Genomic DNA, 144,179 nt, shown 5'->3' on the forward strand with positions numbered 1-144,179 from the left:
TAAAGTTTGCATGCGCACTTGACTCATGTCTGAGTCACAACCAATGCTGTAGAGCAGGTGTGATTCAGTCTATAAACTCTGCTGGCAGGAAATATCCCATTTTTTTATTATTTTAAATCCATATAAAATCTGCTTTCAGCTCCTATACTGTCAGACAGGTGAGAAGCTCAGCCTTAGTCATTAAGGCTGCAGAAGAATCCAGGAAGTGTATGTAGTGCCGACAAAGTGGAGGAAGGCTTCATCTCTAGTTCATCGTGGTCAGCTCATCCTCAAGCTTGAAGCCCATGTACCCTGTGCTTTAAGCCCTCGGTACATGTGTACCGAGCCACATGGAGACTCGGAAGCCTGTGCTTGAGACCCAGCCTCAGTGGAGCCAGAAAACAACCAGACCCCTGTACAGAACTACCATTTCTTTGGGGCCCTGCCCTGGCACCATGCTCAGAATCCTGCACAGAGAACTCCATTCTTTTCCTTCTCTGTTGAAATCTTTCCACCTCCCTCTGTTGACTTCACAGGCACTGCTTCCTCTTTCCTCTACCCCTGCTGCGCTTATCCTAATGACATCAAGGAGGTGAGGCTTTCCCAAAAAAGGGGAAAATTCTCTGTTATTTCAAGTGGCTTCTGCTTTTCATTCAGCCACAATTATCCTGTGAGTCGAAGGAGCACAGCCCTGAGCTCTGCTTAAAATTGGCAGTGGGAAGAGAGGGGAGGAGGGAGACACATTTAAACTCATTGCTATCTCAGTGAATAATCCTGCAACCTTTCTATATAGTACATGGACTTTTTATTAAAGAAAATGTTTCTAAAAAAAAAAAAAAAGAAAGAGAAAAGGAAAGGCTGTGATCTCTGTGGCATTGGATTTTTCTTAGGTTTATTTATTTTTGAGAGATAGAGAGAGTGTGTGAGCAAGTGGGGAAGGGGCAGAGAGAGGGAGAGAGAGAATACCAAACAGTCTCTGCACTGTCAACGCAGAGCCCGATGCAGGGCTCCAACCCATGAGTCATGAGATCCTGACCTGAGCCCAAGTCAAGAGATGTTTGAGCCATCCAGGTGCCCTTATGTGTCATTGGATCTTGATCTTGTGTGACTTTCTGTTGGGAAAATGTGGATGCCTACCACCTAATTCATGTCCTTTTTGGTGGATAAGATGACTGAGTTCCAGAGACAACACAGTAAAGTAGGCTTTGCAATTAGCAGCATTAAGAACCAAATCTGTTCCTATTCAGCTATATAGTCTCTCTGAGATTCAATTTCTTCATCTGTAAAAGGAAGATCATTACACCTACCTTACAGGGTTGTCAGGAGGTTTAAAGAGTTTACTTGCATGCATGGCATCTTACACAACGACTGGTACCTGGAAGGCGTTCAACAATGCTAGTCTCTTCCTCCTTGCTCAAAGCCACCTGGGCAGTATGTGCAGATCCAGAATGAAATCCCAGGTTCCCCTCCTTCCCGTGCAGTTCCTCTCAGATCGCACCATTAGTGTGGTCCTCTGAGAAAGGCAGTGGAAGATGGACGACCAAGCCCTATTAACAGTAGGCAAATGTGTTACCAGCGGACAGGTGGTCTGCATGCTCAGTGTGAAGAGGACATGGCATTTATCAATCAATCCTTTTCGTTTAAAAGATTCATAATATTTGCAAAAACACTTGGTAGCACCAATCGCCTTTGTCTCTGAGCTGCAGAGGATGGGCCAAGGCCTGACAGTAACAAAGGGTCGGGCTCCCAGCTGCCATTTTTCTCAAGCTGGCTTTCTGTTCCCAAAGATAAGCCAAGTGGTCAGCAGGCAGTTGACGAGCGGCATTTGTCATGCTCCAGGGTGAATGGAAATGAGGCCAAGGTTGTGAGTTCTCTCCCCTTATGGGTAGGTACGTTCCAGAGAGGGACAACAATGTGCCAAGACTGATGAGTCCAGCCCGGACCCTGACCAAGCAACTCTCTGATATGTATGACCTGTCACCAGGACAAACACATCAGGGAATGTGATGGCTCAGCTCAAGCCAATCACCACCAAGGAGACAATTCCATTAGTGAATCTTCCTGACAGAGCACTGCTTGTATCCTGCTAAATGAAGAACAATGTACTCATTCTTACTACATGTCATAGACTTAAGCAAATCAGATACGTGATTATTAATTCATTTATTCACTTAACCAACATTATTAAATCTGGGGTTGTCTAAACTAACATAAACACATTCTCTGTCAGTAGATTTCTTTGCATTAGCTATTAAAATGAAAGTGAACATTTATTAATACAATGCATCAAGCACTTTATATGAGTTATCTCTTTAATTATCAAGAAAATACTTGTGAGAGATTTTCTAGTATCCTGCTTTACAGGTGAAGTTCAGAATGCTAGGGTCACAACACAGTGGTAGAGCTGGGATTTGAATCCTGATTTGCCCGTATTTAATCACTTTATAATACCACATTCTAGGGTCCAACTTAGTGCATGCCAGTATGTCTAAAAGAGGAAGAAGGAATACTAATTACAGTTAGTAGAGGAAATACCAGGGAAGTGGAAGTAAAATTTTTGATAACTGATTCTGTTTGAGTATTTGCCAGAGGTAAAATGGGCATCTCATAGTGATTTCTATTCAGAAACATTCAGAGGAGAAATTCACCGTATTTTCACATGCTATGGGTAATAGTCCTAAGCAAGTACTTATGATAATGTAGTCATTTCCTACCTGAAAATGTGGTAATCAATCTTGCTACAGTAGGTAGTGTTCTATAAATGCTTTAAAATGCACATATATTGACTCTTAAGCTGGAAAACTCATGTTCTAAAATGCTGGTCACAGCACATAAAAACTCAGCTACCCACACTAATATTGGGAGAGCACCTGCCATCACTTTTCCTCACATCTGTATATTGTGCCCAGACACCTGACAAATTCTTTGATGATTCTTTGGTTCTGTGTGCCAGAAGGAAAAGATAATTGCTATAAAACTGTGACCCTTTGAGAGGGAGAAGCACATCCTTGTACTTATGTCAGAATCTGGATATGTAATACACTCTTCTTTCAAATCTCAACCCCTCCATGCAAGATGGGGAATTTTCACCTTGCTGCACAATCCTGTGATGGACTTTGTACAGGACCGGTTTCCAGCCACTTCATAAGTGCACCTCGGGCAGTGTTTGTACTTACATGCGCTTGTGTAAAGTGTTGTTACTCAACTATACAGTCTTGAATGTAAGTTATAATCAGACATTTACTAGCCATTAGATGCTTACCAGCACCAGCCAAGAGTGGAAGACCAGCCTGAAGAAAACCAGGAGTTGGGGAGTGGTGACTGTCAGTGCCACCACCATTCACCATCTGCCGCTTGCATTGAGTCCACGTGGACTTATAAATCCACAATCACACTTCCTCCTTTCCAAACTCCTCTTTGAGAAAATAGGACTTCTAAGAATTATTTCTCATTGTTAGCTTCTGAAACAGGTGGTTGGGTATAGAAGAAGGAACGTCAGTAGTCCAGACATTAGTTCTGATTCAACATAAGGTATTGGTCTTTCCAATTCAAATATTCTCTATAAATTTCTAACTCTATTTCTCTCAGTTTATATGATGAAGTTTATCCTCCTCAGGTAGCCCCTTAAAAGTCAGAGGATTCTTAATATTGTAAAAGTTTTCCCATGGAACTCACCCCATGATATGCAGAGGAGACATTTTGTATGTGTCATCTTACCTCCACAAAACTTATTGACAGACCATGACTTATGCCTCAATGTGTACCCCATCTATAATGCAGAGGTGGTTACATACTATGCGTTCAGTAACACTATGTTTGTTTTCTATTACTGCTCTCTCAGTGGTTTAAACAATATAAATTTATTATCTTAGAATTCTGGAGGTCAGAAGTACAAAGTGAGTCTCCCTGGGATGACATCAAGATGTCATCAGCACAGTTTCTTCTGGATACTCTAGAGGAAATTCAGTTTCCTTGCCTTTTCCAACATGTCTTGACTTTGGAGCCCCTTTCCTCCATTTTAAAGCCAGTAACATAGCATCCTCAAATTTCCCCCTGACTCGGAGTCTCTTGCCTTTCTCTTTCACTTAAAAGAACTCTGGTGATCATATTAAGCCCACCTGGATAATCCAGGATAATCTCCCCATGTCAAGGTCAGCTGATTAGCAACCTTAATTCCATCTACAATTTAATTCCTCATTGCTATGTAACACAATATATTCACCATTTCTGGGGTTTGGGGCATGGACATCTTTGAAGAGACATTATTCTGCCTACCACAAATGCTAATCAATTAAGTAAACACAAAAAGGATTGAAGTAAAATCAGGATGGATTCTCAAAATCTCATCTTTTAATTCCCTAAAAGTTTTTTGGAAACTCTTAAGGAAGAAATTATTACATCTGATTCAATTTGATATTCTGATCATATTTATATTTATATCATTTTGAGACTTTATTTTTTTGTTTGTTTTTTATTTTTTTGTTTTGTTCGTTTTTGTTTGTTTGTTTGTTTGTTTTGTTTGTTTTTAGCAAATACCTTTGTGTAAGGTTTTCTGCTATTGAATTCAGCTGTCTGGCATCCTTCATGATAAAGTTCAAGGTTATACTGCTTCAAGTTGTGTGTCTTGTTGAACCTTTTTTTTTTTTTTTCTCTTGATGTTTAATTTCCCTGATGGAGTCAGACCGCCAGACAAGGTGTGTCATCTTTGAGTGACATCTGTCTGGAAGCAAAATATGATGTCGGAAGCTTTAAAATGTTTCCAATACACTTGGGCCATATAAGATTTTAGGTGCCTCTAATGATTGAGCCTTATTGACATTAGGGTCCATAAACTCTCAGCATTAATGTTTATTGTTTGACAAATGATATCACTTGACATTTTCTGGAAAGAAAGAAAGAAAGAAAGAAGAAAAAGAAAGGAGGGAGGGAAGGAAGGAAGGAAGGAAGGAAGGAAGGAGCATGATAATAACCAATATGGTCTGTTACTTTATCTTGCTTTTAACACAACACATGACATCAGAATTCTTTAGCTAATTGACAACTGAGACTATTCTATGGACAATGCAAAATGGTCAAACATGAATGACTTTTAAATAAAGACACAGTAGGAAGGCCCAGTTTTACTTACTGTTTTCATTTCAGGTTTTAGTGGTTGGTTGGTTTGTTGTTTTCTCTCATTTAAGAACCTACAGAGATTTGTTGAATGAGAAATGGAGCATAATCAGGCTTAACTTGCCTCAAAATTAAATGAAGCCCACTCCAACTTAAACATCCCAATAACATTTAAATTATATACAAGTGAATGAGGATATTCCAGTGCAGTACGTTCCATTGCATAGGCGATAGAGTGATATTTGTAGTGAATATACACTCTGTGTATATTTGTGACATTTGTCCACAAGCAAAGACCTGGAGGATGTCTTGGAATTGATGCAGGATGACATCAGTGCATCATGGCAGCCCTTGTGAGTGGGAAGTTTGTTGTTAAGGTAACAGGCTGTTAGGCACATTGAAACATGCTCTTTGAAAGCTTTCCAGAAAATAAATGGCCACAGGATGACATTTCACTATGTCTTCTCTACTTTCTCTAACCCTGCTAACTGGATGAAATAAATACTAAAAGGTGTAATTACGTGCTTTCTACACCCTGACACATTTGTAAATTCAGTTCAATAAGTTTCAGATATTCATAAACTGTTCCTGTTATTCTATCAGTAGACTAAACTTGGCAGGGAAATAAAGAGTTCCCACAAAGCAAAAGCACAGACATGTCTCTTGACCTTAACATGAAACATTGACCTGGTCTTTGGACAGGGATGCTTAACCTCAGGCTTATGAATAATTGGGTAGTCTGAAAGGATGCCAGGCCAATACTGAATTCTCTACAAGCACAGGAAAAAATTGTAGATGTGATGGCATTAGTATTTTTCTATAATTTTTTAATGTTTATTTTTGAGAGAGAGAGAGAGAGAGAGAGAGAGAACAAGCAGGGGAGGAGCAGAGAGAGAGGGAGACCCAGAATCTGAAGCAGATTCCAGGCTCTCAGTTGTCAGCCCAGGACCCGATTCGGGGCTCAAACTCACAAGCTGTGAGGTCTTGACCTGAGCCAAAGTTGGAAGCTTAACCAACTGAGCCACCCAGGCACCCTGGTGTTAGTCTTTTTTTTGGGATGAGGAGCTATAGTTTTTTTGTTTTGTTTTGTTTTTTACCAGATTCTCAAATGACCTGTGTCTAATAAATAACAACAAAGAAAATAAAATGGCTATGGACCAGAGATTTAGAGTCTTATTTTTCCCCACCAAGATGTTGCTTACAAACCGCAGAAAAAAATGTTTTGGGTTCATAATGAGCTGTTTTTTGGCTACCATGAATAAGCTGAGCAGTAGCTTTGGAAAATTAGTGTGAAAACATAAAAATGTAATTGCTAAACAACCTGTGCATTAAGCATCAGTTTCAATTAATTTTAGCTAAGAATTGGGCTATTAATTTTAATATCTTACAATCACATTTATAATTAAAGTTAATAGCTTTAAAACTCACTTCAGAGGCTCTGCAAACCATAGTGTGTTCTTGTTTATTCAAGGATTTCTCTTTTTTTTTTTTTTTAAATATGAAACACCATATTGTCTTGATGGACTTCCAGAATATTGGAAATGTACACATTTTTTTTCCTTTAACGATAGCATAAAAAGTGAGATTCTATTGTTAAAAGAAACAAAGGAAAATTATTTAACCCAATATTCCATTGTATAGTAAGTTTCATATAGAACTCAATATTCTAATTGGTTTTTGACTGCTTTGGACCTACAGTAAGAAGCTAAATAGCTTTCTTGAAAAGTAGCAGTAACAAATATCATTAAAATTTTATAAAATTGTCAGAGGCTTTATCTATAATGTATAAAAGAAAATGTTGACTGTGTTTTGGTAAGCACATAGCTGGCAAATCTAGAAAATCCAGACCATATTGGGTGGCCTTGATTCAAAATTACTAGGAACAAAACATGACTCTTCTAGAATGGAGTCAAATCAGTAATTTTAAGAAACTTCTAGAAAACGACTTAACTTTGTGGAGATGATGATAGAATTTAATTACTTCTGTGATTATTTTCATTGATTTTTTAATGTACTTTTGGGTTTTTGGCATAATTTTATATTGGATCTGGTATAGAATGCAATTTCAGGGATGCATTATCTTAGAATCGTTTTCAAATAGCCTTTTAACTTACAAAAGATTTCATTTCACTGAAAGCTCAGACCTTCTCCCTGAGGTCCCTCAGGTCAGCCCCAAATCTCCACAACTCAGGATCTTAAGTGAACTACCCATATTGTAAGTCATCGCCAAGAGAACGGAGAGGATGTTTTCCAGTCACACGGGACTTTTGTCTGAAACTACTGGTCAGCATAAAAATAACACACGGATGTATGGGTGAAGAAATGATTAAATAATAAAAGGCATGCCTGTAATTCTGTAGCAAAGCTAAATGTATCGTACAGCCCCAGTTCTCCAGGATTGTCCAGATTCTTACACTGCTCCCATCTTCTCTCCTTGGGGTTAGACTATGAGTGCTTAGTCCCAAGGGCAAAGGATAGGGTGCACGGTGTGAGCTGGGTGGGCTAGAGGCTACAAATACTGACAAGTGGCTGTGAACAAGAAATGACAGAACAGAGGTGCCACTGGAGGAGAAATCACTGACACAGAGACAAGGGCACCTTTTTTTACCCCAATAAGTCCCCTGAAAGAGGTTCCTGCTAGACCCCCCCCCCCCCCCCTGCCCCTGCCAAGGCAGCAGGCAACCCTCAGCATGGAAAATATTTCTGGGTTTTGTTTCTTACTAACAATTTATTTTTCTCATTACAGAGTAACAAATGTTCACTGTAAAAAACTTGGTAATACACAGGAAACAAGATTCCCCCCCCCCCCCCCAACCACTCCAACCAGTAAGGACAATGGCTAACATTTGGTTATTTTCTTCCCAGCACCTTTCCTACACATATATCTCTATCCACCTGTCTCTTTGCACACCACCCAAACCCTGGAACCTAATTATTTTTTTGTTATTTTTTACGTTTATTTACCTATTTATTTTTGAGAGAGAAAGAGAGAGAGAGAAAAAGCAAGTGTGAGCAGGGGAGGGGCAGAGAGAAAGGGAGAGAGAGAATCCCAAGCCTGTGCTGTCAGCACAGAGCCCAATGCGGGGCTTGAACCCATGAACCATGAGATCATGCCCTGAGTCGAGATCAAGAGTCAGATGCTTAACCAGTTGAGCCACCCAGGCACCCCTGGAATCTAATTTGTAATCTAACTTTATTCTCTTAATGTTTTATGCTTAAACATTTTTTCCAGAGACACTGGCTTCTAACTTCCCCTGGGCCTGATGGGCAATCTGTTCCTCCTGATGTCATCCCTTCCCCATTATACATATTCTTCGAAGAATGAACGAAGGAAGGAGGGAAGGAAGGAAGGAAGGAAGGGAAGAAAGAAAGATTTCGTTTGGCCTGGGACATTTTCCTCTGCTATTTCAGGACACTGCCCCTCACTGTGCCTAACTCACCCCTTCTATCTCCCCTATCAAAATTTCAACACAACTTGTTTATACTTGAAGCACAGAATTGTATAAAAATGGAGGAAGAAAGGATGTTTCATTGATCTAAATCTGGGATGTGAATAGTTTTCCATACAATTAATCAATTTGCCCTAAACATCTTAAGGTGGGGCAATGATCGAGTGGCCCAATAGTTATTAAGTACTTAATAAAAAAAATGCTGAATTGAATTGGATTTTGTTGTGTGTGGGGGGGGGGGGATTTGAAAGAAGCCTGAAGAGAACAGGGAGGCAATTAGCTGCCTGCATGGAGGTGGAGGCAGCGTGCCAGAGGGCTCCCCTCAAGGGAGAGAAGTGTTAGGAGAAGGGGCCTAGGCATGAAAAAGGAAGTATCAAAACCTTGTAATCTCTTTTTGTGTTCAATCAAGCAGATGCTTCCATCCAGCGAGGCATTTCCTGTCAGAGAGCTGTGGAAACAACTCCTCAGCTTCTCCTGTCCAGAAAGGTGTTCCTCATGCTGAGCTGAATGGTTTGGATAAAACAGGAAGAGTTGGGTGAGTCCAGATAGAACTGTATTGTGTTGGCAAATAAGAATTCCTTAGGCTAGGGCAGCCTTAGGCAAAACTATGGATGAGATTGGTCTGGGGGAGGTGGGGATAGAGAGAGCATCCACATCTCCTGAAGCCCCCTCAGAGACAGGGGCATTCAGAATGCTTGCGAGTCCTTCGTGCCTGGCACGCGGCAGGCCCGTGGCACATGTTTACTGAAGGGGGAAACATAGAAACGGACCTTCGAAGCCCCTCCTCACAGTGAGGAAGTGAAAATATGTCAGCTGTCCCCAAGTGGTACAAAAGAAGTCAGGCTGCCTGGTTTCATATATGAACATAGGGAGCTCAAGAAGGAAAACCAGGAAAACAGGTTCTCCTGTTTGGAACTAGAAAACTCTCAACGTCTATCAAGGGTCAAGGATTTTGTCCTACTCCCCAGTTGAATGTTAGGACATCCAGATAAAGCAGTTTCTATTCGTGCCACGAGAGGGGTTATAGATAAGTCTAGAGAGGTCAGAAACAAACCAGGCTGTTAAGACAAGCTGAATAGTTTGCATTTATCTTGTTGTGATGGGCAGCCCCTGAAGTTTTTAGGCAAGAAAATCCCTTCATTAAAAATTAATATGGTGGTTTTATGAAAGAAAGAGGGGGTCAATTCAAGTCAAGGAGCTATTTTTTTTAAGGAGCTATGTTAATGAATAAAGATATTAAGGCTTGATGAGTAAAAAGCCCATTAAAATGATTTCGGCTGACGGTTTTACTTATCATATCTTAAAACTCAAGGGTGACTCACAATTTAAATGGTTTTGAATTGAAACCTCTTCACTTTATGACTTTTCTTACTATAAATAAAACTTCACCTCTGCCACTAGGAACCACCAGTTCTCATATTTAGGATTGCAAATTACCTCCAATCAAAAGGGCTCTCAACACCAGTGCTAATGCCAACTCAAGAAAAGGACAATCTAGCTACAGTTAGAGTGACAGTCGTTGCAGACTGAAATTTTGGGGGCATCTGGCTGGCTCCGTCAGTTAAGTACCCAACTTTGGCTCAGGTCATGATCTCGAGGTCCTTGAGTTCGGGCCCCGCATGGGGCTCTGTGCTGACAGCTCAGAGCCTGAAGCCTGTTTCTAATTCTGTCTCCCTCTCTCTCTGCCCCTCCCTGCTCACACTCTGTCTCTCTGTCTCTCAAAAATAAATAAATGTTAAAAAAAATTTTTTTGAAGACTATGAAATTTTCTCTTTTTCAGAACTTATCATTCTGGTGTGTCTGAGGTCTTCATGCTTACTGAGCTAGAAATTAAACATTTTGAGGAGTTGATCTTTATTTTGAATGAAATTCACGGTTTCTGTAAGCAGTAGAGAAAGCATATGCTACTCTAGGGAGACTCACCTGGAACAGACGTGTCTTTGTTCTGAAAGTCGTAGAGCCTTTTTTTTTTTTTTTTAAATTAAGGAGCCTCAGCAAAAAGGATTATTATGATAAAGCTTAACTATTTTTAGTTTATAATTGTTTAAAAACTATAATGTTAGAGGAAGTCAAAACATCTTTCATTTTTCCCGTGTTTCTTTTCTGTTTGCTTTTTTTGAGGTATAACTGAATAATATAACATTGTATTAGTTTCAGGTGGACAACATAATGATTCAAATTGGTATCTCAGAATGATCACCACCGTAAATCTAAACACTCACCACCACACATAGTTACAAGCTTTTCTTCTTGTGGTGAGAATTTTTAGGTTCTACTTTTAGTAACTTTCAAATATGTGATACGGTATTATTAACTACAGTCCCATGACTTATTTTCTCCATAACTGGGAGTTTGTACCTTTTGACCCCCTGTACCCATTTGTCCCAAACCCCATCCCCTGCTTCCACAACCACCAGTCTGTTCTCTGTATCCATGAGGTTGTTTTTTTGTTTTTCCTAGCTTCCACATGTAAGTGTGATCATGTGTGTTCCCATCTCCTAGCATTTCTGTGGGCAAAAAGCCAAGAGGAAAGTGTTGGAGTACATACTTCTTGACTCTCTCCCGACTCCCTTTGGGATCTCTGTGTTAAAGAGATCTCTAGATCTCTGGTCTACATCCCTTTATCTTTGAAATGTTTGACTCCTTCTCAGTTAAAAAGGCCAGTGCTGTGCTCTAGCTCAGCTACCTGACACAGAGGGCCCAGTGATGAAGAGAGAGGGAGCAGAATGACTCAGCCTATAGCAGTGTTTCCAATTCACCTTTCATTAGACAGCTCTTCATTTGGGAATTTGCTTAATGTATTTGCATAGCCATTGTAAAGCTGATACTGGGCTCCCTGCTTGGCTACCAGTTTTTTCTGTGTAGGTGCAATTGCTCAAACTGAGCAGAGCAGAGAACAAGGACCCTCTAGAACCTAAGCACCTGCACGTATGTTTTTGTTTTATTTATTTGGGTTATTAATTTTGGCATTTTAAAAGTTTGAAATGGGTGTCCAGAAATATATATATATATATATATATATATATATATATATATTTATTTATTTTTAGTAGGCTCCACACCCAACATGGGACTTGAACTCATGACCCTGAGATCAAGAGTCACATGCTCCACTGATTGAGCCAGTCAAGAGCCCCTCAAGTCACAATTTCTATCATTGTGCTTGTTATAGGAGATAAGGGTACAACTTTAAATGGTGTGATTTGCAGCTGAAGCTTGAGTCCTACAGAGCCCTGGACACTCAGTCCCAGACTCCTCTCCTCTCTCATCTGTCACCATTCACCCTCTCCCTCATCTGCCTGGCCATCCTGGCCTCTGGTTGGTCCCCAAACACACCCAAAATATTCCATCTCAGAGTTTTCCTGCATTTGCTGCCCCCTCAACCTGGTCTGCCTCTGCTGCACATATTGTCAAGGCTCTGCCTTATCCCCTTTATATATTCCCCTCAAGTATCTGCTCCCAGAGAGGACTTCACTGACACCTCTACATAAAGCCACGGTCCTCCGCTGGATCACTCCCAGCCTCCTCCCCTGTTTTATGTTCTTAACAGCACTTACCATTTCCTGTTGCTATTCTTTGTCTACAGTGACTTTCTGCCCCCTGTGGGATCCAAATCATTAATGGTGCAGACGGTTGGCCCAGAACAAAGCCTGGCTCCTAGTAGTAGGAAGTCAGGAGAAATATATTGAATAAAAGAACAAACAGTTGCTATCACAAATTTATGGTTTCTGACCTTCCCATAGATGGTATCAGAGGCCTTCTTGGTTTTCTTCTTTTTTTTCCCTAAGGGTACAATTCATCAGAATGTGCTCGACTGTCAATCCTTTGCCCTTTCTGGATCTAGTAGGTTCCTTTGACTGTGAAACTGTAGGGAAGAAATAAGAGGACAACCAGATACCTACTGGTTTTCGGTAATTAATTCATATTTCATATGTTCTCAAACCTGAGTGGCTCCTCTCAATGTTGCTTAGCTTCTGAGAGAGAGAGAAAGAGAGAGAGTGCTAGAGGAGAGGGGCAGAGAGAGAATCCCGAGCAGGCTCCACACTGACTGGGCAGAACCTGACATGGAGCCCGATCTCATGAACTGTGAGATCATGACCTGAGCTGAAATCAAAAGTCTGTGGCTTACCCACCTGAGCCACCCAGGAGCCCCTCAATGTTCTTAATTTTGCAAGGGATTCAGAAACAATTTCATCAAAATATTCCTTTTGCTGAGGAAAGTGGGTTTTTACCTTTATATCTACTGTGCCACGAACTGGGGCATGAGTCAAATCATTAGGTGGGAAGTCAGAATTTCTTTGCTATATTGTATTTTGTCTTTAAGGTCCCTGCGATTTTTCACATTTTCCTACAGGCCATCTTTCTTTACATTTCAATAAAGCATCTTTCCTCAATCATCCAGTAACATCGCAGATCCAGTAGGCTGGCCTTCATTAATCTCTTGATTTGCAAAAGTCCCTGGCAAAGCACCTGTATCCTCACTGTAACCATTTACAAGAGACTATTTTTACATAGGAGGGTACTGAGCAACAAGACAGGAGACCTGTCCTTGTCCTAGACCTAATAATATTTGTTGGGTCAGTTTCTGGGCAAGTTAAACTCTTTGAGCTCCAACATTCCAAGTGTATCTTTTCTTTCAAGGCTAAAAAAGTAATTTCAAATCTTCTATTGGGTAACTGGTCAATCTGTGAAGGAAAATTTACTAGTACACTCTACACTTTATAAAACCTTGTAAAAGAGGTTCATGGGTATATTTGGGTAAACATTGTGAAAGCTTTGTTCTCAGATCTTTTGGTTGGTCCATGGCAACCTTTGTTTAAATAATTAATGAAGAAGCCCACAGGAAAACAAAAGAGCTGATTTGACATGCATTTGAGAAATGAGGATTTATTTTGTCAATAGGAAAGGAATGCTGAATTAAGCAGAAGTCCATTTAATAAGGTTAATTTCTCTAATAGCAATAATGTATCACTTTCTATTTTTAAAATCATTTAAGAGTTGTTCAGTGGGGGCCTTGCTTAAGATTCTCTCTCTCTGTCTCTCTTCATCTGCCCTTCTCCCCTACTAGTGCTCACACATGCTCTCTCTCTCTCAAAAAATTGCACATCTCCAGTAAAGATTTGAAAAATTCTGTATTTTAGCTGACAAATTATAAGGTCAAATCTGGTATTTAAATCTAAATTTGCTGTGTGTATATGCCAAGTTTGAAGAAAAGTCTGAAAATATGAACGTGAACTTCCTAAGTCTGTAATTTATCAGTAAGATCCATCTGTTTCTAGGTCCATGGTTACAGAGAAAAGTCTTCAAGATTGTTATTGTTAGTTTTTAAATGTTACTATAAAAATTAATACAATGTCATTATTAAAAAAAATAAAGGAATGAAATTGTATAAAATAAAAATGTGTATCCCTTCTTGTCTTACACACACGCGCGCGGACACACACACACACACACACACACTCACTTTCACAAAGATGGGATCACACTATACAAGATGGTCTACACCTTCTTTTTTCACTTAACAGTATCTCTTTGAAATCTACCCATATCACTGGATATGGATCTTTTCTGTTTAGCCCTGCATGGTATTCCGTTGCGTGAACATATCATAATTTGACTGCTCCTACTGATGAGCCCAGAGGTGCTTTCCAGTTTTTATTGAAAAGCAGCTAACAGTTCTTGAGAGCTCAGATTCTGGCATCAGCTTGCATGGCTCATAAGCCCAGTGGCTCTGCTTACTAACTTGTGTAAATCACTTCACTTCCCTCAGAATGCTTAGAATTATGCCTACTTCATAGTGAGTACTATATGAAGGTTCGCTATGGTATTGTTGCTATGGATAATAATGCAAACCATTGCTTTTATATATACCTGATTTTTTTTTAATGTTTATATTTTTTGAGAGAGAGAGAGACAGAATGAGAGAGGGAGACACAGAATCTGAAGTAGGCTCCAGTCTCTGAACTGTCAGCATAGAGCCTGACGTGGGGCTCGAATTCACAAGCCGGGAGATCATGACCTGAGTTGAAGTCAGACACAACTGATGAGCCACCCAAGTGCGCCAATATATACCTGAATTTTAACTCTTTAATGGATCAGATATTTTTGAGGACACAGAATTATACCATGGTGGAAACCGCCGATGAACCCTTAGTCTTCATTTCTTATTTAGCAGGAGAAGAATGAATAGAAAAGTATGCATTGCTCTGCTCATTGAATACCAGTGCTAGACAGTGTAAATAAAAATATGTGTTTTCTGAATTTTTCCAATTCATCATCACTTCCAATGTCCTAAATCAGCCCATCATCTTCCCTGACCTGGGCTATTACAAAAATCTTCTAACGTTTTTGCCTGTCTGCTTCTGAGTTTCTCACCCCTTACATGTAACCTCTGACACTTCTGCCAAAGGAATATTCTAACGTTCCCTAATTTTTCCAGGATAAAATCTGAACTCCTTAACCTGGAATGCAAGGCCCTCTGTGAGGTGGTCCCTATCTCTCTCTCCAAATTCCTTTCTATAGCTCTGGCTTATTTCCACACTCCTGCCATATTGGCTTTACCTACACTCCTCTGAATGTACCACACTGTTTTCTCCTCTGGAAATTGCACACACAGAAATTCTGTTTCTTTGAATTCTGTTTCCCCTGTCCACACTTTGAAGCTTCTTCCTCTTTTAAGACCAAGATCTGGCCTCCCCATGTCTTTGAAATCTCCTTTGAGCTATAGCTCTCCAAAGGATTTCTGACAACCCTACTTTATATCATTTTGTACCCCTATTAGGGCACTTTTCATATGGCAATTGTATTCTTATGAAAGTTCAAAAACACACCAGACCACAATAAATATGAGGGAAAGGGCTCTGACTCATTCATTTTTATATGGCTTTAAATGAATATAATGTCCAATACATTATGTGAATGCTTTCTGAATTAATGAATGAACAATCTAAAACTGAATTTCTATTCACATTTTATTATAAGCCTGTTTCCTTAGGTGTGGACATGTGGTAAAGCTGGGGAAATGCATTTACTTCCAGGGATATGCTAAAATCTTTCAAACAATCACTTTAAAGCTGACTTTAAGGCAGCCCAACATGAATCATGTTTTATGTGAGTGAATATTGAATAGACTCTGAAGTAGGAATAAAATGACCCAAGTTCTAGTCATGCCCTTACCACTCTCTAGTTATATGATCCTGAGACAGGCACTTAACTTGTGTTCATAAAGTAAAAAATGAGGGAGCCAAAAGGAATGATATGTCAAGTATTTCAAAGCCTTTTTTTCCAATAAGTTAAAGAAATGAAGATCATGCCTAAGATTTGGCCTGCTCAAGTTCATTATAGCTCATTCCCTTATAGAAGAAACACCTTATAGGTGTTTTCAGATCAGCAGTGGCACAATGAGCACTGATTCCAAGTGTCAAAACTCATTAAATGACTGTTGTAACAGAACAGATTATCAGATTTGACATTTCTTTTGAAAAATGAATGTGTCAACATTTTCTCATGTTTTAAAATAAGTGTGTGAAAGGGTATTCCCAGGGATCCTAAATAGCACAATTTAAACTGCATTCCAGGGGCGCCTGGGTGGTTCAGTCAGTTGAGCGACCGACTTTAGCTCAGGTCATGATCTCACGGTTTGTGAGTTCGAGCCCCATGTCAGACTCTGTGCTGACAGCCCAGAGTCTGGAGCCTGCTTTGGATTCTGTGTCTCCCTCTCTCTCTGCCCCTCCCCCACTCATGCTCTGTCTCTCTCTGTCTCAGAAATAAACATTTAAAAAAGATCTTAAACTGCATTCCATTTTTTTAAACCAACATTGTGGCTTAATTAGAGACTATACATAAGTGTAAATGGTTACTGTTTACAATGTCAGCTGTACACGTGTATGGATTTTTGTTGGTAGTAGAATTAAGGCATCCAGATATTTATAAACATTTTTACAATTCAAAATAACCAGTCATCTTGCTTTACTTAATAAGAACAGTCTCACACAATTGTCAAGAAAGAACATATCCTTCTTTCCTCTAGGTCATAATTATGGGTGGAGACACAGAATACCAAAAGATTTGTTAGGTATTAAAATCGCACTTTGTTAACTAATTTAATGTGGTTGTACTGTGATTTGATTGAGCAGAAATTAAAGATTAAATTGTTTTACAATAAATTTTCACCATGTCCAAGAGTGTGATACTGAGAAGGCCCCCCTGTTTGGTAAAGGATGTAACACTCACAAGGTGATTGAGAGACTTGTTGAACATTTGCTACCTGCCAGGCTAAGTGCTTTACAAATACTATTTTATTATCATTGAATTCTTAAAATGGCATTATAAGGACATACTATAATGATTGACACTTCATGAATGAGGACAATGAAGCTCAGAGTGGTCAGTACAAGTTGAGATTTTAACCTAGTTGCTTGATTCCAAAGCTATGATGTCTGTGTAATACCACACTCCCGTCACCAAATAAAACACAGCTTAAAAGGCAGCATTTGGGCTGTGCCTTAGGAAGGGACTGAAATGAGGGGTGATATAAGCAAAGCACCAGGATAGTTACAAGATAATGTGAACTGTGTCCTAGTGCAGCACTTGTCAAATTTTCATAAGCCGATGGATCATTTAAGGATGTTAATTGCAGAGTATGGTTCAGTAGGTTTGGACTGGAGCCCAAGATCCTGCTATTCTAACAACCTCCAGTGATGCCAATGTTTCCCATCCTCAGACCACACTTTGAGTAGCCAGGCACTGAGGCCCAAATGGTTCAGTACCATGGACAGTGGAACAGGTAGGTTACCATTACCATCTTTTCCACTATTTCAGCAAAATCTACCATCTTCTGTGAGAAGATTCTTGTAACAAAACACACAGTCAGAAACTTTTTTGAGAAAGTACCTCCTGGATTGCCAGCAGTCATAAAGTGATCCTTCCCCACATTTGGTACAAATCTGTACAAAGGAAAGAATTGGGACTTTAGAAGAAAGACATTTTGAATCTATATGCTGTTAGTGTTCCTCAGGGAAAAATAATCTAATCAGATTATCATCGGATAAGGGGCTTAATACAGAATTTATAAAATATTTAAGTAATAGTATCTGCTGTAAAGTTATGAAACCTCTATTTGAGAGGAGTTAGTACTCTCACTTGCATGTTTAATGAAATTAGCAGCATTTTTCTCCTGCTAAATATGCTGAACTATCAGCCAATTGCCCATAATGAGAAAGAAAAATTAAAAAAATGTGCTAGAGTGGTATTCAAAATCATGGTGAAATAAAAATGACCTTAAAGATTTATTTGTAAATGTATTTCTGCTACCTTTTTCTTTCCCTTGTATTCCTTCTGCCTAATTCCAAATTTTAAAGATAAAATCAGATAGCTCATTTTCTTTAATTGACTTTGTCCTTTTTTTACCCCTTACTTTGAAACAACAACTATGGCTTCCAGCAGAGATACCTTGGGGGCCTTGAGACTATCAATCTATTTCACAGCTGGAGTGAAATAATTCAGATGAGAATCTAGCAAACAATTGCATTTGTTTTCCATTGAAGATTAAAAAAGATAGGTTTTTTTTGATTGAGGACCTCTTCTCAAGTCTGGAGATGCTATGGGCTGCATTTACGGAAAAAGAAAATGGGTATATCACACAAACTTTCCAACACTCCATTTCTTAGCCTTGTTACATGATCTACTTAAAATACTTGCTCTTTTTATTCCAGTGTATATTTTCAAAATGAATTTACTAAAAATTTGTTGCCATCCATTGGGCTTCCATTTATAGTATACCAGCAATGAAAATGTAGATCTTCATATTTCAAAAATTTTCTCAAGTTAATTCTTGATTCCAAAGGAAGAGTCTTCTTTTTTACTATGTTAAATAACATTAAAACAAGTTTGGTGTGTGTGTGTGTGTGTGTGTGTGTGTGTGTGTGTGTGTGTAAACATGTATTGAGAATCTATGTCACAGCTTTGAAGAGTCTTATATGTGTTGTTTCATTCAATTTGCACAAAAACTTTGTTCCTACTTAAGGAATGGGAGAAATAAGGTTCAAAGTTCCTCTGTTAGTAGTGTTTGTAGGTAGTTGAACTTGAATTACAGAGATGAGTGCTCTCTTCCCACTGCGCACTCTTTCTTATAAGATGGGCTTATTCTAGTGGAAATTTACAAATCTCATAAGGACAGGGCAAAAATATTATGTGTGAAGTGCAATGCAGCCTGATGGTGAGAAGTCCCATCCATTACTTCAAAGGCAGATATGGAGCTAAATTCAAAATCCATTATCAGCATGTTATACTTACTGGACTTTTTTTTTTTTTTCCCCAGATGGAGAGACACTGGCCATTAGCAAAGATTAAATAATTTACCTGAGCTTGCCCTGAGCACTCAATGCCAGGAAAGGATTTATAACTATTATCCTGAGAGTTGCTTAGTCTACTGAATTGTAGACAACTCTTTATAAAACATTTAATCTCAGTCTTATCTGAGACAGATAATAATTATTTTTAAAAGAAATGTAAATAATTCTTTTTTGGTGGTCTCATGTAGTCCATCTCTGCTGCTGCTTCTTTTTTGGCTGAATCACTGAAATCTAACTTCAGGAATGAGAGATCATCAATACCTGTGGCCATAAGAATGGGATTATTTTTTCTTTCATAGCCCTTATCACTTCCTCTTTGAGGAAGGAAGGCTCAGGTACCCAATGTGTAAAATGGTTAGATGACCATTTTAAATGTCTCACCACTCGTATTACACACAATGTCATGTTTGATGGTTCTATGGACACTATGAACCTGATATTCATTCTCCAGAAAGCTAGTGAACATGACCAAGAGATGTCTACTCTCAAGAGCTCTGTAGTAAAATGTGGTTTCATAAATATATAGACTACAACTAGAAGAAAGTCCCGGTGAAATCACACTCCTTTGGCGGGTGCCTTGAAAAATGTGTAAGAAAACCAAGAGAATTAAGCAAGGGGCTGTGGGCTAAAGACTACTGGTTGCAGGTGGTGTAAAAATGAAACTACAAGTGGTTTATTGGTGTGGCTTATTTCTTCACCTCTCTGCCTACTCTTTCAGTTTTTGTTTTTGTTTTTGTTTTTTTTTTTAACATGTTGGTTGTGAAATTTTTACTAAAAGTGCCAAATCTCCAAACTCTTTAAGACAGGAAGATTGAACCACAAATCTCCAGTTTCTATAGTCTCTCTCCTCATTGCTATGTCTGAATTCCGAAATGTGGAGTTGTTACATGGAATCCCTCTCCACACTCCCCCTTTCCTCCCATGTCAAATACACAAATATACTTCCTGAGAACCCCATACTTGCTTTCTAGTCCGTCCCCTAAAACATATTCAGGATGCACACAGGCGTACCTCACTCCCAGTGCTGCAGCTGATGTGCTCAGCACATGCCAGTGTCATGGCTGGAATATCTAGTAACCCAGAGTTTTACACGAACCTCTATTTACTGAATTGACCTGCATATAATAAAATCACCACTCTGCCACCGCCAGATTGGAGGTAATTACCATATCGTTTTACTCTATGAATAGGGCAATCTCCACTCACTGGACGTTTGGGAGCAAGGAGGAGTAACCTGTACCCCTCACTGACTTTGATGTTTGCAGTTCAACGTCAGCACCTTTCATCAAAGCTTTCAGCCATCTGGTTCGCCCTTATCAAGTCTTCCTGCCCATGACCCTCACCCCCTAGCCATCTCTCAGAGCCCCTTCGGAGGCCGACCTGCGACTGACCTGTTAGACGCCCTAGGGCGGTGTAGACAGAGGGGGCTTCCGCAGTGTCAGGTGGGAGCAGTTTGGCTCCGCTCGCGCAGCGCCTGAGCAGCCCGCCAGGGGGACCCCGACCCGCCCAGGCGGCGTCTGATAGGAAAGAGTCTGAGGGGCGTGGGGCCGTAGCGCCTGCTCCAGGAAAACCGGGAATCCGCAAGGGCTCCCCTATTGCTCCAGAGGACTGGCGGGGCGCCGACCTCAGCTCTGGGACCCGGGGCTCCACCACAGCAAGAGGCGCGCCCCACGGGTGGGTGTGTCCGTTTCCACCTTCTGGCCTTCCAGCCCAGAGAAGAGCTCCTGAAAGCGGGTATTTTGTTCCCACAGATAGATTTTGTCTGTGGTAATCCCGGCTCCAGAAGTGCAACTTTGCGGCCGGGTCACCCGTTGGGGGACTGGGGACCTGGGAGGGGGAAGAGCGGATCTTGTCTGCATCATCAAGGAGGAGGCGGGCTGCGAAAGCGGGGGCAGCAGAGCGGGGGGAGTTCCCACGGGTGGTGGGCGGCGGCGAGCTTGGCTCGGACCCGGGTCCGTATCGTGCTGTGACGCGCCTGGAAGCCAGCCCCGCCCGCCGCCCCAGCCCCCAGCTCCCAGCCCCCAGCCCCCAGCCCCCAGCCCCCACCCCCCAGCCCGCCTCTTCCGCGCTTGGAGCGTGAGGTTTGGTGGGGATCTGTCTGAAGCCTACCAGAAAACTTTTCCCCTCCCAGCCCCCGGGTCCCTTTTGTCTTTCTTGGAGGCGGCGACGACGCCTGAACCGCGAGTCGCGCGCCGCACCCGGTGACCTCCGAGGGCTGGAGCGCTCAGGCTCCTGCGCTCGATGGCGGCGGCCGGCGGCCCCGCGACCCGCGGCCGGCACAAGCAGCGGCACGTCCCCCGCCCCGAGGCCGCCGCCGCCCCCCCGGCTCGGGGGTAGGGGAGCCCCCCACCCTCCCGGGAGCCCCCCACCCTCCCCCGCCCGCCCCCTCGCCTGACTCAGCCGCGCTCGGTGGCCGCGCCGCGTCCGCTGCCCGAGCCCTGCCGGGATGGGGAGGGAGCCCGAGGCTGACCGCGGCTGCCGAGATTCCCGCTGACGCCCCCGAGCCCGCCGCCGCCTCCTTCGCTGGTTCCGGAGGCGCCCGACGTCCCAACTGCTCCTGCACTGCAAGTCCCGAGAGGCGACTGGACCCCTGAGGCCCCGCGCTCAGGACAGGTGAGGGGGAAGGGAAGGGTGCTGCCGGGCGGCGGGGAGGTGGGTGGGCAGCCACAGCAGCCTTAGCGGGGCGCTTCTTCGCCCCCACGCCCCCTGCTTCAGCCACCAGAGTTAGGGTAAACACAGTCTCCCGAAGTTTGGGAAAGGAACCAAGTCCGCCATCAGTTTCGGACTCCCCGGCGCCCAGAGCGCAAGAGAAGCTTTGCGGGGCAGCAGCCTCCGGTAGCCCAGAGCCTTGGAGCGCCTGGCTAGGTTTCTCCGAGCTACACCCTCCTTTGTCTCCGTTCCAGAGAGTCAGCATTCTCTGTGAAGACGTCCACAGCGGCAATTTATAGTAGTCCTTGGCAGGAGCAAAGTGTAGTCAAGGTTTCCTAAAGCAGTATGTGGTAGTATCTACCTGGGCGAAATGGGGAGGCGAAGCAATTATTTGCCAAATTCAGCATTACTTTTCTCCCCATGCAGTCATTTGGTCTGCCCTCGGGAAAAAGAGCTTGGGGTTTGCAAGATTTGCTTCAGTAATCATTCTTTTGCTGTAATTAATTGCCCAAGCCAGCCTTTCACGTTGTGTAGGTGCAAGCTCTCTGTGTCTATGTACTGTCCTTAGATTTTGATTCAGAAGTGTATGTGTGTGATAATTGTAAAAAAAAAAAAAAAAAAAAAAAAAAGGATTCATTATTCAGTACCAGGCACTGGTAATGCCAGGAAGTCACATGCTTCACATGTATGTAATTTACTAATTGGAGTCATCCCAGTCCACCTTAGCCTGGTGTATTTCAGAACTAAATGTTGCACTAAAGTGTCTCTTCACCTTGTTCTTTCTTCTGAAGACCTTCAGAAGTACTCGTGGACAACTGTATATAGAGAATACATGTAAGGAATCGACAACTATTCTTATTTGTCAGTAAGAATATTCAACTCTTCTGGATTTGCAGTGAAACCAACTTCTGAGGTACACTTTCTGAGGGGCTTTATACGTAAATATTCCCAGCTCCTGTGAAAGCTACTCACTATGATGGTTTGTCATGACTTGCATTATAGAAATACTTACTATCAAATGACCTTCAGTTTGTTACTTGGCTACTGACTCTAGAATATATTACCATTGTGTGAAAAGTAGGCTCAGTTTTGAAACTTTTTAAACCTTTGTTTTTCTGCTGTTTATATAGAAGCAACTGCTTGTAGTTTCCTGCTTTTCAAACAGCGTAAGTGAAGAAGAGGAGTCCTTCTAAACAAAATAATATTTAAGTGGAAACTATAGGGAAGTGTTTTAGCAATTTAATATTATGAGTTTTTTTTTTTTTTTTTTACTCTTACAAATGTATAGTGAAGTGTTAAGAATGATTTTCTCTAACCAAGTCCTAGTAGAGAGCTCATAATTACAGGATGATTTAGCTGTAATTTGTAACCCTGGTTATAATTAGCTTTGTATCCTAGGCTGGGAAAGCCTTCCGTGAAGGAGCGAGTTGTTGCCTGGGAAGTCTCTGTGTGTGATTTCCAGGCGGTTGGCACAGAAAGTCTTTACCTGTTGCTCCTGAGTCTGGTCCAGGTAAAGGTATGAGGCATCCCAAGGGCACCCATAATCAGAAGGGATTTTTCAGGAAAGATCACTGTTTGGAAGGATGACTACACTTGTTATTTTAACTTGGAGGAATTTTTAGTGAAGCTTTTGAGTGCTCCAAGGGCTAGATTGCTATAGTCAGACTTGGGTGGTTTCAGCAATAGCTTATTGGCAGAAGAAGAGAACTACTCATACATGGGGGGGAGTGAGGCTGAACTGATTGTTTAAATCCATTCATTCCCGTAAAGATTCTCAGCATAAAGGAAACAAAAATACATATTTAGTTTAGGAAAATAGATAAGAACAAAGATAAAAGCAGATGTCACCTTTTACATTTCTTGAGCAAAATTAGTAGAAGATAAATTAATAAGTCCTCCTAATAATGCACTTTAGTTACTAAACACAATGTAGAGTCTAAAAGGGAAGTCAGCTTTAAAATAAATTTTGTTGACTGTTAACTCTCCCTTAACAGGAGACAGCACGGAAAGTCTTCCTCAAGCAAAACACATTTGGGAAAAAAAACAAACATGTAGACACCAAAAAACAATTGTGCAGTGAGATGGACCCCTCATTTTATTAAGGAGTATATGATGTGTAGTTTTGTCAAGTATATCCATTCCATTTCAGGACTTAAGACAGGTTTTGTCTGCTAAGGTCTGTTATGTGCGCAAACACTCAGAGAACATGGAGGGACAGCTGTTGTGTCCTACTAGCCGATGGACTCCTCTGGGAGCCAAAGACGGGTGAGGAGAGGGCTGGAGAGCGTGTCACAGATCCCTGAGCACCTGGGATGGTCCTTGAGTACCGGGGGTCTGGTGCATACTGGGAGCAGTGCGGTGGGTTGCAAAGAACCCTGGATGGGGAGTTGGAAAACCCAAGTTGTCGTCCTGACCAGGCTGCTGAATACGTGGCCATGGATATGTTCCTTGGCCTTTCTGGGTTTCTGTGTGTGCCCTCGTCCCCACATTCCCTTATCCACAGATCAAGGGCTTTGGACCATGATCTTCTGTCCTCTTTTTAAAATGCTGTATGATGGGTTCCGGTGGAATTGAGAGGGAGAAATCAGAATGTAGTGTGCGAAGGGTGCAGTGAGTAGAGTTTGGGTCAGGGGAGGACAAGCTGGAGACCACGCTGGGCACAGGGAAGGGGTAATAATGATGCTAATACAAGGTAAAGGGGCACCTGGCATCTGGCCCATCATTGATTATCTTTGTTATTTATAATATGTAATAAAATAATAAATACCAACTTTTGCTTAGTTGGCTTAGTTGCTTAGATGGCTTTTCATGAGTTTTTGCAAATAATGGCAATTGATTTTTCACAACATCCCCAGGAGGTAATTAGAGCGTAAAGGTGCCGAGGCCAGGACTAATACTGCAAAGCATGCTTGCACCAGTGCACCTCATTGCTTTTCTGCAGAATTGTAGAGATGGGAGAAGTTAGAACGTGCTTTGGAAACCCTGTGTTAATGGGACAGAGTGATAAGGTTGGTGTCAGATTTTAGTGGAGGTGCAAACTTCTGAATAAAAATTTAGGTTGCCTTCTGGAAGATAAGTCTGCGATTATGGGATCTCGAGACCTCCTGAAATGTCTTGAATCTTATTGTTGATGTTTAGTCTGATTATTTCTATATGCTTCCTCCCCACCTAACCTTCCCCAGCAGGAATTCTGGGGATTTGATAACAGGGTCATCGATAAGACTCTTCCAAGAGCTTTGAGTGCAGATGGGAAAAGGAAATTCTCATAGAAAGGTGGGGATTTGGGGACCATTGCATTGCTAATAGGATATGTTCTAGTAGCAAGTTGTGCTCTGGAAACTTTGTCACTGGGGGTAAAATTACATAGGAGTCATAAGAATGTGAGCAAGGTGTGAAGATGTGAAGATGTGTGTCTATACGTTCCCTCCTGCTGCACACTCATCTCTGCCCTAAGCATTAAGTGCATCGCCAAGGGTGAGCAAGTTCCCCCCAGCCCCGCCCCATTCTGTGTTCCTGGTGAAGGGAGTTCGTCAGGATTCATCTGATTATTTGTGTGAGGAGCCTATATTTCACTAGCTTAAGCAAAAAAGGATTTATTGGCTCATGTGACTGGAAAGTCCAAAGATGGACCTTGCTTCACTCATGGTGAGAACCCAAAGACTCACGCGGCTTTGTCAGGGTCCTTTCTCTCTCCCCCCATTTCTCAGCTCCACTTGTCTCCGGATCAGCTCCATTCCAAGGCCCCTTTCTATGTACTAGAAAGCTGACTGTCAGTAGTTCCCAGCCTATATTCTTGGGCGTTTGAGACATAGAAAAGAGAGGTCTTATTTCTTAGACGTCCCATTCATAGAAATTTCCTGGAAGAGCTCTGATTGGCCCTGCTTTGCTGGTCACTGAATCAGTCCACATCCACCAGAGAGTGCAATATGTTAGGTCATGTGCCCCATGCTGTGTATGTGGTGCTGGTGGTGGGGTGGAGGCTGATAAGGGCACCATGATGGACAGTTCCCCCATGATCACATACAGTTGTGCCTCTCTAAAGCTGCTGCTGCTGCTAATCAAAAACAACATTATTGAGGAGAATTGCCCTCTCCTTTTGTGGGACAGACCCCCTAAACAGTGATGTGAAGATTACACATGGAGGCAACTCAGAGGTCCAAGACCATGCAAATTCCAGAAATGGGGCCTTCCTCCCAGCCAAGACAAAATCCAGTGATGAACTAACACTCTCCATGTCTAGACTTTGCTGAAAGGTTGTGGTTGCCAGATGAGGAGCCTACCATTTATCCATTTCTATATACTTTTAGTTAATATCCTTTTGCTTTATTTCCAGCCTGGTGATTTCATTATCAGAGGTCCCAGTCATCTAGAGATCATGGGATTGGAGACCCCCTACTTTGGTCACTATGAATCTAGGAAAAGTTTGAACAGGACAGTGAAGTGATGAACACAGAACTGTTGTTCATGGAAATTCACTGAGGTTGTGGGAGATGGGCCAAGGGGAGGCAGCAGGCATAGAATAGAGTTATCACTTAGGAGGCATAAAATTATATATTGGCATGTGTTAGTGACATTATGAGAGTATGGTAAGGGTGTATGTCAGGATAAAGGAGCATCTGTGTGGACAGAGCATTTGTGGGATGAAATGGATCAAGAGGGACCAGACCAGGATGATCAGCTGGGCCAGCAGGTGAAAAGGCTGTGTATTGTGGGTAGGTTCATGGCAACTGGACGATGTAGAAAAGAGGCCAGTGGTCACTGTGAGTCCGGCGGTCAAAATCTTTACATGTGTAGCACTGACATTTATTGAGGACCTACCTGTATGCCAGATCCTGTGTTATATGCCTTAAAATCATTATACGATTTAAATCTCATAAAATCCCTCCATGGTGAGAAAACTGAAAGTTAGGGACGTAATAACTTGCTCAAGGTTATGTGGTCATTAAGTGGTAGCACTGGATTTTCAAACCCTGGCTGTCCAAAACAAATATCCGTGCTTTAATAAACCGTGTGATGCTACCTCTCAAGCCCATGGTCAGAATCCTGTAGATGAGGTTAAATTGAAGGTCGAGTCTTCTAAGAGGCAACCACAGTGACAGAAGTTCCAGAGGGGATGGAATAGAGGTTATCCAGGCGAAGGTGGAGAACATCCATGCTTAGCAGCAAAATGGACAGGAATCCCAAAGCAAGAGTAGGACATACATGGGTTCTTGGTTTGGGAATTGGGATGTAGCAAGGGAAGTGGATGGGAGTGGTATCAGGAAGTTGAACAGGTGGGCAGATCAATACAACAACCGGGGTTTGAATGTTGATCTGAGAACAGGAGCTCTGCCATCTGTTCTGCTTTAAATACCCTTCCTGATGTAAGGCCGTAAGAACATATATTGGGTGGGTCCTCAGAGGGAAACAGGATTCTATTAGTTGTCAGGGACCATTAGGAAAAAAAAAAAGAGCTAACATTTGTAGAGTATTTGACATGTGTCTTAGATACATAATCTTCATTATAGTCCTTGGCAGGTAAATATTATGGCTTTTTATTTTTTTTCTTTTGAGCCAGGAGCTAGAGCCTTAGAAAGGTTAAATGATCTGCCTGAGCTCCTGGAGCCACACTGGGGATGAGGTTGCTGTCATGGAAACCCAGTTCTGTCTGAATCTAGACCTGATTCTGGATCTTCAGGGAGTCATCCCCGCCCTGGCAGACAAGGTCAATGTCAAGTCTGGGTGATAGAAATGGGGAAGTCAGCAAGGCATGTGGTTGTGAAAGGAGATCAGGAGTGAACTTTGAGTCATCAGAATGTGAGCGGGGTACAGGTCATCTGAAGGGAGTTGTCCAGCAGGATTATATCCGGCTTTAGCAGAGAATTTAATAATCCAGTAGGTTTGTCCCCTTGGTGCAGGATCTCTATCCTTATGCAGGACAGATACGTCAGCAAGTCAGATGTTTGGAAGGCTTAATTTTAGTCACTGATTTCTGTTGAAGGGAAGGAACCTTTGCCAGCTGCCATGGCCTGAATTTACCTTTATATGTACAGGTACTTTGCCCTGAAATATGATACACACACACACACACACACACACACACACACACACACACACGCAGAGATGGGGGGGGCAGGAGAGAAAGCACTAGCACATACTGAATATAGTAAGTATGTGGAGCACCCACCAGCTATAAAGGTCTCTACTAGAAGATACTCTAAATGGAACTGCTTACTAATAGAATATGAGTGACATCATGTCATTTCCCAACAAATCCAAGATCAAACTTTTAACTGCTTAGACACGTGACTGTAGATCTTAAGTGCAGTGGACTTTGTGTGTGTATCTATCTATCTATCTATCTATCTGTCTATCTATCTATGATAACTGGAAAGGGAATGTGAAGGTATATAAAAATATATGTTTTAGGCCCATATGTGAGAACTGCAGAGGTAAAACAACCATGCATAAAACTTTTAAAGCAACACAATAGAATAATATGATTTTAGAGTTAGAAGGATTTTTTCAGAGAGCAATCAAGACCACAGTGTTAGCTAGTATTTTGACATACAAACTTAATAGTAGCAGTTAAACACGAATGTTATGGAGACTAAAGGGAATGGAACCATCTAAAACCTAGAAGGCCAATCCAGGGAGGCATCTGGGAAGAAGTGAGTTCTGATGACTATGTATGAACAGAGAGATGAGAGGAGAGTGTTGCAGGTAAGATTAAGAATTTATCAGCGCTCTCCAGCCAGAGGCCACCAGGAATTACCTGTGGTTGAACAGGTTGGGTTTGCAGCTCGTTTCAGCAAGGGAGAAGGTATACCATAGGGAGATACGGGGTGTCTCAGTAAGAGGGTGTTAGAAATTAATTATAAGATTTTAAGGTTTGAGCTTGTGTTATGTGATTTGGGAGAAGGTTTAAAGAAGCAGGGCTTTGCTCTGGATTGAAGCAGGGATAATCCTATGACTTTGTATCTTAATAAATCTTATCTAGAAGGAGACAAGACGAGAGAGGCTAATACTATTATTGGCAAGGAAGTAGCAGTTACTCATTAGCCAGATTAGAGGGATATTGGTCATTTTGGACAATATCCATATTTTTGTTTGTGTTCAGATATGATTACAGAATGGCCTTGTTCCTGTCCTGCACCGTCATGGTCACAGACTGGCCTGTCTGGTGTTGACGTTCTGTGAAATTGTTTCCATCGACAGGAGCACATCGGGGCCTGGTTGTGAGCGCCAGGCCAGCTCCTGGGTGTCGGGGGTGGCTCCGCTCTTTCATAAACTGGAAATTGTATCCCAATGTGTTTCTGATTCCATACACCAACCAAGATTTCCCTTACAAGAGGGTCCTGTTAGGGAATGTTTCTCTTGGGGGTTATTGAGTGGATTTTCTTCCTATATTGTAATGGTTTGTTTAACAACATTGATTAAATGCCACTGTTTACTAGGAGCTCAGCTAGATTCTGTGGGTGTCAGGATGACAAGGGTCTCAAGAATTTCATAATCTAGTGGAGCCAGAAGTAAATGAGTGATTACAGGACATTGAAATAAAGCTGGCGGAGATACCAGAGTCAGTAAAGAATATTAGAGGCTCCTGCGATGAAGGGAATGCTGAGAAGGAGCAGGCTGTTTTGCAAATAGTAAGCTAGTTACAGAGGTGCCGATAGGTTGGCAGCTGCTAAGGAATATTTTCCTTTTTGAGAATCAGCATCTTTGGGCTGAAGTGCAGGGTGAATCCAAGGAATCTCAGTGTTGTCTCTCTGAGATTTAGGCACAGTAGAGGCACAAATTTGGGCTCACTTGGCAAGCCACATATCGGATCCGCTGTGTGAACACACCTGTGCCAGTATTTGTAATACGGTCGAGTTACTTAGCATTTCTTAAGAGATGTTATTATTTCTAATCATAAAAGCAACAGATGCTCCCAACGAAAACTTTGGAAAATGCATTAAGTATAAAAAATCAGGGAGAAAATTTGCCTATGACCCCAAAGCACCCATCATATTTTGGCATTTTCTTCTTCATTTTTAACGAATTGTTTCCATAGTTAATAACATGTTACAACCTGCTCTCTTTGCTTAACCTTATGTCCAAGACATTTGCCGACTTCTAGGCAAGCTTAATTCATGTCTGCATAATATTTGATTGTGTGGACACACCACAATTTATTAACTGCTCTTAAAATTGGACCTTTAGGTGATTTCCAAATATCTGGCATTATAAATGGCATTTTGATGAAATCTTTGTTCACATTTCAGATTACTTCTCTAAGTGAGATCTGTGGAAGAGATTAATTCCTGGGTCAAAAGGTACGAATGTCTTAAGACTCCTGATACTAAATGCAAAACTGATTTTCAGAATAGGTGAGCTTGTGACTGACAGTGGATGGAAATACCACCTGTTCATGCCTGTACTAGGGTTCTATGTATTTATTTTTTAAATAAGAAAAGCTACCATTTCGAAATGAGTAACAGTGTTTTTTTAACTGCAGACTTTGTTTCTTTGTTTTCAAAACCACTCTTGGATCATGTAACCTGTTAAACTATCGCGATCAACCATTCAAGTTTTAAAACTTTATTTACCCGTGTTCCTGATTATACAGATTGAGGCACAAGACAGAGAGAAGATTAGCCGGTGAATAATTTTTTAAAATCAGTAATATGCACACCCTACGAGGGTGCTTTTCAGACCACACTGTTGAGAACCTGCAATGCCAGAGCCCCACTTTGCAGAGTGAACCTGGTTGTCCTCTGCCTCCATAGTTCTGTGGCCAGGTCCTGATAGCCGGGGGGTGTTGTAACTATTATGTTCCCGGTCCCTACACTGTTCAGAGGGAGTGTAAGCCAAGTGAGGGCAAGCTTGTGCCTATTTTGTTTATGGCCGTGTTCCCAGCAGGTGACCCTGGACCGGGTTGAGCCAGTACGCAGTATGTGAAGTCCCAGCTAGAATATGAAAACGCTTGAGATTTCCCCCCTGGAGAACATCTGCTCTGTTAAACACCGATTCCTCTCAAATAAGCCAAAGATCTTGAATTCGGAACCTTCTGACTTTGCTCCCTTTTCAAAAACAAAACAAAACAAAAACAAAAACCCAGCCCAATCATTGTATCTAGTTCTCGCAGTTGTGAACATTGACTCGTTCCATAAGAAGGAGGAACTTGCATCCTCGTTAGACCTCGGTACGGGGTTTTGTTCAAAAACATTGCCTGAGACTGCAAGAGAACTGTTAAGCTTACTAGAGTAGTCAATTTGAGGTGGGTGTTGAGTATCATTTTCAACCTTTCCACAACTGCTATTTTTCTATGAAAATAATACACAATTAAAATAAAAATAATTTTGGTTTTCTTCTAAAAGTCGAAGGAGAACATTATAGCATTATAACTCCATTTTTTTTGATGGATCTCAGTCAGTTATTTTGAACATAATTATTTTCATTCATTTACTCACCAAACCATGATTTAGTGAGCTTCATTCAGGAGTTGCTGCTAAATTATACTTATGACCCATTTTGCCAAATGTGAGGCGCATCGTATACAACGATAATGTAAAAAACCACATGGGAAATCATGACCCATACTTTTATTGTTTGGTTCCTGATAAGACATGGATGGATAGGATAGTCAACTCAAGCTCTGTAATAATTAATTAATAATTAATAATTAATTCCATAAATACTTGCTGGCAGCTGGGGATAGGGGAGGGATCAAAACCAAGGTTGTGGTGAGGGTACATTCTAGATGGGGGGAGACAAACAAGGCAGGTTCAGATGTGGGAAGTGCTATGGAGTCTGATGTAACAGAGCGCCTGGGTTTTGCAGATCAGATGATCAGGAAAGACACCTCTGTGTTTGAGGCTTTTGGGCTGAGACCCGCAAGATAATAAGAGCCAGCCTTGCATACTGGGGGGAGGGAAGGCTTTATCCTCAGGGTACTTGGAAGCTATTAGAAGGTTTTTCTTTTGGAGCATGATGTTTGAGATCGTTTATTAAAAGTAAGGGGTTGGGAGCAAAAACAATATCCATGTTAGAAACCCAAGATGTACCATACATCATTGCATGGCTGAAGACATTCTGTATATAGTATATCCACCTTCAAAGAGTGTTTAATATAAATAAAATATTAAGTACTAATATAAATATAGCTCTCTCAGTAGAACATAAACACCTTAGTCAGTCCAGTGCATTTTTTTTTGTTATGTGAAACTTGTATTTTTTAACTGTGTGTGGCATAGTGACTTATATATTGTGTGCATTCAGGAAATGTTGGCTGAGTTAATTATATTCGCTCTTCTCTGATGTCAGGGAGAAATATCACTGTGAGATATAAAATCACATTGAAGACACAGACTTTTCAGGAAAAGACTAAATCATTCCTTTGGAAATATTTAAAGTGCACAGGGCGCCTGGGTGGCTCAGTCGGATAAGCATCCTCTGTCTCCTCTGTCTGTTCCTCCCCTGCTCATGCTCTCTCTCTCAAAATAAATAGACTTAAAAAGAAAAGAAAATATGTAAAGTGTTAATTTTACTCTGAATATTGATAATATTTAAAAATGATATTCAGTGCTAAAATGCAATATTGAAAATAAAAATATAATACACAGATATAATTATCTTCTTTACATGCTTTCCCCCCTGTGGTGTATATGCAGAAATTTCTGCAAGGTCCACACGGTGGTCTTATCACACCTTACTTGACACGTGGCAATTCCTTATTTATTTTGTGAGTCTTCCAATTCTCAAACTAATTTCTGTCCAGAAGTAACTCAGTCCAATGCCTGCATAGTTGAATAGAAGACAATAATAGCATGTAATTAGTGATGTTTGTTAGTGAGTGTTTAGCTCAGTGTCTTTGGGGAGATCTAGTTCAAAATATACTTACTGAGTCATCTGACGTTTTTTGAGAGCAGGCTAAGTGCCAGTCACCATGGAGCACACGGGCTCTTCTGGAGGAGTTCACAGTCTAGAGGGCGCCAGTAAGGCTGAGTACTAGAGGGTGCGGAACAGCTTTGGAAGATAATATACGGGTCTCCCTGAGTCCAACTTTGCGGGAAAGGGGTGATCGTGAGTGAGACTGTGCACTAATTCACAGATGCCTTAAATTAAGAATTTGGTTAAGTGATTTTTAAAAGACAAATTACAAAAAGATGACAAAGATAGCACATGCCATCCATCTCTGGGTAACAAGGCCACCTGCAGGCTAACTCACTTCCACTGGTACTACCCTGGGGATTGCTGTTCTCCTGCCACAGCTGTCAGAAGTTCATTGCTAATTTGGCAGGAGACCTGCTGACTGGCAGCCCCTGGGTCTCACCCCCACCTGCCACCCCATGAACCACGCTCGCTCTTCTTCAGTGGGGGGTGGGTAACAATTTGGGGGGAGTACCTATTGGCTCTCCTGCCTTGGGGTCCAGCAACCTAAGCTCTTTCTCATCACACTGCTCCTTTCTGACCTTTACAGACCCCTGTAGCTGTAGATGGGAGACCTTCAGTCCCGCTGTCCTCTTGATTTCTTGTAGAGCACCGCTCATTCATTCCTTTATTCATTCATTCAATACCTATTTTCTGAGTGTGTACAATGTACTGTTTTAGGCCCTGGATATCTAACAGGAAACAAAGCTCCTCTCCTTAGGACTCCTACGTTCCAGTTGGAGGAGACAGACAATAACCTATAATTTATTGTGACAGAGAATAAGAAAAATTAAGCAGGGCCCACAGACAGAGAACAGTTGGGATGGGGACTCGTGTAGCATCGTCACAGAGAAGTCCTCTGGCATTTGAATCAGACACCTGAATGAAGGGAGGAAAGTAGTCGTTTGAATGTCTGGGGGAGGAGAGCGCCAGGCAGGGGAACAGGAAGCACCAGGCGATGCAGAGGCAGCCTCCCAAGTGGGAGGGGCTTTGGAGTATTTGAATAGCAAGGAGGCCAGCTCCAGGAGAACAAAGCAGAGGATACTGGAGGGCCGTGGGACCACGAGGGAACTTCGGATTTCAATCGCAGAGACTTGGGAAGCATCTGCCAGTCCTAACCTGCAGCGGGGGTTTTGCTGGGCCCAGCCCTCACCATCATTACTAGTCCCCAAAGGAAATATGCAGTGAGTGGAGGCCTAGGTGTCTGCGTTCACCATCTGGAGACCCTGCCTGATGGGTCTGAATTGTAATTCAAGGTCCTCAGAAATCATGGGATCAAAAGAAAGTGAGATTGATAAAGACCTTGAAGCAAGAATAGCCAGAGGATTCTAAAGCCCATAGGAGATGTTTTATTTTGGATGTGTACAGAATTTTATTGTGGATTGAAAACACTGTGTATTCACAGATTGAGAGTGTGAGAGCTGTGAGGAGTTTTTTTTCATACAACAGTGAGAAATCTGAGGTCTGGAAAAGCAGTTCACTTTTTTATAAGTCTGCCTACTAAGCACAGGTGCAGAGACCAGATTAAAATCCAGGTCTGTCTCCTCCTAATCTTGGCCTCTGGGTGACACATGCATGTTAAGGAGCAGAAAATCTGTGAAATTTGGACTGAAATTAGCCATCTAATATTTACTAGGGCTGTCAGGGTCGGAGAGTTGGGGCATACCCAGAAAACTTTCTTAAATATCAGCATTGTTTGGTCAACAGATACTCACAGAGCACCTACTATGTTCTAGCCACTGACTATGTCTTGTGCCGGAGAAAATCTGGACAGGGAGCTTATCGTCATCTGGTAGTGGGGCACAAAAAATTACATCCTAAATAATGATGTGCCGATAAGTGTGAGTAGTGTCACGAAAACATACAGGGAGCTAGGAGGAGAGGGTCATGAGTCAGTGGATTTCCTGGGAAACATTCACCTTGTAAGATGGGACTAGAGACAAGAGGAACTTGTCCAGAGAAGCCTTGCCAGAGAGAGAAACAGTGCATAAAGGTGGAGGAGAGAAAGAATTTGATGTTTTTAAGGAACAGAAAGAAAGCCCTGTTACTGGACCACAGCAGGGGAGAGAAGGTGGAAGGAGAGGTTATAAGCTGGGCAAAAGCCATCATGAAGTGCTGTATGGAAAATGATAAGGGCTGGATACTTGGCTTCCAAACAGCAGGCTTTGAAAGAAAGAGGAAATGCGTGAACTGCTTTACATTTAGACACCATTTGGGCTGTTTTGTGGTGAAGGTGTTGGAGGAGGCAAGAATGTATGGAGGAAGAAACAACAGCCTTAGACTGGGTGGCAGAAGTGATGTTGGAGATTTCTGGACAGAGTGAGGACAGGTTCTGAAGATAGCATCAGCCAACACTGGTAACTGACAGGACGTGGGAAGTTGTGGTCCACGAAATGTCAGGATTTTAGCATGACTGAGTAGATGGATGGTGGTATCGTTTCATAGGTGAGGAAGACTTTTCCTAACTTTGGTTCATGAGTTCACTTTTGGACTCATTACGGTTGAGACACCCATGAGGCATCCCAGGGAAAAGAGCAAGTGGACGTTTGGACTGATGGGTCTGGAGCTCACATGTGAAATTTAGAATGGAAGCATACATTTGAGAGTTAATGAGCATGTCATTGGTAATAAGTCATGGAGTGAATAGAGTCTGAGCTTCAAAGAAGGTGACTTAGGATCATGCTTTGGGGATTTCTACGTTTAGAGGTGGTTAGAGAACATACCAAGAAGTAGTGGCCCTAGAGGTAGAAGGAAAGCCAGGGCTGGGATATCAGTGATGAAAGGTACATGATATTAGCAGTAAAGCTTTGCTTGCAAATGTCCCTTAGTGAACACTTTCTGAAGATCTGGGTTCAATTTCTTTCTCCAATTTAATCTCCCAGCTGTAGCATAGCCTTCAAACTTTTGGGTGAAATGGGATTAGAAATTACTGAGCGTTTTCCTTTTGAATTTCATGTCATAGTTGTTGGTATTGAATTAGAACAGAATAGATGCACGAGTTAATTTCTTCACAATAAAATAAGGATTGAGTAGCACATCTGAAGGTCAGTTTCATTATTGTGCTGACTACCAGTCTATTCTCTTATCAACTCCACTGCTGCCTTCTATTTGACTAGGTCTTTATTCTTTTTAAAGTATTTGCATATACTTCTAAATTAATAAAGCATATATTTTAAAGCCTGTCATATATTAATTTTGCGATAGATGTTTTTGAAACCACAAATAGGAGCTTAAGCTATTTTATGTTCCAGGACACTATAAAAAATTATGTAATTCAAGATAGTTGCTTGAACATCTAGCTGAAGACTCAGGATTATGCTGGCTCTTATTACTAATGCATTTTTAGCTCATTAAAATGGAAGAGAAAAGACACCTTTTATTAGAGGTTACTTTTAGCCTCTCCATTTGGGAGCTTAGTTTAGTCCATTCAGTATCTGGTGGTGGATCCTGAGGGAGCATCACGTCCTTGTTCGTATTTTCCTAAAGGAAAAAACAGTGGAGAGTCACCAGCAGTCTGTGACACTAATGTGCAAAAATCAAAAATCATCTTTGTCAAATTAGAGGTTGATTACGTTTCCTTTACATTTTCTCAAGTATTCTAATGCAGTCTTCTCATTTTTTATATTTGTCGTTATATTAAAATATTTAAGATTCAGGAATAGTCTTATGTATGAGACGAAGTTATCAGAGCACTTACTAATGCTTATTATGTCTCCAGTACTTAGGTTATGACTGAAAAGTATGAAACAACTCTCTGGACTTTGAGTCCTTTGGAAGCTAGCACCGTGCTGCTCAGCATCTCTGGTGACAGCGAGAGCCTTTAGTATCTCCTTTGGTACTTTTCCACTTCTTATTTGAATGCTTAGAAGGGGGATGTTGGCAATGGTTTTATCCATTCCGGCCTAAGTATCCATCGGTTATGTAAGACCTTCATCAATGGCGCAGTGCCAGGTACCCCTTGCTGTGTTTGCTGATCCATCCATCTTCTTTCTTGCCCCTAACAAAAAAAAAGGAAAAGAAAAGAATGGAAGAAAAAAATCTGCCTTTTAGTGAACGATCTCTGAAGATAACCCTTGAGGAGAGGAGCTCAGCTGGCTCCCGTTTTTGGAGAGGACTTTTATGAGTATTGGTGGAAGTCGACCTGCCCTTGGACCAGTGTGGCTGGTCACTAAGGTTGCGTGAAGAACCGATCTCTGCCCTGGGTTACTGTGCTGGCAGCTCCACTAACTTTTCCCCAAGTACAGTGCTCTCAGGATGTTAGCTGTCTTCCTGTGGTAACTGCTGTCCATTGAGTGGCAGTCACAAAGCTGCCAAACAAACATCATCACGCGATATTACACCTAGATAACGGGAGGTAGCCTTTTCCTTCTGTTGAGGTGCGCACCTGAAAGGCAGCTTGTGGAAAGAGTCAGAGTGTCTTTGTAAAATTTAAGTAGGGGCCAGGAGGGTTTATTTGGTTTTTATTCTTTAGTTTTCTATGGTTTACCTGATAGGATTTGGGGAATTGCTAACTAAAGGTTATCGTTTGAAAGGCTGGCTAACTGACCTGCCTGGAGTTTCTCTGGGTGGGATTCCATCTCTGATCTGTGCTGTCTCTGAACATTCATTCTGGAAACCACTGCCGTCTGGCTCCCTGGCCTAAGTGACTCTCCTTCAGAGATATTTTTAAAATATATAGCCAGCTTTTGATTATCTGAGCTATTTATGATATAAGTGAGATTTGGGGGGGGGGGGTGGGGAAGAATCCCATTGCTAGGGATAACTTGAAAATCACTGGAAAATTTCAGCTTTACAACCTAAAAGCTATGTGATCTTGGTTAAATCGCTCAACCTTGCCGAGCCCCACATTGCTTATCTGTAGCATGTGACGTGATCTCCTTAGAAGGGTTATTCGGGTTGTAAAAGGTCATGTAAGTTAAAGATCCTGCAGAGTGTGTGACTCTAAGTGGACACTGCCCAGTGCGGTCTTTTCTCTCCTTTGACTTCCACCAGGATGACCTTGCTTTGTACACCTGCTCTGGGTGAGGCAACTGTTAGCTCCGCCTGAATGTGATATTTTTGTAGGGACTGGGGGAGCGAGGAGGGAAGCACTCTTCATTCTTCTAATCCACCTCGAATGCACCTCTTCTGTGGACTCTTTCTGTGCCTCTCTCGGGAGAGTTGGATGCATTTTCCAGAACTTGCAAGGTGCTTTGCACATGCCAGCAGCTCGGGCCAGTGCCCTGAGAATGACTTGTCCCCCTTCTGTCTCTCCAAACCGCAGGGGTGTAAGTAGTAAAAATGGACCTAATGTCTCTTTCAGGACAATAGAAAGAATCAAGTGGAGAATGGAAGGGGAATTTTTTTTTTTTTTCTATTAGTGGTGTTACCACTAGTGATGTCACCAAAAAACAGAGCCTACTTCAGTTGTATTGTTGGAGAGCTGTGCGCTTGCCTTTGGGAGACCAGTGGATTGAAGAAAGGCTGTCTCTGCGCAAGAAGTACCCCCATCCCTGTGCCCAGGCAACGTCCCCCACCACTTGCCTGGGGCAGGGGCAAGGAGTATGCACCAAGCAGGAATGTTTCTGCTATTCAGGTTGCTGAGTTTGCGCTATCATATTTCTACTGTTAAGTTCTTCGTCTGTGGCCAGGCTCCTCAAGGCACTTGACCTCAGACAGGAAGCAGACCCTCTCACCTGATGAATTGTGCGCACCCCATAAGGCCAGGTGTGATGTCCTATTGTGTTTATGACTCCTCTCAGGAGATTGTGGAATTGTCAAATTAAGTTGAATTAGGACAGTAGTTCTGGGAGGGGGGGGTGGTTTATTAGGTGCCTGTAGTATAGCTGCTCTTTGATCGGAGGGTCTTATCAAGCCGAAGGTATTAACTAATTCAGAGGAAGAGCCACTGTATACTTAGACATTTTCTTCTTTATGATTGCTAAGAAGTCAGCAGTGCCATGCTGAGGAGAGTGAGACACTGAGGCGGTGAGTCTGGGCATGCTGGCATTCTAAAACATAGCCAGATGGGAATATTGCATGACAATAGATAATCCAGTCTTTTCTTGGCCTTATTCATTTTGATGTTTTGAAACATCCATGAAGCCATCTTAATAAAATTGACAGCTGAACACTTGAACGCCTGTCAGTGGCTAATAATCTGGTCCCCATAGCCATCAGAACTCATCAGAACTAGACAATGTTTTCCGCGTCTCTCTGAGGATACTGATCGATAAATTCTGAGCTGTCATGCTCGAAACCCACTAAGCGTCCTCAGTTTTATTTTTTAGCGTTTTAGTAAATCACATTTGGTTGGGATAGAGATAAAAATGAATATCAAAAAGTGCTGAGTAATGTCTTTATTATGAGTACAAATGATTATTTTTCCCTTTTTAAATTTTTCTGAATAGTTCTGATAAATAGTAAAACTTTGCAAGAGCCAACGGACGCAAAGTAGTTCGATTCAAATAATCGAAAAAAAGAAGAAATCACTTCTTAAGTACTTTCTGAACATTATTAATTTTTTTTAATCAGTGCTTTATATAAAATAACTTTACCTTTTATGAATGTATTTCTTTTTGTTTATTAACATTTGCCATGTTACTAAAGATTTTGTTAACATACTTTTCAAAAAGCTGCACGATATTGTTACCTATGTTTTTATAGTTTTTAATTAATAACAAAGGAAATAATAACTCTTGTGACATTTAGGGTTTTCCTTTGCAATTTTCTTGATTTAGGAAAGAAAAGCATGTCTCCCAGATGTATCTTCGGGTATTTTGGCATTTCCTATCAAGCTTAACACTTGAAGTGATGATCAAATCACACTGAAGTGAACTTGCCAGGGTGGGGGTGGGGCAGATAACTCTCCCCTGAAGTTTTCTGACGGAGTCTTTTTTTTTTTCCTCTTGTTAGAAGCTTTAGTGTATCAGACAGTTCAGGATTATTTTTGCTTTTTCTCACATATCACAAATGCTTGTGTTTGGAGTACATTTACTTATTGTCTTTTTGCAAAGGGATTTCTATCGCAGCATCTCACCCACCGATGGAAACACGAGAAAACCATTCTGTCATTTTTAATACAATCTTTTGGATATAAATATAGAAGAAGGCAGTCAGAAAAAAAGCAGTCTTTTTTTTATGGTTTTTAAAAATGTATTTATTTATTTTTGACAAAGGAAGAGCACAAATGGGAAAGAGAGAGGGAAATACAGAATCCGAAGCAGGTTCTAGGCTCTGGGCTGTCAGCACAGAGCCTGATGCGGGGCTCAAACCCACAAAGCGCAAGATCATGACCTGAGCCCAAGTTGGATGCTTAACCAACTGAGCCACCCAGGTGCCCCGCAAAAAGCAATCTTTATCTAGAAAAGGGGTTTTGCATTGTTAACATGGTGTTCCATGCATGTGCTTTGGGGGCATTGTAAGTTACAGAGATCAAAATAATAGAACTTTAATTTCTTGGCTCCTGGAGCCACCCCAAGGACAGAGGAGGGCCAGGGCTCCCTGCTGGGACGCTTTGTCCTGGAGGTGAGTTGAGAAACACACCCATTCCCCCCAAGACCCAGGGAGGACTCAGCAGCTTTTTATGGCCATTTTTATAATCTGTTTATTCTTCCAGTAATCTAACAGAGTTTGTTTACATTCTAAACAGAGTTTATTATTGGGGATTTGGCAGACCATTTCTTCTGTTAACCTTATTACATAAAACAGTTGTGTTATTTTGTCAAATCAAAGCTCCTCCAATAAATAATTGTAATGCAAAATAAAGCTAGGTCTCTACCCTGGCTAAACACTCACCATAAAAGTAAGTTTATGATCATTTTGTAGAGGAGGCTGTTTAATAAGATTGCTTCCGATTCTTCCAGTTCCTTCAGCTCCACCAAAACCCTCCGAAGAAAACGCCCTTAATTAGAAGCTCATTGTCTAAAAAAAAAAAAAAAAAAAAAAAAAGAAGAGAAAAAAAAGTTAATTTCTTTGTACTTCTTTAATTTTAAAGTTATATTATGTTCCCCTTGGAGTAAAAGAAGGCTTACAGCCTTGCAACCAGTGATCATGCATGCCCCTTTCTTTTTTGAAAACCTTTTCTAGGAGTCTAAGCATCAACCAACTCATAGCTATGTAATCTCCCATTATTATAAATAACTTTCAAGAAGGATTTTCAGGCATATTTTTAGGGGCTACCTTTGGCCCTTTGGCCATGCTTTGAAATGCAAAATGCTCGGTTGAGAGAATTATCCTTTAGTTGAGGAAGAAACTCCCCCTTTTTTCTGAAATCTTACTGATATCCTGGAGAAAAGTTGTGTATTTGTGAGGCGTTAGGTCTTAAACTTGTTATCCAGTTATCCTGTGTTCTTTATTTCACTTACCTGTATGTGTCTGCGTTTACACAACTGACATGCAGTCGTCGGGTGAGGGGGGTGGGGAAGATCTGAAGTACTGAAAGAGCTTTGTGGTTTCCATTCTGTTGGCTCACCTCAACCCCATCCAGGAAAGGGAAATGGTCTCTAACAAAGTAAAAACAGAGCCCCATTAGGGACCAGTCCTGTGCACTCAAGCTGAGATGGACAGGGGAGAGATGTCCGTGTGGCCCGCATGTGGATGGTATGAAATCTCTGAGGAAAAGACTAGCCGCTCAGTTTGCTTGCAACAGAGCTAAGAGCTGTCCTGGACCGAGCTCCTGTTTGTCAGAGAGGCTAGAATTGCCCTAATGGTGCCCCTTGCACAGTTTCCTTTTAGAGTTACTAAAGGAGACAGTGTTATTGTCAGCCATAAAGATTGGCCCTGGGGAATCGATGGGCTTTTCAGACCAGTAGAGAGAATGTGGGGAGGTGATTACAGAAGGCTTCTAAACTCTTCACCTTGTGTGCCCCCCTCTCCCCCCCCCCCCCCCCCCCCCACCCGCCACCTGGCCCACAGATGCAGCACTGCCCAATCTCTGTCCCTGCCGAGCACCAGCTTTCTGGTACAGAAAGGAAACCTTGGGTCTTTAAAAGCTACTCTAGGTGATGAGCACTGAAATATTTTTTTCAACAACAATAACCGCCCCCCCCCCCCCCAAAAGAAAGAAAGAAAGAAAGAAAGAAAGAAAGAAAGAAAGAGACTGGTAAAAATGTAATCTCAACAGATAATGACCTTAGAATGTTCTCCAATAAAACAGGTTCGCTTTGCATTACAATACCGTTATTTTAGAACTGTGTCCGAAGGCAGTATTCCTTTTCTTCACCTGCAGCATTGGAAAGCCAGGTCCTTTTATGGATAACCCTGCAGTAGCCCAGGCACTCCCTCTTGGAGAACCTATTTCTAAACCTGATCCCTTTGACTGTGATGAGGCAGTCATACAACACAGCTCATTCGTCAGTAATCCTTTAATGCTATTAAAGTGAGTAGGTGGAAGAGGGCCCTTCTTTAATTATCCACTCTAAGAGGATTTGGCCCCTAGGATGCTCCGGAACGCTATCATTTTGTGGCAGTACGCCTTTCTTATACAGAGGTGTTAGGTAAAAGATGCTGGAATGCTTGAAAAGAAAGAATGAGGGATCACCTGTCTGTGACTGCCTCCTAATCCTCTTGTGTTTATAATAAAAGTAATATAGCCATACTAAAGGCCTTTGGGATAACTCCTATAATTCCTTAGTAGCAGAATGAATGTTATTGTTTGGATAGGGTTTTTAAAAGGATGGGAAACCTGTATCTTTTAAGTTTGAGTGCAATCATGTAGACTTGACCACATGGCTTCCCAAAGTTTGTTTGCAGTTGGTTGAGTTAAGGGGACTCAAATCTGTAGAGGGAATTCTAGGTGAAAAATCATGACACAGTTTCCTTACCCATAAGTATCTTCCCCTGAAATTGTCATACATGAGCAACTGGACCTAAGGTTTACACCGACGAGGCTGGTGTAGAGCCCTGTCCCACTTCTGGTGTTGTTGTTTTTTTTCTCTCTGGGAGGTCCTTTTTTATGTCCTTTTGTGACGGTAGGAAAGACGCAAAAATGGGAGGCGATCCAATATGTTAGAGCATTGAAAATTTGTAGTTAGTTTCTGCTTCCCAGGCAAAAGTTTTCATAATCGATAGTATGGGAGTGGAAGAGAGAAAGGCAAGTTCCACTCAGGAAGGAGGAGAGTACAGTTTTAAAATTCAGTAACTATTATACTCTCCACTAGTGGAGATCCCTGGGGAATATGTCCACTTCAGCAATCTACATATCGGGAGGGAAGTGAAGGAGTTGAAGTTTTAGGTGAGCATTAAGTCTTGATGAAGAAGTTGGAAAATGGGGTTTTCAAATGTGTAAGAATCAGATATCTCCCTCTTTAGGGAAAAACCAATTAAAAAGGAAATGTGCTTAAACTACAACATTAGGAAATTATTTATCTGTAGATGCTTCCAAAGAAAGTTGATAAGCCCCAGAAAGAATTATCAAGAAAGGTATTGTATCTGTCCGTGGAGAAAATGGGACCTGTCCCCTGGGTGAGACGCCTCATTGCTTAGGTTTCTGTTGATGTGATATGTGTATTCTTGCTTAGTGTGTTTTCATTCATGTATAGTATTTTATAATAAAAATTCACATATCTTTATCTTTTCTATTTCTGATTAAGATGATTGATTCTTTTACTGAGTGGCATAATTAGGTAATCATGCTTTCTCAATCTTGTCATCAGAAATGATGACTATTAATTTTTATATCTGTAAGTAGATACTGGATTTTTAAAATAATCATAATACTTAAAAATACACGCAATCATTCAGTTATAAACACTAAAATTACCAAGACTGAAAAAAGAAAGCATTTGAATGTCCTTACTGAAAAATATTTATTGCAGTTTATATGAATGACATCAATTGCTGCAGGTATGGGTGCCTTTATAAAACCATTTAACTCGTGACACTCAGTGTATCACTAAATAGCAATCATTTTTTTTAAAAGATTTTATTTTTAAGTAATCTCTACACCCAATGTGGGGCTCAAACCTACAACCGCAAGATCAAGAGTCACATGCTCTACACCCTGAGCCAACCAGGCACCCCTACATGGCAATAATTTTAACACTAATCATTATGTTTAAGGAGAAGACAAGCAGAACTTTCATATAAAAGTAAAATAGATACAATATGAAAATACTAGTATATTCCAGTTCCAATCATTGCCTCTCAACAAATTATAACTTTAGAATAAATTTTAGATTGAAACTATAGATGGTTGGATTTGGGTAGTCCTCTGATTTTACAGATGAGGAAACAAAGATTTAGAATTGGGACTCAATCATGCAGCAAGGCTTGGAGAAGCAGGAACCAGATTGGGGCGGGGGGCAGCTCCTTTTTCTGAGCCCAGGGCTTGTTCCCACTGTTGTGCCCTGTCCAGAATGCCAAGTGTGGATTTTGAGAAGGGCAGTCAAGATACACACTGGGAATAATGACGAGGAGGATAGCTATTTCGGTGTCTGTACCTTTAGGGGAAGACACAGGAATGAGCCTGCAGAAGAGAACTAAGACCAGGAACTGTAGGACACCAAGCCAACTCCCTTGCCTAGGACTCTTGTGAAAGGTAGGCTTTTCCAATGTAAAGGACTGTGTGACATAGGTACTACTTTAGAACTTGAATTTCATCTTTCTGCGAAGGATATGCTTAACATTTGTTAGTGTGTACTCTGTGTACTTTGCTAGGTACTTTGTTCATGCCTTCTCATTTGATTCTCACTGCGCCCTGTAAGGCAACAATTCTCCATCTAAGAAGATTCTAGAAAAAATGAAGGAACTTACCCTTGGTTGCTTTCCAGGTAAGGGGTTTGTCCCTAGAACTTTTGCTCTTTGACACTATGTTACCTCTCTCAGCCCACAACTCTATCATTATATAAGAAAAAAAAAATTTAGGGGCGCTTGAGTGGCTCAGTTGGCTGAGCGTCTGACTCTTGATTTTGGCTCAAGTCATGATCCCAGGGTCGTGGGATCTAGCCCTGCATCCAGCTCTGCACTGAGCATGGAGCCTGTTTGGAATTCTATCTCTCTGTGTCTCTCCCTCCCTCCCTCTCCCCCCTCCCTCACTCACACTCTCTCTCTCAAATAAAAAATAAATTGAGGGAAAAAGTTGTTATAAACTTGAAAGTAATATACAGTGTTAATATGGATCCCAGGGCTCTCCAACCAAAGATTTTTTAACATGATAGGGGAAAACAATGTATAGTTCTTTAGAGTTGTAAGAAACCATTAATTTTACACATAGAAGCTCAACAAGCCAGATTTTAGTACCATCAGTTGATTCTGATGATTTACTGATTTTCAGATCTCAAAAATTTATTTAAAAAAATTTTTTTAATGTTTACTTATTTTTGAGAGATGAAGAGACAGAGCACAAGGGGGGAGGGACAGAAAGAGAGAGAGAGAGACAGAATCTGAAGCAGGTTCCAGGCTCCGAGTTGTAGCACAGAGCCTGACACAGGGCTCAAACCCACAAACCACGAGATCATGACCTGAGCTGAAGTCGGACGCTTAACTAACTGAGCCACCCAGGCGCCCCCAAAATTTAAAAATTTCTGAGTAAAATTTCCAGGTCAGTTGTATTAAGTAAGGGACAAAAGTTCAATATTCCATGGGCTGGTTTCATTCCATGGGCTTCCATTGTTATAAGGAGGCCACAGGTTCTCCACTCAGTTCTTTGTTAATACCCATAACTTAAGAAGGGTAAAACCTGGTTTATAAAAATGGTTCATATTGACACTTAAGAGTTACTAATAAATAGTATTCTGCTTTCCAGTGCATTAAGCATTTGTCAAGAATGCCAAAAAAAAAAAAAAAAAAAAAGAATGGCCAAAAATAAGTGTTTTGGTTTCTTGGATGTTCTAGTCAACCAAGAATTGCTCTAAATGCTTTATCAATTTTCAAAAAGTAGAACAAATGAAATGTGCAACAAGCCCCCAAACTACTTTTGACTATAAATCTTTCTTTGATGAAAGAAATCTCATGTCTTGGCACACCTGCGTGGTTCAGTCGGTTGAGCATCTGACTTTGGCTCAGGTCATGATCTCATGGCTGGTGAGTTCGAGCCCCACATCTGGCTCTCTCGCTCTCAAAAATAAACATTAAAAAAGTGTTTTTTTAAATCTCATGTCTTGATTGACACGATTATAAATCATACAGTTTTATTTATTTTATCTCAGTTGTTTAGGTCCTGGAGGTTTTATTTTAACTGTCAGTCATCTAATTTTTTTAACTTTATTTTTTCACTTGAGAGAGAGAGCGTGTGTGCATGCACGTGCCACACAGGAGAGGGGCAGAGAGAGACAGAAAGAATCTCAGGCTGTCTCCGTGTTCAGCAAGGAGCACATGCGGGGATCGATCCTATGACCCTGGGATCATGACCTGAACTAAAGTCAAGAGTGGGACCCTCAACTGACTGAGCCACCCAGGAGTCCGTCAGTCATCTAATTTTAACCAAGAAGCATTCTAAAGTTCTTAACGGTAGCTGGAGAGCAAATTTGAATATGTCACGTTTTGGAAATGACCAGCACCATGTACCGTATCATGCAAAGATAGCACACATTATGTAGGGTGCTGTCATGCAGAGGCTAGGGGAGCGTGAGAGAGGCATTCAGAGCAGCTCTGCCACTTTGTGGTCTGAAGAGTGTCATTTAATCTCAATAAACTGTTCCTGACTTTGCAAAGCAAGATTAGTACTAACTGCTTCATAGGATTGCTACAAGGTTTCAGTAATTAAGTATACAAGAAAGCTTGACAAGAATTAGTATTCTTTATACACTTAAAAGGACAAACTACCTTTCTCATGAATATCTCTTCTCCATAGCAGGAGGGGGATGCATTGCATATGGTAGGTGCTTAATAAATGCTGATAATGGACTAGGACTGTGAAAAGAAAAGACTGCCCAGTAAGAAGCAGATGTCCACTAACGCCAGATATTGCCTCATTGCTGGTAAATTCCTTCTTCTGGATCAGCTCCCACGTTTGTGGGGTTGTTCTGATCCTCCAAGGCAACCTTGAGTGTTTGGTTTCCTCTGCCCTGATCTTTGTGGGCTCTCCTTCATTACAGCAGGATTCCTCAACCTCCACACTAGTGATAATTAGGACCAGATAATACTTCGCTGTGGGAGACCATCCTATGTGTTTTAAGATGTTTAGCCGCATCTGTAGCCTCTACTTACTAGATGTCAGTAATGTCCCACTCCAAGTTATAACAATAAAAATGTCTCCAGAGGCGCATCGTGTCTCAGTCAGTTGAGCATCTGTCTCTTGATTCCCACTCAGGTCATGATCCCAGGATCATGGGATTGAGTCCAGTGTTGGGTTCCATGCTGAGTGTGGAGCCTGCTTGGGACTTTTTGTCTCTCTCTCCCTGCCCCTCTCCTCTGCTTGCACTCTTTCTCTGTATATAAAACAAAACAAAAAAATGTCTCCAGATATTTCCTCTTGTCCTCTGGGCACGGGTTGCCCCTGGTTGAACACTACTGTCGACAGCAGACCTACAGCATTCCATGCTTTGCAATGTGGTAATTGGTTTGTCTGTGCACCTGCCCCCCAGACTGCCAGCTCCAACAGGAAGTGCCATGTCTTTCTCTGAGCCGTGGTTCCCATGCTGGTCGAACAGCAATAAATACAGAAGGGGGAAAAAGAAAAGATGCCTAAAGAAGGAAACAGAGTAATTGGGTTGGCCCCTTACGTATAGAGGATTTTTGTTTCCTTTTAGACCAAAAGGGCAAGGACTCCCCCTCACCTCAGGCCTCTTTTCTTGAAGCCATTAATGTCACCGCCTTCTTTTCAGATCTTCTTCCCCCTTCATGCCTTGATTATTGACAGAATTATGCAGTGTGTCCACTCAAAGTAGATGTTAATCTGGGATTGAATACTTGAGACTTCAGGCTTCCAAGTCCAGGCAGGGATTAAAGGCACCTCTGTCTCTCTCTTAAACTCCTTCTACACCTGGGCTCCAACCATCTGTTCCCTGAAGACCCCCAATATGTGTCCCTAGCTGAGAACCTCCCTATTAATTCCAGAATCATGTTTTCTAACCCCTGGAGATCCCTTCTTGTGTATTTGACAGACTTCAAAACCAGAAACCTGGTGTGAATCATAAGACAGAACTCCACATCTTGCTTCCTTGCTCCTTCTCAACTCCCTTCTGCATTTTTTATCCCAGGGAACAAAGCCATCCCAGCCCTGGTGCAGGGATCTGGAGTCAGAATCTTCCTTTGCTGCTTGATGACTCAGTGACCTTCTGCAGATTATTTCTACTCTTGTTGCCTCATTTTCCTCATCTGTCAAGTGGATATTGATCTCCCAGGGCTGTTGTGAGGATTACAGGAGACAATGTATGCAAATTACTTAAGTGAAATAATGTGTATAAATCACCTAGGGAAAAAAAAATACCTGTTCTGCTTAATAAATGGCAGATGCTGTTATTGTCTAAAAACATGTTTTAACCAGCTACCTGAAAGCCGTCTCTTACTCTTTTCCTCACCATTTCCCTCTTAGTATCCAAAAAGTCCCTACCTGTTGTTAGTCCTGCCTCCCATTTAAATTCAGGTGGTCCGTTCTTGCCCACTTCTGGTGCAGTGGCTTCACTGATCCTTGGTCCTGTTAACCGGTCTTTCTGTCTCTAGTTTCACCTTCGGCCTGTCTATTGTCTTGTTCCTGGACAGAGAGATTCCTTAGTGTCTGCCATTGCCCTCATAATGAAGGTTAGCCTTGAACATGATGTAGATGGCCCTTTGTGACCTGCCTCCTGCTTCCCGAAGTTCAGTCTTACCATGGATAGTGTCCTGACATGCTTTAGTAACTCTGATCCCATCATGCCAGCCCACTTCCGTGCATTTGTGCTGGCTGTTCCCCCTTCCTTGTTTTCTTCTCTCTTCTCTGTTGAACTAACATCTCTTTAAGACAAAGCACCATCATCTCTTCATCTCAGAAGCAATGCTTGATCACCCTCCACTGAGATGACTTTCCGCCATGTGCTTACTAGCACGCCAACGCTCTGTGCTGGTGTATCTTCTAGCACTTACCATGCGTAACTTACGTTTCTTAATTGTGCCCCTCACGAAATTGTGAAATTTTGATATCATGTTCATTTTGGTTTCCTGTTCATTTTGTTTTTCTGTGATGGGTAGCCCACTTCTTGACACATAGTAGGCGTTTAATAACAATTCATAGTCAAATGAAGCTAGGATTCCATAAGATTGAATCAGGCAATATAGACTTACAAACGTGTAGGAACGATCGAATCAGAATAAGTTGATGGAATTAACCAGCAACAATTAGAAATGAAGAAACCAGGCAGGTATCTTTATTGGGTAGAAGCAGGAGATCATAGATACAGAATCTAAAACAGAATCTTAAAGCTGAGATCAAGTTAGAAGTGCTAGCTGAGTAAGATAAGCTTACTAGTACCAGGTAGTAGAGGGAGAAATACCAAGGATTCTGGGTATTAAGGTATGCCACCTTCTTTTATTGCCCCAACTTCAAGGAACTAGATGTCATGAGGGAGAAACAACAGAAGAAAAAAATAAATCAATTCTTATAAGAGAGTGCTATTTAAAAAGGTACGTACCTAGTGTTATGGCAATAGAGACTAAATAATTTTTCAACAGCTGGAGTCATGACATTGCCTGGGGACCAGAAATGACCAGCTAAGATATCAGAGGCAGGTGTGTGGTAGGCAGATATCTTACATCAGTTTCAAGCCTCCAGTGTCAATAACAGCTTCATGTAAAGAGCCTGATCAAGGATCATATTGAATCCGCCAGGCTGCCCCCAGATCACACGGTCTCAGCCGCAAAAGGTGCCAGTATTTTGTCATTTTCTGCCTAAGCATTTTTAAGCTAGTGTGCTGCTAAAAGCAACAGTCTCAAGAGCCCTTGTTTTTCAGCAAGATTGTTTCCCAGGCCCATAATGTAAAGCAGGGAAACATGACACCCAGGTTTCTCAGCACGAAGATGACCAAAATCACTTAATAACATCACTAACCATTTTAACCCATGATTTCGTAAAGAACTGTGTTGATCTGATTGGACAAGGAACATGTTTGTACATTGCCCAAATATGTGCCTTCATAAATTAGATTTGAAAAATCTCTATCCGTGTTTTATCTTTTGAAATCTCACCTCACCTTCTGAGAAAGGATTTTGCTTCCATTTTTGATCTGAGTATCACACACTGCTCTTCAATTAGAATAATGAACGCGTTTCCGTTCCCATTATTTGTACAGCGCTTTGTTGTTGAGGTGAAACAGCAATGAATCACATCCCTGGTTGTATTTAATGATTCAATAAACTGTACTTGTGAGTCAGTTGTTCGGGTTTGAAGTCAATATTTGTCCGTTTCTCAAAACTTTATACCAACCCCGGAAGATTTGGCTCTTGACTCTTCTGTGTTGAAGGGAGCCAACCTCCTTCGGCTAAACCCAGCCTAGAATCTGTAAGATCCGAGACCACCTGAAGGGAAATACTGAGCTGATATGCAAGATGGAACCTTTATCGGGGCTTGAGATGATTTTTTGCCATTTCACAACTATCGTATTGAAATTCCCTTCCGTTCCTGCAGAAGGGAATAGTTTCTTCTGCCAGCGGGTTCCTGCCAGGAACTGGAACGAATCCCTGTAAATACTCAGAGTGCAGGGGTGGAGAGCTTTCTTCTCCCCCTACGCTGCTTCTGCTTCTGGCAAAGGTTTGGGTGTTGGCACGGGCGCCCCGCCTCTGCACAGTCTGCTCCAGGAGGTGGGGGATTCCTCTTCCAATTACCAGTTTCTTTACATGTGGGAGGACATTTTTTGGCACAGATTATCCTCATTTCTTCATGTCTGGCTGACAGTGCCCTTGCTAATTTATTTTTTGGCATCCTTTATGCATTTGTTAAGATGTCAAAAGGTATGTGCAAAGTATTGGAGTGAAGGCTGAATTTACATTCTGGAGCTTCCTGTGGATATGAGATATTAGAAATTCTCTCTTTGGAATAGAGGTTACAGGACTGGCCAAATAGAGGATAGTGAGCATGAATTGCTGGCCTTCTTGCAAAAGTCAGAGGACCCTTTCGTGAACATTGAATCACACAACCCTAAACTTGTAAGCAGGTAAGGATTCAGAAATTAGTGTGATCTGTTCCCAGATGAGGAAATTGAGGCAAGGAATACGTAAGTGATTTGCCCAAGCTCACCCAGCTGGCCCGTGCTAGATCCTATACTAGCCTTCTGGTCTCCTCTCTTTGTTCTGAATCATTTTCACTACATTGCAATGTTTTTACAAGTAGTAGGCACTCAGTAGATTGTATTAGATATATCTAGTTATTTATCTGCGTAGTTCTTTCTGCATATAGGGTGGAACAAAGTAAGAACCTCTCCTGGTTTCTCCTCCAAACAGTTCTGACTAGCTATGTAGCTATTCTGGATGGATTGGCTATAATTCCTGCAGCTAGATTGAGTTGCCTGGAAAAGGGGTCATTTCAGTAGTTTTCCCCTTTCCCAAGTGGTTGGAACCTTAGTTGAAATGCCAGCCAGCTGAAACATGTCAAAATCAATCTGTAATTTTGGAGACTTGGAAAAGCGGTTCCAATTGCCTGCCCTGGACAGTCTGTTCTATTATACTATCTGAAACATTAATAGCAGATTTGTGAAGGCATACTCAGGAAGAACGGATCTCCCAAATTGTTTCTTCACAGGGAATGATTATATAAACAACTAATCTGAGTAAAAGTAGCTCAGACAGAATATTTCAGCTTCTGGTTGAGAATCTATTAGTTCAATTAAGTGATTTAAAAAAAAATTTTTAACATTTATTTATTGTTGAGATACAGAGAGAGACAAAGCATGAGCAGGGAGGGGCAGGGAGAGAGGGAGACACAGAATCAGAAGGAGGCTCCACGCTCCGGGCTGTCAGCACAGAGCCCGTTGCAGGGCTCGAACTGACTGAGAGATCATGACCTGAGTCAAAGTCAGACACTTAACCGACTGAGCCACCCAGGCACCCCTCAATTAAGTGATTTTTAAAAAGCTGTTTATTAAACCTGATATTAGGAAGTGACTTTTTTTTTTTTTACATAAAAGGTTAATGAACTACATTTCTATTCATAATTATTGCTTCTAAGTTCTTGGTCAGAAGGAGAAGATTTTGCTGGTAATGATGATAGAACAGGCTTGCCACAAGAACGTAACTCAAGCTGGATCAAAGTTTGAATTTAAAGCAAATGCTGCATGTAATGGCAATTAAAATATAGAGGACATAATGGTGTGATTATTTAAGACAATGACCATTTATTATTTATTTATTTGTTTATTTATTTATTTATTTTTCTGAGAGAGAGAGAGAGAGCAGGAGGTAGGGGCAGAGGGAAAGGGAGAGGGAGAGAGAGAATCTGAAGCTGGCTCCATGCCTTAAGCTGGCTCGATCCCATGACCATGAGATTATGACCTGAGCCTAAATCCAGAGTTGGACATTCAAGCGACTGAGCCATCCTGGTGCCCCAAGCATAATCATTTTTTGATGGCTTTTCTAAAAAGGGCAGGGATATCAAGCTTGAAGTGTTTCCCTTATGTTAAGGGCTAGCACTTAGCACTGTAACATCTACATCTTCCTCCCTGGAGTAAATATTTAAATAGTGAGAAGGGACATTTGATGTCAGAATTATTTTCAACGAAAAGTATCAGACATACTTTAGTCTGAACTTGTGTGCAAAATCGTGATTTTTTTTTTTTCTGGCTTAAAAATACCAACTGCAGCTTAAAAAAATTTCTCCACTTTCATACTTTTTATGTATTAATTTAGTCGTTTCTACATTTACGGACACGGGTCCAGCAGTGTCTTCCACATGGTGGGTGCCTTGCAGATAATAGCGGTGGTGATACAGGAGATCAGAAAATTCAAGAAGAATCTTTTGCACCACTTTTTAATTTATGTATTTTTGTTTTCTTATATTTTTTTAGAATTTTGAGAAATTCTTCAGACTTAGTTTGGATTTTGGATTTTGACCAGTTTTTTTTAAACTAAAATATTCCAAATTGGTGAGATAAAAGTTGTAAGGAATCAGATTCCTCAGGAGGAAATGAGGGAATTGGTTTTTGTGATTGTCGTGGTCGTTGGTTTTATGAAAATAATATTTCTAAAAAACAAATCAGATAAATTAGAAAAACTTAAAGAAGTAAATAAAAGTTAACAATAAACTCTCTCTAGAGAAATTAGCTATCCATATTTTGGGCATAGCCTTCCTGATTTTAAAAAATTTATAAAAATATATGCACATTCAATATGTGTATACGCGTGCACATTTATATACTTAATGCATCGAACAAAAATAGAATCATCATATAACGACTTCTAAATTTGTTAATGTTTTATGTTTAATAGTGAAATACTTCAAATATATAAAAATATACAGAGTAGGAGACACTTTATGTACCTTTCTTCAACTTAATTTATTTTAACAGTTTGCCATTAAAAAAAAATACTTTTTAAGGAATGCAATGCTTTGGGTACCATTGACAGCTGTCTCCTACCAGATCCTGTGCTCCGCCCTCCCTCCTTGGAAGTAACTGGTACCTCATACAGCTTCCACCTCCCTTTTTTTTTGTACTTCTGTTGTATATGTTTGTACCTGATCTATTTAGAGCATTGTCTTGTGTCTTTTAAAATTTACATAAATGTTTTCCTATCCCATATACCCAACTTTATGAAGGAATAAATGCTTAGAAAGGGAATCATTTCTTTGTGTATTAATAACCTTTTTTAATTTTTTGTAAATTGCCTGTTTATGTCCTATTTTCCCCCCAGTGGGGTGTTATTGTTGTTTTAGCCATTGATTTCTAAGAACTTTTTACATAGTAGGGAGGGTATTCCTTTGCCTGTCATATATGTTGCAACTTTTCTTTGTTTGCAGTTTCTTTTCTAAATTTAACTACAGTGATTTTGCCTTACAATAATTTTAAATTTTATATATTCATAGTTTCTCTTCAAAAAAAAACCAAAAACCTTAATGGTTTTTGGCTTTCTTACTATGACTAAATTACTCAAAAGAAGGAATTTGTGAAGCTTTGATCAGAAAAAAAATCTAACTTGCCATAAGTAATTCATATAATAAATAAATGGAACATTATGTAAAAATAACATTTCTCAGAATATATAGGGGGCAAAGTTATATGTATACACTTAAAATAATAAAAATGATGAAACTTTAAAGTGTAACACAAGCAGTTTTCAAGGAATGAAAATTCAGGCACTCTGCATCCGGTAGAGGTACTACAATACTGTTCATGGAAAATGGGACACAGTTCAGTAAAAAATGGAAAAAAAAAAACAACGTTGAGACTAAATCTAAATGAAAGAAATAGAAAACCCACAGTCAGCCGTTCTGTGTACATATTACTTGGTGATTTATTATTAATTGGATAAGATCTACAAAGGAACTTTTTATTACACTTAGGAGCGTTACTTGGGCATCTGTTCAACTTTCAATAAACTTAATTTTTGCGTTTGTTATTCAGTAAACATGTTTCATTACCTGCTGTGTTCCAGAAAATAATTTGTAACTGATTTTGGCTTATTGATCCCGATGAAATTGCCTGCACCTGACCTGTTTCTTCCTGACGGCCTCAGCAGTGTCGTCTGTTTCAACCTCATACCAGCGCGGCTCATCCAGCTCTTCTCCGGTCTCCTTTCCACTTGACCCCCAGCTGCTAGACGGATCCAAGGCTCGTTTAGCCACCTCAGGATTCCATAATTCCTTTTTCTCTTCCAGAAGTTGACTACATTCATTAAGCCTCTCTTTCTGTAGTTCCAGCATTTCCCCCTTTCCCTTTGGTTCTTGTCCTCTAACGTATCCCATAACCAAGATTTTTCAAAATGGATATATTTTACTGTGAGATGCACTGCAGGAGCCAAAGAGAAGTCTACGCTGTGTGCAGCTTAAACAACTCACAACAACCTCAAGGAATTTCTATAAATCCTAGGTTTACAATTTATTTCATTTTATAGAGATTTGTTACACAACGTGTATTAAAAAATACATAAAAACAGAGAGAGAGGCAAACCACGAGAGGCTCTTAAATACAAAGAACAGGCTGTGGGTCGCTGGAGGGGAGGTGGGTGGAGGGATGGGCTAAATGGGTGATGGGTATTAAGGAGGGCACTTGGGATGAGCACTGGGTGTCATACGTAAGAGATGAATCTCTGGGTTCTACTCCTGAAACCAAGACTACACTGCATGTTAACTAACTTGAATTTAAAAACATAAATTTAAAAATTCACATTAATGCACAAGATTAAAAAAAATACACGTGTTAGATAAAGTGAAATACCCCTTTCTTCTTTTAGAAATTTATTTGCATAATACCTTTTTAAGTTATTATGTAACTACATTGCATATTTAACTTACCTATTTGTATACAAGAGCGTTTCTTCACCTCTTTTCTCTGTCCTCCCGCGCACTTCTACCGTAGGTTTTACATCTTAGTCCTGTTTCCCACTCTCCATCCTTCGAACCTGCAGGGGCTTCATTTTGTATCCTTTCGGTCATGGGCAGCACAACTTCTGCTTCTCTATCTAGGTGCAGCCACACCAGGTACAAACCACCTGGAAAAAGCACAGTCATGGAAAGTTCTGTCTTGGGCTCCTCACATTAATGGTCCCATCGCTTCTGAGGGGTATCTGACATACAACCGCCTTAGTGATCACTAATTACTAACTTGAACGCTGTTGATAAATGTGACAAAAATTCACCGGAATGTTACAATTAATGACGGCAGCTCACAGATTTCCTTTCCAGTTGTTGGGATAGAACGGATGACCAAGGAAGACACCAGTTTCATACCAAGTAAATTCTAGATACTGTAAATTCTAGATACAAGTAAATTCTAGATGACGAACTCTTCCTTATTATTGTGATTACTTAATAACTTGTGTCCAGAAATAGTTCCCTCTTTTTAACATCAAGGGAATTTGGTTTCTTGCTAATTTACATTGGTGATCATTTAGATAGTTATTGGAAAAGTACAGTATTTTGAATGAGGAATACATAACCTTTGATAGCTTGTATTTTTAAGTGAAAGGACATGGAGTGTTCATTTTACTGCTTTTTAAAAAAATATTTTTTAATGTTTTTATTTATTTTTGAGACAGAGAGATAGACCATGAGTGGGTTAGGGGCGGAGAGAGAGGGAGACACAGAATCCGAAGCAGGCTCCAGGCTCTGAGCTGTCAGCACAGAGCCTGACGAGGGGCTCGAACTCACGGAATGTGAGATCATGACCTGAGCTGAAGTCGGACGCTCAACTGACTCAGTCACCCAGGCGCCCCCATTTTACTGCTTTTGCATGAAATCCTTATTTCCGAAACTTTTCAGGGCTGCTCTCAGTGCTGAAACGCACTACTGCAGCTGTTTTCGGATTTCTTCTTACAGTTCACTTGCCATTAGTTGACTTTGTGTCATGGCAGGAGAGTCATTCTAACTAAGAGTAAGAAATTACATGAATTCATGTCCGTGTGCCCAGCCCCTCACCTCTGACAACTGGGTTGCTCAGGGCCACTGGAGAAAATGCCACAGCTTTGCTAGTTGGTGCCATTACGCCGTTGTGGTTTCCACCCTGGGTGCACTTTCCAGGCTACGCCACTGCCCTCCGGCGCACCTCGGGTCCTCTCCCTGTGCCTGCTCTCACCGCCCACGGCAGGCCTCCTCACTCACTTCTCCCTAGTGCAGATGACAGACCTGTGACGGTGAGCCCCTCAGTGGACTGTCATCTGTCCACATCTTGTATGGACCCTTGTGAAATTACCAGCGTCTCACTGGTGTTGGCTCGCCAAGTCAGCAGCCACGTCTACTTCGAGCTAATCCGTGCTTGTCTTCATCCTTTTATCATTCTCTGACTTCTGGGAAGAGATGATCCTCTTCTCCAAGGTCAATTCATCCACCTCAGAAACCCATAAATTGCTTCCCTCTTGGGCTCTGCCGCCCTCAGTTATCTTGTCTTGTCAAATCTTTTCATTTCTTACCTTGCACCTTGGCTCCTTTTTATTAGCAAATAACGTAGCCTGGTCTTTTGTGTCCTTGTATTTGATTTTTAAGACCATATACAACATACCACACATAGAAAGGAGAAATACAAAATATATGAGCAGTTTAAAGAATATTCGTATAACAAATGCAATCTTAAAACAAGACCTTTCCAATATGTCTGAAGCTCTTGTGTGTTCTCCTCCTTCCTCCCCCGAGCAATATCTTGAATTTTGTATTTTATATCTTGCTTTATAGTTTTGTCCCATGCATGTATCTCTCCTAAAGGTCTTTTGTTTAGCCTCACATGTTTTTAACTGTAAATAGAATAAAAATGTATATAGTCTTCTGAAACCAGCTTTTTCACCCTCTGTTACGTTTGTGAGATTAATCTATGTTAACAGGTAGTTTTCTCTCATCTGATTCCCATTTGCCTGGTGCACCCTTGTGGACTCTGCACCTGATGCATAATGTCCTCAATTCCAAACAAAATAACCTTACTTCTCAGTTTTTATTCCCTGAAAATTGCTTACTCTGTTTCACTGGGTCAGCCTCGTTGCCAGAAACAACATTCTTCTGTCTTGAACAGAAAACCAGATCCCTCTCCTTAATTGTGCATCCATCTCAAACTTCTTCTCTGCCTCTCTCCTTTCCTTCAAGACTAAAAATCTTAGAGTGAGTGGTTCATACTGTCTTTATGTCTTAGCCTCCCATTCAGGCTTCATTTGACCTCTTGATGGTTGACCTCTCTGTGTTTAAAAAAAAAATGTTTTTTATGTTTTATTTGTTTTTGAGAGAGAGAGAAACAGAGTGTAAGCAGGGGAGGGGCAAAGACAGAGGGAGACACAGAATCTGAAGCAGGCTGCAGGCTCTGAGCTCTCAGCACAGAACCTGATGTGGGGCTCGAACCCACAAACTGTGAGATCATGACCTGAGCCGAAGTCGGATGCTTAACTGAGCCACCCAGGCGCCCCTCTCTGTGATTTTTAAACGCTCTCCTTTGGTTTTCTTGATAAAGCTCATGGTAGGTTCTTTTTTTGCCTCTGCTAAATGTTAGTGTGAGCCTCAAAGAGTTATAATCTGGTTTTCTTGGTTTTGAGCACACTGTACCTGGTTTTAATGTAGTGTTCCGTTCATTTCATATGGATAGGGTGAAGCCTCCCTCACAAAGTGTAAAAGGCTTCTGGAATTATAACTGTGCTCTGGAAGCTTTGTGGGACCATATTAGGCCTGTGTAACTGAGGGGATGAAAGAAGATGGAGAAACTTGACCTTGCATCTGAAGATGCTTAAACGTATTTTAAGTACCTTCTGAATAACAGTGATGAGAAGCAAAATTAATTGGAAAAAATCTAAAAATGTTTCATTTTATTCAGGGATTCAGTTCGCTTTGGAATAAGGCTCAGGCATCAAGATTGTGAAATATCAGACATACTGGGTGGCAGGATGAATACTTCTTATTTGGGCAAGACTCTTACCACAGAATTGTTGATATTTAGGAGCTATATTTCGTCTGCGTTTGCAAAGTTCAGCAAAGAGAATTAAAATAATGCGCTAGGTACGTTCAAAACCCCAATCTCTGTTGCCACAATTTTCTCTGTTCAAATATTATCTCGGTAATTTACCATTAATTACCCACGTCCCTTTACACCTCTGTACATGAAGATATTCATTTGACCAATATCATAAATGCCTACTATGTTGAAAACACTGATCGATGCTGCAAGAAACCCAGAGATGAATGGGGGATATAGCCCTCAAGTTGCATCCAATCTCAAGGAGATAAAGCCAAAGTAGGCAAATAAGTTATGCTGCAAATCAGATTACAAATTGCCTTTAAGAAACAGAAAAGGTAGAAAGGTTCATATGAATAGGGAGCTTGACTCTCCCAAACTTTGAAACATTCTTTTTTGAAGCAGGTTGAAGAGACTGTATATCAAACATGAAATCTCTATCCTCTGTCCTTCTAATTTTTATATAAACACTGTATGGATGCATTATTTACATACCACCTGTATCCTAACATTTGTGCTAAATGTAGTTCATTTATCCTACTTGCATTGGGTACTTAATGGACATATAAAGATTGGTCAGACGTGGTTGAGGCGTTCAGAGCAGTGAGGAGGAAGATATGGACACCACATTCCCAGTGTGGTACAAAAGTGCCCCATTTTGCACTGTACTGTAGTGACCCGAAGGAGGGAGGTATGAACTCTGAATGTTCAGCTAAAGCAGATCGCACAGGTTTCAGGACCCAGTGGGGCTCTTGAAGGATGAATCAAAAGTTAACCAGAGGGACACAAAAGGAGCACATTCCAGGTTTCTACCCAGAGGGGGCGCCTTTCAAGGGTTTTTCTTTATACCTGAGGCTAGAGAAAGTCTATGACAGACCTCTTCCCACACCCTGTGATTAGTTCTGTCACTGCTTCTGTCTCCACTCTGCATCCCTGGAGGCTTCTATTTCTTACCTGTTTTCCATGATTCCTGACTCTGAGCTTTGAATGTCTGCAGAACCCAGATTGGATTTAGCAGACACTGTGGCTTCAACAGGGCTGGGGAATCAGACACAGACGGAAAGAAAGGAGCATGTGAAAAATCAGGGATGCAAACATGGTGTGAGACAGGGGCACCTGGGTGGCACCTGGGTGGCTTAATTGGTTAAGTGTCCGACTTCGGCTCAGGTCATGATCTCGCGGTTCGTGAGTTCGAGCCCTGCGTTGGCCTCTGTGATGACAGCTCAGAGCCTGGAGCCTGCTTCGGATTCTGTGTCTCCCTCTCTCTCTGTCCCTTCTTCACTCATGCTCTGTCTCTCTCTCTCTCTCAAAAACAAATTAACAATAAAAAAAAATTTTTTAAATGGCATGAGGCATGTGGGGGGTGTGAGCAAATATGCGTGGCTTGAGTACAGGTCGGGCGCTTTATGGAGAAGAGGTGGGAAATAGAGTTGACCAGAAAAGCAGTGTCCAGACCACGAAAGAACATGTGTGCTTTGTTGAGGGGGTTTGGATGTTATGTGGGAATGGGAAAAACCTGAAAGGCTTTCAAGTGACACAGTACTCGAAAAGACAGGCATTGTATGCGTAGTGTTTCCTAATTTTATTGTTTCTCCTTTGAGGCTGTTGATGAGGTACACTGCTCCCATCCCCCTTCAAAGAACCTGCCCGTCTTGTCGTTTGTTGGCCAATAGCCTGCAGGTGCCACATCTTCTGATCTGCCTCCCCTCCCTGGCTGCCCCCCAGTGATGACTGAGCAGGGCAGGTTACTGGTGCCAGGCCAGGTCTGCCCAACACAGGACTCTTCTAGTAGGCAGCCTTTGCTTGAGGTTGTACTGGCAGAGACTGTCTTAGAGCCAGCCACATTAGATCCTCTTTCTTTCCCCCTTTCCTTTCACAGGTGCCAAGGGTTTATGGTGGCCTGAGGCTTCTTCTGCCTGTTCTGAACCCTCCCCATTCCCTCTGTCACGGGGGTTTCCCCCAGTAATCTCTTAACATTTCTAATTATGTCTTGACATCTGCTTCCCATAGAACGGGAACTGACACCTGATGCTTCAAAGTCTATTTTTAAATTTTAGTGTATGTCTTCACGTGGTTATTTATATGTTTTATCTTCTGAGCTAGCATGCTTTCCATTATATGAAATAAACTGCTGTAGGAAGTGAGAAGTAATCTCTAAATTATCTCAGCAGAGATTGGACTCCCGGGAGAGCCAGGCTTCTCTGCACAAGTTTATCATTACCGCTACCGGGGATCTGACGGGCTTCTGGATGACCAGTGCTGAACTGCCAGCCTTGCTTCGTTGTACTTAGTAAGTAGTTCCCACATCCCATCATGGCAGAATTGGCTCAGGTTCAAAGAGCTCATGGACAGGAAATGCTTCAGACACGATTTTTTTCCTGCCTGTCATTCTTATAAGTATTTTGATATGTCATGACTGGCAGGTGGTTAGATAAAAGAGGAAGATAATTCAGCGTCTTAAAAGCCTGTGACCTAGCATGTGGGGGGGGGGGGGGGGGGAGCGTGGAGGGGCGGGGCGGCAGGGACAGGATTAATTATAGCAAACTACCGTGTAATTTTTTTGAGGCAGTTTTGACTCTGGAATATCATGCCTTATGTATTGAAAGATACTTCTTCACTCTCATGTTTTAGTACAAATTCACTAAGTGAATCATCTTCTTTAAGCTATAATCTTCGAACATCAGACAAGTATGTAAGCTAATTTTTAGTTTTGAGAAGGTCTATCATATTTATTGCAGTTCATGTAATAAGGCTAACAGCAAAATTCTATACTACATTTATTGAAAATAAAGTGCTAGGTCAGCTGTGATGTTTTTTGAAACTAAAATGAATCTGTTTGAGTTAAGTTGTGGAACTGAGCTTTATCTCATCTCCCGGCCTGACTTGCAAGTGTTCCTGTGATCATAGCTCCTTTGTAAATTCTCTGTGAATGAGAATTCTCTGGGTGGGCCAGGACTTAGGGAGGGACTGATGATCAACCTCGTCGTGTTGGTTGCACTGCTTTGTTCTCAATGTACGCATTAGAAGCTCTTTAGTAAGAGACAGCTAAAACGCCAACAAAAATTCAGATGGATTAGAAATCTGTGGAGTGATAAGATGTTCAATGCCTTTAACATTAACTTTTCCATTAAAAAAAACCACACATTTTTTTTAAGTCCAAGTGCTCTAATTATAACTGTGGACATTTTCTAGTAAATTTTCATTTGAAGAGAATACGTAATACGTTGTTTAAATGTGAAAAGAACCATGTAACGAAAAATCTCATATTTCTGTGATACTGCTTATTAGTGCTAGGAGTCTATTTGTTGAAAAGATTTCATGTGATATCATAACTTTGCGGTATTTAGAACCCATGCACGAATGAGACCTTGCCCCTGTTCGGTGTGACAGATCTCTTGTTTAAACAAAGACAAATGATCATCAGCGAATATGACAAGAATGATTACTTTAAAAGCCCAAGTGAAATGTTAGTGAAGTTATGTCTTAATTCTGATAAGATTGAATTTGGGGGCTGTATGACCTTCTTATTTAATTAATAATGAGTTATCAGTGTGTTGTTGGAGCTGTAGGGAAACCACAGTGGAGTACAGAGTGGCTACTACATTTGTGTCAAATGGAAGTTTGGGAAAATCAATATGGCACCTCACATTGGCATTCGAGATTTGTTTCAAACCAGTAATTGATTGGGTTTGATGGGAATGAGTGGATGGGGTGCTAAGGCAAATCAACGCCAGATTTCAAAGTGTTTATTTTTCTTAAACCTCATGCTTACGGAGATTTTGCAAATATAGTACAAAGAACTTTTTTCCCTAAACCACTTGAAAATAACTTCTTGGCACACAAGTACCTTAGTAGGCATTTCTTACAAAGACATTCTCTACAGAGCTACAATATAACCATCAGATCCAAAACATTAATATTTATACATTACTACCATCTGATCCTCAGACCCCACTCAAGTTTTGCCAGTTGGCCCAGTAATGTCTTTTATAATGAGAGGATCCGGTCCAGAATCACGTGTTGGACTCAGTGGTCACATCTCTTTCTCTCCTTCAATCTGGAATGTTTCTTTGGTCTGTGCTAGGCTTCATGATCTTGAAAGGCCAGTTACTGAGGGATGTCTTTCAGTAAAAGTTTGTCTGATGATGCTTCCTTGTTCTTAGATTCAGGTTTGGCAGGAGTATCAAGAAGTAGTTGTTGAGGAGGAAAAATAACTTTGTATCCTCTTCGGTTCAATGTATGGAGACCTGCAAATTAAACTGACAAAGATGGGTTAGTAAGAGGAAAGAAAAATAGATTTAGTTACAGATGTACAGGAGTTCGCAATATGACTGCAAGAAGTAGTAAAGATTTGAGACTTCTATCCCATTTTAATAAGGAATAGGGAGGGCCAGATAGGTACTTCTAAGAGAACTAATTGCTTTTTAGAAGGGAAGTGCAGAGAAAGAACACATAGGGAAAAACAAATGACTCTGGACTAATAAATGGGCCCTTAGGAGAATAGATGGGAGATATGATGGTTAAGCGACAGTATCTGTTCGGGTGTGGTACCAACTTCTCTGTCTGAAAGAGAATATTGGAGTTGTTTCCAGAGATGGGATTTATGACAATGGGATTTTTTTTTTTTTAAGTTCTTTTGGGCCTCTGCTTTTAGGCAGATTAGGGACTTCAGGAATTCAAAATGCCTGTATCTTAAAATAATTTTTATGCCACTGTGGCTTCCTCCGGATCCTTTCATGGTTCTCTATTCTTATTGTGTCATTCAAGTGCATGAGTTCAGTTCATCTCATGATAATGATGTTCACTTTGATCTGGTGTCTGCCACCCTTCAATCAAAGTTTCACAGTGTTTTCCATTTATAATTAATGAGTATTTTGTGAGGGGGTACTTTGAATTTATGTGAATATCTTGTTCCTTTTTAAACTTCCAGTTTATGCATTTGTTAGTTTATAGTATCACAGTCTCATGGTTTCATAGGTCATAATCTGTTACTACCATTATTTATTTTGATGTTCAGTTGTTCCGGGTTTGGCAAGAGGGAGCTCATTCAACCTGGCTTCTATGTCCTTTCGACATATAGCCATCATTGTGAGCATTTCCTTACTTTTGGGGGGCATATGTTACACACTTTCTCTACTCTAGTTCTGAAATTAGCCATTTCTCCCAGGAGCTCTTGTTCCTTTTAGTGGAGAATGGTATTTAGAAACGAAAATCTGGGTGATAGGTGTGTACATTGCTGTCAGGGTGTTGCTACTGCTCACAGACCTTCTCAGTAGATAATAGTCATCACTGCTGTCCCCACCCCACCCTAGGGGGGCTCTCTCCTCACTGTGCTCTGATTCCCTGTGCTGGGCTACAGTGCAATAGCACTGCTCCTTTGTGCTACTCTGGTCTCAGCACCCACATCAGGACACCTTGCCCACTCCCACGGGGAGTCCTATCTCCCCTTGCTCAGGCTATGACACCCTGCACTAAGCCACAGCCCCATGTGAAAATGCTCCTTGTTCTGTTTGGGCTCTGAAAATCTGTGCCTGGGTATCCCCCACCCCCTCCCTGTGGGGATATCTTCTTTGCTCAGATTTTGATGCCCAGGTTAGCCAAACATCCTCCTCATTCTAGCTAGGCTCTGACACCCCATTCTTGGTTACACCATGGCTTCCCTACTCCCATGTGGATTTCTGCCTTACTTAACCTCACCAAATGGCTTTAGGAGTGAATTGTTCATGAAGCAGAATGAGGCTCAATACCATTTTTAAACGTTGATGTAGAAGTAACCTAATAATTTGCTAAACTCAGAAGATGTATGGTCATATTTTTTAAACCAAGATTCTGGAACATACCATCAAAGAGAAATGATTTCTTAAGTATCCTCATGTCGGGGTGCCTGAATGGCTCAGTTGGTTAAGCGTCCAACTCTTGGTTTCGGCTCAGGTCATGATCTTGCAGTTCGTGAGTTCGAGCCCCCATCGAACTCACGTCAGGGCTCTGCACTGACGGTGGGCAGCCTGCTTGGGATTCTGTCTCCCTCTCTCTCTGCCCCTCCCCAGCTTACTCTCTGTCTCTCTCAAAATAAATAAATAAACATTTTTAAAAAATTAAAAGAAAAGTATCTTCATGTCAATTTATTTAAGATTTGTTTTTTGATACAAAGATACATATTTTAATACAGAAGAGCTTTGATGTTTAATTTATTCTGCATTCAATAAGAAACGAACACATATTTATAGCATATCATCTCCAAAATAGACATGTGCATTAACTACTTAGGAGTAAGTTGTCTTCAGAGGATTTTTGTGTCCAAAGAAATCCATGATGAAAACTTCAGAATCGAGAAACAGCAGTTCCTCATTTACATTCCATCAGATCTGTGATCTTTGAAGTTAGACAAAAGGCCCAAGGGAGTGCCCATTCTGCACATAGGATGTGTATCTGTGACCCCAAATTTATATTTGCAGCCCAGATCTTGACTGCCTTCAAACCTCTCTACTTTAGATTGTTCTTTTGTCTCAACTCAATTATGTGAAAGCTTTGTCGTCGACATGCCTGTGGGATACCACAATGGAGACGTCAAGCAAGCATTCCTTGGATTTTGTGTTTATTTTATGCCTCACGGGCATCTCAGACTCAGCATGTCCGTACCTGAACTCTTGATTACCAATACCACCCTTCCCAGAACAAATCTTCTTCCCAGTATACCCTGTCCCATGGCACAACCATGACCCCAGCCAAAGATCTGGAAATGTTCTTGGATCATCTCCTGTATCCCTGTGTAGACTAGGTCGGTGCATCCTGTGGTCGGTTCTGTTCTTTTCAGTATTTCCTGACTCAACTCTAGTTGGCGTGGGAATGGGATAAAGCTGGGAATGAGATGTCAGACTTCATTTAACCTTGACCTTGAAGTGAGGACAGCTCCCTCTCAAAACCTTTGGCCCTGCCTACACACAAACACATCCTGCCTGGCACCATCAAATGCCCGAGGCCTCCCTTTGTCAATATGGTTCCCAAAGGCAAATTACAAGGGGTTCTGTGGCCCAACTGATGACAGTCACAAGGTTTCTGCCAGACTTTCCAGTTTAAAGCATAGGATATTGCTCTGAGACACTGGCTGTGAAGGACCCCAAAGGAGGACCTAGTTGGAAAAAAGAGTAAAAAGATAGAAATGGATACATAGAGGGCTAAAGTTCTTCATTCTAGATGAAAATGAGACAAAGTTGAAAATGAAGAGCCTAGTACAATCCTCCTGGAAAGCTGGGTGCCTCTGGAGTAAGAAACACCTGTGGGCTGGGGAAGAGAAAACTTCCATTGGCTGTACATGGAGCCCAGTGAGTGAGAGGCCTGCATTCATCTTTCGAAAAGAGGAGGAAAGAAAAAAACAAAACAGAACAAAACTCTCTTCCTTCATCTACTTCCCATCCTCATTCATTAGCCTTACAGCTTTCAGAGTGATATCTGCATACCAGATCATGTCACTGACCTGCTTAAACACACATAACACTTAACAAACCCTGTGATTCTTATGTACACGTGATCAGCCCCTTTCCCTCTCTCCACTTTTATCTTTCTTTGTTCACCCCCTCTACTCTCTATGCCCTGAGCACCTGGCCTTCTTTCTGTTCTTGGAACATATCAGATTTTTTTGCTACCTGAGAGCTTTGGAACATCCTCTGCCTAGAATATCATTAACTTCCCTATTCCAAATAGAACCTTTGAATCTTTACACCAGAGCCACCTGCTTACTGATGAGTGTGGTTTGGGGACTAGTTTCTGTTCTTCAGTATTATTTATTTTGTACTCGGAGGAGAATCTCAGTGGCAATTAGTATGAAACAGTTGTTAACCTTAATGTACTATTAAGAAAACAACAAGAAAAAGTCCGCATCCAACTGCTTCCAAAATAAAAGTCTTAATAAAAATCAGTGTAATTGTGGCATTGAGAATGTACAAAGGAGAATAAGCCACAATGTCTATAAAATATTCAGCATAGAAAACGCTTTGAAATCCTGGGGAGGGTGGGGAAGGAAATTCAAAGTATTATTGTTACCGAATTATCTCTAGTTCAGTTTTCACATGACTCACTTCAGGAAAGAAGATGAATTTTTATTAATGGTGTTTGTAAGTACTATAATAACTTCTCCCATGTCCATGGGACAGTCCAGTGTACAACGGGGTGGGCACGCATTGTCTCTCTTGAATTTCCAGCCTCATGAAATCAGAGAAGGGACCTGTGTAGCATCACTCGACCAAGTCCAATGCCCTGGGCTCCACCTTCATTCAGTAAATAATTGAGGAGCACACTCTGCATCAAGCCCTAGGCGAGAAATCTGTGAACAAAGTGTGCTCATGATCTACTAGAGGAGAAACATAATAAACAATTAAGCCAACAAATACATTGATGTGCCTGGAGGGATATTTTTCCTTGCTCATACACACTGTATTTCTGGAGCCAGGGACATACTGAACTTCCAAACCAACCTTTAGATATGAAATACAGAGGAAAGGAAGAGTCAGAGACTCTTTTGATATATTAACTCCTAGGAGATACTTATAAAGATTTTATCATTTTGTAGATGATGTATCCAGGAGAGCTGAGAGCTCATCCCCACCACCCCATCCAGAGTAGAATTCAATGGCATGCAAGGGCTTGAAAATCTAGCCTCTGAGGAAGCAGGAGGAAAGAGAAGAGAGAGGGGGTTAGAGACTGTGGAAGGTGGAGAGAACAAAGGTTTGGCCCAAACAGAAGGGTTTTCTTCTGCTCGGTGCCTGATGAGGTGCCAAGTCAGGGAGATGAGCAAAAGAGTAAGGAAACCTCCTTCACCTCCAAATCCCCATGCACGCTGTAGGGACTAACAGATAAAACTGGAACACGGAGAGATGAACCATTTAGTATGTTCTCAATTCTGTGTGCCTGGCTTGCCGACAGCAAGCTTCATTATTAATGAATTACATCGTTCCTTGGTGAAGAAAGCAGCTGTTTATAATTTCAAGAGAACAATATGTCAGAAAAAAAGAGAACCAAAGACTCCATAACATGATAGAGGCCTAAGTTTTGATAGGACATGGGGACTCCCTTGAGCCTCACTGTCCTAGTTTACTAAGATTTTTTTTTTAATCTTTATTTTTGAGAGAGAGAGACAGAGCGTGAGCAGGGACGGGCAGAGAGAGAGAGAGAGACACACACACACACACAGAATCCGAAGCAGGCTCCAGGCTCCGAGCTGTCAGCACAGAGCCCGATGCAGGGTTCGAACTCACAGACTGTGAGATCATGACCTGAGCTGAAGTTGGACGCCTAACGGGCTGAGCCACCCAGGCACCTGATAGTTTTCTAAATTAATGAGAGATCTGCCCACCCCTCTCTGCTCTAGAGATCTTCCTTCTACCTTAGTGCCTTCCCTCCTTCCCACAAGATCGTTCTTGGAGGGTGTCTGAGGTTGTGCTTTTATCTAAAAGAAAACTGCAATCTGATATGTAAATGAGTTGCTGTGCTAGGTATGTGTAAGGAATTATTACAGTATTTGTAAGCATCATTAGAGAAAAACCATCATCTTTAGTGAAACAAGTCATTTGGATATTAGACCAGAGATAGCAATATTTGATAGCAATAATACTCTGAATTCCCATCTCTTCCAAGGTTTCAAAGTGCTTCATATACTGAATGTTTTATACACATCCCTGCTTTTTCTTTTCCTTTTTGCATTTTAAATGTCATAATTACACTGATTTTTATTAAGACTTTTTTGGGGGGAGCAGGGTTTTTTTCTGTTTTTGTTTTTGTTTTGTTTTGGTTATTATTGCTGGTTTTTTTTTTTTAATAGTAAATAAGTTTGACAATTTTTCCATACTAACTGTTGCTGGTATTCTTTCCAGGTCAAAAAATAAATAATGCTGTAGGAAAACAGAAATCAGTTCCAAAACCACGTCTATCATTTAGTCTTTGACTCGAGTGTAAAGATTCAGGGGGCCTATTTCATAAGGAAAAACAACATTATTATGATTCACAGTCATTAAACCTCATGCTTGTTTTATCAGTGAATTCAATTTTCAACTTTTGGGGCACTTGGATGGGCTCACTTGGTTGAGTGTCTGACTCTCGGTTCCAGTTCAGGTCATGAACTCACAGTCATGGGATCGAGTCGTGGATTGGGTTTCACACTGAGCGTGGAGCCTGCTTGATTCTCTCTCTCCCTGTCTCTCTCTGCCCCTCTCTGCCCCGTGCATGTGTGCGTGTGTCCTTTCTCTCTCTCTCTCAAAATAAATAAACTTAAAAAAATAAAAATAAATTTTCAACTTTTGATTATACGATTGCTCTGTGTGTGTGTGTGTGTGTGTATGTACATAAAATCGATTAACAGGAAGTCTGTAGGAATATGAGACCAATAACATACTCAAAACTAAACTTTTCCCGCAAACAGCTTCTTTTCATTTGTTCCTTGTTTGTCTAAGTGGTGTCTTCATCCATCCAGTTGCTCAAGCCAGCAAGTGGACATTATCTTGACATCTTCCTTTCCGTTACCTCCCACATCTGCTTTAACACCAAGATCTCTTTATTCCTCTTTCTCAGTTCTGTCCATGGCCACCACTCTGCTTCAAGCTACCATCATCTCTTACCTGGATTGCTGTAGGGCTTCTTAACTGGTCTTCCTAGATCCCATTTTTGCCTCCTTTCCCTCTGGCAGCAGGAATCTTATAATCATGCAAATCTGATCCTGTTCTATCTCTGCTTAAAGCCCACTTATGTGTCTCCCAAGGTAGTTATGGCCCTTAATATGATCTATGAAATCTCATGTGATCTTGCCCCTACTACCTTTTCCCTCATCCCCTTGCCCAAGTCACATTGCTTTCTGCTCATTTCTTTGAGATGCAGTACTCTACCATTTCAGAGTCCTGGCACACGCTGTTCTTTCCTCCTTTCTCTACCCTATCTTAGAGTCACGTCCTCAGACTCCTTAAGACTAAGGTAGATCACCTTGATATTCACTTCCATGCCATCCTACATTTTCCCTTTTTAACACATGTAACACTTGTAATTATTTGTTCAGTGTCTGTCTTCCCCACTCAACAGTTAGATCCAAGGAGGGAGGATCAAGTCTGAATTTCATCATTTTATCCCTGACTCCTAGCAGAATGCTTGGCACATAATGAATGGTCAGTAAATATTTGTTGGGTGAATGAAAATGAATAAATGAAATGAGTGAGTGAATGAATAACAGACTGATGTGAATATCACTCAGAAACTTACTTTGGTGTTGAATTATTATGACAATTCAAGTTAGAAAAAAAAACAGTGGGGTGCCTGGTGGTTCAGTGGGCTTAGCGTCCAACTCTTGGTTTCGTCTCAGGTCATGATCGTCTCAGGTCATGATCTCGTGTCGAGCTCTGCACTGTGCAGAGCCTGCTTGGGATTCTCCGTCTCTCATTCTCTCTCAGACCCTCCCTGTGCGTGTGTTTTCTTTCACTCACTCAAAATAAATAAACTTAAAAAAAAAAAAAAGAGATTCTCAATAGTCTTGTGTCTCAGATTCAAATTGACTTGGTAGTGTGTGGGAATACAGAGCATCAGGTGAAGAAACTTAAATATGTTGGTAAGCCCTGAACAAGTGGAAAGCCTTCTTTATGAGAATATATATAGAATGTAACATCTAGAAAATACCTTCTTGTACTTATACTACAATATATCTAAACAACTTTCTTACCTATAAAGGCTGATCCAACATAATAACTTTATGTTCTCTAGAAATTTGTAGACTTCATAAGAACACAGCAAAACTAGGAAGTAAGCACACCTCCAAAAGTCAAAAAACAAGGTAAATAGATGTCCTAAAGCCCAAAGCATATGTATACCCAAAGTCTTCACTCCAACTTTGTTTGCCTTCAATTTGCACATAAGATCAGTCAACTTATTTATTTGGCTCTCTCATTTCTTTTTTTTTTTGTTTTGTTTTTTGTTATTTATTTATTTTTTTATTTATTTTTTATTTTTTTTAATGTTTATTTATGTTTGAGACAGAGAGAGACAGAGCATGAATGGGGGAGGGTCAGAGAGAGGGAGACACAGAATCCGAAACAGGCTCCAGGCTCTGAGCTGTCAGCACAGAGCCTGACGCGGGGCTCGAACTCACGGACCGCGAGATCATGACCTGAGCCGAAGTCGGCCGCTTAACCGACTGAGCCACCCAGGCACCCCTGGCTCTCTCATTTCTAAGGACAAAGCCCCACATAAGAACTGGAGAGTGAAAAGCAATTGTAGTAACCAGATTCCCAATGGCAATGTCAGCCAACAGCACATTCATCATTCATCTCCCCCTCCCCCAGACTTCTGGGCAACTTTACTCGCATGACAACACTAACCACATTCACCTAGTGACACAGTTATGCTTTTAAAAAGTCTCTTTCCAGGGGCGCCTGGGTGGCTCAGTCGGTTGAGCGTCCGACTTCGGCTCAGGTCATGATCTCACAGTTCGCAAGTTCAAGCCCCACGTCAGGCTCTGTGCTGACAGCTCACGGCCTGGAGCCTGCTTCAGATTCTATGTCTCCCTCTCTCTCTGCCCCTTCCCTGCTCATGCTATCTCTCTCTGTCTCTCAAAAACGAATAAATGTGAAAAAAATTTTTAAAAAAGTCTCTTCCCATTTTTGATCATAAACGTCTTAAGGCAAGACCTTGACTTTTCACAAAGCTTTCAGAATATCATACAAAACCATGTCATCGTTAATATATTCAAAACACGGGGCGCCTGGGTGGCGCAGTCGGTTAAGCGTCCGACTTCAGCCAGGTCACAATCTCGCGGTCCGGGAGTTCGAGCCCCGCGTCAGGCTCTGGGCTGATGGCTCAGAGCCTGGAGCCTGTTTCCGATTCTGTGTCTCCCTCTCTCTCTGCCCCTCCCCCGTTCATGCTCTGTCTCTCTCTGTCCCAAAAATAAAATAAACGTTGAAAAAAAAAATTAAAAAAAAAAAAAGAAATACTTTTATCCCTAATAATGAAAGTTAAAAAAGGTGAATACAACGTTCTGTTTTTGTAGAACTTGTGAATACAAAGCTCAGAGAGTGTCCCAAGGCTGACGTTTTAGTGTTGATTTGTTCTGATTTTACAAGCCCTTTAAACCCAACCTAGCTCACGGCAACCTATTGAGGATGGGAGGGTAAATATTCTCGCTTTACAAATAAAAACCTGAAGCCTTACCTTAAATTATTATCTCAAGATTACAGCTTATTAAGGACCAGAACTTTTAGTCTTTTCAAGATACATTTAGTCATAAAAGCAATGTAGCAGGGTGACAAAATCACAGGTTTTAGTGTCAGAAAGATCTAGGTTTGGGTCCTTCCTCTGGCCACATACCAGCTGAGTCACAGTGGGCAATATGCTTAATCTCTGTAGATGGGGGCAATCTTTGGACAATTATTAGTCATGTGATACTATCACATAAGTTTGGTGGAAAGTGAACTGGAACCACAAGACTGAATCTTTGAGAAATCAGCTAATGAATTTCCTTCAGCTCCGGAAGCTAGAGGGTCAAGCATTAAATGAAAAAATATTTACTTGGTGACAATACCCTTCTGCATTTAAGTCAATTTTTAGCCTTTCTGTCTCCCAATTTGTTTTGTTTTTTTTTTCAATGTTTATTTACTTTTGAGAGACAGAGATAAAGAGTGAGCGGGGGAGGGACAGAGAGAGAGGGAGACAGAATCCCAAGCAGGTTCTGCTCTGTCGGCACAGAGCCTGATGTGGGGCTGGAACTTGCGAACCCTGGGATCATGAACTGAACCGAAACCAAGACTCTGATGCTCAACCAACTGAACCACACAGGCGCCCCCGGCTCTCTCAGTTTCTTTATAAAATGTTGGAATAATAGCAATACCCAGCTGTATCAGTCAGAGTAGGTTATGTGCAGTAACAACCAACACCCACATTTCAATGATTTAAAATAACGAAGATGTATTTCTTATTCATGCCCACTGTGGGTTGCCTGGCAGCTTCCACATCATCCTTACGTGAGAACCTGAGATGATCAACTTTTACCGTCTGGAATGTTGTCAGTCATCACGGGGAGGAGAAGGATCATAGCAAATTATGCACTGGCTCTTAAAGGTTTTTGCCAGCAAGGAACCCATGTCTCTTCACGCATACTTCAGTGACTAAGGCAAGCCACTTCTCTTGCCTAGATTCACAGGGTTGAGAAAATGCAATCCAATAATGGGTTTATGGGCCTGGGAAGAGAATTGGAATATTGGTGAACAGTCCAAATGACCACCACCCAGCCCTATTAGGATTGTCAGGAGGATTAAGTTAGTGAATGTAAGCCTAAGCACTGTGCTTGGGACCTTACAAGAACTAAGTAAATGTTAGGGATTGTTCTGACTTACATTGGTTACAAACTTTATTAACAGTGATTACTTGAAGCTTATTTCAGCTCATTGCATGTCGTGTCCCTTAAGAAAATGGAACTTCTGAAAGAAAGCCTGTGTCTAGGGAAAACGTAGGGCTGCATAACTTCATAACCTTGCATGACGGAAATACCTCGGTATAATACACAGACATAGCATAATGACTCAAATGACTTGGGTGTGACAGTGGTTTGTTATTCTTTTCTATCCAGATGGGAAACTTGTGGTTTATAAACTGCTAAGGACAAAGAGGATTGGAATTATACATTTCATGTTACAAAGCCAAGTACATTATTTTTGAGAGGGCAGCCCTGTTTCTGCACATTCCCTTGTGCTGTGTTAAGCAGCAAACACAGCCAATCTGCTTCTAGGTTGATAGTGAGCAGGTCAGGTCATAGAGCCGTTCAGACAAAAATAAGCCCTCAGTTTTTAGAGTCCTCGTTCTTCTCCTTTAGTCTTGGGTCCCTAACGCCCCAGCAGCATCTGGAACTTGGTTGGTTGTCACCAACTGAATGAAGAACAGAATGAATATGCAACAAAGATATTGTCCCCGTTTAAGAGAATCTCAGGCATAGAGAGAGCACAAGGGGGCATTTTCTCAGTGCACAGGATTCTGAACTTCTACGCTAATCGTCTTTCCCTTCCCCCTCATTTGTTCCATCCTTTGTGACCAGGCCATAACCACTGGGAGAGGAGCAAAGAGGAGTCCCCTGATCCTACAACACCACTGGACACTGTTGCCTTGAGCCTTACTTCTCTAGTAATAGCATTCCCTTACCCACCTCCTTCCACTGCTGAAAAAGAATCCTGTTTTAGAAGAAACACAGTGGTCCCTTCCCCAGTGTTTTATCTGAGTAGAGGCTGGATCTCTTAAGGAAATTCTTCCATCTCTGTGGCTCAAACTTCAGCAGGCATCAGAATCACCTGGAGAGCTTGTTCAGACAGATTGCTGGGCCCATCCCCAAGATTGCTGATGCAGTAGGTGGCAGTGGGCCCATGAACTTGCATTTCCAACCAACTCACAAGTTATAGCAATGTTGCTGTAGTTTGAACGGCGTTACTCTGAGCCCTGCCTGGGCTCCTTCCTCCGGATGCCTCCAGACTTCCTGGTGCTAGTTTCTTTTTAGGTACTGGTTTTGCTTAATTTTCTCATGTTGCTTTTGAACTGCTGGAATGATCCTAATTATTCCTCTTCGGATATTCTAAGAGAACTCGTGTTCTCTTTTATGTGTCTGTCCAAATATTGTTTTGATTGTTACAGATTATGAATTCCTAAGGATTGGAACCATTTCGTCCCAGAAGACCTTATAGAGAGAGGGGAGGCTGAGGGAGTTGCCTGCCCACGCTACACTTAGGAAGGCTGTATTTGGTCAGAATAGTAAAGGGATGGCTTCCTTGTAGCCAAAGACATTGGATCCCTTCATCAACTATTTAAAAAATTTGAGTGTTTTCATTATTCTCCTGGTATCAAGCTAGTTAGCCAGTTGGCCTTTTTTTGAAATCACTGAAAAAAGTTACATCAGCTATATGGGTGGAATGTAAAATTAATGTGTCTGCAATTTTGCACAAGGAGTTTATCATTTGGTTGGCCGAGTCAAGTTGCAAATTCATAGCCGTAGCTCTTGAATCGATCTTGGTGTAACAACAAAGTAATTTGACTTTGACTTTTGAGAATAAAGACACACATGAGCCTGAAGGAATGAAAGTCTGGATTTTAAGTTATCTTCTATTTGGGATATTTGTTATTAGATGAGCAAACTAGGAATTGTATTTAGTTAGATGGTTAGAGTGAGCTCTTTTCCAAATGGCTTATCTGGGTATTTTCTCTGTGTGTCTCTAGTTACACAGAGGCATTTGTGTGGCTCGATGGGCAGTCGGCTGTAGACACCCGTGTATCTGCTTTGCAGCTGTGAATGTGTGTGTGTGTGCGTGTGTGTGTGTGTGTGTGTGTGAAATAGGTTTTGCAAATAGAATGCTTATCACTTTGAGTTTTTTATATTCAGTTAACATATTTCTTGACCAGTTCTTCTTGTCATTAAATGTTTTTCTACATTTTTGAGAGGACTGCTAGTTATTTCTTTATTTGAGAGTACCATAATTAGTTGGTTGAATCCTGGTGGTAGTATAATTGCCAAATTACCCTCTAAAAAGAGAGAAAACGCTTTTATGTAAACATTGCCAACCAATAAAAAAAAACTTTGCTGATATTTCCTTAGTTTATACATATGATACTTTAGAGGAAAAATGAAATCTTTAACCTGATGGGATTTAAAATATTCTCAATCAGTTTAGGGTGATGGGCTCGTTTTTAAATAACCTTCTCTTAGTTTTGGTCACATCTGTAGCAGGGAAGAGATAAAATACCAATAAGTATGCCTCACAGTAATAAGATACATAAGAAACTAAATAGAAGAATGTTGCTTTTTGGAATTTTTGATTTTTATGTTATCTATGCATTGAGTGTAGTTTTGGTACTTTTTTTGGGGTTTTTTTTCATGTTTTGTGTTTTTTTGAGGAACTCGATTATTTCTCACATACAACTCTGATGGTTTTTACAGAAATGAGTTCTTATAAAGGTTAGAAATGGAACTCATTTTTCATTACCAACAAATGCAAGTTATTGAAGGCATGGCATTGTGCTGTGCAGTTCAGAGATGCGTATGATTTCTTTCTCTAAATGACATTTTTTTTCTTTAATGACATACTTTGTTGTTTCCTTGAGTAACCTATTTTTCCCCACTGCATTCCAAATTCATGAGCGTAAATTCTTCCTTCTTCCCCTCATCTCCTTGTTTTCTCTCAACATTTCCAATCATGCCTCATCCTTCCCCTCATCCTAGTTCTGTTAAATGTGCAGTATGATTGAAGGAGAAATCACATGTTCTCGGAGCTAAACAGATCTGGATTTGAAGCCTTGCTCTCCTACTTCCTGGCTGTGTGACATTAAGCAGATTGCTTACCCTCTCTGAGCTTCAGTGAAATGGTACAGTTTTTTCTCCTTCACAGATTTTTCCGAAGATTAAATATGATCATGCATATTAAGTTCCTAACAAAATATCACAGCTCAACAAGCACTAGTTTCTTTCTCATTTCTAATTTTTCAGTCTTCCTTCAGTTTTCATACTTTCCCCCAAAGTCTCCAGATAAATAATTTGTACTTCTTCACTGTTTTCTTGGAAAAGATTCAAAGTTTTTTCTTTGTTTCTGGAATTCATCATTTTATTCATTTTTTTTAAAAAATTTTTAGATGTTTTTATTTTAGAGAGAGAGAGACAGAGCAAATGGGAGAGAGGCAGACACAGAATCTGAAGCAGCCTCCAGGCTCTGAGCTGTCAGCACAGAGCCCGACGCAGGGCTTGAACTCACCGCAAGATCATGACCTGAGCCGAAGTTGGGTGCTCAACTGACTGAGCCAGCCAGGCGCCCCGAGGAATTCATCATTTTTAAAAAAGTCACCATTTAACTCATATTTACTTTGATCTCAGTAAGGCTATAGAGCTTAGGTCAGTCAACGTTACTCCTTTTAAATCTAAACGAATCCTAAAATGACCTTTGAAGTTGTGCATAATCCTCAGCTATTTTCTGAGGGCAGGCAGGGCTGGGTTGGGGAGCTATGGACGGTGACTGGCGTCTCCATCAAGTAAGACTCGGGGATTTTACCACTGAATTCTGTCTTGTGCTTGGAGATTGCCGATAGGAAATTACGCTTCTTAGTTCTAAACCCCCAGCCCGCCTAAATTCCTGCACGTCCATTCATGTGATACTAACGGCTCTCTCCTCCATTCTCTCTCCTGGGAATCCCTCTCTGTCTCTCTGCTTTTCTTCCTCCCTTCTTTGAAGACAGTGTGAAGGTCACCTTGTTTATGAAACCTCTCCTGCTCATTCCCTCCCCGTATCCCCACCCTGTACGGTCACCGTCTCCTTTTGGCCTTCTCTGTACCCCATGAATGCTTCCGTGACGTGCCTAGAATGTGTCTTACCACCTGCTTGTCCACCTGCTTCTAGGCTGTCAGCCTGATAAAACGCGCAGGCGATGTCAGATTCACTTCGGAGCTCTGGCACATAGTCGGTGTTCAACAGATACGTACTGAGTGCCGAAATAAATGTTAGACATCACAGGCATGGATCCCTCAGATAAAAGAGCACAGAAGGTTGAAATTATTGTAAGTGGTGATCTGAATTAAAAGCAGCCCAAGCAGTGCTAAATAGAGATGAGTGAGATTCTCTGCTTTCCAAAGGGAACTAGAAATCTGAATAAATTACCAACATCGTTCTGGAAGGATTAGGAATGTTATTTGATTTATTTAATTACTTGACTTCATTATCTTATATGGATTTAGGAAGAAGGAAGACTTCTCTTCATCATTCAAAAAGTAATAAAAAAAATAACGCAGACGCCCTATAAATAAATGGTTTAAAACAAAGGATTTTGAAGCCTGAACCAGCTCAGCAGTTTCTTCAATCCTCTACACAATTTTCCTTCTGAGGATCCGCCAGTTTGGAAGGAATGAAGAGGCTACAGGAGTTGTATAGTCAGAACTCGAGTTGGCAGACCTGTAGAACCGTTATTTCTACGTAACGTGTGTATCTTCTTGGACTCTGAGCTCATCGGTAGGAGGGGATGTTGATAATTACTTTTCAGAGTTGTGAGGATTCAATGAGCCAGCATATGAATAAACCAACACATTTTTGATTCATCTCCAAAAGGCTACAGGTAAAATCCGTGGGGTAGCATGGAACCACAGCAAATCTAAAAAATACTTAGAATATTAAAGCAGTTATTATGTTTGTGGGTTGGATATCATTGAGGATCAAAAATGTAAACAAATGCTAAGTATGTGTTTAGAAAGCACACACATCAGAAACTCATCGCTGTAACCCTATTAGTATTTGACTTTGGTGAAAAAACATCAGGGCTGAAGGCATGTTTTAAAACTCCGATTTCAGTCATGTGAATTTATAGGACAGCTCAACCTTGGCATGAACTCATCTTAAATAAGCCCCAGGGATGTTAATGCCTGAAGAAAAGGTCCACATAAATATGCCTGCTTTATGTTCAGATGAAGCAGGGAAAAGGCGTGCACGGGGTAACCCTTGAGTGCAAGAAACCATCTCCTTCCCACGACCCCGCCCCACTCCTCACTACTGCCTCAAGGCCCGGCTGGAACAGGGACGACGAGGACGATACCGGGTCTGTGTAGACACAGGGCTGTGCTGCACGTAAAGCGATGAAACAGGGCCAGTGGAGGAGGCCGCACAGAGATCTAATTTCAGGGCCTGAAAATTAAATAAATTTCAGTCTTGCTCCATCATCTCTGTGAGGAGACGAATGTAAATCAGGTTAAGTGGAAGAACCCTTTCCGGAGCCCCAGCCCCGGTTCCCTTCGTAAGGAAGGCTGAAGAACTCTGTCCAGCCTCTGTGGCTGCATGCATTATGAGAATAATAATTCTGAAGTCGCAGGCTAATCTCAGACAGAAGCCCACTTCCACAAGTGAATCAAAGTCATCGGGTTAGAATAACTGAAGATCGTCAGTGAGGACTGAGCTTTGGGGAAAGAATAATGCCATAGCCCCTCTGACCAGCAGGGAGCCATGTAAGTCAGGATGACCCAGGCACAGGCGAGCCAGTCACCCCGATAAAGGATTTGCTTGACAATGCAGCGCGTTGTTCTTGAGCATATCCTAGACTATAAGTTTCTTAAAGACAGATGCAAGTTCTTAATTCATCTTTGCACCCCATAAATGTAGATGTTGCGCTTTGTTTTCTCGGCATGTAGCACGAGTAAATCTTTTATTCCTGAATTTCTGATTCCGTCTCGTTAGTGATTTTAGCCATTTTCTGTTTTCTCTAGTTCTGCGTTTTTGCCTAAAGGCAAAATTACACCTTCTTTAAATGTTTGTTTATTTTTGAGAGAGAGAGAACATGAGTCGGGGAGGGGCAGAGACAAAGGGGGACGGGGGATTCTGAAGCGGGCTCTGCGTTGACAGCAGCGAGCCTGACACAGGTTCAGACTCATGAACCGTGAGATCATGACTTGAGCCGAAATCGGATGCTCAACGGACTGAGCCACCCAGATGCCCCTACACCTGTTTTTAAATGAGCAAGCCGCCACATTACCCAAATGTGTACTAGGTTGCTCTGCCTTCTATTCTTATTTTTTAAGCTGTAGCGTCCTTTTGTTGTTGTTGTTCTGTAGAGTTCCAAAATGGAGATGAAATAAAAGCAATACATGCTTCTTGCAAAAGAGTGAATAATTTGGTTATACATAAAGTGAGCGTTCCCACTTGTTACGCATAAGAACTGTGAACAGTCCTGTTGCCTTCCGCGTCCCTTCAGTGCATATCCAAACACATGTTCTGTACGTTTGACATAAACTCGATCTTAGTCTCTATTTTCTTTCTAAAAATCTCAAAAATCTGATGTAGATATTTTTCCTTATTGGCACATACTCATTATTCTAAATACCTGTGTACTATTCTGTCATACAGATGCAGCCTAGCTGACTTAGCCAATCTTCTCCTGATGAACTTTTAAGGTTTTTCCAGGTTGTTGCCATGACTATCGTTCTGGATGCACACGTCATGGATACTTGTACAAGTCTTTCCAAAGGATCCAGTCACAGAAGTGAAAAGGGGCAGGGAGGCGAGGGCAAGGGGAATGGACACTTAAACGTTCGAAAGTCACTCCCAAACTAAGCACAGAAAAGGACCCATTTGTCCTCTCAGCGACAGCTCGTTAGGGTTTATTTTCTTACACCTCACCAGTGATGGGCATAATCAATCCCTCTGTTTATTTATTGTCAATTAGTAAATGAAGTTCTGTCTTTACTTTTGAAATTGCTTTAGTCTGCATTTCTCTCTTTGCCATAGAGCTGCTCTTTTCCTTTGTTAACGGGCATTTGTACTTTTTCTTCTGTGACTTGACTATGAATGTCTTTTGTCCATTTTTTTCCTAGATTGCCATCTCTCGCAGGAAATCACCAGTGAAGCAAACCATTATAACAGATATTTGAAGCTAAAAATATCTCAGGGATGATCCCCAAATACCCTACCCTTCTAGAAAGCGGTGGTGTGCATGTATGGTGCTTTTAGAAACATGGTTTCATCTTTTGTTGTTGTTAGGTTAAGCCTCCTCTGAAATCATTTTTACTGCTCAGCACTCTTTCCGGTTTCTTTTTTTCTATTCCTGAAATCGTATGCAGTTTATCCTTCTCCTCAAGTCTCCCTCTCAGCTAATATATTTAGTCAGGATTTGTAGATGATTCAATAATCCCAGCAATCCTAGAAAGACAATTCCTGACCTTATAGTAATTATTTTTTAACAGGAGAGATGGACAGAAGTAAGGATTTTTAAGAAAATATATAGAACTGACTCATGGTTTCAGATAGTTAACACTGCATTAATAATCCAGAATTTTCTGCCCCAGGACATGTTTCTCCTCTTCCTGCACTGCATCCACCTTTCCTTCTTCCTTCTTTTCTACCCTTTCCCCTTCCCCTCCTCTTTCCTTTGACTTCCTCCATGCCCCTATCCAGCAGCAGTTCTGACACAATTAATTTTGTCACTGGAATGCTAGGTAGAAACTCTAAACAAAACCATCACTGACTGGTACTTCTTCAGCGGTGAGCAGTAGGCGTTCCCATTAAATCCAGGGGCCAGGCAAGGATGGCCACACCTCTCTGTTGTTTACTTGTTTGCCTTTGCTCTAGAGACAGTACAGACAGTAGTAGACGGTACAGTTATAAAAGAGCAATTTTAGGGGCATCTGGGTGGCTCAGTTGGTTGAGCATCTGACTCTTGATTTTGGCTCAGGTCATGATCTCAGGGTCATGGGATTGAGCCGCATATTGGGCTCCTTGATGAACATGGAACCTGCTTAAGATTCCCTCTCTCTTTCCCTCTGCCCTTCCCTTCCACATGCACATGTGCTCGCTCTCTCTCTCCCCCTCAAATAAAAAACAGATAACCAAAGAAAATAGCAATCATAGGTTTAAAATTGGGAAAGAGGAGGGGCGCCTGGGTGGCTCAGTTGGTTAAGCGTCCGACTTCAGCTCAGGTCATGATCTCACACTCCATGAGTTCGAGCCCTGCGTCAGGCTCTGTGCTGACACCTCGGAGCCTGGAGCCTGCTTCAGATTCTGTGTCTCCCTCTCACTCTGCCTGTCCCCTGCTCATGCTCTGTCTCTCTCTCTCTCTCTCTCAAAAATAAATAAAAACATTACAAAAAATAAAAATAAATAAAATTGGGAAAAAGGAGGCAAAAATATTTTATCTGGATGATGTAATTGTCCTTCTAAGGCACCTAAGAGAATGAACTAAAATATATACATATATATATTTTTAATCAGTGAACAAGTTCAGCAGGGCAGCTTAGTAAATTAATGCACAAAAATTAGTAGACTTCCTACATCCAAACGGCAACCACTTGAAGATAGAAATAATAGTGACAGAAAACATACCGATACACGACAGAAACCCAGTGACAAAATACCCAAGACACAAAAAGTAACAAGAAATGAGAAAGATGTATGTTTTTAAAAAAAAAAACTATGACATAAAAGAAAACACTTAAATCAAATGCTGCTGTGGTATAATAGGTCAGTTCTCCCTGTATTTATTTAGAGATCTAGCATGCTCTCAATAAAAGTGCCAGATGTTTAAAAATCAAATTCTGAAGTTCATAGGAACGTAAAATGTGTAAGAATAGACAAGAAACTTGAATGAGAATAAGATAATCTTATCAGGTATCCAAATATGTATTACAACATGAATAGTAATCAAATCAATTTGGATAAGGCAGATTAATAGAGTAATGAAACAGGATGGTCAGTCTTAATATTGATCCAAATGCATATGGGATTTGGTTTTTGTACAGCTATAAGAAATTAGTATGCAATGAAAGTAGCATTCAAAGCAAGGGAGGGAAGATTTATTACCTGTAAACAAGTTAGATCCCTACCTGTATTCTTACACACACACACACACACAAATCCAGATTCGGGAGGAAATTAAAATGTAAGAGAATTAGAACATAAAAGAACATAAAAGAAGAAAACATGGGAGATTTTTTGTAATGTTTATTTATTTATTGTGAGAAAGAGAGAAAACACACATGAGCACAAGTTGGGGGGGGCGGCGGACAGAGAGCTAGGGAGAGAGAGAATCTCAAGGAGGTTCCACGCTGTCAGTGCAGAGCCCAGTGTGGGACTTGAACTCACAGACCTCAAGATTACGACCCGAGCTGAGATCAAGAGTCAGCTGCCTAACCAACTGAGCCACCCAGGTGCCCCTAAAACATGGGAGAATTTTTAACATGATCTTCCACTGAAGATCTTTCTAATGATTCTATGAAGCCATCAATCAACATGCTGATAAGGCTGACAACATACAATTGAGTATTCTGTTTGATAAAAGATACAATAAAAAAAGTAAAAATATAAGCTAAATGTGTTATGTGTTAGTGATATGCCAGGCATATCACTACCAGAGAGCTGATTTCTTCAATATATAAAGAGTTCATATAAATCAATTCTAGGAAACCAAATGAGAAAACATTCTTCCTACGTCTCCAACAGTCTGCTGACCTCTGGGAAGGGGAAACTAGGGAAGCCAGAGACTTCCTCTTCATTTTGTACTGCTGGGTTTTTACCTTAAGTACAAGGAACTACCAAATGGAGAGGTGGGGGAAGAGGACAGACTAACAAATGCTTTCTTTAAATTGGAAGTCTAATACATTCTTTTTGTGACTGGTGAGGAGTTTGGTCTTGCCCTGCCTCATGAGGCTGCCTTTCACACCTGTTCCTACCTTGCCTAAAGGGCAGTCCTCCTCAGGTTTCACTTACGGGCAAAAAGAAATTCTCTAGTGGAAATGATGTGGTTTGAATTATTTCCTAATATTTTTCTAGGGTTTTAAAAATACTTTGTGGCAGCCTTGAGCTACCATGTGATGACACAGCTCTGTTTCGCTCTGGTGAGAAATGGTTGCTAATATGCAGTAGAGAAGAAAGTAAGAAGTTTGGCATCCTTAACAGTTTTGGCCCAGCTGTGTTACATACAAAACTGGTGGACTTACATGAGCTATTGTTAGAAAGCCAAACAAGTAGAATTGAAACTTACTACCATGCTCCAGCTTTCCTTCCTATAGGAATGTCAACAGTGTGTTTGGGACTTTCCAGGCATTTAAAATCGCTGGAAAGGTTATTAATACTTGCTGGAGTCTCACTTTCCAATGTCTCCAAACACGTGGCCACCGTACCTCTAAGTGAAGTTACCGTGTATGTTCTTCTGCAGAAGAGAAATCTGTATACACAGTCCAACTTAAATGTTGGTTTCAAATGTTTTTCGCTCTTGATCCACAAATATCTCAACTAATTTCCTGCATTTTAGTAAATCTGTGACTCATTTAACAATAGCTCCTGGACATCAGTTTCAAGTCGACTTCCCGCTTGGAACTGCAGTGAACAGGGAGTGTGACAGTCATTGGAAGAGCTTGTCCAGGTTTAAAGAATTAGGGTACAAGGCAGGAAGCATATTTCTACTTTGGGGGAAATGGGCTTCTAGTTTCTTCTCTTCCTGTGGAAAATATCTCCCATTGGGTCTCAGCAGGGTTTTTTCTAAAAGCTCATTATGGATCTGTTATTTGGCCTCCTGAAGACTTTTGTGTTCTGTGAGCTTCATGGCTTTTAGTCCTCGCAGAGCAGTTGTTCCATGTCATTATTACATGGTTCATAAGAGATCTGGACCCATAGTTTACAGTTTATCAGGCTGGCGGGTTCTGAAGGCATCAGTAACAAAGAACACGTATAGATTTCCAAGCGCATTCTCTGTCCTTAGCATTTTCTGCCTGTGTAGGATGTACTTGACCATAAAATGGTATTTTGTATTGAATGACTTGGGTATCATTCTGCTAATTATAAAAAAATTCTGTATTTCCCTTTAGTTCTAGCATTCATGATGATGTAGAACCATACTGAATGTTAAGAAACCCTTCTCTCCAAGGCAGACCAGCAAAGGTCTTCATAGTGTACAAAATCATAGCTTATACCTCTTGCCACAAAATTAATATTTTGCAATTTTCACTTTATATCCCCCTAATGGCAAATTCTCTAGTCCCTTTGTCCCCAAGCCCCAAATTGCTCTTCATTTTCAGGCCGTTTTATGCCCAAGGGTCCCAATGGAAACAGAATGGTGGTTGCAGAATTGATCCGATACTCATGCATTTGGTTCAACAGCATCATAGATAAGTAAAACCATCAGATGAACTGGTTTGGGCTTTCCTACTTTATTTTTTATTATTGCTGGGGTTTTTTGTGTGTGTGTGTGTGTGTGGTTTTTTTTTTTGGTCACAAGACAGGTCTCCAAATCTGAAGAAATAGAATGAAAAAGAAAGGCATGCTTTATATTCTTCTATAACCCCCACCTGCCTCTCTCTCCTAGAAATGCAACTCTTCTTTACAATGCCAAATTATTAATGCTTCTGCCACTAAAATACAGTCTGCATTCAGATAGGTTTAGACTCCACGTCCCAGTACAAACTTGCGGCCATAATTTTCTCTCCGTGTACGGTAAGCCATCATTAATTATTTAACTTAATGTATTAAAGTATATTTTGGTTTGCCTAGTGGAGCGATGAAAGAGGTAATAGTACTGAGAATAAAGAGTTAATAACAACAGCTGTTGTTTATTCAGAATTTACTATAATCAACGCTACAGGAAATATTTTATAGATATTGCTTCATTTTATTCTTAAAATGACCTTATAGTAGACACAGCTAATGTCACTAACATGGACCTTCGTTCCCAGACACTGAGCTGTGCACCACACTCATTATTGTCTTTGTTCTGCAACAACCAGTATTATCCTCATTTTACAGGTGAGGAAACTGAGGCTCCAGGACGTTGAGTCAGTTGCTCACTTGTAGGCATTAAGTGGTGTGGAGGAATTCAAGCCCTTCCCATCAGGTCTTCTGCCTCCAGTGCACCATATGCTATGTATTAAAGAAGGTTTTTGCCATCTTACAGATAGTGGAACTGAGATAAGAAGAATTTAAAACAACTCGGGGCACTTGGGTGGCTTAGCTGGTTAAGCGTCCAACTTCATCTCAAGTCTTGATCTCATGGTCCGTGAGTTCGAGCCCCATGTCAGGTGGGCTCTGTGCTGGGAGCTTGGAGCCTGGAGCCTGCTTCGGATTCTGTGTCTCCTTCTCTCTCTCTTTGTCCTCTCCTGCTCGCACTCTGTCTCTCTCTCTCTCTCTCTCTCTCTCTCAAAAATAAATAAACATAAAAGAAAAAAATTTTTTAAAAAGAAGAATTTAAAACAACTTGTCTAAGGTTGCATGGCTATCAGGTTTCTGTGATTCCAGTGTCCATGTGCAAAACCATTGTGCTACACATTAAAAAATGATTTCTACTCTATTCTTATTTTTTAAACTTTAATATAATTGAACTATTAGTCACCCACAGGCATTGTCTCTTCCAACTCTGGTAAAGATATAGATTAAAAATCCTACTCTGAAAGTTTAAAATGTCTCTATTGGGAAGAAAGTCCTAAAACCGTTCTAGCTGAACAGAAAATATTTCCATCTGTCACATTTGTGGATGCCACGTGGGGTTTTTATATAATGTTTTTGTTTGGTCCTGAAGGCACAGGTTAATTTTTGCTTTCTTTTGGCAGATAGCCTCAGATTCTGGTGAATTTTTAAACCTTGAGCTAAGAATAAAAATTCAAATATATAAGTAAGACAGTAGCAAATATATATGGGATGATAAGCACACTTCGGCTGATAGGATGAAGAAAAACCATAGTGCACAGACTTTGTGAGGAACAAAAATGAATTAGAATCCGTGTGCATGGCAAACCTACCGATACACTAAGCCTCCATTCTGTTGCTTCTTGGGACCCTCCCCTGATTCCTCCAGCGAGTGGGAAAGAGCATTCCTCAGTATAACACCATCGTAACAATTAGTTCATTTCATTTTAGTTTTTTAAGCTTATTTATTTATTTTGAGAGAGAGAGGGAGGGAGAGAGAGAGAATAAAAGGGGAGGGGCAAAGAGAGGGAGACAGAGAATCCCAAGCAGGCTCCACACGGTCAGTGCCGAGCCCAGTGCAGGGCTCAAACTCAAGAACCGTGAGATTATGACTTGAGCCAAAATCAAGAGTTGAACACTTAACCGACTGAGCCACCCAGGTGCCCCAGTTCAGTTCCTTTAAAATTATTATTATTATTTTTTAATGTTTATTTATTTTTGAGACAGAGAGAGACAGAGCATGAACGGGGGGGGGGGGGGTCAGAGAGAGAGGGAGACACAGAATCTGAAACAGGCTCCAGGTGCTGAGCTGTCAGCACAGAGCCCGATGCGGGGCTCAAACTCACAGACCGCGAGATTATGACCTGAGCTGAAGTCAGACACTTAACCGACTGAGCCACCCAGGCGCCCCTAAAATTATTTTTTTAATGTTTTATTTATTATTGAGAGACAGAGTGTGAGTGGGGGAGCGGCAGAGAGAGAGACATTAAGAATCCAAAGCAGGCCCCAGGGTCTGAGCTGTCAGCACACATCCTGACACAAGGCTTGAACTCACAAGCCCTGAGATCATGACCTGAGCCAAAGTTGGACGCTCAACCGACTGAGCCACCCAGGCGCCCCACATTTCCTTTTAAATACATATTTGACGGCTCTCCGATTTGACTCCATACTCATTGAAATCAGGGACCAAATGTTACTGACTTGGTGTTCCTGGTCTCTGGCACATTTCAGTAATATGCAGACATTAATCAAGTGAGTTAATAGTCAATAGAGAAACTTGCTGAGCGTTTATCACATTCCCGACACTCTGTGAGGCACTGGGATAGCATGACATCAAAAGAAAGCGGAATATTTAACCAAGAATGGACATTGGACTGGGAGTCGGAGACCTTGAATTCCAATCCTATTCTTTTTTGCTAATTCATTGTTAGACTTTAGACAGCGTTCCTGAAAGGATGTCTGATTCAAAGGCCTCTAAGGGGCACCTGGCTGGCTTAGTCAGTAAAGCATTCGACTCTTGAGTCTCAGGGTTGTGAGTTCAAGCCTGGGTGTGGAGACTACTTAAACTAAATTAAAAATTAAAAAAAAAAAAAAGCCAAAACATCTAAAGTCTTTCCAACTCTGCAAGAATACTTACTTATCATTGTCTCAGATGTATGTGTGTGTGTGCGTCGGGAGCCATATCTTGGGTGTGGGAGGCTCACAGTGCGGTCGGAATAGTCGGTCCGTGTGGTCAGAAGAGGACATAAGAGTACAGGAAAATGCTTCCGTGAGGGTGTGAATCCTAAATGTGGATGAATGCCGTGGAGAGCGAATTCTACAATGTTCATAAGCTTGCGAAAGGACACAGGACCACAACAACAAGGCTTTTAAAGTGATTATCAGAGCAAGAATAGGAGAGCTTAAGCCTGATGATGAGACATGATGGTGTGGTGTTGATAGATGATGTGCAAAGTGGGAATCTGCTCAGTGAAGGAGAAAGAGCTTTTGGTTGAGGGGGTAGAATAAACATGGTCCAAAGGAAAGGTGAGCCCCAGGCAGGCAAGTAGACGAGAACAGAGTGCATGAGTGAGTGCCAGAGTCTACACCTGCAGTGAGAAAGGTAGCCACTGAGATTGAATTCCTACTGTTTGATTTCTGAGACCCACAATGACTGGGTAAGACGGTGAAGGCCCGGAGACAGCCTAGCAGGAACCTGGTTTGCACAGTGAGGAAGAAGGTGCAGTTGTGTAAGTTACAGGCTCATAATAGCTATTGCTAGCAACATTGTGGCTGATTTTCTGGACGCTGGGAATGGAAAACAGGCTGATTAATATGGAGCTAAAAGTTAACTTCAACTATTTCTTTTAATGTTTGGTTGTCCACAGATGATTATATCTGTCTTTCAGTTTGACTTCTGACAAAATCATGATGTCTTTTTGGAGAATACGGAAAGTGAGTGTGGCTGACCCTCTAGTTCGGTTTATTTGTAACTAGTCAAAAGGCCTTCTCAAAAAGATAGTTGCTGATTATTATATTCTTCAGGCCTGAACATATAGCAGGTATCAGTGTTTACTAATTACTGAGTATCTACACAGACTGACAGTGCCCCTCCTGGGAGGAGGACACTATTGGAATACCACAGGGCTTTCTTCAAGTTCCAAAAGTTAGGTAAAGCTGTGAATCCAGAGAGACTGGGAGGCACAAACTCTGTGCCCAAGTGATCAGAATGAAATACAGTGTCGTAGTGAAATTTTTCACTTGGATCTTTGAGGAAGTAAGTCCCCGCCCTGGCCTGGGATGGTAGAGAACACACTCACAGTGGTCAAAGTGTGGGGTGGAGGGATGTGTGTGGCTTTTCAAAATAGAAAATAGATTTCAGCTGCTTTCGCCCACACTGAACACTGTAGACCAAGTTGACATCGCAGTTTGGGGGTATGGAGGCCTGTGCGTTTTTTCCCTCTAGGTTTACAGATCCAAAGGCTTCTTTTTGCAAAATTGCCATTAGCATCGTTATGCTGTTACCAGTATCCATCCCTCAGTACTGCTTCTGCCTGGAGACTAATTTTCCTAAGATTGTAACAACAGTGTTTGTGTCTTACTCCAGTCCTGTTGCCTATGAATGTAATATTGAAGCACTTGGGAATGACGTTTGCTACCTTCCAAGACCTGGCCTTCCCCTTCCTCACGAGCCTTACCTGGTTTCCTCCTTCAGTGGTGAGCTGTGTGCTTGGGACAAGCCTGGGCTCTGTTCTCCAGCCTTGTTTTCTCTTGATCTTGCTTGAAATGCTGTTCGTGTGACTTTTCACTGTAAAGAAAGTTAGCACGCTGTCACCTGCAAGAAGCTGCAGTAATGGTCCTCCGTGATAGAAATGTTCATTCTAGGGGTGTTAATTCTGTTTTATGGGGATAGACTAGCTCCTTCACTGGGATTTAAGCTCTTTGAAGCAGTGGCTATGTATAAGCACCTCTGCTTTCCTGTCGGGTCACTTTGGGGCTCAGTTATCACAGAAGCTCGCTAACGGAGTGCATTGGCACCCAACCTGAACTTCGGATCCTTGAGAGTCATGGCGCCCTTGTCTGTGCCTGGCCAGGGCAGCCTGGCTGAAGAAGCTGTGGGATCCTTTCCTTTCCCCCCACCCTGTTCTTTATTTCTAAACTCCTCCGGGACCCTTTTCTCCTTCCATTTGCTGTAAGTTTTCACATGTAAACTGCGCTTGCTTTTTCTTCCTGTCTAGTCTGACCTGCTTGCTCTCTCACAAAGCCCACTCACTGTCACTCTTTTCTCCCTTCCTGTCCTCATCGATCTTTCTCAAATATGATTTTCTCTTCCAGCCTCCTCTCCTCTGTCAGCCTCAGGAACGGAGAGTGGCACTGCTCGCAGGCGTGTTTTAACAAATGGAGGTGGACGCTGACTCTGTATGGAACGGTCATTCGCGGTGGTGGCTTTCAAACCAGATGAAAGCCTTTGCCCTTGTTTTCATTCTCTTCAGAAGGATTTCCAACTAAATCCTTATCCTACCACCTGGAAATAACTGAGTTAGATGGCTGCTATCTAATCAAAGTATTTTATTCAAACATTTGAAGCTGTTTGGGGATTAACACAGGTCGACACTAAGCTCCATGGTAGCCAGGGTTTGGGAGAAGTTCTGAACTGCAGTATGTATACTGTGATGAATTTCATAGACTTGCGCGATGGGTTACAGTATAGTCCGTTCTTTCAACATTGAACTATTTTAATCCTGGTTATAATTCCATTGAAGGCTGGCTTCCCTCACCAGCCTGTTCAGCTAGCTAAAAGTGTAGCTATCATCCACAACCCTGGTTATTTAAACACAATTCAGACATCATAAATAGCAATTCCAAAGGGGAGCTTGGTTTCACAAGAGGAGATTTGATGCGGTGAAGAAACTCTCTCAGAAATTTGCCAGAGACCTTGTGAGTCCTAAAATATCCTCTGTTTCCTACCAGCCAGATCTGGCAGCTTGGGAACTCTTCTTACAAATAATGACAAATATTTCACCAACTCACAACATGTTGCTTTTTGTTTCAGTATTAATTTTGTTTGTTCATATTTTTAACTAGGAAAGTTAGTAGTGTGATGGCCAGCCAGCAAATCTCAGGAAAAGAATTACTCTCTTATTGAACATTTAAGCAAATGTTTCTTGAACACTGTCTATATGCAAGTCATATTGAATGTTTTTGGTAATAGAATATGAATCAAACAGGATGTTTGACCACAACAAGTGAAAGAAGAGGGGCATTATAATACAGCAGTTGCTATAGAATACTTGCTAAAATGCTCTGAGAAATGGCTCGTGTGGGATTTGCTGAGTCAGTCAGAGAGGGCTTCCTAAAGGAAGTGGGATGTGAACTTTGATGACTAGGCAGATTTAATACGTGAAATGTGGCATGGAGAGTAAGGGGGACTCTAGATGAATGAGACATTATTCACAAAGTCCCAGAAATAGTATACTATCAATTACGGAGAATATTGTTGGGTTTTAGCTTTATGTAAATGAAAGGGGGCAGTTAGAGATAAAGTTAAATCCCATAGGTCTGAAATCCCAGATTTAACTGGTAGGTGATGGGGAATGTTGTATCCATTATTCCACTCTTTAAACAACTTCAGAGCTGTGTTTGAGAATAATTAATCGGATAATTAACCTGTCCTCAGCATATAAGTTTGACTGTGGAGGAAGAGAAATTGGGAGTTTGGAAGGCCAGTGGGGAAGTTATGATAATGGTCTACTAAGAGTAACTTAGAGCTGACATGGGCTGGGAAGGGTAGGATTAAGTTGGAGGATAGAATTGAGAGACAGCAGGTTGCGAATATTTCTAGGATTTAGAACCCGATTGGAAGATGAGAGGAAGAAGAAAGGGAGGAGTTAAAGATGCATATGAAGAGTAAAACCTGAGAAGTGACCCCATTAAGGAAGTCAGACAAGTCAAGCAACACTGGTGGAAGGGGAGTTAAGCTTTGCTAGCGATGCATGAATGTACATGAGTTCCCCAGTGGAGAGTCAGAGATGTGAAATGGGAACTCAGGCTACAGTCTGAAGTACAGGCTTGGGATTCATTAGCACAGAGGTAATGGTGGCAGATGTACGAGTGGATATGAATGCCATGGGAGGGTATAAAGAGAAGACGGCCAGAGATATGCTTCTCAGGGGAAGGTGGTCTACTTGTAGGTGAGGGAAGATGGCCAAATTGAAATAGTGAGCGAGGTCAGGGAAGAGCCAGACTTAGGATCATAAAAGACTGGATAAGAGAGAGTTGCAAGGAAGGAGGGGTCAGCAGTGTCCATGGAAACAGAGAAATAAGGAAGTTGAGAATGGAGAGGGAGAAATTAAATGCGGTAGTTAAGAGTTCATTGGTGACTTTCACAAGAGGAGATTTTAAACCGTGAGTTGCTGGAATGTATTTTCTTTGTGAGTCTAGGGTTTGATGGTTTGGGGCCTGTTAAGTGTTCTGAATTTTTCCATTTGTTTAAAATAACACGGATAATGAAAGATGGTGTGTGTGTGTTTGTGTGTGTGTGTGTATGAGAGAGAGAGAGAGAGTACTTTGTGACCAGGGGACTGTTTTATATAATAAGTGATAAAATTATCAAAGTAAAATATACTTTGAGCTCACATTTCATTAATAATAGAAACACTAATTCAGCCATAAAAGGAAATCTCCAGAATTTCACATTATCCAGTAAACAAAACTTCTCCCCAAACTATGTCAATTCAAAAGATGGCCCCTTTTCATCATGAAACAACGGCACAAATATCTAAACAATTGTTGAACTGACGAGCATGCCCCAGAACTATTGGATTATCATCTTTTTTCCTTCTTTTCAGAACAACAGACTGAGCTATGATAGCAACTGGTGGAGTGATAACTGGCCTGGCTGCCTTGAAAAGGCAAGACTCTGCCAGATCACAGCATCACATCAACCTCAGCCCATCACCTACTGCCCAAGAGAAGAAACCAGTCAGGCGTCGGCCACAGGCCGATGTCGTAGTCGTTCGAGGCAAAATCCGGCTGTATTCCCCATCTGGTTTTTTTCTCATTCTGGGAGTGCTTATCTCCATTGTAGGAATCGCAATGGCGGTCCTCGGCTATTGGCCCCAGAAAGAACATTTTATTGATGCTGAGACGACACTGTCGACTAATGAAACTCAGGTCATTCGGAACCAAGGCGGTGTGGTGGTTCGCTTCTTTGAGCAACATTTGCATTCTGACAAAATGAAAATGCTCGGCCCTTTCACAATGGGGATTGGCATCTTCATTTTCATTTGTGCAAATGCCATTCTTCATGAGAACCGTGACAAAGAAACCAAAATCATACACATGAGGGATATCTATTCCACAGTGATCGACATCCACACGCTAAGAATCAAGGAGCAAAAGCATATGAATGGCATCTACACCGGTTTGATGGGAGAAACAGAAGTAAAACAGAATGGGAGTTCCTGTGCCTCGAGGCTGGCAGCAAATACCATTGCCCCTTTCTCAGGTTTTAGGAGCAGTTTTCGCATGGACAGCTCTGTCGAGGAGGATGAGCTGGCGCTAAACGAAAATAAGAGTTTGGGGCATCTTATGCCACCTTTGCTTGCTGACAGCTCTCTGTCTGTCTTTGGCCTCTATCCACCTCCTTCCAAAACCACTGATGATAAGACCAGCGGCCCTAAGAAATGTGAAACCAAATCAATTGTGTCCTCGTCCATCAGCGCTTTTACATTGCCTGTGATCAAACTGAATAACTGTGTTATTGATGAGCCCAGTATAGATAACATCACCGAGGATGCTGAGAACCTCAAAAGTAGGTCAAGGAATTTGTCGATGGATTCCCTTGTGGTCCCTTTGCCCAACGCCAATGAGTCCTTCCAGCCAGTCAGCATGGTGCTCCCCAGGAATCATTCCATCGGGGAGTCTCTGTCGAGCCAGTACAAGTCCTCTGTTGCCCTTGGGCCTGGGGCTGGACAGCTCTTATCTCCTGGGGCTGCTAGAAGACAATTTGGGTCCAACACGTCTTTACATTTGCTCTCGTCACATTCAAAATCCTTAGACTTAGACCGGGGTCCCTCCACCCTAACTGTCCAGGCAGAACAACGAAAACACCCAAGTTGGCCTCGGTTGGATCGGAGCAACAGCAAAGGATATATGAAACTAGAGAATAAAGAGGACCCGATGGAGAGGCTGCTTGTACCCCAAGCTGCAATCAAAAAAGACTTTACCAATAAGGAGAAGCTTCTTATGATTTCAAGGTCTCACAATAATTTGAGTTTTGAACACGATGAGTTTTTGAGTAACAACCTAAAGCGGGGAACTTCTGAAACGAGATTTTAATGTTCAGAAATATATCATTTTACAAGGCTACATATTTTAAAACAATTTTCACCAGTGTTTCCTTGTTAAAGTATTGGTTAAAAGCCCTTTTAACCAAATGATGTGTAGTGTTAGACCTGGCTGTTTATACTGGAGATGGTTATATGTTTGGGTTACATATGATTGCAGCACTTTATATTATCACAAATGATTTTACATTTTCCATTCCTTTGAAAAGATTATCTCTTTTATTAATATGAATACAGAACACTTCCATCTGAATTAAAGCTCGCATTCCTTACTTTCAAGTTCTTTCATTGATGGTCATATACATAGAATGAAGTGTCCAGTTTGGAAGAGGTAAGGTACCAAAGTGTGGACTAGAAGTACCAAATTTAAGGCCAAGATTCAATATATACTTCTAAATGAGCATGAGTGAAAATGTTAGATGTGATTTTCTAAATAATTGCTTTTTTACAAAATTGGTTAAATTATCTAATAGGAAAAAGATCTGGTTTCTGGGCGAGCTAAATAATGTGAATTCGTGAAATTGGTTTAGTTCTACTTGAGCTAATTGATAGGAATTAAGTTGGTTGTGATCAGTACCCTGAGCTCTAGGTAGGTAGTATTTTTTTTCAGCATTAGTTCTATTTTAGTGATGTTTTATCAAGAAACCATGTATTCAAGCACCATGGCTGAGAATGCCAGGGATTTGTAGGGGTAAATATCAAAATGCTAATAGCTATAACTTTAGATATTCAGAATCAAAATTTCTTTGCAACTAACTTGAAAAAGGAATGAACCAATTAGTTTGTAGACATGCTATCTTGAAATAATTCTATACATGAAGAAAATGTTGACTAATAAACAAAAATACACTATGGGTTAGTTAATGCTAACTAGTCTCAGTACCTTTCCTAGCCATCTCTTTTATTATCCAACATCCACTCATCCCCAAATCCTCACTTCCCCTCAATATTTTTTAGATCCTGTTATCTGGAAAATAATCAGCTAACCCTGACATTTCTTTTTTATCTTTGCCTCTCACTCGCTTGGTGATTCAAGAAAATTTAGTCCTTGAAGAATTGCTTTGAAATTTACCTTGTGCAGGAAAGCCTTATGATGACCCCAAAGATTTTCTTATGATGTAAGGCCTTTTGGGGATTTTGGTTCTCAGTTATTGAAGATAATAAATACTAAAATGGATGTTTCCATTAGAAAATGTTTATGTTTTTCCATTAAGGTAACATGTGACTTTAAGAATTGTTTAATGGAATACTCAGGAAATTTTACAGGTTTTTCCCAATGCCTAAATGTTTCTGAGCATCAGTATTGCAGCTGTTGTGGAAGCGGAGAAAGAGTATACATTTCTGTTCGTAGCTCCCCGCGATTCCAGCTTGTGTTGGCGTCACGGGCTTCCCTGATTTGAGTCCATGTTACTTGTTAGAACACCAAGCCTGTGTATTGTAATAGAGTGGGCTCAATATTTTACTATCAAGCATTTAATAAATTTCTGTTCTTAATAGAAATTTGTGTTCTTCCTACATTTGCTATTGCTTTTTAAGTAAAATGTACAATTCTGTTTAAAATACTGTGTTTTGAACTTTCAAAATATCTTCCACTGAAGGCACCTGATACTTTAGTATATGTATCGGGTTCTGTGGCTTTCTTATTTTGCTTCCATTAGATTAAAGCGCTAGTCTATCCATCTATTGAATTAGGCCATTTTCATATTTATTCTCTTCATGTGATGATTGATGTTTTGAGTCAACTTGACTATACTGAGGGATGCCCAGATTTCTAGGTGTGTTTGTGAGGGTATTTTCAGAAATTCTCATTTTAATCGGTTAACTGAGGAAAGACCACCAGTGCAGGTGGACATTACCTACTCTGTTGAGGAATTGAATAAAACAAAAAGAGAAAGAGCAAATCTGTTCTCTGGGCTTGAGCTGGGACATCTGTCTTCTCCTGACCTCAGACATTGGCACTCCTGCTCCTTGGACCTTGGGACTTAGACGGAGGTTTATACCGTTATCTCCTCTGGTTCTTAGGCCTTCAGTTTGGACTGGAACTACACCATCAGATCTCCTGGGCCTCTGTAGTTTGAAGATGGCAGATTGTGGGGTTTCTTGCCCTCCACAGTTATGTGAGCTTATGCTTCATAATAAACCTCACTATATATATCTCTATCATCTATCTATCTATCTATCTATCAATCATCTATCTCCTATGGGTTCAGTTTGTCTGGAGAACCCTGACTAATATACTTGGGATCATTTTCACTTAAAATTTCAGGAAAATAACCAGAAATATAGCACCTAGCATATGTCAGTGATGCTTCCAGGTTTGAAAACAGTGGCTCTAAACACCCCTGAGGTGACAAATGACTAAAGCCATGTAATTTGCTCAGTTCCCCCCTGAAAGAGCTGTAGCAATTAGAAGAAGATTAAACGGCATGGGTCTTGGAGAATCCAAATAAAGGAATTGGGGCTCAAAGCAATGATTCCTGCTCAAACCTTCTCTCCATCAAACACCCTGAGTAGTTTATTTCCCAAACAAATCAACTTTATTAAATGATTAACTTTACCTTAAATTAATCAGACACATGTTGCTACTTAAAGCCTCGGATGAATATGAGACAGTGGATGTGACCATATTGACTTGATACAATTCTACCCAAAAGTACTTGGAATTTTAGTTAGAGTGCAGTTTATACATTTCCTTTAGGCTTTTATAAATATTGAAAATTACTTAGGAACTCCCATTTCTTCCTCTGGGAAACTTCCGGTATCTGGCTCTGGGCTAACTGCCTCTAGCCCAAAGAGTTTCTAAGACCTGTGGCCTATCTGAGATGTATTAGTTTGCTCAGGCTGCCATCACAGAGTACCACAAATTGGATGACTTAAACAATAGAAATTTATTTTCTATTGGAGGCTAGATCTGGAGGCTACAAGTCCAAGATCAAGCAAGGTGTTTGGTTTCTCTTGAGGCCTATCTCCTTGGTTTATAGGAGGCCATCTTTTCACTATGGCCTCCCATGACCTTTCCTTTGCATGCACATCTCTGTGTCTCTTTTCTTATAAGCATCAGTCATATTGGAATAAGGCTTTATCCTATGGGCCTTATTTTCGCTTCAATGACCTTTTTGAAGGTTCTACCTACCTCCAAATATGATTCCATTATGAAGTACAAGGGGTTAGGATTTCAACGTATGAATTTGGAGGGGAACACAAATGCCAAGGGGTGTCCCTTTGAGAAGTAGGGGAGCTTAGTGAATATTCTTACCCTAGAGTAGGTTAGGAAAACACAGTATGCCCCCAATGGCTTTACCACCCCAGCTGTGTAGTGTTGAGTAAATCAATCTCTCAATTTCGCTGAATTCAATTTTAATTAATTTCTTATTTCAAGCCTTATTCCCAAACTACGAAGTGACATGAGTAAGAACATAAGCAATAAAGCTCTAACTCTAAAGGCTCAGGGTTCTTGATGCCCTGGGATGGAGACCCACTGCCTGTTACTGTCTCTGCAGCAGTTTGCTTCTTAAATAATGAGGGGCAGGCACCGCAGTAGAGCAGAGTGGTTAGATTCTTGGATGTTGGACCCAGAGTACCAGGATTTGCACCTGGTTGCCACTTTCTGGCTTCTGTCAGTGCTGAGGCAAGACCACTGGTGAGTACCAACTGAGTGCCAGCCCCACTCTCTGACTAGTATAGATTAAATCGATTGATGTTCATAGAGGTTCCAGGATGGTACGTAGGTGGGCACATAGTGAGCATGTACCATTACTATTACTGTCTGAAAGTGTTACCTAAGAGCTTTCCCATCTTCTTCACCCCATACACATCCCATGCCCAAGTATATTCCTGGTGACAGGATGAATAAGGCCCTTCTAAAAATGTTGATGTCCCATTCCCCAGAACCTGTATTACCTTATATGACAAAATGGATTTGTAACTCTAACTACATTAAGGATCTTGAGATGGGGGAGATTATCCTGGATCATTCAGCTGGGTCCAATGTGATCACAAGAATCCTCATGAGAAGGAGGCAGAGAAAGATTTGACCACAGAGAAAATGATGTGACCAAACCAGAAAGAAAATAGAGGATGCTAAGACCCTGTCTTTGAAGATGGAGGGAGGTGCCACAAGCCAAGAAATGGAAGGGACAAAACTCTAGATACTGGAAAAAGCAGAGAAATGGATTCTCCCCTTAGGCCCTCTGGAGGAACCAGTCCTGCTGACACATTTACTTTAGCCCAGTGAAACTGATTTTGGACTTCTGGCCTCCAGAGCTGTCAGTGAATATATATGCGTTACTTTAATCCACTAGGTTTGTATATTTTGTTACAGCAGCCATAGGAAATTAATACATTCTCCAAAACCAAAGGAGCTTTTTCAAAGTGAACCAGTTGTCAGCAGACTAATAAGCAGGATGAAAGCATGCAAAGCAGGTGATAGCAGGTGACCCAAACCAGGATGTATGATCAACTTTAAATTTACTTTAACTGACAATGTAAGTATAACAATTTAGACAAAAGAGATAGAGCTTCTTTGAAGCAGGAAATATTGACTTTGATAGATAATTTAAAAAAATAGGTGGCCAACAGACACATGAAAAGATGCTCAACATCACTAATCATCAGGGAAATGCAAATCAAAACCACAATGAAATATCACATTACATCTGTCAGATTGGCTAGTATCAAAAAGACAAGGAATAACAAATGCTGGTGAGGAAGTGGAGAAAAGAGAACCCTTGCGCACTGTTCATGGGAATATAAATTTGTGCAACCACCATAGAAAACAATATGGATTCCTCAAAAGGCTGAAAATGGAAGTTCCATACAATCTTGTAATTCCACTTCTGGGTCTTTACCTGGGGAAAATGAAAACACTAATTCAAAAAGATATATGCACCCCTATGTTTATTGCAACATTTTTCACAATAGCCAAGATACAGAAGCAACTTAAGTGTCCATCAGTAGATGAATGGATAAAGAAGATGTGGCTATAGACACAATGGAATATGGTTCAGCCAAAAAAGAGAATGAAATCTTGCCATTTGCGACATCATGGATGGACCTAGAGGGTATTATGCTAGGCGAAATAAGTTGGACAGAAAAAGACAAATACCGTATGATTTCACTTATGTGTGGAATCTAAAAAACAACACCAATGAACAAACACGCAAGGAAACAAAACCAGAAACAGATCATAAATAATGGGAACAAACTGCTGGTTGCTGGGCGGGGGGGGGGATTAAGAGGTACAAACTTCCAGAAAAAAATTATATATATATATATATATATATATATTCCCATATTTGGATAAAAGCATATCTTAAGCTCTTGGCTTAAGAGCAGCAATCAATTGGAAAAGTTTTCAGGGTCAGATGAGTGTTTCTGTTTATATAATTTTAGAAGAAACAGTGGTAATATCAGGAAAAAGGAAGCATTGTTTTAGCACAGCTTTGTATCAAAATGGATCTTGTACTAGCAATTAACAATCTCCTAAAGATAAATTTTTAATTACATGTCTTAGCAGTTCAAATTTAACCCTTTTTAATTTATGGAAACATGCCATGAATGACTAAAAAAAGTAAAATAAATTTTAAAAAGATCCATCTGTTTACCAAAACTTTACCTATAGTAATGATATACATGCATCCAACTGCTATGGTATTTAGATTGTTCAAAGATCTTAATCACCATTTTCTGAGTTAGAGTGGCCATACATGGATTATTTTCACTTACTGCCAAAGAATTGCCCTTTTACCCTTCCCCTATGCTGTATCTAATCCCATGTTAGACCTAATATCAATAATAATAATAATCGCCTTGATATTGGATCAGATCCCCATGTAATGATCTAAGTCTTTTGTGATCTGAATTCAAACTGAAGTAATTCAGTTGGTTTCTTTCTATATTTCTTTCTATATGCAGTTTCTTTCAGGATGATGGCACGAAAGGGGAAAAAGGCCAACTTCACTGAAGTGCCTTTTACTCATTGATGCCATCTCGAGATAGAATTTAAAAAGCTGGTCTGTCCAAGAACAGCGTTCATAAAAGTGACAGAATTAGATCACTCAGCCATTAAATGTTGGCAAGTCAATTCCTATTCTTAAAACTGATAAACCGGTAAATTGGTAAACTGATTTCCATGTATATTTTTCCTTTTGTTGACTGTAAGAAAAGAGAAAATAAGTAATAAAAAGGATACGAGATACTCTAGACATGTCTTGTCATTCTCAGGCATCAAGTCAGTTTTCACCATAATCTTAAATTTTGAGTATTTGTATTGCTTCCCTTTACAACTGGCTGGTTCAATAGTTACTTTATTATAGAAATGATTGAGAAATCTACTTTTATTTTTGCTCCTCCCTTTTAATTCACCACTGACTCCTTTGAGACTTCTAATACTTTTCTAGTTCTTTCTCATCACCAAATAGTAAAAATTGTGTCTCCAGGAGTATGTGTGAACACACAGTATAGAGCACACATACTATAAATTAAATTTAGAGATTTTGTTTGCGTTGCAATTACTTATCTAGACAATAAGGCCACGATATTTGTGGTACAAAAGACTGAATACTTGCTAATGGAAACATAAAAGCCTGGAATTTAGGAGCATTAAGAACATTGGAGCTGACACCCAGGGGGACATACAAGTTAGTGGCAGAACCAGGATCTGAATCTGGGACTATTGATTCCCAGTGTCTACATCAGTTAAAAAATCAAGCCAGGTTTTTGTTTTTGTTTTTGTTTTTTTTCAAGTTTTTAAGAAAACATGTTCAAAATCTGGTGAATAGATTGTGAGTTTATTATGACTGGTAAAGGGAAAAGCATCTAAAATTTGAGGCAGAAAATATAGTATTGAAACTTTCATCACATCTTAGAAGGATGTGCAGGGGGTACAGGGGGTGATATGCTTGGGGCAGACATTAGACAAGGCACAGAGTTTGGAATGGGAATTTTTAGCATTGATTTTACACATTGATTTCCTGTGTTTTAATATATTAATTATGTAACTCTGCCATGAAAACTATGCCATTATGCCTGTCTGAGCCATTATATTGTCTTTGAACAAGATTTATGAAACTAAAATGAGTCATTTGCATCCATATTCAATAAACCACATGTACAAGAAGCAAGGCAGGAAGACAAGGAGGAGGGAAGGAAGGAGTGGGGGAGATTTGAGGGATAAAGAGGAGAGAATACCATATGTTTTTAATGCTTATTGAAAACCCATGCACAGCAAAAGGCATTTCATTGACACTTTATTTTGGAATAAAACCAAGCTTATAATTTTTAATCATTGAAGCAGTGAGAAAATATCCTTACTTGACTTAAACATACATTTTAATAGATATTATCAGTGTTTATTTTCCAGCTCATTTTTGTCAGTCACCATAAGGGTTTGTGAATTAATCTCTAATTTGAAGTCATCAAATATTGAGCCATCAATAGCTCAAAGCTGTTCATAAGATTATTATTTTAAAATGTGAAGTCACTTTCTTTCTACACTCAGATGACTTCCGTGTTCATTCGGTAAACTTTCTCTAAAGGGCTTCCAATTCCAAATGGGGTTTATCATTTACAATGTTAATAGGCTGCAAAGTCAAACAAACTTCCCAGTCAGTTAATTGAAGAGTTAAGGAAATATCTTGCTAAGGCTCTTGCATTTTGTGTTTGTTATTATAGTCTATTGCTGTCTCAGGACCTTAAGAGGGTCAAATAAAATATAGATGAGCAAGAATCAAAGGGCATTTAGAACCTGGATCATATCTAATATAAGTGATAATTAATATCCCTTACAGTACAGCATGCTCATTACCAACTCACGGGGAAAAAAATTCTCTGATGAACCAACCTAAATGAAATACACTCTGGTGTGTAAACTCCGCATTGTGTTTTATGTGTATTTTACCAAAAATATCTAGTCCTAAAAGTGCAGCTGGCTCTCAAATATTTAAATGTTTAGTATTTCATCTGTGGGTCCTTCGAGTTCTTCTCTTTCAGATTCTTTTTTCACTTGTATATGCCATTATTTACTTTGTTAACACAATTTTATGGCTATGTTCTCTGCTTGCTAGGCTAAAGGAGACCTAAAATTGAGTATTGACCATCTGCATCGTGGTGGTAACGCTGCCACAGGCTCGCAATGGAAGAAAAGGGAGAATATCTGAGAAGGTGCGATGTGGGTATTTCTAAGTATATACTTTTTATGTGTTATTTCTGTTGACTGCTCCCACAGTCAACCAAGGGTTGACTTTTGTGCAGAATGGAGATTATTGTCAATTTTGGTGTTTTACACAATATGAATAATTTGGGCACCAAAAAGTCCAGGAAATCCAAGAATTGATTTAAACATGTTTGTTGTAGACTCTCTGCTCGATATTTCTATTCTTCCAGATTTAAAATTTACTTATCAAGATGCCTCAGAGTCTTGCACAATGTTGGAACATATTGAACTCCTAATGGATATTCACAGAATTTACTTTTTAGTTCATGATGAAAAATATAGGCGGTATTTCATTGTCCTACACTTATGGGTCCGTTTGCAAAAATCTCTGTGGTAAGAAGGGGAAAACATATGTGGCTGGTTATAAAAGTTGAAGGCATAGACTGGTCTATAAACCAATTGCAGGAAGGTAAAGGTGGAATTAATCCAGTGGTACTCTTGATCCTAGAATGAATAAGAAAGTAATTTCAAAAGCTGTATATATCTTTTTAAAAGCAAAGAACACAGAAAAGCTACTTCTGAACTGCAAAAGGAATTTGGGACTTACGGAGTTGGTCAGTGACCTTTTTGAAACATTAACTTTGTATCATCTTTCTGTCCCTTATATTTGCTTTTAATCTTTAAGGCCCATCGCCTATCTGAAATTTATTTCATCAATGAAACAGTTACCCATGTGTACATAATCTTACAATTTCATGAATCTGTGAGTCGAAATGATTACCTTCAGTTAGCATTTCTTTAGAGTTGCAAGGTACATTTCATTACCAATGTCTTGTGACTGGTATAGCACATCTTCCCATGCTCACATCTCCCAGGAATCCCAACATTACCTGAGCATGCAAATTACCTTCATTTCCTAGATGGAAACCTGAAATAGAAACTTGCTCTTAATGAAATTTTATACCTGTGCGGTAACAGCAGATAACCAACAGAGTAGGAAAATAGAAATTTAAGATGCAAATATCCACTCTTCCAAGTTAAGTGAGAAAATAAAATCCTGCCATTATTTATTTTATTAACGAAGGTAAAGAAATAGATTCTTTAAAAGATTGTTAAGCATCTCGTGCATGCCCATGTGACTTCTGTCTGTGGCGCTGGGAACCCTCTGTGACACCTGCACCATCCTTGACACACTGAAAACACATCAAAAAGGAAGTAATGCTCTCTAAAGTGAAACAACTTGAACTAGATCTTGAAGGGTTGGTGTGAATCAGGGAAATATTTCAGGAACAGTCTCTTAGAGAGAAATTGCAGCTCAGGTTAAGATGTAGAATCAGGCAGGGGCTCCTGGGCGGCTCAGTCGGTTAAGGTCAGGTCATGATCTCACGGTTTGTGGGCTCAAGACCCACAGCAGGCTCTGTGTGGACAGCTAGGAGCCTGGAGCCTGCTTTGGATTCTGTGTCTGCCTCTCTCTCTGCCCCTCCTCCGCTAGCACTCTCTCTCTCAAGAATGAACATTAAAAAAATGAATAAAAAATTAAAAAGACCTAGAATCATGGAGAAGTAAAGCCTGCTGTACACAAGCCCTTCCTAGAGTACTGAGTTTGAATTGGAGACGAACGGGAGATAAATGGAAAGGAACATGTGGTTCAGATTAGCAGGAACTTTTTAAAAAGGCAGGCCAAGGAGCTAGGTCTTAGGGCATTGGTGAGGACCCTAAGCATAAGAGAAATACACTGAGGAAGGTTTATGGTCACCTTCTTCCACACTCTGTCCCTCCCGCAGCTCCCCAAGGGATAGCTTGAACCTTCACCTGTGTCATGCCTCTTCTGGAAAATGGATGCTGGCTCTTCCTAGACTCTGTCTTTCCCATCTTCCTCTCTTGCTCTCCCTGCCATTAACTGTCCCCTGTCTATTTAACCTCTCAACCATGTCTCGGTTTTTCCTTTTGATTTGACACCCCAAGCTGTTGCTTCACTTTGCTTTCAGGACTTTCTTCAGTGATATTATTTCATGATTATTAGTGGTAGTGGAAATAATGTGTGGTCACTATTTAAAAACCAAACACATGTCAACAAAATGGAACTGCATAATTTAGAAAATGAAAGGTCCCCCATGATCCCACCCATAGATGGCCAATGTAACACTCACTTTTCGAAAGCTCATTGTGTACCAGGCATTGTCTAAGTGCCATGAAAACAAAACCCAATAAGACATTGTTTGTCCTTTGAGGAGTTGGTAAAGTTCAAACAGCTAAATCCCCCTTCACAATGTGGGCATAGCCACTGTGCTATCACTGTTAGCTTGCACCTTGTTCTGGGCACTAACCATCTACTCTGGCCAGTCACCGTCCTGCCTCCCTGGACTGCCCTAGCCCTGCGCATCCTTGCTGACAGTATGAGGGAAGGGATGAGGAAGGAGAATGCTTGCACTAAGAATGAAGAGGTTGAATGAGGCCAGGAAGAGTAAAGCAAACAGTTTTAAAAGACAGTTTCTCAGATGATACAGAAACTCAAAAATTATTAAGTCATTTCACCTATCTTTTTTTTTTTTTATTAGAGAGAGTGAAAGCATGAGCAGGGGAGAAGTGCAGAGGGAGGGAGGGGAGGAGAGAGAGAGAGAGAAAGAGAGAGAGAATCTCAAGCAGACTCCATGCCCAGCGTAAAGCCCAACATGTGGCTCGACCCCACAACTCTGGGATCATGACTCAAGATGAAATCAATAGTCAGATGCTCAACTGACTGAGCCACCCAGGCTCCCCCATTTCACCTATCATTGAATGGATTTGCATATATTCTAAGCTTCTTGCTTTCTCAGTGACAGATCTTCCAAGAACTAAAACTTTTTTTATTATTAAAAAAAGAAGAAGAAAGTCCCCTAGGCTAAAATGAAGTCTTCTCAAACCTTGAGAAACAGATTGGCAGCTACACTTAAAAAAGCACCCAGGCAGGAGGTGTACTGGACCCAGCCCACAGGAGACCCTAGGAAATTTTTAATATACACCTATTAGCAATTCAGCCTTCATACTGCCCTCTGCCTATCTCTACACATGGCTTTTTGGGAGCAACTTCCTCCCTCCCCTGAGCTCCCAACAAGAAAGATCTCAAATGATCATTCATGCTTGTTAATCAAGTGATTGATTACACTTTGATTTTTGCCTTTTATCTCTAACTGTGGAGTGAGTATCTTTGTTCCCCAATCATCCCAGTCTTTGCAAATAGGTGGGACAGGGAGAAAGTATACCTCTCGGGCTCTACTATGCGTCTGGAAACTCCTTTCTCCAGAAGAGAAAACCAGAGCTGGCTTGGCTGCCAGAGAGATATTACAGGAACTGCTGGGAATGGAAGAGCCTAAGACCCATATCACGTGCTAGAACCTCTACACCTAAAACCTCTACATTCCCTCTATAACGGCCCCTTCTTCCAACTTCCCAATCACTTACTCCAAGTCTCCCGAGCACATGCTTTATGGTTTTCATTACTAGTACAAATCGACTAAGTCAATGGGGGCACAAATAACCATTAAGTTCTTTTGATGGATTATAATACTCACCAATAGTTACAGATCGGTGCAGCTAGTCTCTTGCTGCTAGGCTATAATGAAGGCAAGTCTTGTAACAATAGAGACTTTTATTAGCAAGTGGGAGTAAAATAGTTTGTTCTGCAAGCTGGATAAAGTCCTAATTCTCCAAAAATGTATATGCTTCTATTACACTGAAGAGGAAGAAAAAAAATTTTCCTTGACCTTCTTAGAGTTTCTGGTGGGGTCTAAAAACGAAACTGACAAAGAAAGAGTGACAGGAGAAAGAATACAAATTTTATTAAAATCTTACATGTACATGGGAGCCTTCACAAGAGAAGGGCTGAAGAAGTGAGCAAAGCAGGAAATTTTATACCTTTTAGCCGAAGAAACAATAAATTTGTGAAGAATTGACGAGACAAGGGGTTTTGGGCTACAGGTAGTAAATGGAGAAGTAACAAGATTTGTTTATATAGCTTTCCTGGCCCTAAATCCCCTTCTCTGGTGATAAGAATGTCTTCCTCCTGATACAGGGAGATTTATCTCCTGCTTTCAGGAAAGAAAAGCAAATGTGGAGGGGAGATCATCGTGGCTTTCCTGCTTCTGCTGTTTTCTCAGACTCGTTCAGCCTAAAATATTCAATATGCTAAGGTGCCATATTTTGGAGTAATATGTCCTGAACCCCATCAACACCCTGCATGACAGTTTTACTCAGAACACACATGATAACAATCTAAAGTAGGGGTTCTCAAACTTTTGGGGGCTCAGGAACTCTTCACACTCTTAAAATTTATTGAAGACTCTAAAGAGATTTTGTTTTTGTATTTTCTATCTATAGGTATTTATTGTATTGGAAAATAAAACTGAGAACTTTAAAAATCTAAAACACATTCCATTAGCTTTCAGAGCAATGATATTTTCACATATCATGCAGTTCTGGAAAACTCCACTGTACACACTTAAGGGAACCAGAGTGAGAAAAGCCACCTTTCTAACCTTATTCTTAGAAAAATGATTTGAGAGGGGCGCCTGGGTGGCTCAGTCGGTTGAGTGTCCGACTTCAGCTCAGGTCATGATCTCACGGTTTGTGAGTTCAAGCCCTGCGTCGGGCTCTGTGCTGACAGCTCAGGGCCTGGAGCCTGCTTTGGATTCTGTGTCTCCCTCTCTCTCTGCTCCTCCCCTACTCGCACTCTGTCTCTCTCTGAAAAATAAATAAAGGTTAGAAAAAAAAAAAAAAAGATTTGAGCTTGAAACCTGTTCAGGTCTTGGGGGCTCCTGGAGGTCCTGACAACATACTTTCAGAATTGCTGATCTGGAGTCAGGATTCAGTTATGATAAAAGGTTGCATCTAGAACCCTCTGAACCAACGTCTGGATGTAGAATGATTTGGGAATAAAATCTCAGGCCCCATCCTTGAGGGTGAAAGATGAATAAGGAAATAAAAGGGATCCCAGCACTTTTAAATTAAATCTGTTCATACACGTGTAGAGATAACGCCAAACCACTGAACCCAATCCTCTTGTCTTAAACACTATGGATGTCACAAGTGACAGCCCATCTCTCACCCATTTTGCTTTTAGAAAGCCACTGATATTAACAATGGAAAGGGTCCTGGGTGGCTCAGTCAGTTAAGCAGCTGACTTCAGCTCAGGTCTTGATCTGGCGGTTTGTGGGTTCGAGCCCTGCATCAGGCTCTATGCTGATGGCTCGGAGCCTGGAGCCTGCTTCCGGTTCTGTGTCTCCCTCTCTCTCTGCCCCTCCCCCGCCCATGCTCTGTCTCTCTCTCTCTCTCCCTGTTAACAATAAATTTAAAAAAATTTTTTAATTTTTAAAAAAAATAAATAAGCAAACAATGGAAGATCCTTTCTAATATCATTATACTAATTAGCAAAATCTCTGTTGTTGCTGAGAGTTTAAAAAAGCAAAAAGGTGAAGGTCGCACTTCTACTGCCTATCACTTCCCACTGAATTATTTTGGAGCAGATCCCAGACATACCATTTCATCTGTAAATGTTTCAGCACTTACCCCTAAAAGAGTCTTTTTTAATCTTAATTTAATTTCAATGCCATCATCACAGCAAAAAAAAAAAAAAAATTAACATGAATTTCTCTTTTTTTTTTAAATGTTTATTTATTTTTGAGAGAGAGAGAATGTGCACATGAGCAGGAAGGGGGCAGAGAGACAGGGAAACAGAGTATTGGAAGCAGGCTCCACACTGACAGCACAGAGCCTAGCATGGGAATCGAACCCACAAATCGTGAGATCATGACCTAGGCCAAAGTTGGACCCAGGCACCGCTAACATTAATTTCTTAACGTTATCAAATACTCAGTTGGTGTTAAAACTTTCCTAGTCATTTCATTTTTTTCATATTAGGATCCAAATAAGGTCCACACATTACAATTGGTTAATATCTCTTAAGTCACTTTTAATCTTTAAATTCCTCTCCCTCCCTGCCCCCCGATCCTTGTGATTTCTTTCTTGAAAAAAAAAACAGACCGTTTGTCTCTATTATTCTCCATATTCTGGATTTAGCAGATTGCATCCCTCTGGTGTTATTTGACAAGGTTTTCTGCCTCATATGTCCTGTGTATGGATCATTTGATTAGTGAGGTTTTTTGGCAAGAACATTTGATAGATTGTATTGTGTACTTCTCACTGGATCCTTTTAGGAGGCACATGAGCTCTGTAGCCCTTTTTTGTGATAAGCGGGCTGTTAAGTTTGCATTGAGAAATAATACTTATTGAATTAAACCTCTGAGATTGCTGGAATTTTCTGCTATAGAAGTCATGTTACTCATCATTAATAATACATCTATAATAAAACCACTTTGTCCAGGAGGAAATATTATAAATTAGTTACAGGCATGAAGACAATCATTTTTGACATGATCAATTTTCAATAATATTTTTATAATGTAACCCCTTTACCTGAAAATAAAAACCCACAATTACTTCTACTATTATTTTTGTCTCTGATACTAAAATTTCTGAGAGAACTATGTGACTGGAACAGGCTCTGTTGAACAGCCGGATCACCAACCAACCATGCGAGGTAACAAAAATCTGTTTCCTGTCTCTACATTCCATTAAGAACTCTTTTGTTTAAACAGTAACAATTACTCCCTGTTCAATAATAGACTGTCTTGATAACATCATCAGGTATTGATGGTTTGACAAAGCTCTCTTAAGCAAAGCAAACTTTGTAAAAGCCACAATCAAAACCTCAAAGATTATGATCATCTAGAGTCCCCAGATTCTCAAAAGAGGAAGATTCACAGCAAAAGGAAAAAAAATGGAAAAAAAAATTGCTGAAGAGCGTTCCTTCACAAGGTGGACCTTCCTCGTTAAACCTTCATTCCTGCACCATTGAAAAGTCATTCAACAACCCTACAGCTGAGCTAGTAAAAAGTTGCTCAGTAAATGAAAATGTAACTATTTACTAGGAGACTTCCTTCTGCACAGAGAACAAAACTGGATAATAGTTCTTAAATGGTCTAGAAAAGAGGATTTGGGCTCATGTGCCTTTATAAAAGTGTTTGCTGCTCTTTGGTTTCATGATTAATTTGGCCAGAAATGGTGTGATGGCAACCTCTGCTGTTAGCTCTGCTGGTATTAATCATCTCCAAGGTGATTCAGTTTCTATGGCAACTATAATATTTATTTTTACGCCACAGCCCTAGCTGGTCTCTAATGGTTGGGAGGGCTGAATAATCCTGAAATGTTAAGTTTCAGTCATAAATTTCTCATTGCTGATGTTAGGAAACTGGTTCCCTACTTCCAGGCGTTAATATGAATCTGTATTCAGACAGTTGAATTAGAAAGGTGTTCGGAGCCAATCCTGTCCTTTGGTTCCAGGTTACCAGGCTTTAAGGTCCAAATGGCTTTTGCTGACTAAAGGAGCTCCTGGTATTTGCATCCAAATTTTCATAATAATTTTAAACATATCTAATGTACTACTACCATATTTATGTGGAAATAGACTGAGGCGGTCTAGCTATAATTCCTCCAAGGAAAAAGAAAATAAATATTAAATATGACTTCATGTATTCTCCAAACCAGAGATATCACTCAAGACCAAGTGACAATGAATTAAAGTTTCCGAATTTCTCCAAAATTAACAATATTCAAGGGTGAATTGTAAATGAGAAGTCTCCAACCTTTCCTGCCCTCATCAGAAGTAATAAGTATTGTACCAGGTATAAGATTTTCCTACAAAGTCTCCTGAACGATAAAAATGAGCAGGCTGTCTTACACCTTAGTAGATTTAAGTGTGGAAGAAAGCCTTTCCTGAAATATGGCCTGAGGCAAAACTACAGGTTCCCCGCCCTTTGGATTAATAGTGTTTGTATCCCTGTCACGTTTCTTCAAGTTCTTTCCATCCTGCATGTCTTCTAAAATATCCAACTGACCTATTAGGTTAATAAATTTATGCTAGCTCTCCCAGACTTAAAAAAAAAAAAAATGCCATGTAGGCATCTTCCATCATCACGATGCACACAATTGGCCGCATCTTTTTCCATTGCCAAGGGTTAGAATGGTACCACAGAATACAACATTGTGCTCTTAAACACCCGCTTTTAGCATCCCTGGGACAGGAGCAGGGAAAGCCGAGAGCAGGGATAGAGCCGAGAAAGTGTGAGGACAGAGAGCGAAGTCACCATTTGCAGCTTGGCCGTTTAGAAGGGCCACACAGCTGTGGGCACTGGGGACTCCTACCCTGTTCTCTGATGACAGCTGCCCCACAAAGTTTGCAAGTGTTGACATCTGATGCCTGCTGGTTGCAGAGACAAACTTTAGGGAAGCCGGGCACCCAGAAGGGGAACGTCACCCTCCATGCGCTCAGGATACACTGCAAGAGGAGGGAAGGAGAAACCTTATTTCTAGTCAAAGGGCCGGTTTAAACAAAGAACAATCTCAGGATGCACCTATCCAAACTTTTGAACCTTTTCTACTTTATTCCTTAATTCAGAGACAGTGAGTATCTCCAGATGTGACAATAACTAATCACCCAGACTGAATCCCCAGGTATGCTTCTCTGTCACATTTTTGTGCTCGTAATGAGGAAAATCCCCATCGAATCTCAGACTGATTTCAAAGTGCACTGTCATCATGATAAAAGGAATCATTTCAACTAGACATCAGTGTAATTAGCTCAGTTCTCTTAAGGGGAGCACTTTATCTTTGAGGTGGCTATTCAGAGAGTGGACACTCCCCCAGGGGAAGACATTAAAACAAATAATGTCTAAATTATTCATAATTGATAATAAATTTATTTATAGTAGTGTATCTTATTTAAAATAAAATTTATTTAAGCTTGTTCATTTATAATAAATTGATGTGATTCTTTAAGACCAAATTATTTTCTGAAAGCAAGCTATAGAGTCTGGGTTCCTGATGGTGACTGCTCTCCACTGAGTGAATGGAAATCTGGGTTTCCTGACAGCTCTCTCTCTTTCTCTCTTTCTTGGTGGAGAGCGAGTCATTTCCTGCGGTTCCTTTATTTCCAAGTTCCATTTCCTTTATCCCCCTTCAAGCATTTTTCTCATTGTGTAACAGCTATTTAGTTCTCTGTCCCCACAACAGGGGCACGAAGACACTTCTTGGTTGTTGGTGTGGAGCGCTTACAAGGTACAGGATGCAACAGTCTTGGAATGAAAGCCTCACCCTCTCCACTGACTTGCCCCCTGCACAGGAAGAAGAGGTGTTAAGTGACCCAGTTAGAGTCAGGTTCTCCCCCGGAATGAATATAAGTGCACCAGCCTGAAGCAGCGAGGCCCTGAAGTAAGTACAAGAAAAGCTCTCGATCACAGCATCTTAGGTTTGCAGGTGGCTTACAGGATGACCTTGAGCAGAAAGAAAGAAAAGGTGGCTCTGTTCTCCAGTAGCTCTGTCTGTGGCCAGGCCTCAGGCCAAGTGCCGGCTCTCTTGAGGGCATGTCCTACTGTAGGGACATGATATGCTTTGAGGACAAAGATAGCTCAATTTTACGTTCTGAAAGACATTTTCTGTGTGACTTCAGGAACTTGAATTTGGGAGGGAGGGGCGCAAATAGGATACCGGGTAATACAGTGTCCTGGTAACTGTAAAGGTCACATTGTCATTGCCTGAGGTCCTGCCTCCAGAGGCATCATGTTTTTGAGACCAAATGAGAAGGGAGAGCAAAAACAAAGTCGTTAAAAGGCATCATGGGGCACCTGGGTGGCTCAGTCGGTTGGGTGTCCCACTTCGGCTCAGGTCATGATCTTGTGGTTCACGAGTTCGAGCCCCGTGTCAGGCTCTGTGCTGATGGCTCGGAGCCTGGAGCCTGCTTCCGATTCTGTGTCTCCCTCTCTCTCTGACCCTGCCCCCATTCATGCTCTGTCTCTCTCTGTCTCAAAAATAAATAAAACATTAAAATTTTTTTTAAATAAAAAAAAGAATTTCTCAGGACATTCATCAAACACTCAGATGTTATCATCCCAGTAAATATGTAATGGCCTCAAGGACCATGTAGTTTAATGAACATACTAGGTGTTTTTGCTACAGGGTTAGAATAATATTTTGAGAGAAACTGCGGCAGACACATTCTCTATTGGAGGTGAATTTGCCCCCAGAGACAATGCCTGCAGGTGTTTTTAATTGTCACAGTTTGGTGGTGGTCGTGGGGGGGGGGGTGCTCCCGGCATCTAATGGGCAGAGGTCAAAGATGCCACTGGATGTGCTACAATGCACAGGACTGCCCCCCACCCCCCCACCCCAATGAGAGAGAATCTCCTGATTCCAAATGACAATGGTGTTAAGGTTGACAAAACCTTCCCTATAGTCATAACTGACCTCTTCAGATGTGGGTCCAAAAGTAAGAACATTCTGCCTTTAAGTTTATTTTTGAGAGAGAGGCGGGGGAAGGATGAGATGGAGGGGGACAGAAGATCCCAAGCAGGCTCCACACTGTCAGTGCAGAGGCCCATGTGGGGCTCAAACCCACGAACTGTGAGATGGTGACCTGAGCCAAAGTCAGACACTCAACAGACTGAGCCGTCCAGGCACCCTTCTGCCTTTAGATTGCAGTCAAGCCTGTGCATGGCCCCTGCTCGCCACTCACCCCAACCCGCAGCCACTCTGTCTCAAGAGTTTACTATGGAGCATTTTGACAACCTGGGTACAAAGATGCAGGATGGAAAATGCTGGCTCACAGCTGACCCTTTGGAGGCAATTTGTTCACAGGCTTGAAGGCTGACTGGCTGCCACGTGGCCACTCCTGAGTCACCACTGCATTTGGCAGACACACTGGTGCTGGAGAGATTTCTCTGTGGATTTCAATTCCACTTGCAGTTCAGAAACAGTGGAGTTGGAATCAAAGTAGATGATAGAAAAGCACGGTTAAACTAGAAAGCTGTGGAGGCTCTGCTGACCAATTATGTATGTCTCATTCCAACTCAACAATTCAACAAATGGTTCTGTGCCAGGCAAAGTGTAAGACACAGGGAAGGAGTCAAAATTGGATGAAACATTCTCTTCCTCAAGGAGCCACAGCCTCAGCTGTCTCCACCTTCCTTCTCTCTGCTGTGTACGTACTTCCTCCTCGCCCGCCTACAAGCCCTTCCTTATGAGCGACTTCTATTTATTGGCTGCTTAGGACCTGCAAAGCTAAAAGGCCCCAAAGAGACCAATCTAGAAGTCCCAGAAGAGGCAACAGAACAATATCCCTCTGTATAGGAAGATTCTGTTAATTTATCACTTACAAGGTAACAGCCTTCAATGGGGCTATTAGGTACTGCATTTCTGTATACAAGAACGGTGTCAGTTAATGCCTGTAATTTGTAGAAAGCATCTCTCCACAGATGAGGTTACTCTGCTCGTTCAGATGTAATAACCATAGGACTGGAGTTTGCCTAGAGAAAAAATGCAAAAGACGTTGGAGTAACATACTGGAGTCAGAGTAGCCAGGTGGCCTCTGAAGAGCCAAGAAGCCAGGTCATGGTCAGAGTACACAGAAACTCAGTGGGGTGTTCACCCGAGAAACAAAAATTACTCAATGAACCCCATCCACTCTCCTTTTACTCCTATCAGTTAATCTCCTTTGCAAACTTAAAAGCAACTTCATGTTTCTGTACTCTAAGTACAGGATGGAAGTCATATTTCCAGAAGAGCCGAAACTTCCATCAACTGATGAATGGATTAAGATGTGGTGTATACACACACACACACACACACACACACACACACACACACCATGGAATACTACTCGGTAATGAAAAAGAATGAAATCTTGCCATTTGCCAACACAGTGGATGGAATTGGAGGGTATTATGCTGAGCGAAATGAATCAGTCACAGAAAAACAGGTATCATATGTAGACTTTGAGAAACTCAACAGATAAACATAGGGGAAGGGAAGGAAAAATAAGATAAAAACAGAGAAGGAAGCAAACCATAAGAGACTCTTAAATACAGAGAACAAACTGAGGGTTGCTGGAGGGGAGGTGGGTGGGGGGTGGGTTAAATGGGTGATGGGTATCAAGGAGGGCACTTTTTGGGATGAGCACCTTGTGTCATATGCAAGAGATGAATTACTGGGTTCTACTCTGAAGCCAAGACTACACTGTTTGTTAACTAACATGAATATAAATTTTTTAAAATGCAGATTCTAACAGTAAAAAAATAAAATAAAAAGAGGTAAGAATAAAGGAAAAAAAGAAGTTCCCTTCCCAGGGCAAGAGAGGTGGTCTGGAACTGGCACCCAGGAAGCTTAAACAGTGGGCAATATTCTTTTTCTTAAGCTGGGTGTGGGTATATGATGCATTATCATGATCAACTTTTAAAGAAATGTTATTTGCATTCCTTGGGATATCTAAAATATTTCAGTATAACGAAAAACAAAAGTTCCCAAAGTAATTCTTATGATCAACCACACGTGCATTTAGTTTTGTTTCCCAGGCTTTCATTGTTCTTCGTGCTTCCTCCAAACTCCTGTCCTTCCTATTACCTCCTATTCCCCTTTTCCCGAACTCCTCTCTCCCACTTTCTCGATCCCGTATCTCCACCTGCTACTTCCTCCCACGGCCTCCCCTTCCCTTCTGGCTCTGTGTCCCATTTCTGCAGAACCTCCCACTCTTCCCTCCCACAGCCCGGGCATCTGTGAGGAGGGTGGGGTGCTGGTGTGAGCAGGCAGTCAGGTTAATTCTAGACCAAAGCTTCGCTTTAAGATTGTCCACGTGGTCCCTAAATCCTCAGTGTTCTCATGGTCATACTTCTTTCAAAGTGTTCCTTCCCTAATTTTCTGCACCAAGGACCTGAGACTATTTCCAAAGATGCACAGAATATAGAAAAATTGAATAAATAGGGCAAGAGAATCAGAACAAACATCCCACCCCTTTGTTGGGCTGTGTTTGTATTAAATTGTTCTACTACCAACTGACTTATGCTGCAGCTATGCTTCCTAGAATCCCATCCTTGAGTGGTTCCTGGTTGGAATTGGCTGGAAGAGAACCTTGGGCAAGATCTGGAAGGCAGAATGAGGCAGCAACTCCCTCTCCACAGATCGTGGGGCCAGATGTGCCAGCAGGGGCCAGTTTTCAGCCATTCCTCCCGACTTCTCACCCTGCTGACCCTGCAGTCCCAAGCCGTAAACCCAGACACAGAGCTATGGACCCATACACTTCTCCAGTAGGCTTCTCCACCAGCTCCCCCTTGGTGACCCCTTCTGTGCCTGCATGAGTTTTCCTTCTCAAAGGGCCTGGTCAGGCACCCCATGGATCTTCCACCTCCCCTGTGAGGCCATCAGTTCCTCAGGGCATTCCCCCACCCACCCCAAACTGTGAAGGGTCTAATTCCTGTAATAAAGCTATTGGCGCATAATTCTTGGAGGCTCCTGAACTGATACAGTGAGAACAGTGTTCAAAACCAAAGTATGCAAATCAGACGTTCTCTTTGGTACTGTGAGTATCACCGAGGTAATCTAGCCCACCAACCTCATTTACAGATGCGGAAACTAAAGCCCAGAGACATTAAGTCAAGATCACCATCGAAGCCACACAGCTGCATTGGCAGACATGGGAATAGGTCCCAGCTTATTTACTTGGTCGATTTTTTATTTAACAATGACTAGAGCCATATTTTAAATTATTGACTTTAAATCAGTTTGCTTTAGGAAAAAAAAAAAAAGGAAGGAAGGATGGGGGCACCTGGGTGGCTCAGTAGGTTAAGCATCCAGCTCTTGATTTCGGCTCATGTCACGATCATGCAGTTTGTGAGATCGGGCCCTGTGTGGGGCTCTACACTGACAGCACAGAGCCTGCTTGGGATTCTCTCTCTCCCTCTCTCTCTGCCCCTCCCCCGCTCACTCTCTCACTCTCTCTCTGTTTCTCAAATAAACTTTTTTAAAAAAGGATGTGTCAAAGCAGTGATTAGTACTTTGACACTACTTGGAGCATTATTTTAATAAAATAGAGAACAATTATGATTATTTAGTTTAATATCTCACGGAAAGCTAGATGGCATATCACATAGGTACTGAATTTCACTTTCCTTAAAAAAAATCAATAGAAAAGTGTTCTCGAATAAAAAATTTATGAGTGTATGACAACCTCAAAGTTGATCCGGAATCTAAAGTTACTATGGCAACATTACTTAGCAAAATTATGTGTATTAATTTTGTGGTTCACTGCAGACATTAGCATCTTTGGCATTTAAAAATAAACATTCATCTCAAGATGTTCCTATTTATATGTTTAACAAGTGGTCCATGGAGTATATTCTAGCCGTCATTAAGACAGACACACAGACTCTGGAATTTCCTCACTTCCAGATTAGAAATGTTCCCCCTTAAAATCAAATTTGCATTTATAAAAAGTATAAATAGAATGTGTGTTGATCGAAACAGCAGTGGCGGCATAGAATTATTTTCTGGGGATGAAAGGAAAGCCTGAGATTGTGCAGCTCCCTGGGCAGGGCCCCTGGGGAAGGGCGCAGCTCTCTACGCTTCCCACCTGCTGTCTCGTGGGGCTGGCCATCCAGCAGTTCGGGGTAGGAGAGGGTGCTCTGGACACCAGCGCCTCTGCGACAATGGCTGACTGGGTAACCCTGAGAACATCACGTCGCCACTGCCCCACCTGCGAGAAAAGAGAGTAAATCTGGATAAGATCTGAAGCGTTTTTAGCAACCAACTGAAGCACTTGGTAAATCCCATTTTTTATAGTGCAAGATATATAATAATGGTATAAATACAATTTAATTAGGGATAGTGCACTGGTATAGATAGACTCTACTTTTTCTTAAATCACAGAATTGTAATTCTGACAGATTTCGAGATACTGTGGCAATCTTTATAAAAAATTAACTTTTGGGAGGCATCCACGATGCAGGCAGAGTAGCCTTCGGCATGAGACAAACTTAGCTCCGTCTCAGATAATAAAGATTTCTTTCGGTTCAAGAACCCAGAGTTCCCTCTAAGGCACTTCTGGAGCATGCTGGTGCAGATGCTGTGGGTTATCCCCACATCTGTTCACAACCCCCGCCTTCCTTCTTTTCCTCCACTACAAGAATCCAGAAAGCTACCACACTCACCTTCCCAGGCTTTTTTTTTTTAATGTTTACTATTTATCTCTTTGGGGGGAGGGGGCAGAAAGAGGGAGAGACACAAAACCCGAAGCAGGCTCCAGGCTCTGAGCTGTCAACGCATAGCCTGTCACATGGCTTGAACTCACTAACTGTGAGATCATGACCTGAGCTGAAGTTGGTTGCTTAATCGACTGAGCCCCCCAGGAGCCCCCTGCACCCCCAGGCTTTTTGGTATCTGGGCTGACAACATGACCCAGTCTGGCCAGTGATATTGAGGCAGGAGTCCCTGAGAAGAGCACTGGGAACACATTATAGAAAAGGCACAAAGGCTGGAACCTCTTCTGTCCTTTGGCTCACTTCCTTCCCCTTGCAACATGGACTTAACACTGAGAGGTGCAGTGGCCCTCTTGCCACCATGAGGCCAAGGCCACCTGCTAAGGAAGGGGAAGTAGCAAGTAGGAATCTGGGCCTCAATGGCATCTCTCTGAGCTATTGGCCAGCTTAACAAGCACCAGACTCCTCGTTGGGGAGGACAGATTCCTGATTGGTGTAAGCTTTGGGTGTCCTATTGCTTGTAGCCAAATAGTCTAACTCATACACACGAAGTCTGTGAACAGTGTTAAAACAGGGCTCTTACTTGCACGGTTTAAAGTGGAAAAGGGGACAAGTAAGTTTAGATCACAATGCCTCAGCGCCATTATTCAAGCAGCAGATTTTATATACCTAGAGTGAGAGCAAGAACAGTCACAAACAGAACTGCAGAGTGAATGCGGCTGCTTTGTAGCAAAGGCAAGGAAAAGCCACAAAGCCACGGAGGGTGGTGGGGCAAAACAAGGACATGGCTCCTCCTGGGAGTGGTGGGCACGTCCTTCCCTCCTCTTCCTTCCCTTCCTTGCACACAGCATGGAAAAACAGCAGAACAATTGGAGGAACATGTGTTTTTAAAGTTGTTGGTTAAAGGGCTTCTGGGTGGCTCAACTGATTAAGTGTCTGACTTCAGTTCAGGTCATGATCTCACAGTTTGTGAGTTTGAGCCCCGCGTCAGGCTCTGTGCTGACAGCTCAGAGCCTGGAGCCTTCTTCAGATTCTGTGTCTCCCTCTCTCTCTGCCCCTCTCCTGCTCATTTTCTCTCTCTCTCTCTCTCTCTCTCTCTCTCTCAAAATAAACGTTAAAAGAAATAAAAAATAATAAATAAAATAAAATTTTTGGTTAAAAGCAAGTACAAGTTTTGAAATGTTTGATAATAATTACTCCCCTCTATTCATCACTTCTTGTTAGTGTGTGGGACAATTCTTAACTCTGCACATGCTCGACAGCACACATGACTTCCAGTCTTTGTGACTTTTGCCAGTCAGACAGGAGATTGGATTTATAGCACTTTGGATTTTTACTGACTACAGTATGCTGAATAATGGCACCCCAAAGATGTCTACACCCTACTTCTCAGAACCTATGAATATGTTACCTTACTTGGTAAAGGAAACTTTGCAGATGTGATTAAATATCTTGGATGAAGGGTCTTGGGATGGATTACTTCCTAGGTAGGTTATCTGCATGAGCCCAATGTAATAAGGGTCTTTATAATAAAGAGACAAGAGGGTCAAAGTCAGGAAAAAAGCCACATGACAACAGAGGTAAGGAAAGAGATTGGAAGATGCCTATGCTTCTGGCTTTAAAGAGGAAGAATGGGGTCATGAGCCAAGGAGTACAGACATCCTCAAGAAGCTAGAAAAGGCATGCAAATGTATTCTGTCCCCTGGAGCCCCCAGAAGAAATAGAAATATGACAGCACCTTGATTTTAAGACCTCTTACCTTCAGAACTATAAGATGATAAATTTGCATTGTTTGAAGCCACTGAGTTTGTGGGAATTTCTTACAGTAACAGTAGGAAACAAATACACAAAACTTTTTCCCTTCTCAAAACTTAATCTGAATGATGCCAAGCTGGCAATTCCAAGCAATGTCCGGGGTTGAACTTAGAGAGCTTTATTTTTTTTATTTTTTAGATTAGGAAATATTTAATGTAAAGCTTTTTGGAGTTTTGTTTTCTAGCTTTACTGAGACATTATTCACATATAACATAAGTAAGTTTAGGGCATACATTGTGATGAATAAATACAAGTATACACTGCAATATGATTACCACAATAAAGTTAGTTAATACCTCTATCCCCTCACATAATTACGATTTGTGGTGTGTGTGTGTGTGTGTGTGTGTGTGTGTGGTGATAACATTTGTGATCTACTCTCTTAACCTTCAAGTACAGAATGCCACATTGATTGTAATTACCACGCTGTGCATTAGACACCCAGATTTTATTTATCTTATAGCTGGGAGTTTGCACCTTTTGACCAACATCTGCATGTTTCCCCACCCCCACCCCCAACCCCCAGCCTCCACAATTCTATTGTCTATTTCTAGGAGTTCAGCTTTTTTTAGATTCAACATATAAGTGAGAACATACAGTATTTATCTTTTTCTGTCTGACTTATTTCACTTAGCATAACACCCTCATTGTCCATCCTTGTTGTTGCCAAAGGCAGGATCCCTTCTTTTTCATGGCTGAATAATACTCCATTGTATATGTACACACCACCTTTTCTTTATCCATTCATCCATCAATGGACACTTTGGAGGTTTCAAGTGAGACCCAGGCAGGTTTGTTTCGGAGGACTTCTTGTCCCTGTACCTGACTCTCCTCCACAGATGCCCCAGGCCACCCTGCCCTGTCTCTCTCACTCTCCTTGTCCTGGGCCTCTCCTGCTCCGCTCTTGACACATGTTCTCTGTCCTATTTCCTCAGGAACATGGGCTGCTTCTCGTGCACCTTAGTTCATAAATGAACTTGTCAATATAAAGTAAGGTTTAGGAGGCCCGGCCTTGGAGTAGGGCTGTAGGATTTGGCTACTTACTGTTCATGTGGTCTTATACAAACTCAGCTGAGCAGAGTAATAACTTTCTGCATTTACAGAATCGGAGTAAGAGCAAATGTCCCCTTGGGACAGGGTCGGGATCTGAATATTTGTGGAGTGGTCAGCATGGACACACAGTAAACAATGACAAACTTTAATAATGAATGCTGATGACTTGACATTATTTTATTCAAGTCATTTGGAGTTTAGAGAGCTTTTTCAAAATACCACCTGAACACAAATCATTTCATCTCTTATTACAGAATGTCCCTCAAACGACAGATTATTTTGTGTGGTACTGGGGAATACGAAGACCTTCCCTGGTCCATCATACCAGTCAGTCAATCTATAACCATTCGTTAGGCATTTCAATGTGCTTGGTGATATGGTAAACCCTAGGGCAGGATGTGTGTGCGTGTGTGTGTGTGTGTGTGTGTGTGTGTGTGTGTGTTGAGGGCACACAGATGAAAAGGACAGTTTCTTTCCCCTGGGAGTTTGCTATGTCACAGGCTGTCTGGGCTTCGCTGTCCTGGGCATCCTACTACCTGCACAGATCACCTGATGCACCGGGTGGGATTGAGCCCATGCCAGGGTGGTGGGGATGGGGTATATTGGTAGCTTGGGCTGCAGAGAGGCTGTCGGAGAAGTAACCTGCTGCATTCGGAGATTAGGGGATGGGAATGGAACTGGCTTCATTTTGTGCAAGTCAACGGCATCATCTATCTGCTGGGGGCCATAAAAGGACACCTCAGATGCTCCTGAGTAGACACTTCCTAGAAAAAGAGATGGTTTTCTGAAGTCCATAGCATAATTACTTATGTTCTTAGCCTGTGACAATCTCTTTCTTTCCACTATTAAGGTGATTTTCCAATACTAAATGTTCTAAGTTTTAGTTCAAGCAATTTAATTGGCCATAGGGGGTAGATTGGAGGTGGAAAGAGGGACTGTGAATCAAAAGTAAGACCATTTCCACCAACATCAAACAAAAGTGACAAACAGGTCATTAAGGCTAGCATGTTTCTAATTAAAACTCTAATTGCGTCAACCTTTTCTGACCCAAATAGCAAGCCACAAGTCTTACTGCTTAATGAAAGCAGAATTCTTACCAATCGATGCTCCAGACTAATGCTCATTCATTTATATAAAGGTCAATTGCCACATAATATCCACCGCTGATTGCCACCCACAGAAAAAGTGGTGGGAGGGAAAAAAATTCATGGGACGTTGTTCCTCTTGCCTACTTCCCCACCTTTTAAAAATACCTGTGTCTGTGTGGTGACTACACCAGGAGGGCCTTGATTGCAGCCCATTTTTATATAACAGGTTAGAAGCGACTGTGCTTTCTAGCTGTTATAATAGAATATTGGCTTGTACCTACAGGACCGCAAGTTCTTTTGTTTATCATCGTTATCACAGTTAGTCATACAGAGGAGAGTACGTAAGTGCATCCAGCTCGGTTTCTTAAAATGCCTCCATTGCTTATTTGAAAAGCATTGTCAGACACGAATCATGTTCCCACCTGTCAAATTGCAATCCTATTTTCAAACATTTATGGAGCAAGATAACATACCATAACCAAACCCTAAAAAGATCTGATCTTAAAAGAGCTGGCAGCCCCATTGTGAAGCAAAACGCTCCCCTCCAGATGCTTGCTTAATCTTCATGCTGGAAAATTCTAGCAAATGAACTGACCATGAATGGAAGAGCAACATCCCACAATTCAGCAGAGGATGGGCAAATCTAGAGCAAAATGTAGGGAGCTACCTTTTTTTTTAATCAGAGGAAAACAAAGTTGTTAGTGAGTCTAATTTGTAATAAGGGGGCATACTTGTGTTTTTGAAGCCATTTCCAAACATCAAGACAATGTACTTGAGAGTGCTGTTCTGAAAAGCAGGAGGGAAGCATGCTTCCCACTGAGTTTATTTGTCCCAACAAACAAAAGATGAGGTAACATTCTAGAATGGAGTGAGATAATTCAGTTTCTCTAAGACATTCACAGTCCCTGATGAATCAGTCGCATGGAGCCATGCCATCCTGTACAGCTGACGGATTGCACATCACACTTTTTACCTTGTTCTTAGGGACTCTGGTTTCCTTTCCTCTCTAGGGTGCATTGTCAAGGCTATCCGGCTCTTAACTCTGGATACCTGCACACTCTTGTCCCCTCTCCTACCTGTACATGGTTTCACAATGTGGAACGCCTTAGACGTTTCTTCACCTGAAACTTACCCTTTCTATTTTTTTCAACCCCTCCTCTTATTCTGCTAACCTCAGTGAATCAATTTTGCCTGAAGTGTTAATGGCCTGCAATGGTTTCACTGGGTTGTTATACTTCGCCTTCCAACCTCTGCAACACCGGATACTCAACTTGCAGTTAGTTAGGAGCTTTCTCAAAATAACATCTTAGTTTCATCATATCTTAATGAAATGGGGGTACAGATTGTGCTACCAGTAAGCACTTTTCCTCAGAGCCCCGCAGCAATCTCAGATGGGGTGCTGGCATCACTACAAATACCCCCACATGACGTATCCTGAGCAAGTTGGTCATGCCAATCATGGCTAACGTCTTTTAGCTGCAGGTGGACTTGAGGAGCACTAAGCTGTGGCCTGACTGGAGATTTCAAATCCCTGCGGAGACGTGGCCTCTGGTGGTGCCATGTTGTATACGTACAAATGAGTTCATTTTTCTTTCGTGTCCCTTTACATATTGGAAAGAATTTTTAAACTGGTATTGGTGCTCTTTGTAAAAGGCCAAAATGATCTTTCAAAAATGCAAATCTGCTCACGTCTCTGTGTATCTTTAAATTTTTCAATACCTTTATGCGCTCTTTTAACAGAAACCAAAATCTTTTTTTTCAACGTTTATTTATTTTTGGGACAGAGAGAGACAGAGCATGAAAGGGGGAGGGGCAGAGAGAGAGGGAGACACAGAATCGGAAACAGGCTCCAGGCTCTGAGCCATCAGCCCAGAGCCTGACGCGGGGCTCGAACTCCCAGACCGCGAGATCGTGACCTGGCTGAAGTCGGACGCTTAACCGACTGCGCCACCCAGGCGCCCCAGAAACCAAAATCTTTAATGTGGCCTAGGGGGCCCTGCCTGATCTGTCCTGTCTGCCTCTCCCAACTCCCTTGCCCTCTGCTTCTTCCCCCTGCTGGGAATGATTAAAGAAGGCAATTTAGGTGATGTTAACGCTTCATATTAATGGGTGGTCTCTGTTCCCAATGGTCCAGAGAACTGCAAAATGGGGTGGAAGGCAGGAAGTTTTTATAGGATAAAGAGTAAGGAACAAGGGATAGAAAAAATAGAAAATGAATAAGAAACCAGGAAATAAGTATAGAGCCCAGAGTTGGCTTGGCATTTGGGCATCGGCTGACCAGATACACTGCATTTCTCATCAAGCAGATAGATGCAAAAGGACAAGCAGGGACACAAGAGTTATCTAAGTTTCAGCTTGCTGACGTGGCACCCTCGGCAGGAACGGTTCCATCTGGGGCCTAGAAATTTATTTCATCACGCCCTCATTCTCGTCTCCCCCGACACCTTGCTCTCTACTCCTGTTAAAGAAAACAGTGATCTGAGACTTGTTAAAATGGTAGGGAAGGCGTTGTTCAGGACTATTGCAATAGGAGAGAAAGAGCTGGCCCCACTCCCAATACAACAAGGACAGTGGGAGTTTATAGGCAGTGAGCAGCATGAAGAGGTCAGTGATGGAAAATTTCTAAGAGGAGACGTCAAGGCGGAGTGGTTCTGCTAAACTGACTTCACAGGATTCTTGCTGAAGGTAGACCAGGGTGATCAGATATCAAAAGTGAGAGATTCTTTCTCAGCTGACTTAGCAGAATTTTTGTTAAAACCGGGTTAGGCAGGCCAATGATGGGGATAGAGGGCAGGGGGCAAGGTCAAGAAGAGGGCTCAGAGGAGCCTGACCAAAGTTTGGTCAAGGAGAGTCTTTGTCACTCCCGGCCTCCCAACCAGCTTCCTTTCAGGCTCTTCTGCTCCTTGCTCTTGCTCCTCAGAGGGAACATTCATCGCTGCCTCCCCTCCCCCAGCCCTATTCATTACTGAGATCTCAGCTCACAGGTCTCCTCCCTTTGGAAGCCTTCCTTGATTTTGCACTCCACACTAGGTTTCCCTACTTGAAGTTCACCCAGAGACCTTGTGATGGTCTATCAGCAGAGCATAGGAGGAAGGTTCTTGTTATGAACTCAACCTGCTGTCACAAAGGCATCAGCCACTGCTGGAGGCTGTGCCAACAGAGCATGAATACAGGCAATACATTGCAATACATTGCAACTTTCCTGGGCGCTTACTTAGATATTTGCTTAAAAGCCTCCATTAAGTTAATGAAAATTATTTGTTGTACTATTTTGTAGTTTATTTATTTATTTTAACTTTTTTTTTAACGTTTATTTATTTTTGAGACAGAGAGAGACAGAGCATGAACAGGGGAGGGTCAGAGAGAGGGAGACACAGAACCTGAAACAGGCTCCAGGCTCTGAGCTGTCAGCACAGAGCCCGACACAGGGCTCGAACTCACGGACCGTGAGATCATGACCTGAGCCGAAGTCGGACGCTAAACCGACTGAGCCACCCAGGTGTCCCTATTTTATAGTTTAAAGATAAGGGAGTAACAAATGATGTAGAGGACTCAGTTTTTTGTTTTTTGTTTTTTAAAGACTCAAAACCAAGTATATGTGTTGCTTTGAACTCCTAGTTCTTTTAAGTTTATCTATTTTGTGCGTGTGAGAGAGATCATGTGTGAATGACTGTGGGGGAGGGGAACAGAGAGAAGGAGGGAAAGAATCCCAAGCAGGCTCCATACTGTCAGTGCAGAGCCCTACGTGGGGCTTGATCCCACAAACTGTGAGATCATGACCTGAGCCAAAACTAAGAGTCAGATGTTTAACGAAATGAGCCACCCAGGCACCCCTGAACTCCTAGTTCTTTATCCAGCTCCCCAATCATGCCAGTGTCTGCAGTGATGTAAAGGGTATGCTTAGATGGTTTGCCTCATTTGTTATAGAATGCGGTTTGTGTTTTTAGTAACAAATAATAAAATTAATGTTAAGGGACAATGAAATGTTTCCTGGAATGTTTGTGGTGTTTTCATCAGCATTTAATGACATACTGGGGTGTGACCATGCTTTTCTGGATTATATCCTTCTAAGTCATCTGACAAGAAAAGGCTTGTGGCTTTTTTTGTTTTTCTTAACAGAGGTGATTGAGTTCAATTTTCAACTTTATCTTTTGATGTTGGCTCAATTTCTAAGCCTTCTTTTCTAATAATTATAACTGAAAACTTTAGAAGAGTCCTGTTTGGGTGATTCTAAGCTCATAAATACTTAACCATACATGATTTTTTACTAAGTTGAAATGGATGTTTGACATTATTAATTTGTGCTTTTGTTATACAACCCCCATTTAAGATCACTGAATCAGAAACATTGAAATGTTTTCTCTTGTGTAGATTCAAGAAGTTACTTGAATCATGTGACATATGTCCTATCCAAGCTCTGAGATGACACATTGGCAATTATGGTAGAACAACTTAAAATTCTGAAATAGGTATTTGTCTGATTTTCTGAACTATCAATCAGAGTATCTTGTATATTTCTTTCAGTGTGAAAACAATCTGATTCTGAACTCACAGTGATGTCTAGAAATGCCCAGAGTCAACTTCTCAGTACTTTGCCACCCACAGTGCATTAATATGCATTGTCTCCCTTTGGCCACTGTTCCATTTATTCTTTAACCCCATTAGCCGTGTCATAAAAAATGTGGAGAAGATTGTTACTACTGATTGTCATTGTGGAGAACTCATGATCTTAAATGTGCCATGAAGTAAAAATCATACCATTTAATGGACCAGCCAGTTGTGAATATTGCAACCAACAGTTGACAATCCTGTTCTCAAGGAGCTCATTACAATCATAAAAATAGCTATTTTATGCACTGTCTTACTATTGTGCACTTATCAGGATATACATACTGTACTTAGTTTTTATATACATTTCCAGGATAATCAATGGACTTGTAATTATCAACTGATGAAGATATTCTGTTGGGGCCATTACAGTTTTAAATAGCATAGTCAATACTATAACTATAGTATAATACTATAATATTTTGATTTCTTTATTGGTCATGATAATTCATTTCTTTGAAATCCCAAAAATACTAAAATGAGGTATTGGGGTTTTTCCCCCCAAAGGGAACACAGATTAAAGAAATCGAGACAGATTGTTTTGGAAGAAAAAAATAACTATAATATAAAGCAGAAGAAGATAAATGCTATGAAAGATGCATGAACAGTTCTCTAGCTCAAGAAGGGGAAGCAAATGGTTAGAAAAAAATCTTAATGAAAAAGGACAGAATTGAGAGAGGCTTTGCATGACTGGTACTTTTTTTTTTTTTTTTTTTTGACAAAAAATGGCATATGGGGCACCTGTGTAGCTCAGTCGGTTAAGCATCTGACTTCAGCTCAGGTCATGATCTCACAGTTTGTGGGTTCAAGCCCCACATTGGGCACCGTGCTGACAGCTCAGAGCCTGGAGCCTGCTTCTAATTGTGTCTCCTTCTCTCTCTGCCCCTCCCCCGCTAGCGCTCGGTCTCTCTCTCTCTCTCAAAAATAAATAAATATTAAAAAAAATTTTTTTAAATGGCATAAACATATTCATATGTCAATTGTTGTGGAAGAAATAGCACAGAAGGAGCGGGGGTTCAACAAAGAGGAAGAAGATAGAGTCTAGTTGACAGTTGCAGGAAAGGTGAAGGAGGAGAAATGAGAAGGCCGGAAGGAGAAGGGGGATAGTGCTCTAAAGGGCCTTTCAATAGCCACAGAGGAGCTTGGGTTTAGCCTGATCCGCACTGAGGCAGTGGTGGGGGGAATGGGGGGGACATTAAAGCTTCTGAGCAGAGCTGTGACATAATCAGCACAGTGCTTAAAGACAATGAATCTCGCAAGGATATTTCGAAAGCAGAGGTTCAGGAGGGGACTGATTTGGAGGAAACCAGTAGAAGGCTATTAGACAGCCCAGGTGAGAGCTAATGAGGGCTGAAGCCAGGGTGGTGGCAGTGCTAATGAGGAGCTGGTAAAGAATGAGCCCACACATGGCTGAGGACCCTCATCTCTGCACGTCATCAGCCCTACAATTACCGGGCAAACGACACAAACTGTTCTCACAAGCTGTGAAAACACTTCATGATTTTATGTTTAATTCAGCAGATCACTCCCCGCTTTTGGTCCAGGGCAAAGCTCTTCCTTGTTGGTTACTTGTAATGGAAATGAAATTTTTCCAAGAGTCATTCAAAAAGAAGAATTCAGATGAGAAAAAGTACAAAGAAGTGTTGAGTTTACTTCTCCAAGGATGAAGAGAATGAGCCACGTGTGAAGTTCGAGGTTAACTGGAGACTGTGGACACAAAGGCCTTTGATACGGTTCATGTGGGTGATGGTGTGTGCCATATATAACTGAGAGTTGTGCTATATTTAACTTTCTGAAAAATATATACTTAAGACGAGACAATCGTTACAAGATTAGTTCTTTGTCAAAATGACCCAATTGATTCTGAGTTATCAAAATGCACAAAATTGCATTTTTTAGGATGCACATGCAGGAAAATTGAAGTTTCTGACCATGCCTGTAACTTTCCATGCAGGAAAGTCCAGGACCTGCAACACGATTAATTCATATTACAATTATATTTTTAATGAAATTACTTTTACTTTCTATTATAATTCCTAAAAATATATTAAACACGTCATGCTTTATAGACTCAGTTTTATCAACATGGGTAACCGCTGGTTTGGAGAAGGTTGAGTTTGACCACTGCCATTAACTTTTTGCTTCAGCAAAATCTCTCATGGGTAATGGCAGCAAGGTTTTACAGCCACTTTTTAATTTTCTAGTTCTCCTACCAGGGACTCAAGCTGTGTAGCTTGTGTCTAAATTTCCTTGCCAAGTTTCTGTGTTTCTTTACATGTAACACCCTTGAAGCCAGAAAAGAAAAAAAATGTGCGTCCTGAAGCTGGGGTGGATGTGGCAAATTGAGAGGCACGGCCCATTTCTTTAGCTACTGAGTAACTCTTCTTCTCCCCTTTAACTTCCATTGCCTGTATATTTAAGTTGTGAGCAGCTACTCATTCTCCAAGAATGTCAGAAAGCAGAACAGACCTGAACACAGTTTGATATTGTAGTCGGATGAAAGGATGAAATTTGCATCACAAATCTCTGAAACCCACTAATTGATCGAGCATTGACAGTCACAAAGGGTCAGTCAATAACCTGTATGAGATTTGTACAAGCTAATTTTAGGAGGGATTGTCCTTTTTTTTTTTTTTTTTTTTTTGGTCTGGTTATTTCCAAGTGACTATAGTTTTGAGTGCTACAATGAATCTGCTCCCTTGTTCTTTGCTGTTACCCTATAGCCATGTAAAAAAAAAAACAAAAAACACCAAAATCTCCACATGCACACATGCACAGATTTGTATTTCTTTCATAAATCTCAAGTACAGTAGATCCCAAATGGAAGCTCTCATTCCCTTCCCATACCCTCTAAGACCTGTTTGCTTCCTTGTATTTCATGTCTCAGTACCACCACTATGCCTCTTCCACACAGAAGCTTAGAAATTATCTGAGAGCACTCCCTATCCTTAATCCTTACCCTCAGCATCCAAATTCCTAGCAATTTTACTTTCTAGATACTTCTGGAATGCATTACTCTTTGTTAATTTCCATTATCACCCTCATAGTTCTGGCCCATCTTTACTCTTGACCTTTAACAATTATCTCCAGCCTTCTCTTTTGCAACCTGAAATTCAACTAAAACAAAACCCTGAACTCCCTACTAAAATCCATTCAATTATTTGCAGATTAAGGGCTCTATGCTGCAGCGGAGCATGTGAGTCTGTCTATGACTCATCTTGGTCTTCTTCCTTAGTCTTTGTTTTGTTCTTTAAGCTCAAAGATTACGATCAAATATGACTGCACATTATGGTGGGTGAATTACAAATATATCCCCCCAAGATTCCCATTACTTAGTTATTCAATCATACACTATTCTACATACTACTATGAAGGGGTTCTGTACATATAATTAAGGTTCCTAATCAGCTGACCTTAAGATAAAAAGAGGGTCCTGGATTATCCAGGTGAGCCCAGTATAATCACATGAGCCCTGTTAAGCACAAAACTTTCTCCAGTTGGAGGCAGGGAAGATGAAGCAGAAGACTGGAAGCATGAGAAGGAGTCAACATAAGGTTGCTGGCTTTGAAGATGCAAGGGCCATGAACATAGGCTGACAACAATCCCCAGTCTATAGCCAACAAAGAAACAGGGACCTTAGACAGAACTGAATTCTGCCAACAACCTGAATGAGCCTGGAAGCAAGTTTTCTTCCATAGCCTCCAGATAACATCTCAGGCTGGCTATACCTTGGTTTCAGCCTTATAAAAAATCAGCCAAGCCCACCAGACTTCTGACCTACAGAACTGTGAGATAGTAAACTTGTATTTTTTAAATGTTTATTTATTTTAGAGAGAGAGAGAGACAGAGTGCAAATGGGGGAGGAGAGAGAGAGAGGGAGACACAGCATCTGAAGCAGGCTCCAGGCTCTGAGCTGTCAGCACAGAGCCCAACACAGGACTCGAACTCATGAACCATGAGATCATGACCTCAGCCGAAGTCAGAGGCTCAACTGACTGAGCCACCCAGGTGCCCCCAAACTTTTATTGTTTAAAAATGTTATGTATGATCATACCATCTTTTCAATTCTATTCAATTTGCTGTTTGAGTTCAACATACGTGTTTTGAGTGCCTATTGCCAAGTGTTATGCTAGATGCTGATGGTTTTATTTATGTGTGTATGCTAAGTTTGTGTTTATTTATGTATCTCTGCATATATATATATATATATATATGCACACACACATATACATCTGGTGATTATATAGATATATTTGACTTTGCACAATTATGAGAACTGACTAAACAGTCAAAGTAAAACTGCTTTTCTTGTATCTGTGCTAAAATCTGAAGTCCAGTAGAGCAGATAGTTGGGAAGGGGAAAGAATATAAAGCGAGGGGTAGAGAGAAGGCAAACTGGAACCCAGAAGCACAAACTGAAATTCATGATAAACTGGAAACTGTATTTCTTGCTCACCACCCTCAAGCCTCCAAATTAATGAGAAAGTGTTCTTTTATGACACAGATAAATACACACCTGGCCTAGGAGTCAGAGAAGGTAAACAAGAATAGAGCAGAAGCTGGAACAGGTACATGACCATTGTCACCTCATGCCAACCAGGTGAACCAGTAGATAAGCACCAATGTGTATAATATACAATTGCTCCTGGTGCCTCTGCACCTACTTTCTGAGAATTGGAGGAATATGGTGGCCTCCTCTGCCTTCTAATCTTGCACAAAATTGACTTTGGGACTCATGCAAGGAAAGGAATTCTAGAAGGTATAGTCTCAATTTAGCTAAGTCGGCACAACGTAAATCTACATTCTACCCATTGTCAGTTTGCCATCTGTAACTACGTCCTTTAACCATACTTAATGTACAAATACAGACAAGACCAAGCTTCTCTTCAGCAAAATGCAACAGTCCCCTCATATAACTGAAAACATGATAACCTTCTTCTGCAAAGAAACCGAATCTATTTACCCATCTTTAAGTAATGTTCATTCCTCTTCTAGGTGAGTCACACTCTCCCCTGGATATCCTGTAACTTAAATATTGACATATAAAGTTAGCTCCTACTAACTATCTTATGTTATATACTAGAAACATGGGACAGGGAATAATAAATATTATATATTTATATCAAAATGAAATGTTTAAACTATTACATTCTTTGTTTCTATAACCAGTCATGTAGTCATAGTTGATGACTAGAACTACCATTTACCTCTCCACAATTCCTTTTGCCTCAGAAAGCACTTCAGATAGCTATGGTTCCTTGCCTAGTGGGATAACCAAGCCATTCCTGAATAGTCTAGTCTTTAGCAGTCCTTCCAGGATTGAGTTGATATAGTTTTCCACTGAACTAGTCACAGAAGATAGGAATACTAAGAGGTGCCTTGTGGGATCTCTTCCATCCCAGACATACTCCTCCTTTCTCCCATGGTGAAGAAACAGCCTAATTTCCCCTTATTCATTAGGATCAAGTATCCCAGCCAATACTATAACCCCATTCTTTGCCTGGTGATTTTCTGACACAAGGTACATCAAGAGGTAGATAGCAATCTCGACTTTCAGTTTTGTGGAACCACCGCTGGGTCTTCTGGGGGAAGCATTCCTTACTTGGAAACCAGAATGTCTAAGATGACCAAAGTCCTAAGACATGAGTACAGGAAGCAAAACTTCCACTAGTTGATCTTTAGTGAGAGGAGCTATCCCACTTCTGGCCCTTTGATTCCTAGACCTGTGGGTCCTAGCTGTGAGGGAAATGGCTATAGAAAAAAATGAGGATATTGCCCCAGCCTTGGCATTGGCATCCATAACTGAGTCTCCAACAAGCCATTCCATCATTCTTTCAGGCCAGCTACTTCAGGGTGATAAGGAATGTAATCAGACCAGCAAATTCCATGAGCCTGAGCTCATTGCTGTGCTTCATTAGCTGTTATCACTGGGAACAGGGTAATTAATGACTCCAAATCTAATCATATAGGTGAATCAATTCCAGATAATGTACAGCCAATTCAGAGAACCTACCCTTAAGGTTCTGTTCTGGGAAACCCTTCCAGTACCAAAATGTGTATTAGTTAAGTTTCTGTCAGAGAAGCAGCACCGTTAGGATTTATTTAAAAATTTTGACCTTACATATTTGTGGGAAATTGTTAAACAGTCTAGGTAGGTAAGGTTGTTGTCTTTACAACTGGTGCTAGAGTTTGAGACCACTGGGAAAGGAAAATGAATGTGAAGACAAGAAGTAGAAAGAAATCCTGGACCCCATAATATGGACTAGAAACTGTTGATCTCTCACTGGCTCTAAGCTTCTGACTTTGCTGAGTGTTCTAGAGGAGGTAAACATGCACCTGGCCCAGAAGTCAGGGAAGTTGAAGGAAGATCTGGCAGGACCTGGAGGGGCTGCATGGCCAATGCCGCCTGTGCCACACCCACAAGCAGAGCCAGCAGGTAAGTGATAATATGAGGGAGTTTGGTTCGCTGTATCACCGAATGTAAGAGAATATGGCGGCTGCCTCATTTCTGCTACCAGATGTCATGCAAACCATCTTTTGTGGTCCATGGAACATGGGACTATTCAGAGAAGGGCATTCTGGAAAATATAGTTTCACCTTAGCTCAGTCGGAATAATACAAATCTCTTAGAATATGTAATTTTTATACCTAACATTGTGAACTAAAACTAGTCCCACTAATGAGACAGCAGCCTTTCTGATTAGTTTGAGATAGCCGTGGTGTGCTGGTTTCAATCTTTTGTCATAAGTGTTTTAAACACTTTTCCCGTCCTACAGATATTCTGTGAAGTATACTGAGTGATTATTTTTAGAACTGTTGTTGCTAACAGTCAAAACCCATATGAAATAAGCAATGTTTACTGCTCATGGTATATTTTGTTGAGCTGACAGAGTAGGCTAAGTTCTGAGCAGAACATGGAGACACAATTGGACGGTGGCCAGCTGGCTTTCCATCTAAATATAGTTCAATGCAGGTAAGGTCTGTTTCTTGTGAAAAGTTTTTATATCTAGCCCTCTAAACAGATTTTTTTTTCTTTCATTCTATTCTCAAAGGGAAAATTATTCTGAACTCATATTTCCAAATTAACTCTTCCTTTTTGAAGAGTTAGCATCGGCAAAAAGAATAAAAGTGATAAATATTTGGGGATAGTGTAAATCCCTTGTTAAAGATATTGCTAGAGGTTAGGGATCTAGTGGGACCAGGAAGAAACACCCCTCTTCCAATCAAATAGAGAATAGGCTCACACGGTGTCTGCTTCATTAATTACTGTTCACCCCTAGGCTTCTGTAAACTGTGGTAGTCATGTAGTTTAGACTAATGGGATTTTCTTCCCCCTAAGTCTCGGGGCCTGGCTATGAGGACAGTTGAACTTGAAGGGTAGACACCAAGTACACGTGTTCATTCTAACCTGTGGCAAACATGTGCCCAGTCACTGACAGGACAGGGAGAGAGTAAACAATAATAGGCCTATACATGTGGGGGAATAGATGTACTTATGGTACCAGAATAGCAGGACGGTAAGAGGAGGGCTAGAATAAATGAGTAGGCACCTTGTCTGATTTCATGGAGACGCCTGAGAGCAAAAGGGCCTGCCACGCCTGAGTCGTGTGCCCCACCCACCCAAAACCTAAGTCATTCTGTTTCCTATGGGGAGGAGGAATAAGAGGCCAAATGAGGTCTTCCCACAGTACTCACCCCTTGTGGGTAAAGGGGTGGAAGTCCCTGGTTACACAAATATAAAGGGGAAGAGATAAGGACTGCTCCCCAACAGACACAGATTCGCAAAACTCTGCAGTCTCACACTGTTTTCATGTAAATATCCTAGTTGATCATTTTAATCATTTCGTGGAGAAAGTTGCTTTTCATCGACTCAAATACATTTGGTAAATGAGGATTTACCAAAAACAGAAAAACAAACAAACAAAAACAACAAAAACAGGAACAAATTTTGAGGAGGTTAAATGGATAACTCAAGGTCATTGTTAAAACCAGGACATAAAACTAGATCTTCTGACTGCAGTTCACTCTCTGCACCGCAACGTGTGGTTTTTAGTGTTAAGGAATCTGCGAGGTCATCCTGCCCAACCTCCAGAAAGCAAACCTCAGGCAATGGGGTATCTTCTAGAGTTTTATTAGGGGAGTACAATCCCAGGGAAGCAAGTGTGAGGGAAGAGGGAAGTTAGGCAGAAAAGGAGTAAGAGCCAATGAGTGTGACTGAATCAGCCACCACTTTGACATTTACTGAGCACATCTTCTTTGCCAGGCACTGTCCTAAGGATTTTATGTGTAATAACTGCCTTAACCCTTGTAGCAATTGTCATGATACATGTACTATTATTATCTTTCTGCCATACATTGATGCATTCTTCCCCCACTCCCACCAATGCTGCCAAATTCGTATGCTAAAAACTCATCCCCAGTGTCCTGGTATTTGGAGGTGGGGACCTTTGGGAGGTGATTCGGTCATGAGTGGGATGTGTGCCCTTGTAAAACAGAGGCCAAGAGCACTCCCTCACTCCTTCCACCACAGGAAGACACGGCGAGAAGATGGCTGCCTGTGAACCAGGAAGCAGGCCCTTGCCAAACACAGAATCTGTTGTCACCTTGATCCTGAACTCTCCAGCCTCCAGAGCTATGAGAAATAAAAATGTTTGTTGTTTCAGCCACTCAATCTATGGTATTCTGTTGTATAACCTGAATGGACTAAGATGCTTGTTTTATACAAATAAGGCAATTCAAGCATGAAGAGGTTAAGTAACTTGTTCATGATTACTCAGCTAGTAAATGCCATGCTAGGATTTAAAGCCTGCAGTCTGGCTGTAGATGCTGCACGCTCAACCCCCCTGCTTACTGCCTCTATAGTAACGGAGCTTTCACGCAGGTAGTTAATAGAAGAGGAAGAATTTGGCCCATCCCCCCAAGACAAGACTGCAGCATCGATCAGTGCGTGTATAAGTTGTATGCCACTCGGTCTTGAATGAAAACTACGTGAAGGTGGAAACTGATTTTTTTATTCTGTATCAAATCTACCTAATCACTAGCAGAAGCAAGAACTTTCTATTATATCAAAGATTAGGTCTTCTAAATTTCATTTTGGCAGGGATTGGGGAGCAGAGAGCAAAGGCCGCTTTCCTACTGAGGATAAATTCTTTTATCAGGGGCGTTTTGATCAAAATTCTTATTGAATCATGAGTTTCAATTTTCAGCCATCAGTCCACTGTTATTTTATGCAACACAATCCTAGAATAAAAAGTAAATAAGACTGAATCAAGGTTATGGAGCCCTCTTAGGGATGAGAAGGATACCAGTGCCACATGAAAGCCCCAGATCACCCGGTGTGAACTTATGGAAGCATTTTCATTGGCATTAACTGCTGTGGAGTCAGTGTCTCAGAAAGGTCTAAGCATAAAAGGTAGTTGGGAACCAAGCCAGTAGTCTCCCAGAACCAGATAGCACTCAGAGCGGATGGCATTTGTTGTGTGAGTATAAGAAACGCTCCTGCAATTTCTTGCTTACAGGGGGCTTCTTCAGAGATTTACTAAACCTTCGAAGAATTCAGCCGTGCATTAAGAGTGGTTACAGGAACACGTACAGATGTTACAAGATAAAAATTCTCTGAGAACTGCTGGCGTTTAGAGGAATCAGTCTTCTTCAGCCATTCATTTACCTTCCATAGGTGACAGACTGGGATAGAGCAGGCTATCCCCCGCTTTTTAAAGTGCAGTGATTTGTGGAGAAGAGCTTTATGGAAAATAACTTTGTAAAAACAATTCTATTTGCATATCTAAAGCTGTAGCTAAGTCAATGCTGTAATTTCCTTGGTTATGGTTTTTAACACTCCCTCCTTCAAAAGCAGGGACTTGATTTTGATTTACTTTATTCCTAAAGACAACAGAATGGCCATTAGAGATACACAGTATATATTAAATGAATGAATGTGATTCTGAAACAGAATTGTTTTCACGTGATGTGTATATGTAATAATATGATGGTGGTGATAGGTACTCCGCTCTGCCCACTGAAGAGGAGATCTGACCAAGGGACGCTACCATGACAACCTATTCCCAAGTGAGGAGGACCGCCTCCATCTGTCTTAAAGGAGGCACCTATACTAAAGATCATGGCAGTCATTTGTTTCTGATTTATACCGACCAAGCAATATTTTGAATATTGCTTTTCTTCCTAGGTAACTTTTCAACTTAGTGAGAGAATGCACTAAATTTTTGATTTAAGCATTCGCGTCTTCCTTGTCACTTTTATTTCTGGTATATTTATAAATTACAACTTCTCAAATGAATCCGTCTCCTGTAAATTTGATTAGTATGAATCTGTCTGTGAAAATCTTACCAATTTTTGACATTCTGACAAAAATGACTTCCTAGCCTTGCAAAGTTGGACAAAGAACACAGTGTTTGGAGGGAGACAGATCTGAGTTTTAATTTTTAACTTTAATGACTTAATGTGTGAGCTTAAGCAATGACAATTTTTCTGAGCTTCGGTTTCATGATTTCCTATTTATGAAAATGTGGACAGTAAGTAGGAATAAAATGAAATATAGGCAAAATGCCCATAGATGGCTCGTAATATATGCCATAAGTGTTATTTTTCTTCCCTTTTTCTTCACACAGCAGAAAGACCAGCCCGACTAGTACTTGCTGACCCAAAAATGATGCTGCCTAACAATATGCTTCCAGAAAAGGCTGCAAATATTCCAGATGACATTGCTACTCTACTTTTCCCAAATTGGGATGCCCTAGATGTCAGAACAGAGCTTGCATTACTTCAGGTGTCAGCCCCTGCTTGATCTCATTCACTCCCCTTGACCTACAGTCAGCCCTGTCCAGCTTCTGTCTACCAGTCCTATTCTTACCAGCAGGTAAGATCTAGAAATAATCTCTTTGTCCTAAGCCTCTTGTGGACCTTCGGGTCCTGCATGCCTGTGTTAGTCAGGGATCTCCAGAAAAACAGAATCAATAGAGATTTATTACAAGCAAATTAGCTCACACAATCATGAGATTGACAAATCCCACAACCTGCTGTCTACGAGCTGGAAACCCAGGAAAGTCAGTTTAAAAGCTTATGAGCTGGAGAACCAATGATATGGATTCCAACCTGAATCTGAAAGTCTGAGAACCAGTCGCACCAAGGGCAGAAGATTGATGTACCAGCTGAACTAGTCAGGTAGAGAGTGATTTCAACCTCCCTTAGCCTTTTTGTTCTATAGGATTGGATGGTGCCCACCCACACAAGGGAGCACTCAGCCCATTGATTCAGATGCTAATCTCTTCAGAGACTCCCTCACAGACACTTTCAAAAATAATGTTTAGAGATCTGGGCATCCTATGGCCCAGTGAAATTAACACATAAAATTAACCATCACAATGCCTATCAAGCTACACATCAAGTTACCATTCTATTGAAGGCTTGTCCTTGGGTGGAAACTACTACTTGGCCCCATTCATTTCCTAGTTTTTAACCTTTCTCCGCCTGAGGCCCTAGACCGCCTTAAAGCTGGTGCTATGGGAGTTCTATCACATGACTATGTAAACAAATATATTTCACCCTACTTTTTGACATATCTAGTGGGCAAAATATGTCTTGTTTTTATGATACAACTTTGCTTTTTCAGATTTATCTGAGTAATAGAGAAGTTTGTTTATAAAGAGATACGAATATGGAAATTAGCACTGAAAACTCTAAATAATAATCCTGAAATTTGTCAAGTGACAAAAATAGAAATGATTTAGGAAATTAGAGTGTTTAAATTAAGTCTGGATAAAAATAAAATCATCCTTCTCTCTCTGTCTCTCTCGTTCTCTCAAAAAAAAAATAAGCTTTAAAAAATAAATAAAATGAAAATGTCTATTCAATTTTTTGGGCCTGTCTTTTGTCAGAAATAGGTATTACAGGGGCGCCAGGGTGGCTCAGTCAGTTAAGCATCCGACTGCAGCTCAGGTCATGAGATCACAGCTGGTGAGTTCAAGCCCTGTGTCGGGCTCTGTGCTGACAGCCTGGAGCCTGCTTCCGATTCTGTGTCTCTCTCTCTGTCCCTAACCCACCTGCATCCTGTCTCTGTATCTCTCAAAAATAAATAAACATTAAAAAAAATTTAGAAATAGGTATTACAAATATTTCCTCCCAATCTGTGGATTGCCTTTTTACTTTCTTTTTTTTTTTTATTATTTTTTTTTATTATTTTTTTTTTTAATTTTTTTTTTCAACGTTTATTTATTTTTGGGACAGAGAGAGACAGAGCATGAACGGGGGAGGGGCAGAGAGAGAGGGAGACACAGAATCAGAAACAGGCTCCAGGCTCCGAGCCATCAGCCCAGAGTCCGACGTGGGGCTCGAACTCCCAGACCGCGAGATCGTGACCTGGCTGAAGTCGGACGCTTAACCGACTGCGCCACCCAGGCGCCCCGCCTTTTTACTTTCTTAATGTTGCTTTATTTATTTATTTTTTAACTTTTTAATTTATTTTTGAGAGACAGAGCATGAATGGGGCAGGAGCAGAGAAAGAGGCTCCAGGCTCTGAGCTGTCGGCACAGAGCCAGACACGGGGCTCGAATCCAGGAACCGTGAGATCATGAGCTGAGCCGAAGCCAGACGCTTAACCTATGGAGCCACCTAGGTGCCATTTCATGTTGCTTTAAAAAGGCAAATACGTTGTACACATATGTATATAGTTGGCTCTTTTTTTAGCCAGTTTGATCATTTCTGACTCTAATTAGAGTGTTTAGACAAATTACATTTAGCATAGTTATTGATATGTTTGGGTTCAAATCCACCAACTTGCTATTTGTTTTCTATTTTTCTTTTCTGTTCTCTGTTGTTTTTCTTTTCTTATCTTCTTTTTATTTGAATATTTTTATGATTCTTTATCTCTTATATTAGATATTAGCTACTATTTGCTTTGTATTTTTAGTGTTTGAAGGGTCAACATATACGTCTTTAACATACCACAATCTGCTTTCAGTATCATATCATTTCACATAGAGTGGTCCTCTATCCTTTGTGCTATTGCTGACACACATTTTACATCTAAATATGTTAACAATAAGTTGTCATTTTGATTTTCAATTCCTAATTATATTTCTTTTTTTTTCAATTTTTTTCAAGTTTATTTATTTTAAGAGAGAGGGAGCATGCGCAAGAGCAGGGGAGAGGCAGAGAGAGAAAGGGAGACAGAGAATCCCACGCAGGTTCCACACTGTCAGCGTGGAGCCCAAGGCAGGGCTCGATCTCACGAATGATGAGATCATGGCCTGAGCTGAAATCAAGAGTTGGATGCTTAACTAACTGAGCCACCCAGGTGCCCCTAATTACCTTTCAAAGTAATTTTTAAATGAGAAAAGTCCTGGGTAGTATATTTACTCACATATTCACTATTTATGGCACTCTTCATTTCTTTGTGTAGATCTAAGTTTCTGTCTGGATCTTTTTTTTTTTTTTTTCACCTGAAGAACTTCCTTTACTGTTTATTGTAGTGACGTTATGCTATCAGTGAATTTTATCAGCTTCTGTTTATCTTTTTTTTTTTTTCAACGTTTTTATTTATTTTTGGGACAGAGAGAGACAGAGCATGAACGGGGGAGGGGCAGAGAGAGAGGGAGACACAGAATCGGAAACAGGTTCCAGGCTCTGAGCCATCAGCCCAGAGCCTGACGCGGGGCTCGAACTCACGGACCACAAGATCGTGACCTGGCTGAAGTCGGATGCTTAACCGACTGCGCCACCCAGGCGCCCCATCTTCTGTTTATCTTAAAAACTTTCAAATGAGGCTATGTTTTTTGCAGGATATTTGCACTGGCTACAGAAGTTTAAGTCAACAGTCTTTACTTCTTTCAGCACTTTAAAGATATTAGCCCATCATCTCCTAACTTGCACGGAGCCTGATTAATCTGAAACCATTCTTTCTTGTTCCTATATACATAACATGCCTTTTTCCTTCTGACTCTTCAGGATTTTCTCTTTATTATTGGGGTAGGGGAGAGATTGTTTTAAATTCAGAGTATTAGATTTTTTTGCACTGTGGGTTTATGCTTTTTGTCAAATTTGAAAACATTTTACCCATTATTTTTAAAATATATTTTCTGTTCCCTCTTCTCTGTCTCTCTCTCTTACTTCTGGGATTCCAGTTACACATATTTCGGACTGCTTGATATTATCCCTCGTGTCACTGAGACTCAGTTAATTTTTTTTTTCTTTTTTCTCCCAGTGATTTATTTTGGAAAGATTCTATTACTATGCCTTCAAAATTTGTTGTTGTTGTTATTTGCAATATATACTCATCTGTTAATCCCCACCCAATGCAATGTTAATTTCGGATACTATGCATTTCTTTTCTTGAAAGCCATTTTGGTTCTTTTCCTTTTTCATTGTAGGAAAATATACACAATATAAAATTTAGCCTTTTAGCTATTTTTAAGAGTACAGTTCAGTACCATTAAGTACATTTGTATCATGTTATTGGTTCTTTCTTATATCTTGCAGTTCTCTCTTCATTATGTTTTTATCTCCTTTAAATCTTTGAGCATAGTTATACCTGTTTTAATATTCTTCATTGCTAAGCCCACCATCTCTGGCATTGATTCTTCTGACTTATTTTTCTATTGGCAAAGGTCACATTTTCTGGCTTCTTGATGTGTTTAATAATTTTTTTTGATACTCAAAATTGTAAACATTATGTTACCGAGTACTTGGATTATGGTCTTTTTTACAAAGTATTAGCTTTGTTTTTGCAGGTGGTGAAGTGACTTCGGGATCAGTTTGATCTCTTTAAGGCCTGGGTTCGGTCTATGGTATCATTTCCTCCAAGGACAGTTAACTTCTGTTACTAACATGACCAGAGCTTAAGCATTTCTCCACCCTGTGTGAGCCCTGGGAATGTTCACCATACAACTTCCTGATCATTCTTTGCCTAGTCTTGTGGAGTCTTACTCCTATGCATCTAGGGCCAATTCCTCAGGAAAAACTCAAGTGGATCTCCATTTAGAGTTCTGAGCTCATTATCTATGTTGCTTTCTCCTTTTCGGTGCTCTGTTTTCCACCATCAACAGATCCTGCAACCTCCTTGAACTCTCATTTCTCTCTCCTTAACTCATCAGGACCGCTGGGCTATGTTCTCTACTTTTATAATCTTACAATTGGTTCTAGGGAGAAAACAGCCCAATCACAGGGTTCACCTCATTTCCTTCTCTCAGGGATCACAGTACCATGATGCCAACATAATCAATGCTCGAAAACAGTTGTCGCATATATATATGTCAATCTAAGTTTTCACCGCAGGAGGTTAAGTGCTGTCTTTGTTACTCAGTCTTGGCCAGGAGCAGAATTTAAAATGTTGATTTTCATATCTTTCCTTACTCTTAAGCATGTTTTAGTGCTAAATAACCAGTAAAGACAGTAAAAATGTGTAAAGACTTGAGATCAATTATTTTAAATTACCAGATATAAGGGCACCTGGGTGGCTCAGGTGGTTGAGTATCCAACTCTTGATTTTGGCTCAGGTCATGATCCCAGGGTCATGGGATCGAGCCCTAGGTTTGTCTCCAAGCTAAGCATGGACCCTGCTTAAGATTCTCTCTCTCTCTCTCTCTCTCTCTCTCTCTCTCTCTCTCTCTCTTTCTCTCTCTCTCTCTGCTCCTCTCCTCTACTCACACTCTCTTCCTCTGTCCCTAAAATATAAACAGACAGAAACAGACAGACATAAATTCTTCAAAACAAGGCTAGTTTTTGTTTAAGCAAAATGAACTGAAAGCCATTGGTGTTGAGTATCTTTTTGTCTCCTTTCTGTATATTCTTCAGAAACCTAAGTAGGCTGCAAGAAACCTAAATAGGTTTCTAAGCTTTAACGTTGTGGCAATTTTTCCTGGGGTCATCACTTTTGTTTCGTTAAGGAGCTCAATGGCCCAAAAAAGGGCAATTGTTCCACATCCACGTTTTACTTCTGGTCATGCCAACTTCTCTGAAAACTTGCAGCTCGTCCCACTGTTTTTATTTGGCTACACAAGGCTTTCATTTCCTAAGTTTTAAACACCTGACATCTTCCTCAGTTTCCATTGTGTTACAAGTCTTCTCTACCTCCTAATTGATAGGCATCTTACGGTACTTCTGTTTTCAAGCCTGAAGGCAGTGAATATGACAACTAAAATTAAAAATATGTAGGCACTGTCACCATCCACAGGGGAAATTTAAAACTTTCTAGACAATTCATTTGATAGCTAGGCTCTCTGAAACATGGCTGCCAATTCCATTTCAGCCGTTAGTTTATTCCGAATTAGAGTATTTGGTTTATATAAGTGAAAGAAGAGCATAGCATTTTATTTCTCTTCAGCTCTATTCTTCATGGTTCTACTTTTTTACTTAAAATTTCGATGCTAAAAATAAATTCCAGGCCTCCTGGGGAATAGCACTAACATTGTTGAGCACCTTTCCTTTATTCAACACCTTTCTCGCTATTTAGGCTCTTTTGCCCCACACAGGTGTGCATGATAGATTAACTTAATAGACATTTTAGCCCATAGTTTTCATTACCAGCACATGCCAAGTAAAGAACACGGGTTCATTCATCAACTGAGTCACTCATTTATTCACTCAGCATGTTTGTATTGAGTCCATTACTATGATATGCAGCAGCGAATTAAATATAGTCTCTGCCCTCATGAATCTTACAATACCTAGTCAGTTAACGTATCAACAAAAAATGAATAATTACAAAATGTGACTGACAGATGAGGGAAACAAAAGACCTTGAAACGGAGAGGAACAGGGGCCAGGAGGCAGATTCTCTGGTAGAGTTGTCAGTACAGACTCAGGAGGTGATGTGCAAGCTGGGACAGAAATAATTAGAAGAAGCCAGCCATGCAGATACGGGACAAGGACTTTCCAGACAAAGGGAACTACATATTTAAGGGCCAGAAACACTTGGCATTTCAAGTAACTGAAAGCAGGCATGTGAATTGACTACAGTGAACCAGTGGAAAAGCAATGCAAAAATAAGCAGGTACCAGATTATTTAGGGCTTTTTCATCAAGGTAAGATGACTGGATTTACCATCAGTGCAATAGAAAACCCCAGAAAGAGTTAAGGCAAGAAGTAACATAATTTCTATTTTTAAAAGACACAATCTAGAGGGTTGCCTGGGTGGCTCAGTCGATTAAGTGCCTGACTTCAGCTCAGGTCATGATCTTATGGTTCACGAGTTTGAGGCCCACTTTGGGCTCTGCGCTGACAGCTCAGAGCCTGCAGCCTGCTTCGGAATCTGTGTCTCCTTCTCTCTCCACCCGTCTCCCACTTGTGGGAGATTTTTTTTAAAAAGACACAACCTTGGGGCGCCTGGGTGGCGCAGTCGGTTAAGCGTCCGACTTCAGCCAGGTCACGATCTCGCGGTCCGTGAGTTCGAGCCCCACGTCAGGCTCTGGGCTGATGGCTCAGAGCCTGGAGCTTGTTTCCGATTCTGTGTCTCCCTCTCTCTCTGCCCCTCCCCCGTTCATGCTCTGTCTCTCTCTGTCCCGGAAATAAATAAACGTTGAAAAAAAAAATTTAAAAAGATACAACCTAGAGTATGGAGACTGGATTGGAAGAAGAGGAAATTTAAACAGTAAAACAGGAAGGCAGTTATCATAGTAGCCCATGTGAGAGGGGATAGTACAGATAAATAAGCAGAACTAAAGTATATTTTAGTCATAGAAGCACCTGGGCATGCTCATGTATCAGTTGTATGTGTAAATATGTATGTTGCCATTTGCAGAGTTGAGGAGGGGAGGGGTGAGGGCATAGGGGAAGGAGAGGAAGACAAGAGAAAAATCAGGAATCACTTTCATGGTTTTAGATTGAGCAAGTAGGTGGGAAGAGGTAACATCTACTGAAATAGCAAAAGAATGGGAAGGAAATGATAAATGGTCCATATTCTGAGTTTTTAAACTAGTTCAAAGCACGATCAACTTTAGCAACTGAAACATGAAAGCATCAGTGTTTCCCCACTTTATTCGTAATCAAATTATCATTGAGTAGAGAGTTATCTCAAAGAGAAAACCAACAAATGCAATAAATGTGATTAAGACTTCAGTTAGAATTAATCTTCATGGACTGCAGTTATAGCTATTTTTCACATATATATGACCTCCGCCCAAGTAGTCCTTAATCTTCCAAAGTGTTTCCAACACAGGTTAAAAATAACTCTCAACACATCGGAAAGGTCTAAGGCATTTGTTGTTGTCCTTGGTGCTTAAGTCTTTTATATTTTCCTTTGTTTATAAAATTTGGTATTGGGAAAAGGGTCCTCAATAACAAAGGTTTAAGTCTTGCGATGGGTTACCTGAGAAAGTTTGGAAATAGCCTCCTTAAGGAGGTTTCATGTGTAAGATAATTGGGTGCATTCCACTGGTGGTAGAGAGACACTTCCCCTCCCAAATATATGATATACACTGTCATTTTTATATGATAATGATACATACTAACCATTACCTGACTCGTGGAGATCTTAACATAAGTTATGTACACATTTAGCTAAATATTCATTAACTGAATGTATTTATTTATCTCTCGCTGTCACTGACTCATCTCCCCATTTCCTAGACCCTAGTGAGTGGCAGGGCTGACTCCACACGTTTCAGGTCTCAACCAATTCAAGATCACTTTTTCTAAGACTCTTCCTTTGGTACTCTCCCTTCTCAACAGCTGGCTGGACCAGATGTTTCTATCCTGTGCTTCAGTAATATCCAGTTTACATTCCTCTCTGAGTACTTACAGATCATATTGTAATTGTTGGTTAACTAGATTATATTTTTTTGAGGGCAGGGACTACTTTTATATGTCAAGTGCCTGGCGCTTGATTGGCACAAAGTAAATGCACATGGTATGCATCAATGAATGAATCACCTAATAGCACAGAGTTTTGTCCTTGCACTATAATTTTACTTATGGTTTACAGAGATGATATAAGAGCATACAGGCAATGGCATCTTGATCATTCTCAGATTGAATAAAAAATGTCCTTCCTATTATAGAGTAGAGCAATATGGTACAAGTGGGTGACGGTGGGTAGGGCGAGGTGGAGGTGGGGAACAACACTCATAAAAAGTTTTAGCAGGTGGATTAAGTCCATAATTAAAAGACTTTCATCTCTGAAAATATATGCACATTGGTTCTTTACCAAAACATTTGTCTGGTATTTTGTTGACAAGAATTCAAATAGAATTTTGTCATCAGCTATTCAGGTTTGCAAAATCAGTTCTGACAGATTTACAAATCACTAGGGGTTATGTTAATCTGATAAGGAAGTGTGCTCTTAGAATTTGGATTCTGTGGGGCTTTCTTAATTCTTAAATTGGTAATTAAAACAAATCTACTTTTCTTTTTTCATATTAACATCCTTATAGGAACTGTAGGCAAAGTATATCATAAAGCAAAATCCAGCCAAATAAGAATCTGAGTCAGGTTAATAGAATAACTACCCCCCCCCCCACCCATTCTGTTTATGATAATGGCTTTAAATAAAATTTAGTCAAACTGACAAATGTAATTTCTTTTTTTGGTTTGAATTTATTTTCTCAAATTACTAATAAGTCTGAGCATTTCTACAATTGCTCTGTAACCGCTTGGTTCGCCTTTTTGTCATTTGCCTATTGTATGACTTGGCAGAAGCTCATTTTTCTAGTTAGGCTCTTGACTTAATTTTGTGGATTTGTAGAAGTTTCTTTATGGTCTAGACCAGCAGT

The 144,179-nt window shown here is 41.1% G+C and overlaps 1 protein-coding gene across 2 annotated transcripts; it reads left to right on the plus strand.

The window, feature by feature from the left end:
* The first annotated feature begins 20,469 nt into the window (after window positions 1-20,469).
* Window positions 20,470-94,095, plus strand: TMEM200A (transmembrane protein 200A). 2 transcript variants are annotated; one of them, XM_047857806.1, is made up of 3 exons: window positions 20,470-21,505; window positions 60,066-60,184; window positions 91,130-94,095. In XM_047857806.1, exon 3 carries the CDS (start codon window positions 91,146-91,148, stop codon window positions 92,619-92,621), a length of 1,476 nt encoding a protein of 491 aa, XP_047713762.1. In that variant the 5' UTR covers window positions 20,470-21,505; window positions 60,066-60,184; window positions 91,130-91,145; the 3' UTR covers window positions 92,622-94,095. The 2 variants fall into 2 exon arrangements, with proteins under 2 accessions (XP_047713762.1, XP_047713763.1); XM_047857807.1 differs by lacking the exon at window positions 60,066-60,184.
* The last annotated feature ends 50,084 nt before the right edge of the window (window positions 94,096-144,179 follow it).

This window comes from Prionailurus viverrinus, chromosome B2 (assembly GCF_022837055.1).
Source record: "Prionailurus viverrinus isolate Anna chromosome B2, UM_Priviv_1.0, whole genome shotgun sequence".
NCBI lineage: Eukaryota > Metazoa > Chordata > Mammalia > Carnivora > Felidae > Prionailurus > Prionailurus viverrinus.

Bases quoted from the DNA above. Each gene is read 5' to 3' on its own strand.
- TMEM200A (XM_047857806.1), top strand. From the start codon at position 91,146: ATGATAGCAACTGGTGGAGTGATAACTGGCCTGGCTGCCTTGAAAAGG.